The sequence below is a fragment of the Rhipicephalus microplus genome, chromosome 1 (genome assembly GCF_043290135.1).
Source record: "Rhipicephalus microplus isolate Deutch F79 chromosome 1, USDA_Rmic, whole genome shotgun sequence".
Classification (NCBI taxonomy): Eukaryota; Metazoa; Arthropoda; class Arachnida; order Ixodida; family Ixodidae; genus Rhipicephalus; species Rhipicephalus microplus.
Window position 1 is genome coordinate 90,776,297 of NC_134700.1, and position 144,179 is coordinate 90,920,475.

Below are 144,179 nucleotides of genomic sequence, written 5' to 3' on the forward strand. Positions count from 1 at the left end.
CTTCAATAATTGTCGCAAGCACTGCAAGCTGCTAAAAAGCTTTATTTTGGTATCATTCATCACAATTTTGCAACAAAATGTTAAGAATTAAATGATCCATTTGCCGTTTGCATTTAAAACTAAATTTTGACCGGATGGGACGTTGAACAGTTGGTTTTTAAAAAAGAGGTGAGATAAGACAATTGCAGTCTACCTAACTATGTGTTGTGCTTAACAAGCGTGAGGCGCTCAAGCATGAACCGCTGGACGCAGAAGCCTGTGTGATGGTGCATTATGGTAGTGCTTCTCTAGCCAACACGCGCGGCGGCGGCAGTACCGCCACCCGGGCCTCTCCCCCACCCCCCCTAAAAGGAGCGAACGTGGGTTTAGTTCGGCGCATGGGTTTTCTTCAGGAATCGGGGAGGTGCCGCCATGGCCGTGGTTACCTGCTCTCCTGCTTCAGGCGGCTTCCAGAACCAATGCTCTAAAAAGCTAATTCTCTCTGTCTGTCTGTACGGAGGGGGAGTGCACACTGTTCATCGTGCACGACTGTGTGCTGCGCTGACCTAGAGACTTTCGCTGACAGAGTTCTTGGCAAAGGCGCTGATGTGTTTACACATGAGCGCCTTCGCTATGGCGAGGGGTGGGGGGTACGAGGTCAGATTGCAGTGAACAAAAGCATCGCACCAGCCTTAATACACATCTCAACGTAGAGAAGTGTTTTCTCGCACATGCGTCCGAGTCGGCCGACAGTGACAGAAGCTATCACAAGTACGTGAAGGGTGTGAAGACAGCACACGGCTGGGCACTGTAGCTGGAAAGCCGCCGAAGGCAAAAACAAACAGAGTCACAAGACGTGAAGGAAGGACGGGGTGAATGATGCCATCGTAGTTCTGCTCCACCACGCTTACGCAAAAAATGGACGAACTTCAGAGGAGCACAGTCAATATGAGGACAAATAAATTAAGTATAAATGTGTTGTGCTTGTAAAAAGCCAAGCCGTCTAAAAAATGCTTCCTTGGTGTTAAAATCGAAGCTTTGATTCACTAAAATTTGAAGTTTTAAAAGCAAAAAGTAGACGAAAACATGCCATAATTTCGGTAAACATTTTGGGCAAAAGGTGCTTAATTCCATTCCAGTTCAATTCCTCCAAGCATTACCCCAATCCATTTCGGCTCCCGAAAATGTGGAATGATTCTGGAATCATTCCAATTCCGGAGTGGCAACTCCACAACACTGGTTTGCTCCCCAAGTCACTGCATTCCTTCGTATCATACTGGTAGCTTGTCATAGCTTCAGAGAGCAGTCCACCTGGCCTACATCGCCAGGACATGGGGCCTCCGTTGTGCAGACCACCATTCAGGGTTGCCAACCATAGGGTAATTTCTCTACTTGTAGGGTACTTTTAAAATTTTTCGGCTGGCGTGAGGTAGTGACATAGGGTAATTTCAACATTTCTTGTCATTAATCAATCAAGAATGTAGAAGACCTGCCCGACATATCCAAAGGTTACACTCCTGGAGAGATCCGAACTGAAATCGTCTTAATTAAAATGCCACCAGCACAAGAGAAAGATGAAAGATAATACGTCACACGTCCTCGTGGTAAGTTTTTTTTCCTTTCTCTGTTGTCTCCCTTTGTTCGTTGTATGGAGGCACTAATAAATTTTGTGACGGTGCTTGGTTTTAGTTATTAAGGCTACAACTCTTCAGATGCCTTAGATGCCTCATCACACACGAAAAGTGATGGTGGACGTCAAGGCAAGTGTTGCCAAATGCCATTATGATGTAAAACACTGCCTCGTGATGTGATCATTGCATGATATATTGCCAAAATTTTTGATGACATCATGAAGTCATTGATCCCTTTTTCTTCCTATCTGCTGTCTTTCATGCCCCTTCATCTCTCATTGAAATTAAATTTTCTAACCACTGAAATTGCCACCATCTCTAGCATCCCCACATATATGGACGTCGTCGAGTGTATGTTACTTGAACGTTACCATTGTTACATGGTACTATTTTTAAGTGTAGGGTAAAATGTTGGATAATAAATAAAATTACGTAGGCTAAAGTTAGGCAATCTTGACTTTGGTGTATGGTATTTTCCAAAAGCTGGTTGGCAACACTGCTACCATCGAGCTGTCACCGTGGGCTTTTTGCACAAGCAGTTCGAATAATTAGCAGCAAACACAATGCTACTGCAGCTTTTGGCTGTCGCTATTTTACAATTCTAGACATCAAAAGACTGAACTACTCCTCATTTTTTAAAACTTCCCGAGTTTTAAAGGAATGATTTGAGTATGGACGTCGCTTCGTTGAATGGAGTTTAACTCGCACTGTGGTAGTCAATAGTCCCCATGAGAGACTTTCTATTTATGACACCCAATGTGAACTGCGGGAAAAGGGGTAAAGCATTCACGAAGAACACAATAAGAACCTCGACCATCTATGTCTCATAACACATACATTGCTCATTTGCCCTTTGTGTCTTACGACAACCTTCATGTTCTGACGGCATTGGCCAAAGCACTGCTGTAATGTTTGCATAAATTTGTAAATTTACTATGACAAAAAATGTGGACACAAGTCAATTGGGAGAAGTACACTTTAGGCACAGAGCAGCACAGATTTCATTGTAACAAGCTTGTAAGTGTTCAGGATTGCAATAGATGTGTAGTCGAGAGCTGTACTTTTGCACGTGTTACAACTGTTTAATGTCGAGAATAATTTTTTACCCGAGTGTACCTACATAGACTACCCCTGCAACTGAAATAAATCGTGCTGCCATCGATCTTCAGTTTATTTTGACTCGACAGCTGGAGTCTCCACGATGCGGATACTGAGAGTTCTTACGAACGAAGGTGGATTTTCAAGATGGGCCAGAAACGTTAAGCCAATTCAAAGGGCAGTTTACCTTAAGTAAGGGTTTACGTTCTGTAAAAACCCACGCATGCACAGATTCGATATGGTATATCGTAACATAAAGAAGTATACGTACAAGCTAAAAGCCCCTAATAGCACTGGCTTTTGATGCCAAGTCATTTGACGGCTGCCAACAGCTGGACCTAAACGCATTTCAAGCTTAACATGCAACTTCTAAGGAAAGCAACTTGAAGGTGTGGTTAATCGTTATCAGGCTGACAAAGCTTGACTTTGCTTTCAGACAGTCACGGGTCAATATATGTACATCATGAATCAATGTTGGTGCCCAAGAGAGTGGTGTAGGCAACGCAAGAATCATTCTTTATTCTTTGAAATAGCTCTTATAAATAAGCTATCGCTGTACAAGAGGATACAGCACTTGCCAATGTAATCAAAGAGCAAGGCCTTCTTTACATTAAAATCTGCTTCGGTCACAAGACCACACAAAGTACACTGGCAGCTGGCTTAACACCACCGAAATGACTAACAGCCCTTCTTTCTTCTGCTGTGAAAACTGGCCTCACACACACGAAATGACGCTGCCCTTCAGAGAATTTACATGGGAAAGAAAAAGGAAGGTTGAGGCCACAATTTGCACGCATCCGCAACAAAAGGCCTTCCGTCGGATCTTGGTGAAATCCATCTTTTGCAAGAAATGTTACGGCACACACTGTCCACTTGCGAGCAGTTTGTAAAGGCTGCAAAAACACTAGCACACATGAATGAGGGCTGTTCCAGGTGTGTTGTGCGCATGAAGAGCGATGCTTGTTCCTCTTCAAAAGAAAACGAGTTCGCAGTGAGCACTGTACAATATGAGGTCTTGCATTTGTGAACTAAAAGGCTAACGAGCAGTCTGTTTGGCCTGCAGATGAAGCCATAATAAAAGGAGTAAAACTAATTTGCCTTTTAAAATTTCCTATGATCGGCTCACAGTCACTGTTCTGGCATGAAAGAGAGAGAAGGTTCACAAGCACAGGTCTGACACTGCAGCCACAGAGACCAAAGCACTGCGTTTGTACTGCGCCTACGACAGCACACAGAAGACACCCAGTTGGGATGATTTTCTTTCTCTACAAGCTCACATCCACCGAGCAAGAGGCAAGAAAAAAAAATATCTATAAAGGAGCATTTGCACGCTGCTTGGCAACGATGCAGTCTGCAACAGCATGGTGACTCTCAGTGCACAGAAAACGAGGCAAATATGCACACACACACACAGACACACAGTTCATCTTTGAGTAGCGTGTAGCACCATGTATCAGTTTCTTCAGCACGATCCAGCAGGATGCACCACATTTTGAAAGCCAATGATGCATCGGAACCGAGCAGGAGAAAAAAAAAAAAAGGTGGCCAGGGAAGCAGTAGTCATGCACATCAGTGTGGTATCTTGCATGCTCCTCAACTTCAACGGCAATTCACGTCCCAGGGATGAGTCGTCAAATCCGTTTATCTGTCCTGCTTAGTGTAGGAAGCTGCTGAGATGGAGGGCACAGTGGCTGCCAAATCGGCAGTCTGCAACAGATGTGGGGGAGGAATGCGCTTCAGACTAGATCCGCACTGTCTTCTCCATGGACAAAGGGCCTTTTCTCTTGCCATCTAGTGAAAGTAAAGGAAGAAGGAGTGTTGACCATGGATTACTGCTCGTGTGAAATACCACTGCTGTAGCACACACAACACATCACCGCCTTAGAACTTCACGTGCTGACGCTACAAACTTTACAACAGTTAAAGAGAAATGCGAGTCACCTATTAACACCTGCTTTGCCCTGAAGATCTTTCACTACTATATTTTGCAAGTGAAGACCATGCCATTAATTTAATATTTTCATTTCGTGTACCTCTATAATATTATCATGGCTGACAGAAACCAACATCCCAATTGAAACTAATTAATTTTCCCAATATAAATGCTAAGCACGTACAGTGGAACTTTGATTATACGACCCGCATTTTACGACGAATCGGTTTTGGTCCTAGCAAAATTCCTATAGAAATAATGTATTAAATACCTTGGTAATACGCGAGTTTTACACTGACCCCGCATCCTTATGACGACTTTCAGTTTTCATCCAAAAGGGAAAAAAACCACCTTTACTCGAATCAAACGTCTAAATATCGGACTACAAAACATGAACTTGCATTTCCCTAGGTTTACAATTAGAAAAAAGGAGAGTTACAGGATGTTTTAAATTGGAAAAGTAATTCCCCTGGAAGTTCATGCACTTCTACATATGCCTCAAATATGGGCGTACATTACAGGGGTTGTTACCTAGTCAAGCTCTATCCACACAGAGTAGCTGGCTGAAAAGCTGACATTGTCACGTTTTCAGTCTGCGGAAACTTTTCCTGGTCAACATACAGCTGATTTCCTGCCTTTGTCGCACATTCAGTCACAGGCTTGTCCACGCACAAGGGCACGCCACAGCTGTTTTTACCGTGCAATACTACTTTCACTTGACTTCAACGTTCATAATAACAGCGGGACGTCACTCATTTCACTTCGCAAGCCAACAAAATACAACGCGCATAGCTAAGCCACACGGGAAGGCATTCTACGCAAGCTTGTGGTCTGTCCTCATTCCGTGATAGCGATGACACTGTGACTCTCCTAACGAGAGGCTGCTGGCAAAGCAGTTTCAGTTTCCTTTTCCTGCATAGGCAATTTTCTAACTATGTTCATCAGTAGAAAGATGTGCATTGGATTGGATTTTTTTTTCCAAAGTTGAGAATAAAGATTCACTCGCACCTCCTCAAACTAAGTAAGAATGCCATTAGCTGCCACTGGCAAGAATAATTTATTCTACCTCCATTGAAAGGTGTGAAGTCATGCCGTGGGCTTGTTTAGGCTGTCTGTGCCAGTTTTTTTAGGCAACGCTCAGTGTCACAGCCTATAATCTTAGTTTTTCAATTATATGATGCCCCAATTACACAACAGCTTTGCATCGTCCCCTGAAAGACACATAATCGGGGTTCCACTGTAACTTTGAAAATTTTAGGTGGTTGGATTGCTTTTTCGAACTACTGCGTACAATGCTGCTCCATGAATTATTGGCTGCTACGGAAGCTAGGACAGAGTTCAGGACATCTTCACGTGTTTCATGCCTGTTCTAAACATATCTCAGCACACTGAAACCTTGATATAATGAACTCTGATATAACAAAATGTCAGTTATAACAAAGCACACAAAGAATAGTCTTGCAATAATTTGGAATATACAATAGTGTTAGGAATATACCTATGTAATAAATTTTCGAATATAACCAACTTATTTTCATGTAAGATGCAAATTTGTTATATGAAAACTTGAGTGTAGTTGTTGCTTTACTTTAGAACACTGCACGGGCCAATTTTTCCAACCCAAGCTTGATTGATGATTTGATGTTTGGCGTTTTGTGGTGCAAGGGCCATTCAATGGCCAAAGAGCGTCAAGTCATGAGACTAGAGATTTCAACAATGATTATGATAAGTGGCTGTATAAGGGCCTTAAAATTCCTCGCGCTCTGGCGGTTAAAAAATACAGAAGTGTTAAGGTCATGACAATGATGTGAAATGTGTGTAGTGTGAATGAATGGCAAAAGTTCCTGATAATAAAACCATGGTAGACATGTATGGCATTAGCACAAGTGCCTCGATCATTCACATCCTTGTGTCCAAGAGCCGCGAGGCAAGTGCTTTCTTCAATGTAGTTATCGCAGCAGCGACCTCTTTTCAGAGAGGTCATGCTGCGGGGATGACTGAAAATATGCCATGAAAACTATTTACATCTTTTAAAAACGTGAGAAATGATTGATAGCTCAAAAGCAGTTTTCTACCTATAAACATCGTTGGGTGCAAGGGAATTTGATGGTGAAAGGGAAACAGAAAGTGTTTTCTTCTAATTACATCCCATTCTTTGCACTGTATTAAAACATGAAGCACGGTGAGAGGTTCACCACACTTTTCACAGAGAAGGGTATCGCCACCAGACAAAAGGTGTGTGTGTACTGTGTGTATGTCCTATTTGATCTGGTAAGTGTTCATTCTCTGTAGCGCGACTTCGATATTGGCGGCCAATTCGCGATAAGTGGCTTGATCAGGTGAAGTTGATTTTTTCTTTGCTTATCCCCCAAATGCTGCCAATAATCCTGGATGTTTCGTTTAATGAAGGGTTTGAGGTCAAGTGCAGGTACAGATATAGATGTATTAATGGTGGCATTCTCGTGGGCGAAAACAGCGAGCTGATCCGTTAACATGTTTCTTTGAATCTCGCAATGTCCTGGCACCCAGCAGACTATGACATACTGTTGCTGTGCATAGATCGTGCATAGAAGTCAGTAGAAAGAGACAAGGATAGGATTCGTGTCTTTTTCAAGGAATTTCGGAGCTGTGACCACGCTTAGAAAATCAGTATATATCACAGATTTTGAGAGTTTCCATTCTTCTATATATATGATGGGCGATAATATTACGCATGCCTCTGCAGTGATGATGCTCATATTGGGGTGCAGAAGACCTACACCTGAAAAGGATGGACCAACCGCGGCATAGGACACAGAAGTGAGAGTCCTTGAGGCTTCGGCGACAAATTCCGGACATGGATATTTATGTTGGAGTTCAAGGAAGTGCGTATAAATATGTGCAAGACATGCATTTAGTAACTTTAATAAAGGACATATAATCTATGAGCTGCCACTGTTATTGTGGGACATATACAGCGGGAGCAGCCAAACGGTGTTCACAAAGGGGCACACCCATTTCTTCGGCTAGACTCCTCACACGAAGTGCGTAGGGCAGTCTCATGGCAGGGCGGTTTCGAAATAGAACAGAACTGGACAAGTTATTTATGGTGGAGTGTATGGGGTGTTAGTTGCTTGCATTTATTTTAAGAATAGAAAGGATAGGTAGGATCTCTAGAGAAGTAGTGACCACTCATCGATTCAACGTGCAGACTTTCTACAGGGCTAGTTCAGAAAGCATTCGTAGAAAGACCAATTCCAAGACGGTGAACAAGGTCGAGCATTTTTAGGGCAGTTGGTGTTGCGGACTGGTATATTATTGCACCGTAATCTAGGCACGTATCGGGTTTTTGTATAGATTCACGAGACACTTTTTGTCACTACCCCATGAAGTGCGTGACAATAGCTTTAGAATATTCAAGGTTTTCAAGCATTTGTTTTTTTAGGTACTTAATATGTTGTATGAATGTTAGTTTGCTGTCTAATATCAGGCCTAGGAATTCATGCTTACATTTAACAGACAAACATTGAACATGCAGGTGAACGTTCAGATCAGGATAAGGGGCTCTCTCTCTGGAGAATGAGACAAAAGTGCTTTTTTGTGGGTCAAGTTAAAACCAGTTTTCATCTGCCCATTTCGAAAGCTTATTCAAGCTCATTTCAACCTACCGTTCACACATTGAAAGGCTGGATGATTCAAAAGGCCACTGACCAGGCCCCACACCAAATTTCAGCGAGACTGTGAAAGTTGTTGGGTGTCCGATGAGAAACATTTTGCCACCAAATTTTTCTTAGTGGGTTCATTACGAGCTGAGAAAACAGTTTTTTTTTTTTTGAAGCGGCATGAAACGAGGATGAGAGGAGGCGAGCTTGAAACCCTTGCCGCTCCTCAGCGTAGCCTTCGCAAGCCAAATCGCTTCCCTACCCTCTCCGGCATCCAACGAAGAGGTCACGTGCACATGACGTGCACACTCGCGTGCCCAACTCTGTGCACGCGAGCGGCATTTTTTTTTTGTTGTTGTTGACCAGCATTGTTTTCAGGTCTACTGCCTATTTCTGCGGGATGGTTTGAAAATACTGGCTTAGACGCGGTACAATAGATGAGCACGATGAGTGCGCAAACGCGTACGAGCGTTCCACGGTTGTCGTCTGGCCGATGCACTGACTGCGGGGACACGAACACAAAACGCCGGCACATTAACCCCGCATCTCTTTCTAATTCACGTTGAGTTAAGTAATTTTCGCCATGTCATGTGCCACTGTCTGCAACGTCAGAGCAGAATCATCTACGTAGATGACCAACGTCGCTGCATTGCCATGTACGTAGGGCCCTAATCCTCTGGGTGCGTGACCGCAAAAGAAAGGAGGAGCAGTGTTCATCTTCAAATTTTATCCATTTCCGCGGCGCATAGTGTTGCAAGTTTTGGCAGACAATATCGTGACTGCCTCATCTATGCATTGCGCTTGTAAGCTCAAAATTGTCCAACCTGACGAGTGGCCCTTTAAAGCAAATTTGTACGTCATCAACATATGCGCAATGAAACACATTTCGTGGGACGAACATTCGCAAGGAATTCATTTGATTATAAAAAGTGTACAACTCAAGACACCTCCTTGTGGTACTCCTGTTTTTTGCAAAAATGTTTGTGACAGAGCAGTGGGAGAGCCCACTCTAACATGGAATGTCCAATCAGACAGCTAACTTTCAATCATACAGAAGATTCTGCCGTGCACACCTAAATCTGAGAGGTCTCCAAGTATTCCAAAGCACCACGTAGTGTCGTAGGCTTTTTGCATGTCGAGGAACACAGAACGAAAAGCGTCACGAATTTGTGCCTTGACACGCATAAGGTGGTCCGTGGCGAATTTTCCTTCTCTAAACCCGCACTGGTGTGGCTCAAGTAAATTGTTTGTTCCAATAAAGTATACCAGTCTTCTATTTATCATCTTTTCGAAGACCTTGCACAGACAACTGGTAAGGGCAATAGGCCTGTAATTGGAGGCCAATTGGAGGCTGTAATTGTAATTGTAAGGATGGGTCCTTGCCCTATTTTAGAATTGGGACAATAAATGGCTTCTTTCCAGGCAGTGGGCATCTCACTGGAAAACCAAACAGCGATATACAAAGAAAGGAGGACATTTTGTGTTTCAGAGGATATATGTTTTAGCATTTGATATATGACTCAGTTGGAACCTGTAGCGGATTTATTGCAGCAACTTAGCGATGCAGTAGCTCTGCTAAACGAAAGTGTTCATTGTATGCCTCCTGTTTTGTAGGTTTCCATTCTAGTTTCTGTTTTTCCATTTTTGTTTTGTATCGTGGGACGGCTTCTAAATAGTGCGACAAGCTCGACACCTGTTCGAAACAGGCGCCTAGGGAAATCGCCTGGTCTTCCAAGCTGTCCCCTTGTGTGTTTACTAGAGGGAGTGAATGTGGTTCTTTTTCTGTTACCCTGCTAACCATGTTACAGACTTCGCCCTCATGTGTGCCCGATTAAAACTTTCGTCAACTTTCTCTCCTGGCCTGCCGGCGCGTTCTTCAGCCTTCAGACTTTATTTTCTTAAAGCTTTCGAGAATCTCGGCTGTCGGAGACTCCCAAAGCAGCCCCCATGCTGTGTTTTGCTTCTGCACGCGTTTCAACACTGGGAGTTCCACCATGGCAAACGTCGTTTTCCAGAGTGTCCACTCGTTTGTGGAATGCATTTTGTTGCAGCAGCAATCAAAAAAGGCGTAAAATATTCGACAGCAACATCTATGCCTAAAGTGCATATGGCGGTCTAACCTGAATGAGCCATGGTATAAAATTGTTCCCAGTCGGCTCTGTTTATGAGCCATTTGAGAACCTGCAGTTGATAATCAGCTGATGTAGGTCTGCTTAAAACTATGGGAAAGTGGTCACTTCCATAAGAATTACTGACGACTTTCCATTGGAGTAGAGGCACAAGCGATGGAGATAGTATGCAAGGGTCAATGGAGGAACAGTTATTGTTAGCAAGATTATAACAGGTTGATTCTTTTCGATTCACGAGACGCGCTTGATGAGAGGAGGAACTGTTCCATCAGTCGACCTCGTGCGTCCTAACGAGAGTCACCCCACAGTTTGCTATGTTCATTTAAGTCTTCAAGAAGAAGGTAAGGTTCCGGAAGTTCATTAATTAAAGATTGGAAATCCATGTTTTTGCAGCTGACAGTTTCGAGGAATGTAAATGGTACAAATCGTGATCAGTTATTCAAAAAGAGCAGCTTGAACAGCCACTGCCTCACGAGATATTTGGAGTTGTAAGTGGGTGCATGCGATCCCTTAATTGACTATAATGGCTACACCTCCGGATGATGTCATGGCATCATCATGGTCCTTTTGAAAAATAATGTAGTTACGTAGAAAGTTGGTGTGTCTTGGTTTTAGGTGTGTTTCTTGTACACACAGCACTTTTGGTGAGTGTTTGTGTAAAAATTCTTGGACATCATCAAGATTCCTGAGAAGGCCTCCGACATTGCATTGTATAATTTGAGTGTTCATGGTGAAAATAAGGCAGTGCTGCGTGTACGAAAAGCAAGTGGCTGTTAAGGCGGGAAGTTTGAATTCAAGTAACAGGGCCGTCACCAAGCATCCTTATCTGCTTTCTTGTATTCTTAGTCTGTGTTCGCGAGTAGGCGGAGTAGTCTGAACTACAGCCGCTTTAGGCTCAGGCACCACAACCACTGGCTCGGTATGCGCAGGCGAATGGAGTGACGAGGGCTGGTGTGGCGGTGCCCCCCGATGCGCTGCATCTGCGTATGTTGGGCCATAGAATGGCGACTCTTTTTCTTGCTTCTTTAAAAGAAATGTTTTCCTTCCCCTTTAGCGTTATCTCTTTTCCTTTCTTCCAGTATGGACAGGAACGCAAATACGCGGCAAGATTTCCATCACAGTTTACGCAGTGCAGCTGTTCTTTGCAGTTCTCAGACACATGACCCAGGACTCCCGATTGTGCACAAGTCTGGTGACCACAACAGCCTTTAGAGCCATGGCCATACCTCTTACAATGGAAGCAATGATGGGGGTTTGGTATGTATGGCCTGAGAGAGGTCTTCGTGTACCCTGTTTGAATGGTTTCTGGCAGTTTACTGGAAGCAAATGTGAGTGTTATGTGTTTCGTTGGTATTTCCTTGTTGTCTCTTCCGATGATAATTCTCTGCACATTGGTCACATTTTAGCTCTTCCACCCCTCCAAAAGTTTAGTCTCGGTCAGGTCAAGGATCAAGTAAGTCTGTGTCAGATACCACTCTGCGAGTTGTGTTCATTGATCTGTGCGGTTTTACGATGATCGGTACACCACCGAAAGTTGAGAAGCCAACTAGCTTTTCAAATTGTTCTTTGTCCCGAATTTCGACGAGGAGGTCTCTCTCCACTAGTCATTTTGGTTACCTTGTATCCAGCCCCGAGAGTTTCGGTAGAACACCTGGCACCAACGAAAAGAGATACCGTATAAAACGGAATATAGGCCGAGATTTTTTCAATAAAATAATAAGCTAAAGTCGCCCCTCGTCTTATATAGCGGTGTCTAGCCGAAAGTGCGACGCTGTCTGGCAACATATGGCTTGCATGTGCTTGTGAAGCCAGACGTGGCCATATCCGCATCCAAATCCAATCGCAGTCTGTTTTCTTTGTGTTCGTGATTTGCTTCCGATCTGTTCCGAGTTTTCGCTCCGCTTGACATTGCGCTGCATTTTTAGTGTCCTTTTTTTTTTCGTTCACTGCATATGTCTAGCGGTGCGAGGAGGCAGTACTCAGCTGCGTTTAAACTAGATGTTGTTCAGTTTGCAGAAGCGAACGGGAATATGGCTGCTCAGCGCCGCTTTGGTGTATCAGAAAAAAGCATGCGCTATTGGAGGGCGCAGAAAGGGAAGCTGCAGATGTGCAATCATCGAAAAATGTTGTTTCGTGGACGAAGTGCTGTTCATCCGCAGCTAGAGGATAAGCTAGCGGACTTTGTGCGGGAAGTTCGTGCGCCCTTGCTACCAGTGATTGTGGATACCATTCGCAAGAAAGCCATGTTACTCACTCGGGAAGCTGGGCTCACGAGAGAAGAGTTTCGTGCACCGAACTCTTGGGCGCGTCGATTTATGCGACGCAAAGGATTTTCTCTCCGGCGGCGCACATCCATCTGTGAAAAGTTGCCGGAGGAGTTCGAGGACAAGCTCATAAACTTTCAGCACTTCGTAAATCGGCTTCGGGAGCAGAATGACTACATGATGGGGCAGATTAGCAAGGCCGATGAGACCCCCGTGTGGTTTGACATGCCTTCGTCGACCACGATCACACAGCGCGGCCCCAAGAATGTGAAGCTGCTGTCCACTGGCAACGAGCACTCGCGCTTCACCATCATGCTAGCATCCACGGCAGATGGTAGAAAGCTTCTGCCCTTCGTCATTTTCAAACGCAAGACAATGCCGAAGGAAGTGTTCCCACCCGGTGTTGTCGTTCGCGTCAACAAAAAGGGATACATGGACGAGGCCATGATGCTCGAATGGATACGAGTGGTGTGAAACCGTCGGTCAGGTGCACTGCTGCGTCTTCGCAGCATGCTGGTGTTGAATGCGTTTCGTGGCCACTTGACCGACGCAGTGAAACGCGCACTCGGCGACGGAAAAACGGACCTTGCCGTGATACCAGGTGGTATGACGTCCACCCTCCAGCCGTTCGACGTTGTACTAAACAAGCCGTTCAAGGACCGAGTGCGGCTGGAATACTAAGAGTGGATGTCCGGCCACAACCCCAGGACACCGACGGGCCGCCTACAGAGGCCTCCGCTTGCGACAGTTTGTGGCTGGGTGCTTTCCGCCTGGCGCTCTTTGCCGGATTCAATGGTGAAAAATTCTTTCAAGAAATGTTGCATCAGCAACTCGCTGGATGGCACTGAAGACGACGCACTGTGGGAGACGGCCAGCGATAAACTCTCGTCTGCAGAAGACAGGGGTGCTTCGTCAGACGAATAGGAGCAGTTGCGATGGTGGTAGAGGGGAGCTCCGACGATCGGGACGCGGTGCACCCAATTCGCAAATAAATGTGGTTCGGCAGTTTTGGGTTGTTTTCCTTTTTTTTTTCTTTTTTGGTAACCTGAACTTGGGGGGGTGGACCTATGTTCCCACTCGACCTATAGTCCGGTTTATACGGTACTGTCCTGGCTTGCTTTCCAGTTTTCTAAATGTGAATGACGTGAAAGTGAGTAAATGTTTCTATTGGCTACTTGAAAAAATTTATGTCATCAGTGCATACCCGCTTCAAGCCAGTATGATTGGTAAGTAGGGGGAATGCTCCATGCATGCCGGTCTTATTTTTATTCAGCAGCGTTGGCGACCACCCACCATGGAGCCCGAGGGGACGCTACAAGTTTGTGAATACAGTAAAATCTCGGTAGAACCAACACTACATCAAAGAAATTTTCAGATTAATGAACTTTTAAAAAATCCTGTGCCGACTGCTAATAGTTTCAATGTAAAATTATTTCATTACTACGTACTTCAGAATACCGAACTTTTCAGAAAAAAGAGCACTAATTTAGTTCGGCATTATATTAACAATACCTCAGTGCTACTAAATCATGTTCTGAAATACATCGCGACCACTGGAGTGCTATGCAAGCAGACGACACAGCAAACGAATGCCTTGTTTTTGGGAAGACGTGGGACGGTGCAGAGAAAAAAAAAAATGAAAGACTTTCTTTTTTTTTTGTTGAGATGCCGACGCTGCAGGTTTACAAGCGTGGAGGCGAGGGCAACACGGGAGGGCAAGGCCAGCGAGGCAGAGTGGGAGTTGCGGAGCAGGAAGCATGGGCACGGAAAACCTAAGACAGCGAAGGAGCAGAAAACAAAAGGCGAGAAATATTCTTATCTTTGTTCCTTCTACATGTGCTCTAGGAGGCCTTGGCAGTCGTGTTCCGCTCTTTTCGATGATTACTTATCGCATCCGCAAGGCAAGTCGGCACTCGCGCTGCGGTGCTACTACAATGAGTTCATTTCTGCTTGCAACAAAGAAGCAAAAGCAGCTTTCGCTAAGCGAGAAAGTGGATATTCTTCGACAAGTGGAAGGCAAAAAGCAGGATGTCATGGTTAAAGAACTTGGAGTGGCACGTTCCACAATTGCCCAGTCCTGAATGATAAGGACAAAGAAATGAAGTTCCAAGATCAGTCGCAACTTGCCCCCTCAAGGAAGCGACTGCGGCTTGGCAACTTCCAGCCGATAGACTCTGCGGTGCTCACATGGTTCAAAGACTCAAGAGCCCAGATGTGCCAGTGTAGGGCCCACTGATTCAGGAGAAGGCGTGACAGTTTGCTGCAATTTCGAATGTAACAGACTTCAAAGCATCTTCTGGTTGGCTTCACCGTTTTCACAGTTGGTGCTGCACACGTAAAAAAAAATCGCAGTCTTCTTTAGGTACTGTATTTACTCGCATAATCCTCGCACTTTTTTTGCCAGAAAACCGATGCAAAGTTGGGTGGTGCGAGAATTACGTGGGGAAAACTTTTCATGAAAACGCAGAGAGCAAAAAAGAAAACGAAGTGGCCGCAAACCAAGATTTTCACACCAGCAACTTACCGCAAGTTTTAGGAAGTACTAATTAGAACTTACCTCAACAATAAAAGCAGAGGTTCAACACAAGGCAAGATTTATTTGAGACACAAAAAGTGGAAAGCAAATAGTCGAGAAATAGAATACCACATGCGAAGCTTGTGGGCGTTGCGGGCGTAGCGGTAGGGTTTGTCGCTTAACAGGAGCCCTCAAAATATAAGCGTAGGACATCAGTATTGGGCTGATGGCTATTTAACAGAATCGTCAGCAGTTTTCTTCAGAAGAAATAAAGTTTACCATCAATCCCAGTTTTAGGCACACGGCAGTCCCAACGCGTCTTGGTGGCTTTCAGCTGCCGTCACCAGTAGCGAACACAAAACTCATAGGCTCCGAAGGGCCTACCGGTGGCCCTGTTGCCGTTGTTTAGCGCATGATCTATCACTTGCAACTTGAAGCAGCCGTGTGGCTTCAGTATCGCCCCATAACGTGCCAAGATTATCGACACAACATACAAAATACGCCGCAACACGCACTGGCCACTTCGGCTTGGCTTGGATTGGATTGAATCTCTGTGCAATGGTACGCTTGATGCTTAAGAGATGGCGCTAGATGGCGCACACTATCATCATTAATGGCTAGAACAAGTAGACGACATTATTGCAGCAGTTTTCGGAGGTGCGATAATTACTCGAGGAAAAAAAAATGCATTTTTCTCGAGCGATATTGGGGGTGCGAGAATTATGCTAGTGCGAGGATTAGGCGAGTAAATACGGTGAACGTGCACTTCTTGGTGTTCACTTGTGCATTTTTTTTTTCTTGTGAAAAACGAGTTTAAGTACCCACCGTTGTAAAGGTAAGTCGTTTTGGTTGGTATAAAATAAGTATTTATCGTTATTTTCGAGCTTTCAACATAACGACCTTTCAAGATAATGAACAAATTGCCACGGCCCCCAGAAGTTCGTTGGTTATACTGAAATTTCACTTTACTAAAAAAAAACTTGCAGACGCCAGTCGTACATCCCTACCATAGCCCAATGCACCTTGACCAAGGTAGGCTATTTGCACAAGGTTAACCCTCACCGCAAGGAAAATTGGAAGTAAAAGGAAGAAAGAAGAAGACATGAAAAACAAAAAGTGATGGCAAAGGCAAAGATGTAAAGAGAGAGAGAGAGTGATAGGAAAAGGCGACTGCCGATTTCCCCAGGATGGGTCAGCCCAGAGGTGCCGTCTAAGAGAAGCCGGGACCAAAGGGGTGTGTTGCCTCTGCTGGAGGGGTCTTAAAGATCCAATTATCCGGCGTCGACTCAACCCTCAGGATCTCCTTTTCCACGAACACGGCTCAGCCACGCATGGCTAGGCGTGAGAGAGGTCAAAACCCCCCGTTAGCTCGGGTCTGTGGTTTTGCTACACACCAAACGCCTGTTTCCTCAGACACCCCTGCGGGGAACCCAAGACCGAGCCCAGCCTGAAAACTTCATGCTCCGGCCTGCCCAAGCCCAGCCCGGCCCCGGCCCGAACTGTTTGGGCCCTGCCCGGCCCGTTTCAGCCAGTTATGCCTTGAACATAAATAAGGTACTGTCCACTCTTCGGTTACAGTGAAGATACCCGTCTCACACAGGATATATTCTTGTGAGTGTTCTGGAACATCTTAAAGTGCGACAACTTTCAATGGTGTTGGCCTCGACATACCGTGGCGCCACCTATGTGATGACGTCACTCATAGAATGTTGGGTTGTGTCATCTGCTAAAACACAGAATTTTTTCTGCTTTTGCCACCACCTGCTTCTGTTGTGGACACCATGCGTGCTTCTCTTCGTTTTGAAGCTGATTACTTAAACAAGCGGCATGACCTAATAATACAGGCAAGCAAACCACAAATCCATGCCTCCAGTGGCACTCTCATGTCTAATTTGCATCGTAAAATTGCGACCAAGAGACAGTCGACGTCATGGGGGAAGGGGTAAGCAGTGTACGAAAGCTAAGCTCTGCGATACTACTTGCACGCGGCACAATTGCGCCTGTATTACTATTGCAAAATATTTGTACAGTAATATAATTGGAGTCATAACTGGCTGTCTCATGTATGCAGTGCTAACCACACAATCTTATTTTTCCATTTCAAAGAACGGCTACAAAAAATTGCCACATTTTATTTCTCAAGTTTTGTTATCGCCCCAAAACACTACACAATTCTTAGCGCAAACCGCGCCTGCAGTTTTCGAGAAGCTTCCGGACTTTAGTAGATCATTTCGATAAGATCACGCCCACTCTGCGAACTGTACAGATTATTCTGGAACCTACGCCACCGCCAGAAATAACGCTAGAACATTCGATGGCAAGAGTATAAATGCCGACGCACTTCGCCGCTTTTGAGTAGTTGATCGACGGCCGACGCTCCATTCGCCGCTATCAGTCCAAGACTGCTACCGTAATCGGACTTTCCGTTTACCGGGCACAGGTTCGCCCAAATAAACAGTTAAATTCCAACACAAAGTCTCCTGTCTTCGGCCACGTCATGACCCCAGGACATGACGAAGAATGGCCGAAGAATGGAATGCTGCGTTTTCTGGATTTGCAGCTGTCATTCCAACAAAAACACGTGTGTTGGATGTTTTCCCCTAGGACCGCGAAGCCGCTTCTTGATTACAGCTCTGGGCACTCTCGCCTAGTAAAAAATGGCATTGCCATGACGTGCCTAAAAACGGCGTTGGACAGATCATGCCCACATCTCATGGAGACAAGTTTTTTCGCGCAGGTGGAAAGACTAAGAGACGCGGCGTTTCCTGATAGTGTCTTAGCTGCTGCTTGCGAAAAAATAAAAAAGTCCATTAAGCAACGGCCTGGGACAGGCCTAGACACGAATGTCCCGCAGGGAAGAAAAAGAGTGTCAAAAATCCCGTATATCCACTGGCTTTCGCACGGCCTTAAGAGAGTGGCTTCGAGGTATGGGGTGGATCTCGTGTTCTCCGCAGAAAACAAGGTGGGCCGCATCTGCTCAGCGGTTGGTAAGAAGACAGGTAGGCCAAAGCAGTGTGAAAAAAGAGGATGTGCCATTAAGCACGTAAGACAGTTCGTTCCTTGCGCACGTGGTGTTGTATATAGAATACCACTGTCGTGCGGCAAGGCATACATAGGGCAAACTGGTAGATGCCTCAACGTGCGGTTGCGAGAGCACAGCAGCTCTTTAACAGGAAGGCCGTTCACGCATCTGGCGATGCATTGCAGAGGATGCGATCAGGGTAACTGTAAGCCGGTATTTGAGCAGACAACTGTAATCTACAGGCACAGGGGCTCAGCGGAGAGGGAGATTATAGAAGCCCTCTTTATCCAGAGGGAGGGGCCTGATTGCATCAGCCACCCTTCTATCAGTCTGCAGGAAGGGGAGATAGCCTATCTGCAACGTTACTTATAGGCATGCTGAGCACGTATTTTTAGTTTTTGGTCGATTCGTTGGGTTAAATTTGATGTCACTGCGGTATAAATGGTGTTTCCTGAATAAAAAATTCCAGTTGCTAGTAGCGCGTCGTCCCGTGTACTTCTTCTCTGTTGTGTGTCGTTTTTTTCGCGCCCCTTATCATCATGAACCAGCACCAACTCGCCCAACTTTTTACTTTACTGAACGTGAACGCTGCCTGCTGGAAGGCGTTGACAGTCTACACAAGGCTGCCCTGAAAGCCGATTCTGGGCGACAAGTGTGTGTGTGTGTTGCAACATGTAGTGACATATTTTAGAGACAATCAACTCTGTCTGATGCTTTCAGATAAGGAAGGTGGGTTTGTGGCCTTATCCAGGAACTCCTATAATGAAAAAGCTAGAGAAGCCATCAACAAGAACTTCAAGCCTGTAAAAGTGAGGCTATCTTAAGTCAAGAGAAATGTCTCTGTGTGTGAAGAAATTGGGTGCGAATCTTTGGCTAAACAGATAAGCAGAAGCAAAAAGGATTCCCTTACTGCTTTCTTCAGTGCTAAGACGCATAAAGCCGACGTACCTTTCCACACCATCATTAGTGAGCGTGGAACTTGGCAATATCAGGTTAGCAGTTTTTTGCTCAAAGCCCTAAAACTTCTTGAAGTTCATGACCCTTTCTTGACAAAAAATTCTGATGAAGTATTCGGGTTTTTCCAAGGAAACCATGAAATAGGCAACCTTTTTGCGTAGATGTAAGCGACCTTTTTTACTCGATTCCGCATCCGAAGCTACTTCGGGCAGTTAAGCAGTGTATAGAAGATAGTGGCGAAGCCACCTTTGTGTCTAAAACAAAGATGTCGTCCGCTAACTTTGTTACCCTCTTAGAAGCCTATCTCAACCACACTTTCGTTTCTTTTGAACATGGCATGTTTTTACAGAGGAAGGGCATTTGCATTGGGTCACGGGTAGCACCGATTTTATGTGACATCTTTTTATCATCCTTTGACCACGCACTACAAAGTGTTTTTACTTCATCTCTTCCATATGTTCTTAAAGTATTTAGATATGTAGATGATTTTTTAGTTGTTATTGACAATAAATCCCCTTTTCCTTTTCCTGTGATGGTTGAGCAGGTTTTAGATGTTTATAGAGCAAATTCTAAAGGGCTCATGTTTACTAATAGACTTCCGGAAGATAGCTCCTTGCAGTTTTTGGACCTTAACCTGACAATTTCGGCTGGTCACGTATGCTGTGCGTACCTCCCTCGGAGTAAGAAGGAGTTGTTACTTTATAATTCAGCGCATTCAAAGACTGTGAAGCGCGGAATCGCTCTATTTGCTTAGAGTTGGCACTACGCAGATCGTGTGAGCATGTTATTCAAGCTAGCTTTATGCGTCAACATCTAAGACTTTCCAAGGCCGGCTGCCCTCAGTCCATAGTTACTTCCGTGGTGGAATCCTTGCTGCAGAGGGTGAAAGGCAGAGTGTCTAATGCAAATGCGCGCTCGAAGGCGAGAGAGCGGGTTAAGCCTGAGGTGGTCTCGTATATACACTGTGTGAGCCATAACCTCAAGAAGGTGGCTTCCCGTTATGGTGTTCCGGTTGTTTTTTCAGCTCCCAACAAACTTGCTCAATTGTGCCCACGTATCACATGCGATGAGCAAAGGGGCTGCCAGAAGCAGCACACAAGACTTTTTAGGCGCTGTGCACAAGGCGTGGTATATGGGACTCCCGTAGGCTGTGGCAAGATCTATGTCGGTCAAACGGGGCGTTGCATAAATGACAGACTGAGGGAGCATGCCAATAGTTTAGGAAAAAGTGAGCATGCGCATCTTCCAGTGCACTGTAAAGCCTGCGGATGTGTGCCATTGTTTGAAAGGACTGTGATTCTTGGTAGGAGCAAAAAACAAACAGCTAGAGAGCGCTTGGAAGCCTAATTTATGAAAAAGAAAGGGCCCGATTGTATCAGTGAATCATCTATTGTGTTGTACGCAACAGAAATGCATTTTTTGGATAACATAGTGCCTTGTTCATGATGCTGTGCGATGTTTGTTGGCTGTGCACGCATGCGCAGTTTTGTCTTCTTTCCAGTGCGTTTCCTAGGCGGTCATTAAACAGTTGGTAGTTGGCGCTGTTCTGTCTTCTCTCCTGCTCTTCCTGCTTCACGTTATGTTTTTTGCGCCTCAGTCTTCTGCACCAAGTATGCGTTTACTTATTTGTTTGATATACACTAATTGGACAAATATACGCTTGCAGTTTACGAAACATTCTCTAGCAAGTTTTTACACATAACTCGTAAATTACTGGCATATTTTAAAGTAATTCGTACTAATATGCTGACATATCACTGTAGAATCGTTATACATTTTTTTTTTCACTGGCAGATGTAGAACTGGTAAATTTGGCACCTAGTTTGTTTTTCTGGTCGTTGAAAATTGAATTGTTTGAATGAAAAATGAAACATTGACAGCATCCTAGAAAACAAGCTTTCTATAAGCCAAAAACTTGAACTTTGTTTATCAATGCACCCTCTTTGGCCATCCCTAAATTTTGCATGAGTCTTTACGACATTCCGGAAAACTTAAAAAAAAAAAAAAAGAACAAGCATCCTCGTGAAATGCGCAGGCTACCATCGAGCAGAAGTGCAAGACATGCATCCAGAAATAGCAGCGTTTTCATGTTCACAACACTAGCCCTATAAAGCAAGAACACTGAAGTGAGAAGTCCCGAATGATGCTACTCGAATTCCTCCATCCGCCAGTTGACAAGGACATTGTAGTAAGAGTTGCCATGAATATATACATACATAATTATGAAGCAGCTAAGTGGACACTTTTTATAGCCAAAAAAAACACAAAGTATCGGCTCACTTGTAAACATGTTGCAGTTTGAGAATCGCATATGGGGTTAATAAACATATGTCTGGCAGAAATTATGCTGGTTGACACACCTTGTGTCTTAACCAGAAGGTGCACAAAGTGAGAAAAGCTGGACTCTGCAATATCAACTGAAGGCCAACAGGCCAGAACATGCAATACGCAAAAATGGACAGAGTGAGTTATAGTGACAACATTAAGTATTCCGCTTGCAATTTGAATAGGAGCTGCATTTCTAATTTGTGCTTGAAAGTCCGGAGAACCAGTGCACCGTGCTGCCTCGGTATTGAGTGAAGCAGTCATCAGATTGCTGTAACTCTCGGTTTGCTGCCTCTCAGCTGCTCCTAGCAGCCGTTATTCATGCTTTAAAATTCCAGTCTGTGTAATTAATAGGCATCCCTGCTTATTAATTATATGGTTATAACGAGGTAAAAGGAGTTGATACTACAAAGGCAGTACTGCCTTAGTAGTAACAAGTAGAACTACACAAGGATTCATAGAGGCACAGTCCATGCACGGGCCATACTTGCATGCGCAGCCTGTCAACGCAAACTGCCGCAACACAGCCTTGATTGACGAGGCCTCACAATGTCTAGCAGCGTATAGTTGCCATCTCACTCGCCTACCACTGTTCGTAGCAGGCGTTGCGTGTACGACTTTACTGGTGCTACAGACAGAAAAATACTGATACGTGTTTCACAGCATTTTCTGAGTCACTGTTACATGATTAGGCGCTTTCACCGGTAAGCTTTCTGCTGCACCTTAAAAATTGTTGCTTCTTTCAAATCTGAATTTGTTGCAACGCTAGAAGAGCTCGCAGCTGACCTAGTGAAGCAACTCGATTGACCTATTTCCTTCAGACCGCAGAACAACACGCCCTTTTGGAAACACCAAGCACTCGCGCTTTGCATTTGCTGCCTGGAACCAAGCAGTTGTGAATGGTTCTGGTTAGCCCTTCCTGGGCAGTGGGAAGCCAATACAGAGAAATCAACAGATCTTCCTTCTACAACGTCTGTTAAGGTTCTCAATTTCTTTAGACTGAGGTAAAAACCCAAATAGATTATCTGAAGTGCCACGAAACCACTAACTTAGTTTACATTGGTGCACCTTTAGCATAAAGAGGAAGCCGGGGAAAGTGAAGACGTTTGATCCACACAACTGCAAAACAATACGTTATGAGAGTTGGTTTCTAACATCCATATTTACAGCGCAAGATAATATCACGGAGAAAAAGGCACATTTGACATAAAGCCTTTCTCTGTCTCGTCACTTCACGATATAAATATGCTAACCAAAGTACCACAATAAACTCGCATTAAGACAAACTTTGTTGAGAAAAATTCTTGCTTAAGACGAACAGCACAAGAATGTTTGTTCGGCTTCCCGTACACTCAATGGCAAAAAGATCTGCTTGAGATGAACAAGATAACAGGCCTCTTCTGAAAAGACGAACTCTTACAGCGACCAACGACGACGGCGATTTTGCACAACAAACATTGTAGGCTTGATAGGACATTCAGGCGAACTAGAGAAAGCAAAACGGGTACAAAAGAAAAAAACTTTCTGGCGCAAGGACTCCAAGCAACAAATGGCAAAGCAGATTGCGACGTGGAGCAAGAAAGCGAGATCAGCAGCAAAGAAACATCAGCGCATAAAGCTGGTATATCCCTCACTTCATATAATCTCATATGAAACTGAAACCACGTTAGCGGCGCTAGCACTCCCATCAGAGGGGCGCACAATGGTGCCTGAGCACGTGTTGTGGTCAGTTCATGTTTCACATAGGGCCTGTTCCCAGTGAAATGAAAATTGTGAGGCTCTATTTTTATTATGAAAGCACATGCCAAAGGAAGTTCATTTTACACACTACTTGTGACCGTGAGTGGCGCAAACTGAGATCTTCAGCTTCACAGCTATGAAAAGATACTGTGAGCTGAGAACAAGAAAATATCCGAACTTCGAAAAAAGCTTGACTTTCTTAAACAACTAGGCATATATTAGCTTTGTCAAGCTAACAGCATGTAATGGAGGTGTATTATCTAAAAGCAACATCAAAGCCAGAAAAACAGGCTCAGGGAAGGTGAACAGCCAGAAGAAATCTTAGCTTCATTAGAAAGAAAATTGTGCTTGTTCCTCCCATTTTTTTTTCTTTTTCTGATCATGAAAATAGGGTGGTGCTACAGTTTTATTGTTAATCTACGAGAAAAATTTATTCACGAGCATATTAACTTGCAAAATCAATTGCTCATTATATTCATGCAAACACTTTACTTGAAGGCATAGTTTTTATCAAGCTGAGCCAAATATATGCTTTTTCTTGTTCCAATGGTGAACTGGCACTGGTGAACGTACATATTCTACATCTGGTTAATAAGCATTCTGTTGGAAGCAATTGCATTGTCCCATCATCTCTACAGCCAGAAGAAATCTTTGCTTCATTAGAAAGAAAATTGTGCTTGTTCCTCCCATTTTTTTTTTTTCTGATCATGAAAATAGGGTGGTGCTACAGTTTTATTGTTAATCTACGAGAAAAATTTATTCACGAGCATATTAACTTGCAAAATCAATTGCTCATTATATTCATGCAAACACTTTACTTGAAGGCATAGTTTTTATCAAGCTGAGCCAAATATATGCTTTTTCTTGTTCCAATGGTGAACTGGCACTGGTGAACGTACATATTCTACATCTGGTTAATAAGCATTCTGTTGGAAGCGATTGCATTGTCCCATCATCTCTTTGTTGCTCGTGTCTTTACTTTTTTTTGTGCGCCACAAGTTTCATGTATAACCAAACAAGAAGCCCACTCTCACATTTTTTCTCCTGACTACACCAAATACTTAGAAAGATCCAAAATATGCCACATTCTTTGAATAAAAAAAATATTCTATTCCTACTTGAAATTTAAAAAATTTGCCAGCCCCTGGTAAACCACCACAACTCACTTTATTATTTAGTGCACCTTTAGTTGCAAACACTGTTTATTCTTGATGTTTCAAAATTTATGGAAGCGGTGTTAGGTGTGTATTCGGTTCTTCATGTACACTTTCACTTCATTTAAGCCCTTCAGTTCTTCATGTGCACAGTGTGCTTCCGAGGCATGTACACGACTCTTATCATCTCACAAGGCCTTAGCACTCCTCAAGTACGCTGTGCTGCCGAAGGAAGAAGAGCTCGCCAGCTAAAGAAATGAGAGCACTGCGACCTTACCATGGCTTGGGCAGATGCAGAGCATGGGCTTGCTGACCGGCCGTCTGCTGCCTCGTGATCGAGGCTGATGCGCCGTCCTCGCCGCTGCCTTCCTGAGGAGACTCGAGAATGTTGGGAAGCCCCTGCCACAGCAGGCGCGAGTGCGACTCCGGATCTATGACAGAGCCAGGTGGTGGTGTTGCCCCGAGAGAGCGCCCCGTGGTACCCCGCAGATGCCGCTGGTGCAGCTGCAAGAGAGCAGAGAGTTAAAGGGCCAGCAAACAAGCCTAGACTTTTTTTTTTCTTTTTTAAATCCCTCAAACAAAAGTGCCAATTCGTACAGTAGACTGCAGCGATCACAATTTGTGATTATTACAGCGCTGTGCGCGGCACGAACCCTCCCTTTAGAAAAAAAATTCCTACGCCCGTTTTTTTCACCTCACCCATCTCCTTCGTACGTTCAGTGACGCAAGCTTGCCCACGGCAAACTTGACGTGCCACTGAGCTTGTCGATTGGTCATTTGCCCGACGAAACGGCATCTTGGCCCTCCGGTAATGCAGTTTTGGTCGCGCAGTCTACATTTTCATTTCCCTGAGCTGCCGCTCCCATTTTGTAGAACCCGAAACTACTGGGAAAAGCGGTATTGTCAGAACAAAAGCCTTCGAGATAAAGGGACTCCTAGCTACTTTACCAAAGGGGAAAAGGTGCTCCTCGAACCACGCTTTCTCCCCGCGCTGCTATGACACTCCCTCATGTCAGTGGTGCCCTGCTTGATCATTGGGCTGCGTGCTGATGACGTATCACTGACTTCATGCGAGGTCACCGAAGTGAGCAGCCATGACAATAAGCTATGCCTCCCCCCCTCCCTTTGGCAGAGAACGATGACGAGGCCCCGCAAAAATTTGAAACGAGCTAAAACAGATGTCTTAACCCCTGTAACTTCCTCATCATAGCACATATTCACAAAATTTCTGGGGCAGCAAGTTCACATAGCAAAAGTGCACATATTTCTCTTCATAAGACTTTTCAGAACTCAGGGTTGTTTCCTGGTCCCTTAAGGCTTGTCCATACTAAAGGCAGGGCGGCCAAAGCTGCAAAGCAGAAAAGCGGGGAAAACCTCCTCTCCAGGCGGCGAAAGCGAGGCGGCAAGTGCGATCACTTTCGAAACAATTTTTCGCGACCCGCCGAGGCTCCTCGCTTTGCCGCAGCCAATCAGAACACCTAGCAGTGGAGGCACGGCGGCAGTGCTGGTGTACCTTTGGGAGAAGCATTTCCCTGTGATAGTGACACGTGCGCAAAAGCGCAAGATGCCTGCCTTTTCTGCCGCATGGCCAGCCAAAGGAGGCGTGCAGTCTGAACAGGTGCACGCACACGCCAGCTCGAAAAGCCCACTTGCCCGTTTTTTCGTGCTGCCTTCGGTGTGAACGAGCCTTTAAAAGAGCCATCAGGAGCATGTTGTCTGCACATTTCAGGCAAAAAGTAGGCTTATGTGAATAGTAAATTTAAGGTTTGAAGTGAATTTGAAGTGAATAGCAATTTGGTTGGTATAATTTCAAATTGAATTTGAATAGTTTATATAATGCATATTATAAATAAAAGTGAGCATATTTGTCATGACCCAACTAACCTGCACAATACTTTGCAAAAATAGAAACAAGGCACAAGTACATAGTTAATCAACTGGTGCTGAATGTTGCAAGAACGAAAGCCTTGAAGTTTCCCCCGAAATGCATTTCAAAGAATGCATTTCATATCCGCATTTTATTAATGGTGCTCAGTTGAATACGTTCACTCTTTTACAACCCTAGGTATCTACTTTTCCACAACGATGGCATGGGATGCACACGTTGACTTCCTGTTTAAAAAACTTTTTCATATTATTGGACTTTTGGAGTGGAACAGTGCAACGTTTCCGGTTACAGTAAATCTCCTCTACAAGTCGCTTTTCTCTTCTACTCTCAACTGTGGAGATGTGTAGGGCACAACCACAAATGCGAATATCATGAAATTGCCTCTATTACAAAAGCAAATTATTAGACTAACTTGTAAGGTGCTCTATTTGTCACATGCAGCTGAATACTGCCAAATTTTGTATCGTTAACAGTTCCATCACTATATCAATATAGAATTTATCGTTATTACAAACCATGCACAAATAACTAAGACAATGCCTTGCAAAACTTAGCCAAGTTTAAAACAAATACAGTAGCATAGAACGCCTGTAACCCAGAGAAGTGGGAAATGACTTGATGTCGCACGAATTATGGGAAGCAAATAGTCCATTACCAGCTACCGTCACTGCTAAACCAGTTGCAGAAAACAAGTGACGTCAATATTATAAGGTTAACAATGAAAAAACTCTGCAATACATGTAAATAAATAAGCCAAAAGAATTAGGGGACCCCAAAGCTTCGCCTTTAAGAGTTGAACGCGATAGCGACATCCTGTTCCTAGTGCGCACTTCAAAAACTTAGTGCGTGAAACCTTTTCGAATTCGCTGTGCACCCCCTACGTTGCCATAAGAGAACAGGTGCAGTAGCGTGTGTGCCTTTCGTAGTGGGGCACCGGCTTCAACCCATAGAGCCATTATGATAATCACATAACCTGACACCCGTTGGCAATGGACCCTTGTACCACCGATTATTACTTCAATATTTCAAGTTGCATTGTGAAGAATGTATACAGGATGCGTGTGTTTGTGAAGCATGAACGCTACTTTTACTGCATTTCCAAGCAGAGGAAGCTCTTTTCACTGTTTTCACAAGTAGAGGCTTGGCCACGTGGTAGAATATCCGCTTGCTACGCAAATGACCTGGGTTCGATCCCCACTTTACTCCAGGATTTATCACTTTATTTGCAACGTTCTCGATTTTCCGGTCACTAATAAGATGGTGATTTTGTGCTCACAGCTAACGAGGCCAATGCCAACACTGAAATTTCTGCGAAACGAGCTCAATAATTAATATTGTTAGACACCTCATTTGTAGATATCCTTTCATGGTTCGCAATGGGTATATAGGTTACATTATTTTGTCTTTCTTTTTCTTTTTGAATCCTTTCTTTTTTTTTCACTTACCCAAACTATTTCACATGTTTTTTTTTTTTTCCCTCGTTACGTCCTGTTATACTAATGTTCTACAGTTTCTGCTAATATGTATCAAAAACTTTTGTGTACCTTTGTAATCTGTTCCATGTTGATATTATTATTCGTCCCATTCACTGCCTGCTGCTGTCCTATCAAGGAGGGGCTGTTGCCTCGTCAAGCTAATAAGTGCAGTAGCTTTTTGTGACAGCTCCTAATATTCCTTTCCTCAAAAGATGAATTAACATGATTTTATTTTATTTGAAATGTCATTCTTTTTGGTTCGAAGGAAGTAGAAGCAACTTTAATCATTCCTTTCTTCAAAAGATAAATTAGCTTGATTTTATTTGATTCGAAATGGCATTCTTTTTGATTCGAAGAAAGTTGAAGCAACTTTAATTAGTAGCAGGATTTGACTTTCAGTAGAATGCAAGTGATGACCTGTAAAACGTTATTGCTATCTTGTACATTGGCCGGTACTCGCCTCGTGCATGAACAGGGTGCTGAAGCTCATGTTGGCTGCCGTGGACTCCAGCGACACCTCTGCACCCACAGCTGACGAACTGTAGGGGTCATTGCTGATACAGATGCTGGAAAAGGCATCCACACATGACCCATCAGGAGCAAACTGTGACCCCAAAAAGCACATTCATAGTACTATTGTAAGAGCAGTCACGGGACGAGATATCAGGTTATTGTTCCTGCACTTGTGCGCATCGTCCTAGTAGCCAGGAGCTAAAAGCAGCAACTCGGTAGAGTAATGATACGATGAATGTATAGCCAAATGTTCAGTGGAGGAGAAATTACACAAAGGCAGATATGTATGACAACACAAACCGAAGCCAGGCTTGCTTGCCTGAACAGCTCACACCGGTCTGCTGTGAGCCAAGTAAAGAACACCAACCATGCAATATGCCGTTGTGCTTGTATTCCTGAACTTATCCATAGCCCGCACAAATATGGTTCAATGAAGCATTTCTGTCACAGGTGCTGTTTACTGAACTACGTAATTTCAAGTTTGCTACATACTGGCATTTTCCCATCATGCACTAGAACTCGCAGCAAGAGGCAACATGCTCATACATCTATCCTGGGAGCCACATTTGCCAAACTTGGTCAAATAAACACCAGCACCCGCATTCAAGTCTGCATAGTACAGGTGACTATGTTGCTTTAGCTGCATGCCTGTAGCACAGTCGCTGGATAAAAAACAAGGTGCAACCTGCTGCGTTGCAATGCCGTCAATGGGCGAATGCGTCTGGGGAGAGTTGACAATTTCGACCGCTCTTTTAGGGCACTGATGCTACACGTGTCGAAGCAGATGGCATTTCACGTTTCAATGCAGTTGCGTGAGAATTTGTGCGTGTCCTTGTACTTTTTCATGTGCTTTCTCGTGCTTATTTTGTGTGCAATCATGCGTGGGGGGGCAGTTTGTCTCATGTTTCCTGTGTTTGAGGACAGTTTTTAATGTGTGCAGTTGTGCAGATCTTTTTTTTAGCGGTGTCATGCAAAGTGCAAAGTGTCTGTTGTGCCGCTGTGCAAGTCAAACACGAAAAGAGACGCTAGCTTGCAGTACCATAAATTTCCCCGAGATCTAAAGCGTCGAGAAACCTTGCTAAATAATAATTCTGGCCAAGCATCGTCAGGGAAAGGAGTAACGCCATTGCTCTCGTATGCAAAGTAGATGCCAGTTCGTGCGGCTGCGGTGTCCCCGCACGATTTGCGAACGTTCGCATGCTTTGTCGAGTGGTTTGTTTGTGCACACAACCACTGCTTTGTGTGACCATATGTGTGGGCAGCTAGACATGTTTTCTGTACTAGGGTACACTTTATTGTGCGTGCGTTTGTAGTAAACGGTGTTTTCCACTGGTGTGATGCCGCGAAGCTGTTGTGTGCCGCCACGCAAGTCCAATGTGTGGTCGCCGCAGGATTTATGAGCGTGTGCTTTGTCGTGTGGTTTGTTTGTGCACAACCACTGCTTTGTGGGCCCAATTATTTTCGCAATAGAACACTCATTTACAGTTCAGGTAAATCCAATGGGCAGCAATATTTGAGGCCTATACTGTATGAAAAATTGGTCTTCCTAGGGCAAAGTGTTCACACATGTGCTGTAATAGGTAGTGAAACCTCGTTATAAGGAAGTTGAAGGGGGAGTCGTAGTTACATCTATAACCATCAGTCCACAATAGGTAATATCCATTTCTACTGACAATTAGCCAGCAAGAGAGAATGTACTCTCCAACGAATATCACAGCTGCCCTCTGCGCAGATTTAAACAGCCGTCAGAAGGCAAAAAACTAGCAAAATAATAAAGAACAATGCACTTTATTTTCGCAAAATTCGGCACACCAGCTGACAGATCACTTCGAAGAAAAATAGTCCTCAATAGACTTTTGCCGACACTTCCTCAAGCAAATGACTGCTTTTTCAGCTGCAGCAGCTATTTCCAATCCATGCTCGCGACATCGTAAGCACCAAAGAAGCGGCACAGCAGGTCTGTCGCATTCAGAGCTTGCACAGGCGTCAGTACGCCGGGTTCGCCAACATTAGGCTTCGGGGTGTCGCTATATTCGTCACTGTCGTCCACGCACGTCCGTCCCCTCGAGCCCCATTTCCGCATCGGACAACGCTTTGGTTGTCACCGCGTCAGCATTGGCACCGACATACACGCAGAGAGTGTTGCAGTCAGGCACAACGCCGGCGTCAAAGAGAGCGTCCCACAACGTCTGGGCCTGTTCACCCGCGGCACCCACACATAGCTGAAATTTTCGGCAACTTTTTTTTTATTGATGCTAGACTCAAGGACTTTCAACATTGCAGACCTCTGCTCGATTGTTATATTCTTGCGCTTACATTTGCTGCTGCCATTGTCCATCTCGTGTCTAGCGGCAGAAACTGATGGAGGTGGTGTTGCTTTTCCACAACGAACGACAAAGAAGAAAGCCACGATCGCCGCCACGGCAGAGGTGCGCGAGGCCCCAGGGCGGAGCTGAAGGGGAGAAGAAGCTCAGATGCGCGGGCGGGTCAACAAGTTCTACGGGAGAGGGGAGGCCAGCTGACGCGAACACTCGCGCGAGTTGCTGCACAGGTGAGTCCATTAGTTCCAGAGGAGAAGGGAAGCGAGGAGACTCGCTCCCACATGCTAATGGCAAGCAGCTCCCGGGAGGCACAAGGCATGAGTTTTGAATTGCTACGACCATGATGAGACGTAAACCGTCGCGCGCTATAAGATATTGAGAATTGACATATACCAAAATAATCAGTAAATGCTCATTGTGGACGAGGAATGGTTCGTTATATCCATTGTGGGGAAATTTCCACTGTGATAAAACGAGGTGTTAAATGTGACTATGGGAATTTCAAGGGGAATAACGATTGCTTCGATATATATAATAGTCCATTATATCCCGCTTTATTATAATGAGGTTTAAATGTACTCCTAATAACGATTCAGAATCTAACCTGTGATGTGTAGCTACAAAACGCCTTATTTGCGGCTTACTGTGTCATGTAAAAATGTGTGTGAAAGCATTTCTCTTGGGAGAAGCGGTGGCGCCAGAGCGGACGTGAACGTCCCGGCGCTTCAGCGGCACACAGCAGGCCACACCTTGTTTTTTACCCAGCGGCCGTGCCTGTACCGCCAAACATACTCTCTTGCAGGTGCATAGAAGCCAGTTTGTATACCCAAGCACACACATGCCTGAAGTCCGAGCGTCATGGCTTACCTGTTAAGAAGGCTGGCATGACTCGGCGTTGCCAAGGGTCCCTCGGTGCGAGAGATGCCACCGCGGATGCGCTCACCCGCCATCACCCCCTGCGCTGCTGCAGTCACGGAGCCCTGATCACTGTGCACCATACGCGAGCCCACCAGACTGCCGCCGATATAGACGTTGTTCCGCAACACACTCGACACCATCTCCGAGTACTGCACACATTGCCATGGGGAGAAATGCAACACATTGAACTAAGGAGGTTTTCGATATATTTGTCTGTTTCGCTGTTTAAGTTAAAATGCTGAAAACAGTAATAATTGTTGTTTCATATGTGAAATAATAAGTCAGTTTGTATGCACACTAGGCCATCATGTTCAAAATAAGTTATTGAAACTATCCTTTAGACAGTTTTTTTCGTGGCACTACAGACCTAACTGTATTAAATGTCACTGGATTATGCACATGTTGAGTAGCTCAGCCAATGCAAGTTTCGTGGTTCTGGCTCCCCTGGAACAAGAGTTATCAAACTTCAGAGTACCCACATGAATGACTGAAAGTATATATTTTCTTAAGTAAACATTTAAGACTTCCAAAAATAAAGTGTGCAAACTTTTGCACCAATTCATCTCTCTAGCCCAAACAAAAATAATCAGAGCTGAAATGTTCCAAGGCTCAGAAAAGCTTGCTAGTAGGCCGGCAGGTTAAAAAAAAAAAACGATGAAGAAAAATAACAACATACAAATCAGTTACTGATGTGGTATAAGAGGCTATTACGGCTAAAACAATGACTGAAAAATTTATTTTTCATTTTATGCAACCTTTGGTCTCAAAAATCAACTTCCCTGACATAGAGGTAAGATATATTTCAATATTGCAATCATACAGTGTAACCCATTTGCAAGCAGCAGTGTATACCTTTCCAAGATGGGGTTAAAATTTAAACAAAAAAAGAGAGAGAAAAAAAATACGCAATCTTCTGGTACAGGGAACCACATGTAGATGCGAAGCAGCGGGCACCAACGCTTATGCTAGTGGCAGCGTTGACGCTGCCGCTTATTGCCGTTCTGCCCAGGAAAGAAAGCGCAAAGCACGCAGTGATGGACAGGTGTTTCCTACTGGAACATGGCAATCGCTGCTAATGGGAAATGAGAGACAGAAGACTTCAACTGGATACAGAGACCCCCAGTCTGCTTTTAGTTATTTCACACGCAGCAAATTTTTATTGTTCAACAACGCACAGAAAAAATCTCCCACCAGCACTACCTTGGAAGTGAAGATCCAGTCCCTATATATACGAGGAGGCCAGTGAACGGTAGAGCAGCGCGAGCAGCCGTTTAATTTTTTTTTCCTTCAAGCAAAAAACTCGCTAGAAGATGCTGCCTGTGTCGACGCTGCGAGGCAAGAGAGAAGAGAGGAAGGGAAACGCATGCGCAATGACTGTGTAAACGCTGCGGAGAGGAATGCCTCTAGAGGAGAGGGAGCGAGCATAAACTAGCAGACACTGCCTGTTTCGGCGACTTGAACAGGCCACTATTGGAAGGTGAACCTGGCAACGTCAATGCGTATCTCCACTAGCGAAGCTATGCTTGCAGAGCCACTGAAAGAGTTGGAAGGAATAGCTTCTTAATACTACACGTGTGGCTCACGTGTTCCAAGTTGTTGATTATTTGGTCCTAGTGGAAAAAGGTGGGGTAGGTAGGTGTTTAGATGCCGTTTACACTAATGAAAATTATATTCAGTAAATGTCTAGCCGCACTGGTCCTTACCTGTGAAGAGCTGAGCAAAGGTTTTATTAGATTGCACGATTCAAAACTAAACTTGTGCTGTTGGCAACGTGAACCCCGTGTTATGAAGCCTATTTTACCACATGAATCAGTGCACTCAAGGGCAGTAAAAAAGCCATCGTCCAATTCTATAGAAGTTGTGGGGGTGCTGACACCCCCCCTGTAAAGTTGTCTGCGCCGCGTGGCGCACGTGTCTCGCCCCAGGGCGTTATTTCGGTGGTGACCACCACCGGGCGATAGATGGCGTTGTGTTCGCTCTGAGTACCACTGTTGGTAGAGTGGCAGCGCCGGTGGTGGCCCCTGGCGGAAGGCGGGCCTTGGTGGTGGGCGAGCGTTGAGCGAGCCTCTTCTGCGCGTGGCGGCTGCCGCGAACGGTTGTCTGTAGCGCGGGTCCCCGGTGCTCGGCACCGCGGGCTTCGCGCCGGGGTCCCGCGTGTAAGGTCAGGCGTTGGCGACGCCGCCTTGGGTATGTGCTAGTGTGTTGGGTGTGTTAGTGTGGGTTTATCATGTTATTGTGTGTTTAGTGTGTCCCTGCGTTATGTTGTTTGTATGGTAGCGTGTTAGTTGAAATTGGTGTATCATTCGGCGGACGATATCGTCGTCTAAATTAGTTAATAAATGTATGTATGTTGTGTACCTGGTACCGACCGTGTCCACTGTGTCCGTTCACTCCAAGAGCGTGGCGTGGCGATGCGCGCGTTCGCCTCGCCGAGACCCCCACACTGGCGCCCAACGTGGGGCTCTTGGAGTATCGGACGACAGTTTTTGCGGTTCGGTACAGGAATTTTGTTAGAGCCAGAGTAGAGTAGGCCTAGGGGGGACTTCTTTGCTGGCGTCGGTGGTGTGCTTTGTTGAGAAGCGAGGGGATTGGTTTTGTAATGTGTTTCAATTTGTCGGCAGGTTGACTTTCTATTTTTTTTTGCTCACAAGTGTTGTTATTTTTTTGTTGTTGTTAGTTTTCAAAAACGTTGTTGAATTAGGACGAGAGCCATGCGGTCCGCATCCTGGGGTGAGCAAGGCCTAGAGCACGTGGTTTGTAGGCCAGGCCCGAAGCGAGTGAGTACGGAAGCCTCGTGGGTGGTCTGATTTTCTGTGAATAGCTTCTTCGATCTCTTTAGGCTCAGGGAGCCGGGCGTCGTTGCTGACTTGTATTGCGGCTCGACGCCGAGGCGTCGTGACACCGCCCGGGGCGGTGGACGCCGATCGCTCGGTAAGCTGCTGTGTGCGGCGAGCGATAGGGCCACCTCACAGAGTGGACGTCTCCTCGCGGCTGCCTCTTCTGCGCCTAGGCTGGGTGCTGGGTGGATGCCGGTTGTTGCCGAGCGACTCATTAGGCCTAAGGCTCTGCACAGCCGCCTGTCGCACGTGGCACAACTAGGTGGATCGTGGCGTTGAGGTGTTGCGCTCTGCTTCCCTCACTTTTTTTTTCTTGTGAGCATGAGTTAGGAAAAGTGATTTTTGTTTTATTTTGATGGGCGTCTCGGCCGCCACCGATGTATTAGCCAGCAGTACTGACCACCGTACCACGTGGCCGAAAAGCCTGAAGCTCCCTCTTCTAGGCCGCGCTCCTTTGTTTCTTTCGAGTTTTGTTTTTTGTTGATGTATTCAGCGGGAGGGATGTCATCCACGGCCGGCTGTCCTGCATATCGTCAGCGTCGTTGGCCAGGAATGCGGTCGTGAGGTCGGGCGATGGAGATGCCTAGGACCTGCGCAACTGCCTGCAGTCCGGCGCCCTCGCGAGTGCTGGTCGCAACTGGAAGACGTGTCGGCGCTAGCGACGGATCGTCGCGCCGACGGCAACGTTGCTGTTGCGGGGCCGGTACTGAGGTGAAGCCTAGCCGGACAGTGCAGCAGTGTCGACCGGCGGCGGTGTCGTGGTGCAAGGACATTATGGTTGTGCGATATCATTTTTTTGTTAAAGCTTGTGTAGCTAATTTCTGATTTCGGGATATGGTTTGATTTAAGGTTGGGGGAATGTGGGGGTGCTGACACCCCCCCTGTAAAGTTGTCTGCGCCGCGTGGCGCACGTGTCTCGCCCCAGGGCGTTATTTCGGTGGTGACCACCACCGGGCGATAGATGGCGTTGTGTTCGCTCTGAGTACCACTGTTGGTAGAGTGGCAGCGCCGGTGGTGGCCCCTGGCGGAAGGCGGGCCTTGGTGGTGGGCGAGCGTTGAGCGAGCCTCTTCTGCGCGTGGCGGCTGCCGCGAACGGTTGTCTGTAGCGCGGGTCCCCGGTTCTCGGCACCGCGGGCTTCGCGCCGGGGTCCCGCGTGTAAGGTCAGGCGTTGGCGACGCCGCCTTGGGTATGTGCTAGTGTGTTGGGTGTGTTAGTGTGGGTTTATCATGTTATTGTGTGTTTAGTGTGTCCCTGCGTTATGTTGTTTGTATGGTAGCGTGTTAGTTGAAATTGGTGTATCATTCGGCGGACGATATCGTCGTCTAAATTAGTTAATAAATGTATGTATGTTGTGTGCTTTGTTCCGACCGTGTTCACTGTGTCCGTCACTCCAAGAGCGTGGCGTGGCGGTGCGCGCGTTCGCCTCGTCGAGACCCCACAAAGTGTTCTGACAAAACTGCTATCGCAGCATTGCTTATAGTTTCCAGAAGCAAACATGCAGCCTCACAGCAGCAGGCTTTCCAGATCATATCTTAACTTCTATGGCACTGAAAGATATCGGTACCAGGTCACAATGGACAACAAGTGAGCGATGCTGATTGGGCACTTTTGTGAAAAAAAAAATAATGGTCATGCCCTGTATTCACTCAATTGAACATTGCGTAAATAAAATCAGGAAAAGACCTCATGTTACACTGGTATTTTCTGCACTTGAAAAAATAGTGAGCATTGTGGTTTGCACCCGGTGCAAACAAAAATGAGGCTGTGAAAAACAACCCAAGAAAAAGTTTGTTCGCTGTGCTGAAGGAATGGTTTACTCCGTGTGGCAAAAAAGTACAGCATAGACAGCTTATGACATAAGTCGCGAATATTCGCACTAAAAGCAGTACAGCACTATGACCAAAACAACCTCTTCAAGGGCTACAGTTGTGCAAGACGTGTTGAGCATGCAGCCTCTCGTGTCCGAGAATCGAAGCATGCGATGCGCGGTGCTTACATCCATTTAAATATCTGAAATATCCAAAAACCCACATTGACAACGAACTAAATGCTAAGAGGAAGAAGCAAGGGGGGGGGGGGGGGGCTGCTACCAAATTAAAGAACCAAGAACTATGGCAGAAATTTGCCGACTACTACTCAGATTGCCTTGGTCATGCACATTACAAAGAAACTATGTCGAATAACTTCCGAAATTTCGCAGACTGAAAGACCCCAATCGTTTGATTTCACGGGCGCACACCAGATTTCAAGACATCGTAATTAAATTGTGCCCCATCATTGGAGGGCTACACGTGTGCAAGGAGTGCAGTGCGCGCCTTGGAAAAGTGTGCAACAGGAGAAGAATGAAGAATGCGTGCAAACGGTGTCCGAGGCAGAAGAAGATGGCGGTGAAGACATCACGTGCGAGAGAAGGAGGATGCATGGTGCAATGGGGACAAAATAAAAGAGAACCAATGGGCAATGACCACAGAGATTCCAGGGACCAATGGCTCCACACCACAAAACGTCAACATTGCCAATTAGAACGGGACAAGTGGGCCAGAGTTCAAGGAAGATCTGAGCCAGAGAAGGGCAGTGGAGTTCGAAGGGAACTTGGTGAGCGGCAGGTTGTCACCAGACTGGGCGCTGAAGATGGCTGTCGTATTCGGACCCAAGCCTCCATGACTTCAAACGGCTGGGGCCTCTTGCCGGCACGTTCCCAATTGAAAGCACCGTAGCTATATGGTCCTGCTGCAGCCCAGGACCTGTGAACTTCGGTGACCACAGGCAGGCAAAAGCAGTCGGGCTATGGGCTCGAGCTGAGCTCCCAGCTGCCTGACCAGATTGATTGGCTTCTCAACGCGTTGCCAGCAGCCAGCGCTCCCTCATCCCCAGCCAGACAGCCAGCGTCCTAAAGCCGGGGCCACCGCGTTCCGGTTTATTCATCCACTGAGCCTCAACTTGTTAGTAAGACTGAACTGATATCTAACGCTACTTTGCCGCTAACCTGTGTTCGAACTGAATAGCTTAGTTTAGTGAATTGACTTGTATTATGGTTGTTGCTCTCAGTGTTTTAGCATGTCCTGTGAACATTTTATTGTTTCATTCTGTGGGGATTTTTGTCTCTTTATCTTTCAAACATTCTGTGAGGGTTTTGTTAAAACCAAACGGCTTTGTCCTTCCTTAAGACCCTCATGGGCTCAAATCTAGAGAGCACTCCCTAACCCTAAAAGAACCTGCATTATAATATGCGAACCTCATTTCCATGGACAATATGCATTCTTCCCTTCAAGTGCAGCTACCACAAAGAGTTCGGTTGATTACTGACCAGTGTCAGTTTCCGTTTCAAAAACGACGAGCCTCCGGGTGCAACTACACTCAAAACTATTTATAGCGACGTTCCATCTTACACAAACATAGGTTCGTTATATCAGAAAATTCCAGATATTATATCAATCACAAGAGTATTCTTCAATTACTTTGCTATAACCGATATTTCGTTATACCGTATTTACTCGCATAATCCTCGCACTTTTTTTGGCGGAAAACGGGTGCAAAGTTGGGGGGTGCGAGAATTACGCGTGGAAAACTTTCCATGAAAACCTACAGAGCTAAAAAAAAACGAAGTGGCCGCAAATCAGGATTCTCACACCAGCAACTAACAACAAGCTTTGAGAAGTACTCATTAAAATTGACCTCAACAATAAAAGCAGAGGTTCAACACAAGGCAAAATTTATTCGACACAAAAACTGCAATCAAATAGTCGAGAATTAGAATGCCATACGCAAAGCTTGTGTGCGTTCTGGGCGTAGCTGTAGCGTTCGTCGCTCAACAGGAGCCCTCAAAAGGTAAGCTTAGCATGTCAGTACTGGGCTGATGTTTATTTAACAGAATCGTCCGCAGTTTCTTCCTGAAGAAGTAAAGTTTACCATCAATCTCAGTCTTGAGCACACGGCAGGCCCAACGCGTCTTGGTGGCTTTCAGCTGCCGTCACCAGTAGCGAACACAAAACTTGTCGATTCCGAAGTGCCTAACGGTGGCCCTGTTTGTGTTTGGTGCACGATCAATCACTTTCAACTTGAAAGCAGCCGTGTAGCTTCAGTATCGTCTCATAACGTGACAGGATTACCGACACAACATACAAAACACGCCGCAAGGCGCACTGCCGCTTTGGCTTGGCTTGGATTAGACTGAATCTCCGTGAAATAATAGTACGCCTGATGCTTAAGAGATGGCGCCAAATGGCGTGCGCTATCATCATCAACGGCTGGAACAAGCAGACGACATTATTGCGGCAATTTTTGGGGGTGCGATAATTACTCGAGGAAAAAAAAATTGTATTTTTGTTGAGCGATGTGAGGGGTGCGAGGATTACGCGAGTAAATACGATATCTCGGTTCGTTACATCGAGGTTTGAGTGTATCAGCACCTAGCGAGTTCATTACGATGTAAATGTAACGAAAAAAAAAGCGAGAACAAGAAAGGGAACCCCACATGCGCTTACAACTGAAAGCCTTATTGCTTGAACAAAAAACATATAACATCTAAACTTGACTCGACTAAATCCGGTGCATGGGCATCGTGGGCGAAGCAAAAGGCAAGAAACCAAAACAAGAGCACACCTCCTGCACCCCCCTCCCCACTGGTCTATCCCCTTTCCTCGAGTAGTATCACTTTTTCGAATAAGGACAAAGAAGGATTAATAATACACATAGCAGCCCTCGCGTTAATATGGAAAGCCTCGGCAAGTAATCGTGCCATGTGATCGTGGTGTCTAAACAAGATCTCAGTCATGAGGAATTGTGCATTGCACTGGCACTCAGTGTAGTGCATGGCCATGTGCGTTAGGGGTCTCCCCTGCAAGAAAGACAGATACTCTCCAAGACGTATGCTTAAACATATTCCTGTCTGGCCAACATAGACACAACCAAATGACAAAGGGATGCAATAGACGACGTTGGTCCTACACGACACGAACCTAACCTTGTGGTTAATGGAGCAACCATGCGTCCTGACATTATCAAGCTTGTTGCCGACCATTGCACATTGTCTGCCTAGCTTGTTATTAGCAGAAAAAAACCACCCTCAGGCCAAACCGCTGGGCCAATATGAAAGCGAGTGCACATATGGAGTAACAGCCATTTTATCATTATGAATCGAATTCTGGCTGCGTACATAGATATCTTTTATCTATTGGATGAAGTGCTGGCAGGTGATTAGTATCACTGAGACACAGAAGGCTACGTTTTTAAGACGATCCGCCTGCTCTTGAAAGCTGCGCAGAACGAAATGCGTACAAGATCTGACAGCAAATTCAAGACATGAAAGAGCAATGCCGTTTTTTAGCAGCTTAGAGTGGAAAGAACGGTAGCGCTACATTTACGCCGTAATGAATCGGTACCTACTCGCTCGCCTCTCCATTCAACTTTCAACCACGTCAGCACACAGAATTGTGACACACTTTTGCATGGTCCGCATCAAGAAGATTTTTTAAACAAGAAACGAGACAGCAATGTCTCCAAACACAAAACTTTCAACATAAATGCCGCGGCCACGGACTTGCGAGCAGCTGACAAGTAATTAATTAGTCTGGTGGAGCAAAGGTGGCAAAAAAAAAAGTGGCTAAGACGTCATTATAACTTCTTGCAGCGTGGTCACGTGAGGGAAGTAGTTGGGTCATAAAGGTCACCTTTGAGGAGGTTGATTGCGCGAAGAGAGTCTATCTCTCACGCATACTTCAAAATAAATATAGAATTCCTTCAAAGCTATATCACTCTTTATATTTTGCAGATTATACACCATGTTACGGGAATCGATCCTGTAGGCTACCTGGGTCATGAAATTTAGAGTCAGTACCCCTCTAAACATGAACCAACTCGCCGAAGCAGCAGTTCCAGCCTTTCTTGGATCTCAACGGAGTCACGTTCCTAGGGGACGTTCTTGTTTTTCAGGACAGAGTTAAGTATCTGCTTACACAGGCCTATTCTTTTGGCGATGTCTGCCTGTTTTCTGCCACTGTCGACAGCGTTAGTTATGCTTAATATATGTGACAGTGATACCTGCTTCCTTTTGTGTTTAGCCATTTCACACAATCGTGCAGCCAAATCCAGTCACTAGTTGCACAAAGAAGATAACGGATGCAGTGAGCTGCTTTTAAATGTCACTGGATTGGTTTGGTCGCACCAGGGGTTCGTTAGATGACAACAATGTTGCCAGACATATCAGTCGTTTTCTGGCTAAGTGACAAAAAAAGCATATCGGATGTTTTCATCCTAAACCTAGTCTGTTATAGTCATTAGCCCACTATGATAGGGTCCATTGTGAGCATACTGGATACTACTTAAGATGCGTGGTGACCCCTGTGGGTATGGCTTACTGTAGTTGGAAGACTGTTGCTGCTGAATCTGTTGTAACGAGGGAAGACTGTATGATATCGACTTGGAAACAATGGAGGACAAATGCCACTAGAATTCGCAGAAAGCAATTGACTACATACAATAAACACCTCCATCAGAAAGCATAGAAATAGACAGTCAGCATGGAAAACCCCTAACAAGGAAACAAAGTGCAAGATAAGTTTTATAATATGTGGGGATCTAAGCACAATGCAAGAAGTAAAGAGATTCATGAGGACAAAGTTCGAACTCAATCTACAAGGAGCAAGAATGATGATAGCTGAAAAGAGGCCAACTTAGAGGTGACAATCAGGGTAAAAACAGAGCAATTTATAATTGCAGTGAAGAACAAATACTAGAATGCTTTAGAACATGAAGAATATGAAGACAGAGGATATTAACGAAACCACATGTACAATAATTTCTTGAGTAGAAAGTGAAATTGATCTTCATTATCAAGCTAGCAATACACTCCCGATCAACAGAGCGAATCCAGTGCATGCACTTCTTCAGGCCTGCTACACAATGCTTTAGTAAACATGCCCAGTATTTCCTTGTACAATCAGGTGCAACTGTTTGAACATAAAATGTAAGGTTTTTGGTCAAGCTTTATTGAGAATGAAGTTCCACCTTAATTGAAAATGCCAGTAAACTCACTTCATTGTTGATGCCTGAGAGGGAGTTGAGTGAGTGGTAAAGCACGGTGTCCTCTCGGTGAACAGTTGGTAGCCGTGTTGCTTCAGTGCACACTGCAGAAAGGAAGCAATTAAACACGCAGTGTTGCACAAACCAAAAATGATCAGCACTGCGCATTAGTAAGGCATTCAATATGGTGTTGCCATAGCTGAGGAACTGTTACAGCAGGAAAACACAAGGCGAACTTGTATGTTGAGAATAGCTAGCATACTTGTGAGCAGCTTTCAAGTGTGTAATTATTTTCCTAGCACATTACATACTGTTTAAAACACTGAACATATCATGTGGCAGTTTGAGATTAATCAAAAACTGAGAGACTAGGACTTAAATCAGCACATCACAATAATCTGAAATTAGAACTGTATGAAGCAAAACAACAATGGCTGCTCTAAAGAAATTTGAACAAATGTATTGGTGTGACGAACATTCATGGTTAAAATCTGTGGGGATCGAGAGCGCCCTCCTACCTGGCGCCTCGTTCCCCAGCTGCCGCGCGCGCGCCGTCCGCGTAGCTCGGGCGCACATAAGCACCGGCATTTGCCAAGATGGCTGCCAGGACGCCTCTTGGTCTGGGCGAGTCAAGCCTTGTCTCCGTCCCGCGCTGGCATGTCCGGGCACGATACGTGGGCCTACGTCACAACGCAGCGCCATTTCCCTTGGGCCGCGCGTGACATCCTCCTCTCCTACGAGCTATGTTGCGCCCGATGATTCGCTCGTCGCGGCAGATGCTCTCAGGCCTTCACGAGGGTTCCCGCGCTGCTCAGCAGGCGGCTTCTTGTTCGTGCATTCAACTTCCGCCCTTGTGCGTGAGTCGTCGCGCCGTAGGCAAGCGTACTTGCTCGGTCTTGCGGAGTTCCCTATATGGCTTGCAAGCCTGTGAGTGTCGCACAGTGCTGCATCTTGGGTTGATAAACCCAACGTTGTTATCATGCCTCGTGCGTGGTTTTTGCGCCGCGTCGTAAAAAACGACAAACCCGGCCGCAGCGTCGTCGCATGCAGCGGCAGTGGAGGACGTCACATCCCTACACAGTTGCGCTTAGTAGGTAAGCCTACTGCAAACCTATCTCCACAAATCAAACATCCATCCTTGTTTATTGCATACAGTTTTCACTGCAGATGATTGTGGCATACCGATTTACTTTGAAACTACCTCAGTTTAGGAAAATCTTGCTCACTAAACATGACACATACCTGCCAAGCTCAAGGATTTTGAATCCGGGAGGATTCCGCAATGACGAAGAGATTTCCGCCAACTATTCCCCTCACTCTCTACGTATGCTTTGCAATGCATGTTTGATATTGGGAGTTTAGGTTTCACTATCAGTCGGTCACACTTTTACTGTTTCCTTGCGGTAGGCTAGAATAATTATACATGCGGCGAAATTCAAGCTCCGTGTTTTTATAAAGTTTGCCGAGGAAAACGAGAACCGTGCCGCCACCCAACACTTCAGCAGGAAGTTCAACGTGTGATGTTTGGTATGAGAGAAAGCAGAAGAGTGCGTGCTTAGGAATTGAAGCTTCCTGTTGTTGAGGACCTTTTTCAATTACAGTTAAACCTCGTTATAACGAAATTGGAGGGCCACCGCTATTTGCTCGTTATAACCAATATTTCGTTATAGCCGTAGCGGGCATTTACCGCAAATATTATGCACTGTACTTACCCCAAAAAAATAGCGGGCGAAATAGTATCCCGCCACACGGTGGTATGCAACAAAATAACCACATTCCCAAATAAAAAAGAAAAAGTCAAGCACCTGTTTTAATTCACTTCAATATACACAGCTTGCATTTCAGGCAGACTTAGCTGCAAAGAAGTCCGTAATTGGACGTTGATGCATCTTCCTGATGCGAACGATGGCTCGCTCAGCTGCGGCCGCAATGTTCAAGCCATCTTCGCCGCCCTCGTGAGCGCTGAAGTAGCGGCGCAGTACGTCCACCGCGTCTAATGCCTCCGACCCCGTCTGCACGTTTGTCTCCTGTTCGTCGACAGAGTCATCGACACTGGTTTCGTTACGATCACTGACAGCGCGCACAATATCGTCATCCAGGAGCTGCTCCGTTGCCACCACTTCCGAGTCCGCACTCACATAGTCGCAAAGCGACTCGCTGTCAGGCACGACACATGCATCACGAAGTGCCGTCCATGATGCAGCGACTTCGTCTGATGGCTCACCGCTGGCGTCTGGTGCGGCGGCAAATGAGGCATGTCGAAAGCAGTTTGCGATCGTGGTCGCCGTCACACTCATCCACGCCACCTGAAGCATTTCGAGCGCAGCGTACAAGTCAACATCAGTGTCTCGCTTCATCCTCATGTTGAGCAGGAGCTTGTCTATCACACGCTTGCGGTAACATGCCTTCAGCGACATAATCACGCTTTGGTCAAGCGGCTGTATTTTTGCTGTGCAGTTGGCAGGAAGGAACAGCAGCTCGATGTTTTGAAGCACGGCAGCGGTATGGTGGCCGGTGCAGTTATCTAAAACAAGGCACACCTTGCGGTTCGCCTTTGCCAGCTTCTCGTCCCATTCGCAAAGCCATTTTGAAAAAATCTCCCTGGTCATTCAGACTTTGCGATTGGCTACGTACTTGACTGGGAGCTGCCTCTTCCCCTTAAAGCAGCGAGGGGATGCACTTTTGCCAATTACAAAAATTGGCAGCTTCTCAGAGCCAGTCATGTTTGCACAAAGTAGCGCAGTGATCCGCAGCTTACTTTGTTTGCCGCTATGGCACAGCTCGCCTTTGAGGGCTAACGTCTTGTGTGGCAACATCTTGAAAAACAGGGCGGTTTCGTCCGCGTTAAAAATATCCTCCGCGCTGTATTTTTCTAGCAGCCGCACGATGTTTTCTTTCGCCCACTTGGTAGCCTCTGCTTCGTCGACGGATTGCGATTCGGTGCAGACCACTCTCCCGACAATGTCGTGCGCTCCTTGAAGCGTTGGAGCCAACCCGAACTTGCTACGAAGTTGTCATAGCCCATGATGCAGGCAAAGTCTCTCGCTTTTCTTTGCAGCAAGGCGCCGCTCACCGGCAGATTCACGGCCCGCGTGTCCAAGAACCGTTTAAAAACGGCCCTTTCGACCGCTTCAAAGGCAGGTGCCTTCATCCTCTTAGCGCTTCCTTTCACGCCACGTGCAACAGCGTCGACGATGGACTCCTGCTTGCTCAAGATGGTTGACAGTGTGCTCGTCGATACGCCAAAGTCTCTTGCCACGTTGCCTTTCTTGGTCTCCGATTCGACGGCTCTTATCATAGCCGCCTTCTGATCTAGGGTTATGCGCTTTCGCTTCCCGCCTGGTGCATTCATGTTGATGGAATCACGAGCACAGCACGATAAAAGATATGGCGGAAATGGTCGAAAAAGAGAAGAAACATGCACGCAAAAGCAACGAGGCTCACGTCGGTCAGCAACAACACTTGCGGAGAAAGTGACTGTGAAGAGGAAGGGGCAGAAGGGGCGCTCTTTTGTGCTGCCCTCTAGGTACCGGTTACTCAAGGGGAAGGGGGTATGTAAGATTAAGAAGCACACCTCAGCGCCATGAGAAAGGGGAGAGAGAGAATATAAAGAAGACACAAAAAAAAAAGAAAAGGGCGAGACATTCGCCGAGCTGCGGAGCGCTCCGCTGTCGGTGGTAGCCAAGCGGCGCACGTGCAGCGACCTCTCCTCCGAAAACAGCGCGTGCAGTCTGCTTTACGCGCGTTGCTGGAGGGCGCGAGGCGGGAGTTTTGAACTACTAAATACAGTTCTCGCGTTGCGCGCCGTCTCAAATTCGCATTGTGCACTGTCCTGACATCAGCTCAAAATTTTACTTTCTAACAAAATTTGTTCGTTATATCCCATAACAGGCAAATTTTGCCTCGTTAAAACGAGGTTTTGAATACATTGGTTTGTATGGGGACATTCAAGGGGAATTAGGATTTGCTCGTTATATCCATTATTTCGTTATAGCCCGTCTCGTTATAACGAGGTTTAACTGTATGTATGAAAGATAAGGTCCTATGGTATTGCAATGTCAGTCATGAAATCTGGTGTCTCTCAGCACTATCGCGGAAAGCTTGGAGAAAATCGAGCATTCGTATGCGCTTGACGGATTACAGAACACGATCCGCCTCCCGATCCGCTTCCCTACTTCGGGAAGGCGGTACCAGCAGCCGCGACAATGATTCTTAATCAAACCTCCCGGCCACCGATTCCAACTAGACCATGCATGACAGGATCTGGCTGGTCAAAGTACACACTAACTCTGTTAAATACACAAGTACACTTTCTTTCTGTACCATTTCATTTATTTTGAATGCATATTCTACACACATTAGGACCGTATGTTATCTTATATAATTTCTCATGGGTCCATGAAACATCTGCATAACTTGCGAACCTTTTTTCCAAGCTCCAAAATAAAAAAAAAAGTGCTAAATTTATGCGAGTAAATACGGTACTTAAAATTGACACACATATATACACAAACTCACCAGTTTCAACAATATCAATACAAAATTAGAAGAAAAAAAAGTTCCCAAGTGCTGCTTCCCACCTTAAAAATACTGCCTGTAAGATGTAGCCAACTTGGAACAGCATAGACTTACAAGCAACACACTTGTTTCCCATATTTACTGTCAATTTTGCCTCCTGCAAAAACTTGTCCGAATAAATAGGCTGCCATCCAATAGAGAGCTGGTGCCACATCACAATGAAAAAGTCAAGGTCACAGATTTTGTAAGCAATTCAGTGGTTATGTGAAAGAGCGAACCCAGATTCCTAAAGATTCCAAGAAATCTATACCACTGACAGGGACCTGGCAAGTGACTCTAAGCGCACTAAGGGGAGGGCGTGCAAGTGATTGCATTCTGATCCTAGGACCATGCAGTTTCTCAGGCTGACTGGTACAGTTGCATCATCAACCGTTGCTCAACACCAGCATTTTTCAACTCCAGTTTACTGATCTGATAAATTGCATACCATATCGCACTTTTCCAGCCTCTCCCCAATATAAGTTACTGGGTCAAATAAAATAAATTGAGAGAAAGAACTTGCTTTGAGTTTCATTTAGGTGCGACGAACCTCGAGACCACAGTACGTACAGACGGGTTCACAGTTAAAGGTGCACCATGTCCGGATTTCGCTCTCTGGCAAAAAAATGGCGTCTTAGATTTGCATAAGGCTACTGCTGCTTGACTGTTCCGACTCCTTTTGATAGACTGGTACCGGGCACAAACAATGTTCATAAGTATGCTCGCAGTTATGGGACCCACAATATGGCAAGTGATCAATGGAGTGTTCCCTTTAACAGTGGATGGTACTGTACATCAAGGAAGAACTCGAGCCATTGACATCAGCAATGAAGAGAGAGAAATAAATAAAAGGAAGATACGGAGAAGTTAACCTAAAAGAATTGGTTTGCTACCCTGTACAGGGGTGGGGAAATGAGGGTCGAAAAGAGGATAGAGATAAAGAGATATAAAATAAATTAGGAAAAAAAAAATACATATGCACACGCATGCAGGGAGCTCTGATTACAGTCATTTGGAGAGGCCAGTTGAACGCAAGAAGCGCAGGAGCGCCTTCACAGCCTTCTTATGGGACATAAGGTTCTGTCAGTAGTGCAGGACTCTTTCTTCCGAAAGAGTCTGCTTGTCCAGTTCGTCTAGTGTAGTGCAGAGTGACTGTCTCTGCGAGCAGCATCGTGGGCATTCGCACAGAATATGCCAAGTTGTTTCGTCATTCACAATGGCCACATGCAGCAGTGTCAGCCATTCCTATGCGGAATGCGTACGCATTGGTAAATGCGACACCCAACCATAATCTGCTCAGCATAGTAGCGTCTCGTCGGCGAAGTTCTGAATTATTCGAAGACCGAGGGTTGGGTCTAAGGTACATAATCGTGCGTGGGTGAAATGCGACTCTTGCCATTGCGACATGGTGCATTTGCGAGCAAGCATGCAGAGTTTCTGTGCAGTGTCAGTTCTCGAGAGAGGAATTAATATTTGGTTGCTTTCAGTGCGGGCAAAATGGGCAGCTCGATCGGCCCATTCATTGCCAATTATTTCACAATGACTTAGAAGCCATTGAAAGGCTATTTCATGTCCTTTCTCAATTAAATGGAGAGTCTCTTTTGCAATCTCGACCACCACTTGTTCGTACGGGTCGTGGCGTAAAGGTGATAGAAGGGATTGCAGTACGACCTTAGAGTCACTGAAAAGTGTTCATTTTTGTAGCTGTTGATCACTAATGAATTGCAATGTGGCACAAAGAGCTGTGAGCTCCGCTCTTTGTGCCACATAACAAAAGATGCTGTTGAACTGTTCTGTAAAACGGAGCCATCGAAGTATACATGTATACAGCCTTGGTACGTCTCGTATAACAAGAACAGAGCAAGTTGCTTAAGTGCAGGGGACGATCTATCTGCTTTTTTTCTGAATGCCAGATATTGTTAGCCTGATCCTAGCCTCAGTCAGGCTCCAAGGAGGAGTCGAAGGCCTGGCAGTGGGTGTGAAGAATGTTTGCAAAGAGCCGCGATACATCGTTACCGTTTGGCAAAAGGACGAACGTGGTCTGTCTGCTGGTAAAGAGGCTAAGTGGTGACAGGGTGTCTGAGCAATATGCCTTATATGTGTCCCGAGTGCCTCAACGCCAATATGTGTCGCGATGAGGTGGTCACCGGCGATTGCTATAAAAGCCATTGTCGACACACTACGAGGCATGCCTAGGCAAATCTGGAGTCCCTGGGCCTGAACACTAACTTTTGTAGGCTTGTTTTGCTTGCATTGGTAAATGCCGGTAAGCTGTACTGCAGGAAACAGAGAAAAAGTACCCTGTACAGCTGTAGCATTGCACTGGATGACATTCCCCAAGTCTTCCCTGCAAAGAACTTCAGTAGATTACAGATGTCTACTAACCGTTTTTTCATGTAGGAGACGTGCTCGCTTCATGATAGATTCCTGTCAACTATGACGCCCAAAAACTTGTGCGATCGAACGTATGGTACAATTTGGCCATTGATGCTTATGGTGTACTTATTTATAGGCTTTCGTGCAAAAGATACGAGGGCGCATTTCTCGGAAGAAATTTCCAAGCCTCGATTTCGGAGGTAACAATGTTTCAGTGGCAGCTTTTTGAATTCTCGCTCGCAACTGCAGGCGTGTTACAGCCGATGCCCAAATGCAGATATCATCTGCGTACGTTGATAGCCCTAGTGTGCTTGGCAGATGCTCAGTAAGAGTAATTAGCGAAAGATTGAACAGCACAGGGCTGAGTATGCCACCCTGAGGGACGCCACGGTGGCTGTAATGTGGAGAGGCTTTACAGTCTTCAGTGCTCACAAAAAAGGATCGCATTGACAGATAACTACGTATCCCACGATACATCCAACCACCTACTCCTACATCTTCAAGAGCGGTGAAGACTGCTTCATGCGTAACGTTGTCATACGCCCCTTTGACATCTAGGAACAAAGATGCAAAGAGACGCTTAGAGCCTTTCTCGTGTTGGACGTAACTGACCAGGTCGACTACGTTGTCAATCAATGATCGACCACGCCGAAATCCTGCCATGGCATCTATGTAGATGTTGCACTCCAAGTAGCACTCAAGGCGTCCCAGGATCATCCTCCCCATAACTTTGCCTCCACAACTGGCCAATGCGATCGGATGGTAGGATGACAGCTCCAACGGCGACTTGCCTGGCTTCAGGAATGAAACTAGGCAAACCACTATGAATATGAATATGTTTGCACTTCTTACCATAGACTGAGCCAGACGTAACGTGACAAGCAGCACCATAAGGTGGAGAGCACACAGATTTACCACATCCGACCAGAACTGGAGCCAAAACAGAAATGAACAGCCCGGGGCAGTAGCACTCACCGCGTTCCTTGAGGTTGTTGATGAACGCAGTGGATCCCTCAGGTGGCACCCAGTGGGGGTTGGTCAGCTGAGGAGACAACATGGTCATGTGTTAAAACGGCCACTGCCTCTCTCCAGGCACACTTGGCTAACTGGGACTGCACGTTCTTAGTAGAAAGCATGCATGACCAGATCTGGCTGGTTAAAGTACAAGCTAATTCTGTTGCCTCTGGTAAAGTTTTGGGCAATGATGGATGCTTGCCAACTAGCCCAATCAAACTCTCTGTTAACCACACATGGTTTAGCTTCTTGGAGATGCAATGTACCATGACATTGCGCTATGGTGCTCCCTCCAACTCAGTGGATAAACTTTTTATGCTGCCACTCATTAAGAAAATCACCAGCTTACCGTAATGTAACACTAAAGATGACTGACAGGACTCATTTTCCTTTCGATTTTTTACATTTCTTCAAGCAATCAACTGTAGCTTTCAATAATCAAGCGTGAGATCACAGTATGTGTGCAGGCTAAATCTACTCAAACCGGCAAGAATTATCGGCTGAACAGGCAATAATTATTGCAGTCCAATATAAAGGCTCATTTTCACTGCAGATAAATTTCTTTAAAAAAAAAAAATAAGAAGGGCCGCCTCAAAAATAGCGTAGAGACACACCGTGAAGTGCATGAGAGAAAGCTCAGTTTTTCCATGCTGTGCCCGCTGCTGCTCTGGCTGTGGCTCAACAATCGAAGCGGCTCCTGCCCCACCGTGCTCATCGTCGTCACCGCCGTCATCGGCCCTCCACTGCACGCAAGAAAAAAAAAGCATCAACTCAACACACAGGGCTTTGAACCATCCAAGTATTTGGGCTCCCATCAACGGCGGCACAGCTCCTCTCAACGGACGACTGCAGGAAACGTTTTACTCACCTGAGGACTGCCATGTTTTCGGACGTCCATGAGAGCGAAAGAGCAGACATCCCCGACGCCCACCACCTCCACGGTGAAGTTGCGCAGGAAGTCCACAATTTCCAGCGCCCGGGGCCGCAGGGCAAAGATAAGCACCAGAGGGGTCAGCACGGGGCTGAGCAATTCTTCCAGAATGCGAACCTGCGACGGAAAAGGCCGCATCTTGTGGCAAATGGCCACAACAGAAGGTGCAACACTGGCAGAGGGCACCAAAACTTACTGCTCATTTTGGAATTCCAAAAAGGACAAAAAATATGCAAGCGCACTTTTCTCAATTTGGGCAATATTGTTACAAAGGTTTTGAATATGGCAGTATCGGTGTATGGAGGTAACGATCAAAATTCCATCTGCCTTTTAGCTCCCACCCCACAATGCCTGCTCTTGAAAAGACACCTCACATATGGAGCCATTGCCAAAAGTATAGATTAAACTGCAGCTGCCGCTCAAACTACGGCTAGTTAAATGCAGTACATGATGTATGGATGGGAGATGCAACACCTCAATCAGGAGATCTTCATACACATTGGGTCCCTCCAGTTCTCCCACACTGCCTGAACTAGTTCACGAGGAGCTGCCTCTTGTGCTTCGTCTCAGCGGTGCAACACCTTCTGAACCCCGTAGTTCATTTCAAAAGGCGTAGGAGAAATGCAACGCTGGTTTACGATTTTTCTTGCCCTTTTCAGCTAATAGTGCCGACTTTGGGCAGATGTGTGGACCAAACAATGTAGTATTCAGACATAGACACCGCAGCTGCACCTACTCCGATAAAGCTCTTGCACAGGCAAAAAACTAGAAATGAAGGATATGGGCACATTGCCAGGAGGAAAGCGGCTAGCGCCTCCGACTACAGCCCCACCGCTAGAGGATCCTGAGTGCGGGGACAAATTAAAGTGGCTGGTTTTCACACCTCGCGATTTTTACCACGCTAGTTGAGGTTCCCCTTCCACCAAAGTAAAGTCTGTCTTTCGGTCTGCTTCCATACACGAAACGACCACACTTCAAATGAACAAACTTGATGTTTCCTGGGTTTCTTGGCTTAATGTTTTGCTTGATTTCTGCAGCTGTCCCTATTGAAATTAAAAGCTAGCCTTTCAGTTGCCTCGCTCTTTGCACATAATCACTACTTTCCCCTCATGGCTGCACATAAAACCAACTCACAGCCTTGTACTGGAAGAGGTGGGCAAACTCGTCCCGCACGACGGTCGTGTGGCACAGTCCTTTCCAGTGGTCGGGCATGTAGTGGATCTGGGCAAGGATGCTGGTCATGAGATGCTCGGGCCGCCACACCAGGTTCTCGTCGGGAATCAAGCTTCGGGCAACAGCCACTATGATGCCAAGCACCGTGACAATCATAAGCATGTGCTCCATAGACAGCACATCCTCATCGACGATTGTCAGTACCAGTAGCACCGCCAGCGGTGCCCCCGCAAAGAACGTCACGCTCCTGCACACCAAGATGGGAGTTTTCGCAAGGACTGGTTTGTCTGGTCAAATTTCGAAACAAATGTGCAAGTAATCGCAAAACATGTTTATGGTCGTGACATGACAAAGCCAGGCAGAGCGCGTGATAAAGGATTTTCCTGAGCTGGTAGCCAATTATGCTTCAAATATCAGACCTCAATAGTTATGACAAGGCATGTGGAAATATTAGAGCCCTTTGAATTTCGAAGTATTCGAAATTAAGAAATAGACATAAACTGCATGTAACCCCCTGCACAAGCGGTTGCACTGCAGTAAAAAAGTGCTATACCATGAATACGTCTATCCACGGAGAATCCGTACTGCCGCGAAGCCACACTTTAAGGCTAAGAGCCTTGGTTAGTGTAAAACTTCTTAAAAAATAAAATTTTGTTTTTTGCTTGTTTGAAATGATAAGGCCTTTCTTAAATATGTGCAATGCCCCACACACTTGTGCGTGCTTTGATTGAGCCAAAAAGACCAGGTTTTTAAGACCAACTTACAAGAAGCCAAGCTCCTCTTTCTAAATGGTGCACAATCTCAGTTTTCTGCCTCAAGTTATTTTTTTTGATCAAGACTGGTAGTTTCCCTGAGCCTACAGGTTTTCCAATAAATATTCTGGCTACTCTCCTACAGTTTCCAAGCCAACTTACCTTGTGTGTGCAGGGAGTACAGGGAGACAATGGTTCTGTGCATTTATTTTGAGTTCAGTTGGGCCTTTGATAATTTTGTCGCGACAGCAAAATATTTTCTTGTGTTGACGACTAAAATGTTTGGAAAGCACAGTGTAATAGGAAATTGACAAGCATCAGCTACCAACAGCCCTTGTGCGAGCACTTCAGCAAGTAAGCATTGTTCTTATTGGGCGTCACTGCAAGAACAAATAGTCAGTTGAATTGGCAATGGCTATGCCTTAAACAAGTACCGTATATACTCGATTCTACCTCGCCCTCGATTGTAACGCGCACCCGGTTTCCACGACAAAAAAAAAAAAAAAAAGTAAGACATCGATTGCATTGCGCACCCATTTTTCTTGTTGGCCCACACGATTACACCGCTCAGGAAAAAGACTCCTTTCGGGAGCGTCTTCCGTTTAAATATGAGGTACGGGAGAAACTTGTGCCTATCTGATGTGCAACGGAGCATTGCCGTCACTCTAGTTTTACCGTGGCCCGATGTCAGCACGCGAACTTGCTTCGTTCCCTTCTTCTCGACGGTTGTGAAGCCAGGCATGTCGAAGTAAAGAGGCGTCTGATCGGTATTCCCGATTTGCCCAAGCAGGGAGCCGTTGTTGTGTAGCAAGTTTAGGACGAACCTCTGAAAACTGAAGCTTTTCTTCATACTCCTCCGGCAACTTTTGGCATGTGCCCGTTCGCCTTTAGAGGGAAAAGCCTTTCCTCTTCATAAAGTTAGTTAGCCAGCACCTGCTTGCTTTAAACTGGCTCCACATTAGCCCTTTTTCTAAGGCTAGCTGCATAGCTTGCACTTGGAGCAGTTCTGTCGTCACGGGCCGCAGTGCCGCTCACTACTCAATCACATACTCGTCGAGCAGCTCTTCAATTTGCGGAACTTTGCTGTCGACAATATTCCGCTTTTGTTTCCACCAGTCCCCCACGCACGTTTCGGGAACTCCGAACGACCGCGATGCAGCCCAATTTACGTCCGTTCCGGCACACGCGATGACTTTTCTCTTAAAAGCGGCATAGTGGTGCACTCATCGAGTTTTTGGAGTCGGCCCTTCCATGCCATCGATGCTAATGCACACCAAGATGACGAACTCCTCGGCACACATACGAAGTGCCACACATAGGAAACACATAGGCAGAAATGGCTGACGCGCCATGACGACGCATGTATGGGGCGGCCATTTTGGAATGCCGATGGCAATAGAATGACCGTATTCATTTTTTTTTCGTACGCGATTCTAACGCGCATGCGATTTATGAACTCGCTTAACCGGAGAAAAGGTGCGCATTAGATTCAAGTAATTACGCATGCGATTTATGAACTCACTTAACCGGAAAAAATGTGCGCATTAGATTAGAGTAATTACGGTAACTGTTTCTGATCAGAATGCAGAGGAGCTGAGTGTACAACTCATAATGAACACAACGAATGATGTTCTTGAGAATGAAAACACCCCAGTACTACCAGTTTCCAAACCATTTGAAACTGATGGCCCAAGTAAACGCTGTCAAAGACGTTTGGCATATTACCCAGACGCAACACTATTATATGCTTGGTCGAGACCGCCAAGACAGTACAGCACGTATGACACAAAAACAAAAAACAAAAATTGATTGGTGTGAGCGCTATAAGACAGCTTACTATGAATTTATTTGTTGAAAATCGTCACTTGGTTGCTTGTCATTGAATTTTCCATGATGAGCTCACCAAAGAAACATGCTGAAGATAACCATGATTCCCAAGCTCTCATGATGGAAGAAACTATTTGAAAAAACCTACATAGATGAGCTTTTATTTCTGCTTAGCAGGGTAGAAGATTGGGCTAGTCATGACAAGTGCTACAGTGCGATCTGAAGACGAGGACACGGAGACAAGCGAGGATGAGCACTAAGCCATTTTTACATTTCAAGTGAGTTTTTCTCAAGATGCGGTTCTGGGCAACTTCTCAAGTTTGGACAGCATGTTCTTGGTGATACCGATGGCCAGAGCCAACTACAGTGTATCTGACAACTAGAATCTTAAAATAAAAAATGCTCCCAAACAAAGGCTCTTGTAGACGAGAGCAATAACACCATGGTCCACTCACTTTGCAAGGATGATCATAATGTGTGAGGAGAAGATGCTCATGTACTGACAGGCAGGTCGGTAGCCTCGACACAACCTGAAAGAAGAAACAGCCGTTTCAAGTTATAATGTTAACGATCCCCAATACAGTGAAATCTCGATACAAAGAATCTCAAGGAACTAAAAACGATTCGTTAATTTGAAATGTCGTTCTAGTGAAATAATAAAAATTTGTGCAAGAACATAAACAAAACCTCGCGAGTTGCCCATTTATACTGCGTATACATTTGTGACCACGTTATGCACTAATAAGCACAAAAAGAAAACAAAACATTATTGAACAAGTGCCCGTTTATTTCAGGAATAACATAATCCATCATAATGTCGCCAGCTCGACTGCTGAAAAATGAACTCTTAAGCGTGCGCATCTTTCTTATGTGCTCACCCTTCTTACGCGTTGTAATGCATTGGCGTTAAATTTCTATACTTCATGTTGGTTCACGTGCACTGTTTCAACGTCTTTGTAGTTGTCGCCGTTTCCTTATGACAAGTGGTACGGATCTTATTGGTTGTCAGTTAAACCTACGTGCATGCTTCTTTGTCCCACTGTGCGTCGTAGTGTTCAAGCATCAGTAAAGCATGCACGACTAATCATCAGCGACTTCATCCCACAGGTCAATCACGTCGCATTTCTCACTGTTGTAGCATTCCTTCCATGCAGCTTTAGGAGCTTATCTTGAACATTCAACCACCAACAAACGATTACAAAACAGCCATGTAACAAGCCCATTGGTAAACCTGCCCGACAAAAACAAAGGCCATGGGGCGAAGCCTAAGAGAAAAAACAAGTACCAGGTGATGATAATGGCAAGAGAGCTATTGCACATTTGAACAAGGTGGGTGCACAAAGAAATAGGCGGGTGTTCTGATGATGATGGTGGCAGGTACGGAGCTAAGCATTATTTCCCCAGCTGCGAGTAACGTTTTAAAATCACTATTCCTTATTTTGAACTGTTGCAGAGATATAAGGGAATAAAATTCAATAAGGTTTTCTGAAGCATTCTCAAATTTGTGGTAGTGAAATATTTTTACATTACACCAATGGGCATTTGACGGGGGATTTTCGAAAACGTCGTTTCCATCAAAGGAGCAAAAGACATTTTGCTCTTTTCATGGAAGCCTTGTTCACAATGAAAATGAAGATGAGTGAAGCTATGTTTATAGAGGCTTTAAAGCGTGATGTAAGCAGCAGGCATAAAGAAGAGAGGGTTCTGCCACTTCAGTTCAATTCGCTATCCATTGTTTAAATCAGGATGGTTTCCAAGTGGTATTTTACAGACACTTTTTTCTCTTTTTCCAAGATTGTGGCGTTATCCCAATCGATTTGGGATAATGCCTCAATCTTACGTTTTCAGTGTCTGTTCTGTCAAGGCATTCGAAGAAATTTTTTTTTTTAAATATCATTTACACAATGTTTGACCTGCTGTTCAAAATTTCGTGTCTCGCCGATATATAGTTAAACCTAGATGTACTAGCAAAATTTACAAATTGATGAAAAAATTCGGTACTAACAAGTTTCTATTATATTCAGTTTTAGCTTGAAAATTCCCAAAAAACACAAATTAAAAACTGCTTGCCATAGCAATTATATGGGCACTCTCGACAGGTTTCTGCTGTTGCTGTCATGTTCTGTACAAGGTCCAAATTGATAACATGCCCTTGCACACTGTAAAAATATGCGAGTGTGGGCGACGAGGGCTCCTGAAGCAGACGTAAAACGGGCTGTTTCATATCTACCAACTAGAGGGCACATGGGATAACATTCCCCAATGCGTTAGACTTGCCGCCAGATGCTCAAGCAACGCCCCACATGTCTTGAGCAAGCATGAAAAGACGCGGGGAGCTGGGGTATTGTTTGAGCAGCTACAGTGATGTTTATCTTGCCGAAACTAATCATGAACACTGCAATCAATGCACGGAGGTTTAGTGTACTTGCAGTGCAGGACAATAAGATCAAGTTCATGATGAACTACCAGTTTAGATAGCCACCTCATATGTTAAATTGCCTTGCAGTTGATTACCTGTTGGTGGACCCGACGTGAAAGACCAGTCAATACCTCATCGAGGCGATGGTAGTTTAGTTATTACATGGGTCCAGAAGCCTATAGGTTGATATTTTTTGGTGGGGTTGGGGGAGGGCACCTACTTGAAATGGTCATTTTGCTCTCTGCACGGGGAATAATTTTGGGGAGGTAGGGGACAGGCCCGGTGAGCCATCTCCTGGTTACACCACTGCTTGGGCCACGTCTGCGAATGTGCCAAAAAAAAAAAAGTTCATTTCGACTTTCTGACGCTTCTGTTGAAATCGTTGCCATCAGTGGTGCTCCCAAGGGAAGCTCTCATTTGCGTCTGTGATGCGACGGTAGAACACTCCAGCATTTCACGCAAATCAGGGTATATATTTACACTACATAATCCCTCGCGACTAATGAGAAAAAACCTGTACATATGATCCCAGTGAACAAAATATTTGATTATTTCCGAAATCATTGTGTGTGTGGCAGCATTATTTTGTTTGTTTGACCAATATGTTACGTGAGTGCTTATGACAGTCATATTCATGTAAAGTCTCTCGCAGGAGAAAGCGCAGTTCTGTCAAATCATTTAGATCATTCACTGATGCAGGCGTAATTTGACCGATAAAGCACAATGTATTTAGTGCACTAAAAATGCCCCTATTTCATTTCTCATACTTTGGCACAGACAGGCTCAGATCCCAGATTCTATGCCTAGATGTAATAACATTAACACTTCTTAGCATATTTTCTTAGTACCCATTCTATGGTGTGTGAAATAAAAACAACGAACGTCTTCGCTTGCATTACCAAGTTCACAATAAATTTTCCGTTCTGATGGAAGTCTGTCTATACTAAGCTAAATTATGGAAACTTCTTACAGCTTTAAAAGCTTTCACTAGTTGTGAAACCTTGCACCTTGTATGTTGAGAAATTTTGCACAAAACTGAGGAATAATCGCCATCATATGGCTAAAGAGCGTGTACACGGTTGCAGAAAAAGGCAACAAGCGCCGGCGGAGCGGGCGAGTCTGTACCATGACGTCACATCGCTGCGACTGCAGCGATGCCAGTGTTCGTTCTCGGGGCTAATTCAGCTGTGGAAGCGGTGAAGGCTTCGTGGACGGCGGCGACGGCCACATGTATGCGAAACTGTTTTCGCGAGGCTGACTTCGCCGACGTCAGACTCGATGCCAAGCCTGAAGCTTCCCTACAGGACTACTCTGGCGGTGATTTGTGGCAGCGCACGGTTGACTGCAACAATGAAAGGCGTGCAGGCCATCTGTTCTCATAATTTCATTACAATCGATAACAATGCCGACACTGCGGAAAGGCATGCAAGGATGAGGGCATTGTGAATGAAGTGCACGGTAAGAGCGATTTGGAGGAATCTGATGGCCAGGACGATGAAACTTTGGAGCCAAAGCCAACAAGCGTGTTTATAGCAATTGGCCACATTAATACCCCCAGGCAGCTTGTATATGCCATGGGCCTCGACCAACAGCACACTGTCGCTTTAAATAAACTCGAGACCATCCTTACCATTTCTACTCTTTGAAATACAAGCATCACGGACTTTTTCGGAAAAAAAAAAAATGTGTTTTCTCTAGCAACAATTTTAAAGCTGTGTTTCATTTACTACAAACTTCGGGATACAGCAAACGGATGCCGCATCACGCTCAGGTTCGTTATAAGCGTGCTCGACTGTACTATCAAATGCTATTCATAAATGCGCTCTGTGTATGCAGCGCGGCCACACACATGTGACGAGAACTTGAAGCTCAACAACGCAGAGCAAGAGGTTTTAGGTGCTATCACCTTGTGTCACTTTAATGAGGTGCAGTTCAGGGACTTGCGCAGCAATTGAAGAGTGGCGCTGCCAACACAAAAGCCGTTTTGTTTTTTTGTTATTGGTTTCAAGGGAGCTGGAGGGTGCAGACATGCATTTGACCGGGCGGCAAGAACAGCGGCAACGGCAGCTCGAGAGGCGCAGGCCCACTTACCTGCCTTGTGCCCACCTGCACGCTGCACCCACTAATGAGCCCTTGCTCTCATCTCACAGATGCTAAGGCTACAAGCTACTACGAGTGCGAATACCGCCACTTCACGCTTCAACAGTGGCGGGGAAACCGCAGAGAATGCAGGCTTATGCCAAAATGACAAAATCCAGGGCAAAAATACTAGGTATTCAGTTCGAAGGTTACTAGATGCTCCCAGTTGTCAAACTCCGCTGTGGTGCCTGACCACAGCGAAGTTACCCCGCAAAGCGGCGCGCGCCTTTTTCTTTGCTCATGTTATCTACTTATGCGCCAAGATATCGCGTGCCTTCTGAGCAAATACTACGCCATCTCCCTCTAAAGGCGATGCTAGGCATCGCCATCTCTCTTTAAAGCGGCCCTGCAACACTTTTTGAGCATGGTAAAAAAATGCTGCCGATCTGTAGTAGAGTCTCCCAACAACACGCGAGCCAAATATTATAGCGCAGCACGCAGCCTGCAATTCACAATAACTTATCAGTCAGCCAAAAAAAGCTTTCTCTCCTCTCGACAAATCACTGAATAAGCCCAAAATTCACTCGTAAGCCCATCTATCAGCCATTGGCTTATGTGAACATGGCGCGCTAGGTTGTTACAGAGGTCGCAACAAGAGGCCATCACTTGTCCATGCGTGCGATCGCAATGAAGAAGTTGCGTATTCGAAGCAAAACAAAAAGTGCTCAAGGTCATGAGGCGCACGCTTGACGTTTTTCTGTGGCTCTGCCATCCCTCCCTGCTTAGCTTCCAGCGCTTTTGTCGGGACAATAGAATATAGAATGCAATAGCAGCATGCGACAAACTTTGTAATTCCACTTACACTGGATGAATTCTTAAAATTTTTGTGGCATTGGATTCATGAGGCAATAAGCTCTTCAAGTGCATTCCTTCCATGGTTACTTGAAAAAGTGTTTCAGGGCTCCTTTAAAGGCAATGCCCCATCGCCTCCCTCATGAGGTGATGCGACGCAGCACAGGGGTGCACACCGCGTTTGCATATGTTTGACTAGGTGGTTTTGTTGTTTCCATTATTGTTGTGCATTTAGTGTTATCGTCGTATTTAGTAGCGTCGGCACCATCGAAGCCAGGGCGTTGAAGTTGTCTAGCGAGGCGTACTGCTTGGGTGTTGGACTCACGCCGTGTGTCCGCAGTTGACGCGTAAGCTTGACGCTGATGCTTGGCTGCGACATCAGCATTGCATAAGATGGAATTTGCTTGCTGATGATGCCTTTATGTTTCGGCATGTCAAGACGGCGTTTCGTTCGTAGCAGCTTCTCGCCAATGTTGACGTTAGAGCTGGGCTTCCCTAGACCAAAGCTCGGAGTCTGCTTTCCCACCGAATTTGTGCACTACCTCATAATTTCGAGGCTACATGAGTGCCGATCGTGTTAGTTTCCTTTTCAAGTAAGACTGCCGCATTTTAGAGTGGCAACCGCGACATTGTTGCGAACACGTCGTTAAAAGCAGTCTACCTGTTGCTAGTAGCCTCCATTACACGGCCCGTTCCCCGAGAACAGATTCATTTCCTGTTGTCCGTTGACGCGCGGCGTATTCCACTCTGACAACCCGTCACGCAGTTCACGCACAAGCGAGGTCGTTTTGTCAGGCCCGGGGGACCGCAGCATCGGCGTGTTTAGCCATAAGATTGCGCTTCCGTTCCGTCGCTGCAAAGATTGATATCTCTCGTAGCTTCACTTCTGCTTTTACTTGCCATCCTCTAACTGACGAAGCTGCAAAACACGGCCACTTTCAGTGACGTTCTCGACAACCGAGGGGCTCGTACGTGAGCTAGGCCCACCCCGGTGACTCGGCGACCGCCATTGACCGCCGCGAGTTCATTATCTTCGTTGTCCTGAGCCATAGCAGGGCTCTCTCCAGAGCCATAGGGGGGACACGGGTCTTAGAAGGCCGAAAATCGCAAAAAAATCGACTTTTTGAAGCTTACATTTTCGAAATCTGCGTCTATTTTTGCACTTATCTGAGAGGTTTCTAGCTTCTCGCGTCATTATTTCTGGCGCAAAATCAATTTATAAGATCCCTGTGAGATGAATGTGAGCGCAAATTGACGCTAAAATCGCGCTTTTTCCGCGCCGAACTGTTGCCATTACACGCGAGCTATTGTGTTCATCTTGGTCTCGTTTGGAAGGGTCGTTCTTCATCTTCAACTTCCCACCACCGCTGGCTCACCTTGCTCATTGGTTTTTTTAGCAAAAACGCGTCATCGAGAAGCACTAGCACGCGATTCAATTGGCTGCTTGGGGCACGTGACCAAATTTAGGCATCTGATTGGCCAAGGGGCGCTTTCGGCGTCTGCTTCACCATCGTGATGCGCACGGACATGCGCCATTTTGTCATGGTGCTACTGACTGCTTGCGGCAGTAAAGAAGTTTCGTGCTACAGTGATTTGTGAAGCGGGTGTGGCGGTGGTTCGTTCGCTGTGAACTTCAGAAAGATCCCCGCTATGGCTCAGGACAACGAGGATAACGAACTCGACGCGGTCAACGGCGGTCGCAGAGTCACCGTTGTAGGCCTAACTCGCGTACGAGCCCACATAACTCACGTACCGTATTTTCGTGCGTATAACCCGCACCAAAAACGCAAAAATTTCAGTGGCAAAGTGGAGATGCAGATAATACGCGGGGTTTTTCCTATAGTGCTGCTTCACAACAATGCGTGTTGTGCTGTGAAGCCCCTTAACAATGTAGCGAAGGCCACAGAGGCGGTTTTCGCAAATTCGTGACTGCAGCTTGCGGCTAAATTTGGTTTCGCTTGCTTGCATCGTTGAAGCGTTTAGAAAAACATTTGGTGAGAGACAATTCGATTGTTCAGTGTAAAATCTCACTGTCACACCACAAGCATATTTTTTGGACGTTCGCGGCCGCTCAGTGACCCTCCACATGTCCCTACGTCACGGACGCCATGTTTACTCTTGGAAAGCGCTTGTCGAAAAGGTGGTGCTGTCTAAGAAAGTTCCATAATAAATAAAGTAAGTTCCATAATAAATAAAGCAGTATTTATTTCAGCAAGGCCGATGAGATGTTATAGTGCCTATAGAGATATCAGTGAATTAATGTACTACTTTTTGACGCGGTAGCAGGCATGCATTTCGGTTCTGTTGTTTCCAGGGTGCTGTTACAGTGTACTAGAAGGAGTAGTGCTGTGAAGTTGTCGCCGAGTGTGAGCGCTCTTTACCTCGCTGATACCGCTAGTTCTCCACATCTCGACCCGTTCGCCAAGCCTAAGTCGATCTGTTCTGTCACCATGAGTAGCGTACGACGGCAGGCCTTCACGGCACAGCAAAAGCTTAATTAAGATCATCGCCGTCGCCGAGGAATTTGGAAATCGCGAAGCGGGAAGAGGGCACGATGTGAACGAGTCCTGCGTGCGACTGTGGAGAAAGAATAAAGAGAACCTACAAGCCGCGCACCGCGACCGTAGGTCATTTCGTGGCCCCAAGACCGGTGCCTACCCTGAGCTGGAGGCGGAGCTAGTAAAGTTCATCGAAGATGTGAGAAGCAGGGGTCACGCCGTATCGACCGAGATAACCCAAGTGGAAGCGCGACGCCTTTCGAGGGAGCTAGGCCTATCTCACAAGTTCCGTGCAAGCCGTGGATGGCTGCACCGCTTTATGAAGCTGCAAGGGCTCTCAATCGGACGGCGGACTACAATATGTCAACGCTTGCCGGCTTCTTATGAGGAGAAGCTGCTCAAGTACCAGAGATATGTAATTGGCCTGCGAAAGCAGCACAAATACATTTTCTCGCAAATGGGCAATGTGGATGAAACTCCTGTTTTCTTTAAAATGCCGTTGGACACAACGATTCAGAAGACGGGCAGCAGTTCGGTGAGCGTGCTGACCGGCGGGAACACGAAACTGCGCATCACAGTCTTGCTTTGTGCCCTCGCCGACGACACGCAACTGCCACCGTACGTCATCTTGAAAAGGAAAACTCTACCAAAGGTTCATTTGCCTGCCGGTGTGGTGGTGCGCGCACACGAGAAGGCGTGAATGAACAGTGACTTGTTCGTAGACTGGATCAAGACGGTATGGGAGAAGAGGCCCGGTGCGATGCTCGCAAAGAGATCCATGCTCGTTCTTGACTCGTTCCGCGGCCACACAACTGAGGAAGTGAAGGACCGCCTTTCACGCAACGGCACCGACTCAGTTGTTATACCTGGTGGAATGACGTCAATGTTGCAGCGTCTAGATGTGTCGCTTAACAAGCCCTTCAAAGCGCATGTCAAGCGCTATTACGCTGAGAGGATGGCCGAAGGCTGCTACGACTTGACGCCGACAGGACGAGCCCGAAGGCCTGATATTGCCCTATTCTGCAAGTGGATTGTCGAGGCATGGAAGGCCATTCCAGGTGAGATGGTGCGAAAAAGTTTCAAGAAATGCTGCATCACAAACAATATGAATGGAACCGAAGATGACCTTGTGCATAATACTAGTGAGGACTGCGGCTCAAGTGATAGCTCTAGCGAGAGCAGCGACAGTGAGTGAATTGTGACTGGCCTTGCAGACAGCGTATTGTGCTTGCTAAATAAAGCTTTTTCTGTCTACACATGTGCTATGTTGCTTGAGCAGTAGCTTTTGTACAGCCTTTCCTGTATATCAAATGTGCGGGCAATACGCGAGGATTTTTTTTTTCTTTCTCGGTGAGCTGAAAGTGGGGGTGCAAATTATGTGCAGGAGTGGGTTATACGCGCAAAAATACGGTACTCCCGTAAGAGAACAGCTGTGTTTTGCAGCCTCATCAGTTAGAGGATGGCAAGTAAAAAGCAGAAGTGAAGCTACCAGAGATACAAATCTTCGTAGTGAAGGAACGGAAGTGCAGTCTTATCGCTAAACCTGCCGATGTTGTGGTTCCCCCCCGCCTGATGAAAGGACCTTGAACTGCGCGACGGGTCGTGAGAGTGGACCAACAACAGAAAGTCAATTCGTTCGCAGTGAACATGCTCGCGGCTCTCGCAACGGAGGCTACTGGCAACAGGTAGACTGCTTTTAACGACGTGTTCGCAACGTTGTCGCGATATCCGCTCGAAAATGCGGCAGTCTTACGTGAAAAGGAAACTAACACCTCAGTGCTTGTGTAGCCACGAAATTGATGAGCGAGGGAGCAACTTTAGTTAGCGACACTTACGGGTAACTTATTCTGGACAAGCCGGAAAACATTGCCGCGTTATTCGACGGATCGTGGATGACGCACGCACATTTGTCGCAGATCGCCGTCAGTACAGTCACCGAACTGATAAGCGGCCTCGCGGCAGACGAGCACACGGCGACAACTTGCTACAGGACTAAAAGAAACGACACGCTCGTATAAACAATCAGTCCTATTACATTCCCGGTGCATATTAACTGACTAAAAGTATGTTTGCCATGATATTTTTTCCTTGGAATGGAGAAATTAAGTTTTAACAGCATTATTCTCGAAGCACAGATTTTGAACACTTTCTTTTGCTTGTTTGGTAAAAGTGGACCTAGGACAGCTGGAGCTGTAATTGTTTTTGCACAATGTAGCTAAATGTGCACAAAAAACAATGCTGGGTGCCTATTTTTAATGGGCAGCTTCATTTTTCTTATTTTAATATAAAAATTTCTGTACTTGATTACATGCAATGAACTTTACCGTGCTGTAATTCGAGAAGTACTCGTTCAATTTTCGATCAGATTGCAGCATTGCAGTCCTTAGGCTTTCTAGCATTCATTTATATTTCAATGTCTATGCAATTATAAGTGCATACATTTTGACAGTTAAATATGTTAGAATTCTTTGTTTTCTTCATTTTCTCAAAATGGCAATTTTGTACACCCTGCATGAAAATTACTGCAATATATCTGAAACTATTCCAGATAGCAGAATATTTTATTTTGCAGCATGAAGCTATATGTTTGGAGCACACAACATAGGAAGCAGATATTGATTTCTCTTGATGCAAGTTTTTCAAACTATTCTTTTGTGTGACCACACAATTGCCACATTCAGGGCTGTGAAGTTTAGTGTACTATAAAGTAAGAAATAATGACCCATTCAAAAAAGTGCTTCTTATGTTGCATGTCTCATGCTTTCTACTGTCAATCCCTATGTTATTTATAAATTTTTGACAGGTGGATATTTTTCTATTATGGTAAAAACAATAGAAATGGTTATCTTGATTATTTAACTAATAAAGCTACACAAAAAATAATTACATTTTTAGAATCAGGAGAACAAACTAAGTAAGCATGCATGCCAACTTCTGTCACACTTGGTTCAAAAATAAATGAGAGAGCCCCAAGAACCATGTCCCCCCTTAAGTGCACGGCGAACGAACGATTGCCACAGCCGCTTCACGAATTAGTGTGGCGCAGAAGTTCTTGACTGCAACAGGCAGTCGACAGCACCATGAAAAAACGGCACATGTTCGTGCACGTCACGATGGTGAAGCAGATGCTGAAAATGCCACTTGGCCAATCAGATGCCTAGGTTTTGTCAGGTGCCGCAAGCAGCCAATAGATTCACGCGGTGGTGCTTTTTGATGACGCGTTTTTCTGAAAAACCAATGAGAAAGGCAAACCAGCGGTGGCGGAAAATTGACGACGAAGAACGACCTTTTCAAACGAGACCAAGATGACCACGATAGCTCATGTGTACCGGCAGCGACGCGGCACGAAAGAAAGCGCAATTTTAGCGTCTATTTGCACTCACATTCATCTCACAGCGGTGTTATAAATTGATTTTGCACCAGGATTAATAACTTGAGAAGCTAGAAACTTCTCAGATAAGTGCATAAATAGGTACCTTCCGAAAATGTCAAGCTTCAAAAAGTTGATTTTTTTCGCGTTTTGTGGCCTTCTAAGACTCGTGTCCCCCTTTAACAGATTTCTTTACTCAGAGTCTGGAGTATATCAAACATTCACGATCCCCTTCGAGTTCAATATATCCGTGTTCTCTTTCTAACGAAATCTTCTTTATAACGAATTCTTTCGGTAAGTTATCAATTTCGTTATATCTATGTTTAACTGTATTGGGATTGCTACTTCGTCCATGAATATAAAAGTTTTTACGGCTTCATGACACGAGCTTTCGCCTTTTCTGCCAATGCTTACGTAAGCTTCCCAGATTTTCGTCTTTCACTTCTCAGCCGCAAAAGCGAACTTCGTATCGCGCATGTTCTTGATTTAGTGCTCGAGTGCGATTCTTTCAACACCCTATCTTCATGTCTTGGACAAACTTTCTGCGACAAACGAATGACAGGATAGGCATAATCAGTGTTTGTTGCGTTTCGGTAGCGGTTGCGCCCCAAGTTGCGGATTGGTACGGAATCAACGAAACTCTTTGAGGTCGCTGCACTTGATGGGAAAGCATACATATTGTTAATGGAAAGAAGCACTTGGCGACTGGATTGTAACGTCTTGAAATGGGGTGACATGATTTGACCATTATTAAACTTCTCAGCGCGAAAAACTCAACAAACACAAGAGATGTCCTCGTCTCTTGCGTTCGTTGTCGAAAGTTTTTGCGCAGAGAAGTTTAATAATGGATTGCCAACTAGCCCAATCCCACACTTTACTTCAGTGATTTGACATAGTTTCTGTATAATGCCCATAATTGAGGAAGAGTGAGAAGCAGTCGGCGAATTTATGCAATGGTGCTTTCTTTTGTTAGACCCCCTTCCCCTTTCCAAGTTCGTTGGAACCTGGAAAGTTTTTTTTTTTTGGAAGTTAAATTTTCTTTAACATTCAGAAATTTAAACTGTTGCAAGCACTGTGCATCACATGCTTCAATTCTTGGACTCTCGAGGCTGCATATTCAAGATGGAAGTGTGACCCTTGAAAAATGTTTTGGTTATAGTGTGGTATCGCTTATAAGAGCAGATATTCGCGACTCTCATGGCTTATGTTAAAAGCAGTCTATACTGTATAACTATCTGTTACAAAGGCAATATTTTGGCACACTCAGTTTCTCCCATGCTCCCAGTGAAACTGAGTCCCGATAAAAGAAACATCTTTCATAGCATCCTACTTAAACAATGCACCCTTCAGAAATGGTTGCGATAAAAATACGAAATAGATTACCGTATTTACTCGATTCTAGCGCGCATTCGATTGTAACGCGCACCCGATTTCCACGACGAAAAAAAAAAAAAAAAAACGTAAGACGTCGATTGCAACGCGCACCCATTTTTCTCGATGGCCCGCATGATCACACCACTTGAAAAAACAACTCCTTTTGGGAGCGTCTTCCATTTAAATATGAGGTACGGGCGAAGCTTTTGCCCATCTGACGTGTAACAGAGCATTGCCGTCAGTGTAGTTTTACCGTGGACCGATGTCAGCACGGGAACTTGCTTCACCCCTTTCCTTGCTTGCTTCACCCCTTTGGTGCCAGGCATGTCGAAGTAAAGAGGCGTCTGATCGGCATTCCCGATTTGCCCAAGCAGGTAGCCGTTGTGCCGCAAGTTTAGGACGAACCTCTGAAAACTGTGAAGCTTTTCATCGTACTCCTCCGCAAAACTTTTCGCATATGCCCGTTCCCCTTCGAAGGGAAAAGCCTTTTCTCTTCATAAAGTTAGTTAGCCAGCACCTGCCCGCTTTAACTGGCTCTGCGTTAGACCCTTTCCTAAGGCTAATTGTATAGCCCGCACTTGGAGCAGTTCTGTCGTCACGGGCCGCTCTGCCACTCGCTGCTCAAGCACATACTCGCCGAGCAGCTCTTTAATTTGCGGAAACGGACCCTGCTGTGGTCCACTGAAGCCTTTGCGTGAAGCTTTGCTGTCGACAATTTTCTGCTTTTGTTTCCACTGGTCCCGCACGCACGTTTCGGAAACTCCGAACGTCCGATGCGGCCCGATTTCCGTTTGTTTCTGCACACGCGATGACTTTTCTTTTAAAAGTTGCATCGTGGTGCACTCGAGTTTTTGAAGTCGGCCCTTCCACGCCATCAATGCTAATGCACTACAAGATGACGAACTCCTCAGCACACGTACGAAGTGCCGCAGATGGGAAACACATAGGCAGAAATGGCCGAAGCGCCATGCTGACGCACGTATGGGGCAACCATTGTGGAAACGCCGATGGCAATAGATTGACCGTATTCATTTTTTTTTTCGTACTCGAGTCTAACGCGCATGCGATTTATGAACTCGCTTAACCGGAAAAAAAGTGCACGTTAGATTCGAGTAATTACGGTACCATACTTACTCGCACAATTTTCGCACTATTTTTGTGAAAAATCAATGAAACGTTGGGGGGGTGTGAGAATTATGCGAGCAGAGCATAAAGCTAGGCACAAGTGTCATACATCAGCTCTCACATGTCAACTTTTTCCGACAGCTTTCTTTAACAGCCAAAACCACCTGTGATGAATCAAACATGAACGCTGAATGCCGGAACAAGCTCACTTGTGTAAGCAAGTAATGAAATGCACCTGGTGTTAAGTTCGTGGTCGAGCTCGTTGAAGTGCCGCAGGAAGAGGCGCCCATAGGGAGACCAGGTGCGCAGGCCCAGCACCCCTGGCTCTCGCTTGATGAGATCGGTGTAGCTGTAGAAGAAGTACATCACCTGCCAGGCAAGCACCAGTGGAAGCAGCACCAGGTTCACCAGGCCCACCCACAGAATGCGCCTGAAACACCACGAAAACCACCACTTAGAAGGAAATGTATCACTCCAAGCCAATCACCGTTAATCATACAGTAGATTTTCAGTAGGTGGAACTCGCAGGAAAAAGGAAATGCAGTAAAAGCTCGTTTATTCAACACCCGTTAATCCGAAAAATCATATCATTTAGACGTTCTCAAGTGCGGACCAGAACATGCATTGTATAATGGCATCAAACTCCCGTTAGTTCAGTCAGATTTTGCTGCAACCCGATTAATTCGAGCGACATTTGAAGTGCACCGAGCGTGAAGCGCCATAAGTGCGTGACACAAACGAACAAAAATGGCCTTCGTAGACAGCCGAATTAGGCACCAGCTCCCAGAAAAAAAAGTGGTCACCATACAGAATGACGTTGTTGGTACGCAATAATTATGATACGAGTTTAAAGCGCATTTTGTATTAAATAAAGGGGGTCTTGACCAGTGCTTACTAATGTACAATTTCGTGAATGACAGTTTTCCCAGTCCAGGGAATTTCGAATTAACGAGCTTTTACTGCATCTTCTACTTAACTACAACGTAATATAGGCCCTAGGAAAAAAAAAACAAGTGAGCAGGCATGAAGAAAAGTTGGCTCTGTTCTTTTATGTACTGGTGATTGGCTGAAAAGCTAAGAGTCTGGCAATTACAGCAAAAGCTCGTTCTGATCGAACTGATACACCGATTCTGGCCAGCACTGTGTATTTCTGCGGGGGAACACTCGGTATCCACAAAGGTTAATTCTAACTGGGGGCCCTCTTAGTTTTCATTGCTGCTCGCAGGAGTTGGCCCAGAGTGATGCCAAATGTGCCGCAAAACTAGGCCAAACCAAATTTAGTACCGTACATATTTACTCGCGTAATCCTCGCACTCGCATAATTCTCGCACCCCCCACATCGCCCAACAAATATAAGATTTTTTTTTCCTCGAGTAATTATCACACCCCCGAAAACTGCCGCAATAACGTCGTCTGTTCGTTAAAACCACTAATGATGCTAGCATGCGCCGTCTAGCGCCATCTCTTAAGCGTCAAGCGTACTATTATTGCACAAAGATTCAATCCAATCCAAGCCAAGCCAAAGGGCAAGTGCGCGTTGTGGCGTGGTTTATACCTTGTGTCGGTAATCTTGTCACGTTATGGGGCGATACTGATGCTACACGGCTGCTTTCAAGTTGAAAGTGCTAGATCATGCACTAAACAATGGCAACAGAGCCGCCGGAAGGCCCTTCGGAGTCTACAAGTTTTGTGTTCGCTACTGGTGACGGCAGCTGAAAGCCACCAAGACGAGCTGGGCCTGCCATGTGCGTACCAAACTGGGACTGATGGTAAACTTTATTTCTTCAAAAGGAAACTGCGGACGATTCTGTTAAATAGCCATCAGCCAAATACCGATGCCCTACGCTTACCTTTTGAGTACTTCCGTTGAGCGAGGAACGCTACCGCTACGCCCGCAACGCCCACAAGCTTTGTGTATGGTATTCCAATTCCCGACTATTTGCTCGCACTTTTTGTGTCTCAAATAAATTTTGCCTTGTGTTGAACTTGTGGTTTTATAGTTGAGGTAAGTTTTAATTAGTACTTTTCAAAGCTTGCTGTTAGTTGCTGGTGTGAGAATCCCAGTTTGCGGCCACTTTGTTTTCTTTTTCGGTCTGTACGTTTTCGTGGAAAGTTTTCCCCGCATAATTACAGCTTGCCTTTAATATATGTACCATTGCATGCACAGACACAATTAAGGGGAGACGCGGGTCGAAAAGTCGCAGTTTTCCGGAAAATTTTCGCTTTTTTTTTCGGCTGTATTGGCATCCTTGGACTATAATCTATTACTTCTGAAAATATCAAGCTGAAATTCGCACGAGAAAATATCAAAAAATGCTTCCAAGTGGGCAGCGGTGACGCGAGAAATGCGCGAAAGTCGCGAAAAACGGCGAAGTTCGCGTCGTCCTGTCGCGAAAACGACGCGTTGGCCGCCATTTGCAATCGTGCACGCATGCTGCGAAGGCCGTATCCTTCATAATCCACTAGTAGCCAGTCTCGTGCCTTCACGCAGAATAAACAAAAAACGAGAAAAACAACGCGTACGTCACGCGTTTTGAATATCGCGGCACACTGAATATGCCGTCAGCGCCGTCTTTTCTTTCTGTTCTACTCCTTCCCTGTCCTGTATTTTTTTCTGGTGTTGCGCTGTAAGAAAGTTCACGATGGATCCTAACCAACTGGCCCAACTTACCGCCTTACTACAATATATTTCTAGTACCCAGGGCTCTTTTCTATGTGTTAACTTGAACCTTCATGACCCGGCTTGCCTGGCAGCTATGATTGCCGTCAGCGCCGTCTTTTCTTTCTGTTCTACTCCTTCCCTGTCCTGTATTTTTTTCTGGTGTTGCGCTGTAAGAAAGTTCACGATGGATCCTAACCAACTGGCCCAACTTACCGCCTTACTACAATATATTTCTAGTACCCAGGGCTCTTTTCTATGTGTTAACTCGAACCTTCATGACCCGGCTTGCCTGGCAGCTATGATTGCCGTCAGCGCCGTCTTTTCTTTCTGTTCTACTCCTTCCCTGTCTTGTATTTTTTTCTGGTGTTGCGCTGTAAGAAAGTTCATGATGGATCCACTGCGATTCACCAGCTTCCTAAGTGATGGTGACAGCAAGGCCTACACTGCAGTCTGCGAGGCAAATGTATACTGTGACGCCCCCATTGACAAAGAAGAGTGCACGAACCACGTTGCAAAGCGCTTGGGAACTGCCCTACGGAAATTGGCAACGCCACTGCCACGAGGCGAAAAACTGAAAGATGCGACAATAATAAAACTACAAACATATTACAAGATCGCCATCACGAGCAACAAGGACAGTGTCCGAAATATGTACACTGCCATATGGGCATCGTATTTTCATTGCTGCTCCAGTGATGGTGCCAGTAGCCACAACTTTTGACCCGCGGGACCAAATTCGTGGTGCAAGCACAAGCGTGCGGAAGCACTGGGGGAGCCTGCACCACGCCACACCCCACTGTTGACGAAGGCTCAAGGATTGGCAATTATGCCTATCTACAAGCGCCTTACAGAGGAGAAACTCCTTATTCGGTGCCTTCATGGCAAGACACAGAATGCAGCCGAATCGCTGAACAGCAAGATATGGCTGCTATGTCCAAAAACAAAGTTCGCCTCCAGAACAACTGTGGAGACAGCCACCGCTCTTGCTGTACTCTGGTACAACAAAGGCCACAGGGGCTTTGAAGAAGTGCTCGAAAGCATTGGAATTCTCCCCTCACAAGATCTGGCCACACATGGTGACCACTGTGACGTTATGCGCATCAGGAAGATGAACCTGAAGCAAACTGCAGAAGCGAGGGCACACCGTCGCAACACAGCGAAGAGAGCTCGTGTTGAGGACACTGACCGCAAGAGCCGTGAAGGACCAAGCTATGGTGCAGGGGACTTCTAGACACTTGCAGTGCATTCAAGGCAAGGTACTTTTCATTGTGCCCCAATTTGATGCAAAAAGAATGATTTCCTAATAAATGCCAACTTTGCGAACTTTCAAACTTGTTTTTCTCATTTTCATTTTTTCTGACAGTTTCACGTTTTCCGGGCAGCCTTTTAGAAACTTATATTCATTGTATAGTAACGAAACTTGGCACACATATCCTTCAACACATGCAGAATGCAAATATCTACTCTAAATTGCAATGCCTACCAGCATTAGTTGTGAAAATATTAGCTTATTGTTTCAAGGGAGATTGAAAATAATAAGTCATCCAATACAATTTTTTTTTCTTTGTTCCAATATTTCTGCGACATATCTATATAGATATTTGCACTTTTCAATCTACCAAGAGTCAAATAAGATCAGACACAGTGCTTTTACTGAAAGTTTAGTACATAAAAGAGTGCCCGCAAAAAATGTAACTTTTTGCTATTGTTTATGGCATAACTCAATAATTATAGCAGCTACACAAAAAATGATTGCATATTTGAAATCTGCATGAAAAACTATACTAATAACAAACTTTTCAAGTCTCTATTACTAGAAATAAAAAAAAAACTTTTTCGAGGAGCGTCTCCCCTTAAACAGCCACGTATATTTTATACAGACAGTTCTTTATTGTTGCATAGGACACTGCTACATAAATTAACCTCAGTGAATGGCACCCAAGTACAATTGATGTAAACCCGACGTGACGACTGTATCACAGGAGTACATATGTTAAAGAAAGATGATGTCAGCTGCCAAAAAACAACAGGACCTGTGCTGCCTGGCAGCAGTTTGGCGAAGCAGTAGCAGCTGGGAAAAATCAAAGGAAGCCGTCCTTGTGTGTAGGGGCGCAAGACGAACTTCTCAAGGCCCGCAAAAATGAAGCGTTTTTCGGTGTTGAACAGGAATTGACACACTTTGTTTAGGAGCAATAGAGCACTGTCAGGACTCCCATCGATACTCATGATCGGCACGTTTCTGTGTAACCTCCGTGAAGCAACTGTTGCGCAACTCCCACGCCGAGCTCATTGTTAACCCTGCAGGACATCCAGGCTGCAGCCGCTTGGATGTGTGCCTAAATAAATAATGTGAGGACCCCATCAAGCGCATATTTATGAAGCAGTTGAGGTCAAGAGAGCTGGAGGCAGCCCCTACTGAACGGCTGAAACGGACCTCACCAGCGATGCTGTGCACATGAATAGCCAAAGCTTAGGTCTGCACTCCCAAGATGCTCGTTAGTTGTGCCACCAAAAAGTGCTTTATTTCAAACGCCTTGGATGGCATTGAAGGTGAAACTGACAGCAAATGGTCGAGATTTTTTCAAAGTGTTTCCAGGCGCTATCCTCAAGTTCTTTGGTAGGCTTAGCAGGCCTGCGTGTACTTTATTTACTTCCATAAGAGGTGCACTGCATACCGTATTTACTCGCGTAATCCTCGCACTTACATAATTCTCGCACCCCCAACATCGCCCAACAAAAATATGATTTCTTTTTTCCTCGAGTAATTTTCGCACCTCTGAAAGTTGCCGCAATAATGTCGTCTGCTCGTTCAAGCCACTGTGGATGATAGCGCAATCTCCTAAGCATAAAGCGTACTATAATTGTACCCACACTCAATCCAATGCAAGCAAGCCAAAGTGGCAAATGCGTGTTGCATCGAGTTTTGTTGTTGTGTCTGTAATGTTTTTACGTTATGGGGCGATATGGAAGCTACACGGTTGCTTTCAAATTGAAAGTGATTGATCATGCACTAAACAATGGCAACAAGGTCGCCGGTAGGTCCTTCGGAGTAAATGTATTTTGTGTTCGCTACTGGTGACGGCAGCTGAAAGCCAGCAAGATGCGTTGGGCCTTCTGTGTGCCTAAGACTGGGATTGATGGTAAAGTTTATTTCATCAGAAAGTAACTGCGGACGATTCAGTTAAATGGCCATCAGCGCAATACTGAAGTCCTATCTTACCTTTTGCAGACTCCTGTTGAGCGACGAATGCTACCTATTGAGCAACGAATTCTCGACTACTTGCTTGCACTCTTTGTGTCTGAAATACATCTTGCCTTAAGGCTTTTATTGTTCAGGTAAGTTTTAATTAGTACTTCTCAAAGTTTGCTGTTTGTTGTTGGCGTGAGAATCCCGACTTGCGGCCACTACGTTTTCTTTTTCGCCATGTACGTTTTAGTGGAATTTTTTTCCCGGGGAAGACCGATGCTCGCGCGTAATTCTCGCAACCCCCAACTTTTGCATCAATCTTCCAACAAAAAAAAAGTGCGAGAATTATGCGAGTAAATACGGTAATAGCAAACCCAGTATTGGCTGAAACGTGGCCTCAAAGATGTGTGACAACTTCAAAGCTTGGAGGCCATATATTGCGAGCTTGTAGTTGGTTTTCTCCATAGCTGGCACTATAAAAAAAAGTAAAAGAAAGAAAGCCTTTCAGCAGCACTGCGACTTGTTTTCCTCATTACACTAAGGAACTTCAAGTTAGACATAAAATCAATAACCAGAAATATTTCTTGTTGGCGGACAGTGCACCCTCCTTTGCGAGGTGCAAAGATAAAAGATCTCCTTGATTAGGAGAACGTATGACGCTAGGCCAGCACTGGCGCCAGCCCTTTCTATGTGGTTGGCCGCCCTTTCTGGAGGAGTTTATATCCCCCACGCCGAGAGACGCAATGCCAGAAATCATCGACAAAAACGCCGCATGTGGTGTGGTCTTTACTTTCCTGTCATAAAAGCGTAGTCATTATTATTATGCCGGTCTCGCAGCTCGCATTTGATTGGTCAAAGCGTCTGCTATCCAGCCAGTTAACGGTCGAACACTTGTGAACATTTAAACAAAAGTAACTTTAATTAACGGGAATTGGGGTCACATTTTAACAAACATTCACGAGCACTTGGGATTGTGTGGTCTGGTTTCGGCGTGAGGCCATTGCCAGATCACATTCCACTTCTCGAAGAGGCAAGAATACTGTTCTTCCTCAGTAGAGACGTTCTCAGAGTCCACAAAGTTCGCCAGACCATTAACGGGCCGCTTGACGCTCCTTATGCACAGAGGCTCGATCTTGGATGGGTCATTGTCGGAAATGCTGCCTGGGTCGTACGCGTAAAACAGGCACCATAAATGTGTTAAAAACACACATTCTGGGCGACGGAAGACCATTCCTTTTCACCTCATGTGCAAAACATTTCATGGTGATGGAAGCGCCGGTTCTCTACACTGAGGGTAGGCATCAGGTCAAGAATGATTTCTCATCAATAACAGCATCAGATGACACCTTGGCACCTAACCTGGCATTTCTTCTTCCGTCGACGACCGGTGCTTTCACTCTCTCCGTGAGCAGACAGAGAAGATGACCAATGATGCTCTGAAGGTCGTTTGCGGCACCCGTTTAAAGTGGCCATAACAAAAGAAAAAGGGGTTTCAAGACGTGGAAGTAGCCCCTATTTGGGGCTTAAGCGTCCCCCCCACTTCTGTTGGCGGCACTTGAAAGGCAAACACGGCTCCTGGCCGCTCTGTTCGAGAGGGGACGACACAATTATGCTTGATACAGATATCGCATTTAGTACCTCAATCATAAATTTAAAAGATTTAAGGCTTCATGAAGCGAGCCTTCGCTGTCAGTGAGCGGTCTTACATGAGCTTTGCAGGCTTTTGTTGCCGTTGATCTCCCGACTGCGAATTCAAGCTTCATAACACGCTTACTGCTCTTAGTTCAGTGCTTTAGTGCGACCTTTTTAACGCTTTCAGCACCCAATCTTCCTATTTTGGACAAACTCCACACAACAGCATGCCAAGTGGCAGGCTAGGCCTAATCAGTGTTGGTTGCATTTTGGTAGTGGTTGCATGCAGTCTAAGTTGCAGTTTGGTACGGAATTAATGAAACTCTTTGCGGTGGCTGCACCTAAAGAGAAGCGATACATATTATTAATGAGAACTAGAATGACACGCGCAGCACTCGAATGGTGGTTCGTAATTCAATTGCGTTGGCGCAATAAGGTATGTGCCCGTCAAATCAAGCGATCGGTGCCATTTTGCTCACGAAATTTCCACATAGTATCTGTGTAATGCGCATAATTGAGGTGGCCCAAGATGTAGTCAGCAAATTTTTGTGAATGTGCTTTCTTTAACAAGACTTCCCCCCTGCTTTCGCATTCATTTCGCCGGCGACGCAGATCCTAGGACATTAAAATTTTTTAACATTCTAAAATTAAATGGTTGTAAGCAACACGCCCCGCATGCTTCAATTCTCGGATACACGAGGCTGTGTTTTAACACGTTTTGGGCAAGTGCAGCCCTTGAAAAGGGTTGTTTTGGTTATAGTGTGGTATTGCTTATAGTGCGGATATTCGTGACTCCCATTATAAGCAGTTTATACCAACAAGCTCATTAGTTCATTTTACACCCGTAGTCTGAAATCCAAGACATGATGTACAATGTATGTGCCACACCACTTGCCTGGACAGCTGCTGTGCCAGCATGTCTCGGTTGGCAGGCCTCTTGTACTCTTCCCGAAGGTGCCACGTGTTCTCAAAGGGGGCGCCCGGAAACCAGAAGAGGACGAGCTCAAGGTTGTACTTGAGGCCCTGGGTGAGATAGACCACGGGGCCTAGCAGCGGCAGCGTATAGTGAAGCGGCAGCACATCCTTGTTTACCAGGGCCACCATGTAGTTCTTGTAGCGAAGAATGCGGTTGTAGATGTCTGCATCCAGAAAGGGTGCCAGTCAGCCACAGACCCCTTAACCAGCACTAAAGCAGATTTCTCAGTTCTAGTAGTTCTTTTCTAGAGATGTACTTTCCACGAAAGCCAATTTAAGCAAGGCGGAAAGCGGGGGTCATTGGCATACTGACGCGAGTTAAGGTGAGTGCGACAGGCGAAATGAAGAGAGGTAACAAACCCCGATTTTGTGCGCATTTCTGCACTTTTCTTCACTTGAAAGAAATGTTGTTTGAGCCAGTCTATGTTTCACGATGGATGCCACTGTGTTTGCACTGTCTATAACCTACAAAAGTCAATTTTATATGCTGTCTGGCAAAATCACCTCAAATTATTTGTCCCAAAACCATGATACAATTATGTGAGATGGCACAGCGAAGGGCTGCAGAAATTTCAACCACCTGCGGTGTTCTTAAATGTGTGCCTGAATCTAAGCACAAGATTCCTTCACAAAAACCCACTCAATGCAGCCGTGATTCGATCCCATGACCCTTGGGTCGGCAGTCGAGCACCACAAGCCATCATTGGACACCATTGTGGGTACGAATGAATAAAAGAAGGCAGCCTTGACGGCTCGTTTTCACTGTTTGACACAACCTTAATGAAAACTAGCAGATGATGAAGCCAAGAAAGATATAGAAGATGTTAATTGTACCATTAGGTTTTTTGCAATAATTGTGATATAAGTGCAAACAAAGTAAAGTGGACGACCAAACAACTTGCCGCTGGCAGGGATCCAAGGTTCATACAGGTTTCCAAAGCGAAAATTCAAGGATATTCAAGGACTTTCCGAACCTATTGCAAGTTTTTCAAGGAATCAAAGCGGCATGCTAAGTTGGAATTTTCACTCTAAAATTATCAAAAATGACCAATATTATTGCACTTACAATAAATACATAAATATCACAATAAAAATAGAGCATAGTCTTAATAACTTCTCACACCCTCTCCCACACTCTCCATAGGGAGATGGCACAATGCCATGTTGGAAAGTTACGCGCTGATGGGCTTCAATGCTCATGTGTAGTCGGGCCTTAAAGGGTTCGTGCCACAAAATTTGTGGCTTGCGCGCTCTTAGCTGCAATCTTTAATTATAGCTACAATAAGCACGATGCACACATCAAGGTTCACTTAGTCTCGCTATGTAATTTGTCGCCTTTTTGATACGAATAATTTTCAGTTCCTGTTTGTGGGGACCGAGTTGGGTAGGTACGTAGCAGTGTAGCTGACTTAGTCACACGATCACAAAGCTTTGCACGCATCATGCCGAGTATTGTCAAGCTCTCGCACGCATGTGCCACACAAGCACCTACACAACAAACTCGTCGCTACCTGCAGCAGCCGCAATGCTTTGCCGTTATGTACGGGGCGGAAGTCCGGAGGTCACTCGCCTGAATACAGATCTAGTGTGACACCACTAGAACTTTCGTTGCCCTTCCTATAGAGCTACGTCAGTGTTGGACGTGCTCGCAATGGCCCTTGATTAGGAGAATGAGCATTTAGGTACACTTGGGAAGTGACTTAAAATGTATTCTTAAACCCACATGGTGCTTGCTATAACCTTGAAATTTGATGGCACCACCCCATTAAGAGTGTCCGCTTGTGCAAAGTTGACACTCGCAGCACGCTGCTCAACAACCAAGAAGTAACAACTGTGACACAGGTTCACTTAGACTCATCCTATAGATACATGTGTGTTCTTTTCTAGCACCCTTCTTGGTTTGTTCAAGTAGCACGCTTCCAATGTCGAGCTGTGACAGTTGTTCATCAGCACTCGTTCTGTGCGCTTTCTTTTCGTGCATCCTTCAAGCTTGAGCGGCGCGCTGCTTGTATGGGGTTGCTTGCCCCTCTTCAAGTGACATTCCAATTTCTTGCTATCACATTCACTGCTTCACCCTCGCCACAAACTAACTTTTTTTTTCACATGAACTTTTGCAAAATGGGATCATGTGCACCCACGACGCATTGCTGCTTTGGAAATGGGGAGTTTGACAGGTTGACACACCGATTTACCACAATTAGGAGGTCGCGATGCCGATATGAGAGTGCACTGCTCAGGAAATTCAAGGATTTTCAAGTATGCCGAAAATTCCAGGACTTTCAAGGCGCCTGGAAATGCATTTTTCAAATTCAAGGGTTTTCAAGGACCTTTACGAACCGTGGGACCAAACCTTCGAGTTTGACGCTAACGAGATCTTCAGTAAAATGACAAACAAAAGTAATTTGTAAACTCAGACCTTGCTATAATGAAACCAGATATAATAAATCATAGGTTATAATGAAGTAAATGAAAAATAGATCTGTTATAGATATGATGATAATGCAAATGTTACGTTTATAATAAATTTTCGAATATAACAAAGTATTTTCATGGCAGGTGAGGCTTTGTTATAATGAGGCTTCAGTCTATTAGGTTGTATAAATGCCTTTAGTCGCAAGGGGCACTGCTGAGAATATCAAAGTGACTAAAACCTGCAGCAGACAAAAAGAAAAAGCATAGGAATATTGAGAAGTTGTAAACTTCAGGAGATACTCATTTTTTACACATCGACTTAAAAAAATATTCCCCAGAAATGAAATCCCCCCTTACATAAAACCAAATACAAGTCTTCGAACCTGCAGGGACCTGATAAATGTCCATTTAACAGGAGTTGCATATACTGAGAGATGAACAGGGGTGCCGTATGCAGGGATGAAACCAATCACATCAAAGGCGTCTATTCCATTAAGCAACCGTTCCATTCAACATATTTCAGTTTACCGAGAGTCTACTGTGCTGTCTTTGTATCACAATACTTTTTAAGCCCCTTTCACACACTTAAAGGGGCCCTGCAGCACTTTCTGAGCAGGGTTAGAAAGCACTGCTGGCTGGTAGTCAAAGCTTCCGAGAACATGCAAGCTAAACAACAGGGTAGAGCATATAACCTGAAATTTACAATGAATTCTAAAGTCGGCTAGAAATCGCTCCTTATCTCAACAAATCATGCTGGAAACCCAGATCGCTACTGTGCATTAGTCTCAGACCGTTTATTTGGACGCTGAAAATTCAGGCATGCTCGTTTATTTGGACACCATCGCAGCCCCACCACCTACCCATTGAACCTAATGTGAACTCGCGACTGAAAATTCAGACAACCCACAGCGCGACATTACATTTTTCGGACTTAGAGTGGCTGATCAGTTTCGGCGCGTGTGCCATGACATGCTATCAGTGATGTTTACAATGCGCTTGCTAGGTTGCCAACACTGAAATGTTGAACTAGCTATGAATGAACGCCAAGCAAGCCCACAATACTCGGATACACAGCGTAAGAAAATGGCGCCTGTCGCATCCAAAATACAGGGTCTACCAGCTAAAGATGTTCATCGAGTGACTAGTAAAAAATGTGAAAAGTTTTTCTCAACTGGATAGGATGTCTTATATAATCTAGCTATATGGCACTTCTTCAGCTGTGCGATTGTGTGATGTTTATTACTAATCTTCACAAATGCATTACACTCGTGATAAGCATAACAGTTAAATGGCTTCTGGGTTCATTTAACTACGGTGTCTGGGAAAACATAACAGCTGGCTGACGTGAGAGTATGCATTTTTTAGTCGAATGAGTTCTGGTGATGTCATTAGGTGACGAATGACATTCGGGTGAATGCAATTTCATTTGTCAGTGTGGCACCGTGTAAATAACATTACTTCGGAAGGCATCAGGAAGAAAGTGCCACTTTCTCTGCCCTTGTGACACGGGTATAAATCAAATAAAAAGCCTAATGTTGTAAACAGTATGGCTGATTCAGGAGGGCTGGCAAACACACAATTTCATGGCCCTTAAGCTGGTGATGCAACACTTCCTTCTTCGCTACTGTGTCTATAGACTATGACGGTCCTCGAGAGCCTCAACTTGTGCATTTCACGAGATCGCAGTGAGGAACGACAGTTTGAAAACGCACACCAAACGCAGAAGGAACCCACCGAGTTCTGTCAGTTCCTGCTTGTGGATGCACATCTGCTGGTCCTTTTGTACTTCCAGTACTCTGCGCTGCACCTCGTGCCAAGTCATGTTGTCGAGGTCACTCTGCAAGGAAGCAGGGAGGCAGCCTCATTACGCGTAAGAGAAGTAAATCTCGCGAGACATGGGGACAACAAAAGATAGAAGAAGATGGGGCGGTTCAAATACTTACTGACCCTCCAAAAATTTCCCGTGCCATCACATCCTGCCTGCAGCAGCAATGGCAACGTTTTTGTGAACACCGGACAAGATTCGCAAAGCAACAGTCACCCATTAGCACAGTTACACACTAGCACTCTTCCACCAATGCTGGCTGAGCAACTCCTCGTGGACAATCGGTTTTGCTACCGAAACTATGACCTACTTGTCTTTCATTCTCCACACAGGAAGAATTTTTGGTCATTGCTATTTCGGTACTTGGCAGGCAACTAACCAATTAGGTTAATCTGATCCATTCCACAAGGTATCCACATCAATGTGCAACAAGAACAAAAAGTTGTTCAGATTAATTGTGCTTGCCTGAGCTTTATAAGAAAAGAACTTCTTTGGCGCAAACAAAACGGAAAAACGAAAAAAAAAAGAGGCGAAGGAAAGAGACCGACTGGTGCCAACCTAACAACTTTTTTGTTATCACAGCCTCGCATATATGTACAGTCGAAACCGCAATAACGAAACCTCGTGAGTACGAAATCCCCGCGGCAACGAAATATTTCCGAATCCCCGGCGAACGTTCATAGAAGCCCATGTATTACGTATCTCGCGGCAACGAAGTGTTTTTGGACAGCGATCCCGCATTAACGAATTTTCTACCACGGTGCGGGCCCTATTTTACCCTCCCGCCAAAGGTTAACTGTCGAAAATATGCTCATATGCGTGTTATGCGCACTCAAAATTACCGAAAAAGCATTTCTCCGTGTTTAACTTTACCGTCTCAGCTGGCCCCTGCCTTTAAAAACAAGTGCACAAAAAGCAAATGTTTGAAGGTCGTTTCGGGGCCTTTGATTGGCTGTGGCCGCCATGTTGCCTCAGCTCGCCTCGCCATTACCCCAATGCTCGCTCCAGGAGTTCGTCGTCTGCTGCTTGTGCGTCGCGAAGATATGGCTCTTGAAAATTGCTACTTCGTGACGTGTTCGCGGCTCGATGATCACTTAAGATATAATTACGCTTTAGTTAGGAGCAGTAGGCGGATGCGAGATCAAGTTACTAAGAGCGCGGCGCGTCATCGGAGTCGTCTTTAGCCCTCACTCCGTTGACAGCGAGACTGCGGGCAGGAATGACGCGCTAGCGTACTCGTGGCCACGTGCTTCGTCGCAAGCAACGAAAAGCTGTAAGCGGCGGCACGGTCAGATTACTACGAGTGGCCGCACCGGATGGATGATAAAATTACTATGAACGAGCGTGCGGTCTACGAGCGCAGCACGTCATCGGAGTTGGCTTTAGCCCTAACTCCGCTGACAGCGAGACTGCGGGCAGGAACGACACGCTAGCGCATCCAAAACAACCCGCGGGTTGTCTTTGATGCGCTGGACACCTTTCTCTCCTTCTTCGGCGCACATGACGACGACGTAGCAATAGACCACTTTTTCCAGTGCGAAGGGAGAGCTTTGAAGTTGTTGCGTGGCAAGGGTCGGCAAAGTAAGTTGACCGACTTCTGACAATAAATTTTCGTTCTGCTGGCCGTATGACTGTTTTTATGTCTCATACTCGCGGCAACGAAATTCTCGTGAAAACGAAATTTTTCGGATTCCCCGACAATTTCGTTATTGCAGGTTTCGACTGTATGCCAAAAACCACATATACTGCACGCACACGTGCAGCTTCATATTCTATACGTAACAAGATACAATAGATAATATACCATACTGCATCACACTTCAACCCCTGACTGTACACGTGCAGTGTCATATTGCAAACAAAAAACAAGATATTCTAACCAAAATGTGTACGCGAAAATTCATATTCAGTGGCATGCAAAGAAATAGAGGTATCCCTGATACAATCGGCTCCACTTTTCCTAACGTGATATGCTTCTAAAGCAAGCTCCGCATCTTCAATTTTGCTTCTACCAAAAATCAAGAGTATCATGATACTGCGGTGCACAGTCGATGCAGGAGTTCAAATGAGCAACAAAATGTGCCTCTTTGTCCACTTTGTTAGCCATTTGTTGCGCACGTTTGCCCGACGTAGGTTCTGCACATAACAGAGGTATGGCATATACCACAGGTTTTGCAAGAGATATAGCAGTATCGTATGGTATGAAAAAACTTTATTTAGGTTTGTCGAGGCGTGACTAGCACGTAGCAGGCCGCTCCCACCTTGAGACAGATAGGCCGAACCACTCCGCCACATTGTGGGCCAGTTGGACTGCCCATAGCTGCGTCCTTAGATCCATTTTTGAGTAAATAATGCATATGGACAGAGGGAAAAAAGAAAGAGGCAGAGGGTCCAAAAAAAATTCATTCAGGGGGCTTTACATTACAAGTTGGTTAAGTGGTTTAAGGACAGTTGAAGGTTATTTTTGATAAGCTGAAGCTTTTCGAACGTGTTCCTGACTACTTATACAGTACTCTCGCGACGACACGAAACCTAAGCGCATGGCTGTTAGCCCATGTACGGTTGACAGGTGACACCCACAAAACAGTGTCGCACTGTATTAGCCGCGCGGCCCTAATAAGACACAGTTCTCGAGGCTAGCGCAAGCACCATATGTCAAGCAAAGAGTAATGAACACCCCAGCAACATAGTTGAGGATGAGAAGAGAGACAACTCACGGCCGATATGTGCAGGGCGTGCACATAGAAGGCACGTATCTCGATGAACTGGATGAGGTGACAGACAACGCGGACAGCCCTGAACAGCCAGTACACGGTCGCCACCACCAGGCACAGCCACGTGAAGAACCCAAACCTGCGTCAGCCACGCAACACAAAGAACTGAAAAGTTCCACAGCTGATGCCTGCATGCCATCTGACAAGACAGAAATGTGGTTGTATAGAGCCACCAAGAGCTAACACATTTCTCAAAACATTAGTTCTTCAAGTAAAAGTAAGGAGAGCAGAAGCACAACACCAAAAGGTGGTTGTTAAAGTGACACACATTTTACTTTATTTTTTTTCAAGGTTCTTGATTGCCTAGCCACTATGTGCATGAGTGAATGCACCACAATTGTGCGGAACAAGAAATTTTCGACAAATTCAGACTAGTCAAATCCCACTACAACAAAATTGACCAGACGCACGAAACAATTCGTGGTTGAGCAATTTGATTGTACCGAAATTTCATCTATAGACCACATCATTCATTAAGATCTAATGATTATGACTCATCTTTTGGTCCCAACAAGTGCATGCAGTGAACTCTCGCTCACTCGGATATATCTACCTGTATGCCCACCAAGCCTTACCCCCGTATTCACAAACGCTCCTCGACTCTACTTTCACCCTTCACTTGACAGAGTTGAGCAGTGCGCCACTGCTCGGCTGAAAATGAAGCTGCGCTACTCAAGAATTGCAGCAGATTATCCCTGATATGCAGTGACTTGTCGTTCTTAAAGATGGCGCTCGCATCGGCTTTCTCAAGTGAAGGTGGATTGTTGAGTGAAGGGACGTTCTAGAATACGGGGGTTAGTATTCTTGTCGCGCATAACATACTCAAAGCATAGAGAAAATTTGGAACAGAACTCGGGGTGCGGGTTATAAGAGAATTTTGGTGGGCAGGTTGGCTTTATGGCAGGCCCTATCAGTAATGCGAGGCATAGAGTTGCCTAAAATTAACTAGAGGGGACTTTGTCACTGAGATCATTCAGCGATCATAGGAATGATGGATTTGCCCAGTTTTTGTGCTTGTGGGCTTTGAACGCACTTGTGGCTTGGTTTATTGCAGAGTTTAAGTTTTGTTGCAAATAAAAGAACAAACCGTTTTGAACTTCGTGACCTTATCTGAATTGTTGGGTACAAAAGGTTGAGGTGGTGAAGTGAAACTGCTGAACCGATTTTTGTTTCGTGACAAAGCAGCTCCAAGCCACCCAAAGCCAAACGAAGCCAAAAGTAAAAAAATTAGGCTAATCCATGCACTATCCATCATTCCCATGCTCGCTGAAGCGCCATGCGTTGTAGCTTACATAGACACTCGTGCAGAGTTCCCCCTATTGTATCTATAGGAAACTTTATACCAATGGCTACACAGAGGAACCACATTGTCTGCTTTGTACTGTCCATTATACCGAAATCTTGCAGTCCCACATTAAAACAGCGAGGGTCGTTGGTCTGACAAGATATCACGCTGACAAATGTTCGCCCTGGCACTGACAAAATAGAGGAGGCGCTAGACAAGCTCAATGTGGCTGCTGACAGCCTATGCCTGCAGCTCCCCCCTTCAGCAAGGTTCCACGTTCCGTGGCAATCTCTGCTAGCCGCCAGTGGCCTCTTCAAGCCAGCCTACAGCTCTCATATTGGTGCTACGTCACCTTGCTTAACTCTGCACGCACGACTTCCCATAGGGTGAGCGTGTGTCTGCTTGAGACACACTCTGTTAAGACGCTACGTTCTTCAGAGACTTTCGTTAACTCGTTTCTTTGTGTTTGCTTAGCTTGCTGAGTATGTCTGTCTGCTCATTTATTTTTCACGCTTTTTATACAGTCAAACCTCAATATATCAAACAGGGATATATCAAATTATTGCCTATATCGAACGGTTCCTATATCACGTGGGAAATCTCATGCATTATTGATTTTTTATTTCGAACAAAGTTTGACATATAATGGATATATCGAACTCAGCCACCCCGAACCGCCCGCGCTCCATTGACAGGCGACGAGCTTTCCCGCAATTCTCGAAAGTAGCGGTAGAGCGGCGTGAGTTTGCGAATGCTGCACACATCGATGGCACCGAGAGCGCCACTTTAACGTAGCGGCGTACGCGCGCCGCAGCCTTGCGGTAGAGGTTCTTAAATGAGGAAAGAGAAGAGAAAAGCGCGGAGCTGTTATCGTCTTTCAATACGAAGGCACCGACACGGCTTCGCGCGGGGGAAGGGGGAGTGGGAGGTAAAGATTAAGGAGGAAAGTATAGGAGGGAAAGGACGCAGACGACTGTCTCGGACCAACACCACCTAGGCTATTCACAAGGCCCGTTCATACCCCTCTCTCCAGACGGCATACGTCACGCTAGTTGTCCGATGTTATGACCGGCACAGCAAGGAGGTGGCTTGCAAGGGACGCTCATCGGCATAACGGTCAAACGCTGTCCGCGTCCTGCAGGAACGCGGGAGGCGTCTGTGTGCGCCACAGGAAATGCACATCAGCGTCGCTGGGACATACAGTCGGCGACTAGCGCGTGCACGGACGGCTACAAAAGGAGCGTGTGGGGAGTGCGCTGTGCTCTCTCTCTGGACTTCGCTGGCCCGCTCGTCTCGAGTGCGCTCTGAGCCCTTGTGATGGAAAGGCGCGTCTGTACGCTCTCGTTGCAATGTACTTCTCTTGCAAATATGTAAATTAAATGCATCTTCTACTTGTTCGTGAGACGCGTCGCAAGAGTCGTCCTTCGCCGGATCATGGGTGGCAGCGAGGCCCCCTCCCCGGACATATCACCGACTGTCCAGTGGCCGAGGACGCGTCGCTCAGGTGGTGGTGTTGGTCACCCCGCGCACTTTTTTACCCCGAACGGCGGACAAGCCACGACAGGTTTGCCTTTCATCGCTACCTGCTTCGCTGGTTAGACTGTTAGGCTTGGTGTTGCATCGCACTGCTCCGAGTCTTCGTCCGTTCCCACGTGTCCTATTTTATTGGTGTTGTATTTATGAGTATGTGATTACACATCGATCAGTGCGACATGGGACGTTGTTGTGTTCCCAGGTGCCGCGGCAATTATGACAGTGGTCCCAAAGTGCGTGTTTTCGCATTCCCCAAGGATGAAGCTCAAAAGAAGTCTTGGATAAAAGCCATTCCGCGAAAGGATTTCACACCAAGCATACACTCCAAGGTGAGAAACTGCTGAAGTTTGTTGTCTTACCGGCTCTATCGCATTACTGGCGTTCTGGCTCTGTTACTGTTGAACGGAGCGAGTATCGTGAGTGGTGATGATAGTTTTGTCGCGCTTCAGGTAGGGCAGTGCGGTAAAATAGAAATGAAATACTCAGGCTCGTGTCAAAGTTCCCATTAGCCCGTTTCGTATGAAAGTAATGAAGTCACTGTTATGCTTGACGCAGGTCTGTGAACTCCACTTCCTCGAGGCCGACTTCACTACAAAGCTGTCACATTTCGACGCAGCGTCGGGACGGATATTGACAGTTGACAGCGAGAGTGTGCGCCTAGTGTCAGATGCTATACCATCGGTGTTTCCGAACTGTCCGTCCTACCAGAGCACGAATCGCAATCGTCGAGAATCTCCTGTCTCGAAACGAGCTCGAATGAAAGACTAGGCCTGGAGCAAAGCGATTAAGGACTCTATATGCGCAAAAAAAAAGCGAAGAGGAGAGAAATGCTGTGTCCTCTTTCGAACACTTAAGAGGCAAGCTTTCTGCTGTATGCAGTAATGATTTCTGGACCATCAAGGCCAACGATCGTTGTGTGATGTTTCTCCGCATCGAAGATAATCCTTCACCGCACGTGAGGTTTTCTGTTACTGTGCTTGCTGATCTCTAACTTGCAGTCTCAGCAGGTATGATCAAGCTGGTTTCATTACCTTGCGGAGGCGTAGTTCCATACGCAGTGCGCGACATCCGGACGTTGTCCTCACTGCTCCAGCAGCTGGAAAACCACATGACTGAGACGCCTGAAGTTGCAAGTCCGTCGAAAACAGCGTCAGCGTTGCAGCATATCGGCTCCTTATTGAATGAACTGTCCCAAGACAGTGACACGACCGAAGAACACAGTGCTTTGTTTGGTTTGCTAAATGAGCAAATAGCTCTCGCACTCGCTGCCCCCATTTGTCCCTACAGTGCTGAAACATTAGTGTTTTCTAGCATCCTGCACTCCATATCTCCGCACGCCTATAACTTTGCCAGATCAGCGTCGACGTTGACTTTACCCCATCCTTCAACCCTGCGCCGCGTTTGTTCCAAGTATGGAGGCGATCCACTGAAGGAGCAAAACGAAGCGAACTTCCTCTCCTACATTCGAGAAAGAGTGAAGTGAATGCAGCCGCACGAAAAGACGGTGACGCTAATGGTTGATGAAGTTCATATCAAGCCATACTTCGATTATAAAGGGGGCAGCATAGTTGGATCTGCAGCCAATTCTCAAGAGGCAGCCACAACCGCTCATGCTTTCATGCTTCAGTCGCTCTTGTCATCAAACAAAGATGTGCTTCACATTCTTCCTGTTGCTAAAATGACCGCCGAAATTCTACACGAGTTCTGCAAGAAAGTAATTTTAGAAGTGGAATCTATGGGCCTCAGGGTCATTGCTGTAATTACCGACAACAATTCCCTCAACCGGAAAATGATGTCGTTTTTCTCAGAGAAACAGGAAGTAAGCATTGTATATCCTCATCCAGCCGACAACAATCGGCCTCTGTTTTATGTCGTAGACCCTGTGCACATACTGAAATGCATCAGGAACAACTGGATGAATAAAAAAAACGAAGGAATATGCTTTTAGTTTCCTGAAGTGAGCCTGTTGGGAATATTTCTCGACGGGCCACCCAGAATGAAAGCAGCATCATTTGAAGCCGTACGGCAGCTGTATGCACTGGAGCAGACATCGCTTCTCAAGCTTGGCTACAAGCTAAATTCCAAGGCAATCAATCCAACACCTATGGAGAGACAAAATGTAAAGTTGGTGTTAAATGTCATTAATCCGTTTGTATCAAACGCACTTGAGACGCGTGGCGATGCCCCTGAAACCACATGTGCCAGTTCAACAGCTCTCTTCATAAACATCATATCGACGTGGTGGAAAATCGTCAACGTGAAGACCCCTTCGAAAGGTCGTAGACTGAATGACACCCTTCAAAATCTAGTGAATTCTACGGTGGATCAACAGCTGGTTTTCTTTAGTGGCATGGTAAACTGGCTGGATGCTTGGAGCAACGTCAACATGAGCCGTGGCTGCTTGACAAGGGAAACACATTCTGCGTTGAGACTCACTTGCTACTCCCTTGTTGAGCTGTCGCCGTACTGTTTAGAACTGAAGTTCAAGTATGTCTTCCTGGGAAAATTTCAAACTGACACTCTTGAAGATCGCTTCGGTCGCTACCGTCAGCTTGCTGGTGCACAATATCATGTTTCTGTGAGGCAGCTTCTGGAGTCTGAAGAGAAAATTCGTCTGCAAAAGCTGCTGATGCTTCCGCAGCCAGACATCAGCAGCGAAAGTGACACAGAAGTATCGCAACATAACTTCTCTGTTCACATCTCAAATGATGAAATTTCCAACCCAAAGCATGACATGGAGGTCGTTGCTTATATCGCTGGATATTGTACTCATTCAGCTCTGAAGAAGCTGTCATGTGCATTTTGCAGCAGCGTGCTCGTCCTGGAGAGCAGGAACATAGATGTGGAAGGTAACACAATGATTGACAACTTGTCAAGAGGAAGCTTAAAGTTTCCGCAGCCATGTACTGTGCACATGGTGCTGGTGACAACGCTTGTCGAAAAGCTCACCAAGGGAGAAAATGCAAAGGCGTTCCTCGCGTCGAACAACCAATGTGGCATTGTAAGCTCCATTACTACATCACTGCTAGGAGATGTTGAGCTAGAGACTTATGAAAATGGCCATACCTCTGAGACTATCGTGTGGCATGTAGTGCGTGTTGCAACAAATGTCGCTCTGAACAACTTTTGTAGACTTCGAAATGACACCATGCAAAGCACCGCACAAAAAAAGGCAGCTGACAGAAAAATCAAAACCTTGAACAAGAAATGAAGTAGGATGGTTTTAGCCTTTCGTCCTAATAAAACCACTTCTACAAATGCATTTCTGACTATTACAGTTTGATCACTAAAGTGTAAAGGCAGGCGTAAACAAATGCAGACCGCGCAGGAACAAAAAAAAAACAAAAAAAGAAACACCGGCTTTCAATAAGTGTCCACAGCAGATATAACGAGAACGAGTGGCGACGACGGCCGGGGTGCAGGTGGGCAACTAGCGTGACGTCACGCTCTCCCTGAAGGGGCCTTGTCAATAGTCTAGGTGGTGTTGCTCGGACGCGGCCTGCGCTGCCGCCGGGAAAGGGAAAGCAGTCAAGCCAGCCGGCATGGGCGCGCCATGTGCGCGCTTTACACCCGGACTCACGCCGCAGCCTTGCAGCCAGCAGTCGTTGCAGTCTCTAAGGTGCCAACGGCACACTGCGCACTTGTTGCAAGCTCCTCCCCCGTAGCATCGGCAGGCATCGGTCGTTGTGCTCGCAGTGTTCGTGCGTTCGGAGTTAGGCCTGTCGCGCGCTGTGGTGCGCGACAGGCGTAACTCCGAACGGCGCAGCTCACGGATGTGGAGATTGTCGCCGAAGCTACTGCTGAGCAGCCAAATGAAGACTCTGCCGAGGTGGATCCCGCAAGCGCTGATGGTGCCCCGCTCCCGACATCAGCTGAGGTCGTAGCTGCCTTGGCCCTTGTGCGCCGCCACTGCGGCGCGATTGAAGGCACCGGCCTATCACTTATGGATCGCCTGGATTATATTGGGGACGCAGTCGTCAAACACGCCATGGCCAACAAAAAGCAGGCTACTCTTTTTCAATATTTTAAACCAACACAATAAATACTATGTGTGAATCTTCAAGCGAGTATTTACTGCACCACGCTTGAACGGTTCGTTGGTTGTTTTCAGCAAGCTGTTGACGCATTTTTTTCGTGATTTTTTTATATCAAATTCTGGATATATCGAACTATTTCGCGATCGCCGCGCCATTCGATATATCGAGGTTCGACTGGAAATTGCGATTCTAAACCTCATTTTCTTACGGACGTTGTCGTTGCTGATAAACGAAGTCAGTCCGACCTAAATATTTCAGGAACCTCATCACAACGTTCATAGAGAACCTAGTTAGGATTACGATTGCCGAGAACACCAGAAGTAGAAAAAGGGGCAGCAGTAGCGAGTTAGCATGCCCTAATGTGTCTCGCTTTCGCACTGCCGGCTGAATCTATCTGACCGTTGCCGGTGCGTGCGCTCGTGCGGTTACTGCTGGCGTGTCTCCCGAAACAATGTTTGTAAAGGTGTAGACTGTTTCTTTTTCAGTGCCTTGCATGCATAACTAGAACTCGGTACAAACTTTAATGCTCACAAAACGGGTAAAAATGGAAGGAATTTTCAAGCGGCACAGGTGGCGGCGATGGCGTGTGCAAGAGGCAGAACGAATGTTTTCGACGGGCATGGACCTAGTTTTCCGGCCACTTTGGGGTTTTCACCGGCATTCTCCCAAACCGATTTTTTCTTGTGTGAGTGTATGCATCGAGGCGTGGTTTTCCGGCGGCTTAAGCAGCCGAGTGAGTGAATGCCCAACGCGTTTTGCCGCTTTCACTCTCACTAATGCCAAGTGTGAACATGCCTTTGATGATATGTGGGGTTTAACGTCCCAAAACCACCATACCATTATGAGAGACTCCGCAGTGGAGGGCTCTGGAAATTTCGACCACTTGGGGTTCTTTACTGTGCACCCAAACCTGAGCACACGAGCCTACAATATTTCCGCCTCTATTGGAAACGCAGCTGCCGCAGCCGGGATTCGCTCCCATGACCTGCAGGTCAGCAGCCGAGTGCCTTAGACCCTAGACCACCACGGCGGGGTGTGAACATGCCTTTAAGTGCGAGCAGTACAAGTGAGGAAACTACTGCACTTTATTGAGAGATGGTGAAGGCAGGAAAGTTCAGAGGAACATCACGGACTTCTTACCGGCAAGTAGTAGTGCCAATCTTCAATATCATTCATAAAGCTCCTTTTTGATTGCTTTTCCTCACAAGTTTGAGCAGTGCACAATATGCGCATTTCGCACCACGCTCATTGTTTTTTCTTATTGTTGTGGTGTCGAAACGATCACCATCGCGAAGTGAGAGAAGAAGAGAAAAAACATTATGGTGTTCTGGTTGATAACGGCCACCGTCTTCACTGCTGGACTATTTTTTACTGTAAATAGCTTATAAATATATTCACAAAATTTTGGTGGAAGCACTGGGTACGACACAAGACGGAACTCCACAGTGGACGTGTGCTAGACAGCTGCGAAATGTCAGCAGAAGGAAATTCTGCAGCTTCTACTTCGACTGCGACTCTGGTGCAGCAGGCGCAGCCAGTGGTATTGACTTAGCCGCACGATCCTGGTAACTTCAGCGGTACGAAAGGCATTGGTGTCGATGCCTGGATCGTGAAATACGAGCGTTCTGTGGCTGTCTACTGGTGGGACCCAACAATGATGTTCGCCAACGTTGCGATCTCTGTGGAACAGCAGGCACGTGGTATCAGGCTCACGACGCAGAGATAACTAGTTCGAATGCCTGTAAGCAGAAGCTCCGAGACCTATTCAGTAGATCAGTTGGGCGCCAACGTACCGCTACTCAAGACCTCTCCTGTCGAGTGCAAACTTCGACCAAATTCCATGTATCATACATACTTGACGTTCTCGCCATTAGTCGTCGTGTCGACAACAATATGACTGAGGAAGACAAAATAAGTCATATCCTCAAAGGCATTGTAGGTGACACTTTCAATCTGCTGGTGTCTAAGGACTGCTCCACCGTGGACAAAATCATTAAAGAGTGCCAGTGATTCAAAAACCGAAGAGCCGTCGCATCGCCAAGCATTTCATGCGATTTCCAAACAATGCCACTACATCATCCTGCAAAGACCTTGAGCCGCCATGGAGGCAACTGCCCACCACAGAGAGTGTAGTGCGCATTGTATGTCAAGAAATTAAGGCAGTGTCCCCACAATCTTTACTGACATGGCCATCCGATGATCCTCGGGAGTGATCTCATTGATTTCAAAGGTTGCGAGAGGAGCTAGCCAATGTCGGACGGTAGCCAGTATCTTCACTCAAGAGACCTCATGTCAATGCCCTCACAGTACCTCCTCGGACACCGAAAAGGTTTAGCCGCTATCGGGAACCTATCCAGTGGAGAACGCAAGACGACAAGCTGATCTGCTTCCGCTTCCATGGAGTGGGACATTATTGGTGTTCTGGTTGATTATGGCTGCCGCGTTCGCTGCTGCACCATTTTTCCTTGTAAATAGCTTACATACATATATACATATATACATATATACATATATACATATATATATACATAGATATATATATACATAGATATATATATACACACATATATACATACATATATATATACATATATATATATATATACATACATATATACATACATATATACATACATATATACATACATATATACATACATATATACATACATATATATATACATATATATATAGATATATATATTATAGCAGAGCTTCTAACACAGGTGCCGGCAAATTATAAAGAAGCCTCGAAGCCGGTTCCCCATTTCTTCGCAGGTTCGGCATGTTAACAGCACCAAGAATCTGGACAGTTAGAATTACATTACAAAAAAATTACCACTGCCTGGTGTGTGAAAATTTGCAGAGAGATAGAAAAATATTTGCAGAAACCAAATATGTCAATTTAAAAAAAAAATAATTTTTTGTCACTTTTTGGTCCCAAAGACCAGTCTGCCCCCTTAAGAAAGGAGAACTTAGCAGACAACAGGCCCCGCTCAGCGCACTTACTGGGCAGCATGCGCTTGCCCTCGCCCTGTTTGCAACACGGCTCTGCCGTACATCGCTGATGCATACAAAAGTCGCTGCTTGCGTACAATAGTTGAAAATTTGGGTGGCTGTACATCACATGACAGGGAATTCTTGTCTCATTTAAGCCAGACATAAGCGAATATATTTTGCCAGGCGCCTTTTTTAGTGTACCTATGCCATTCCTGCAATTTCGACACTTTTTCGGCAGTATCATGTATTTCTCCCACTAGTATATAGTGCAGGGGGATCAAACACATGGCTCGCGAACAGCTGCCTTCATCCTCCCCCCCCCCCCCCTATTTTCCTTATAAGTATGTTCTTAACCTATAAAACTGTTATACAGACATAAGCTATGTCTAGAGATATTACACCAGTATAAACTAAATACATCACTATTCTTGGACACATAATATGAAACAAGCACCATACGAGCTGAGAAAGAGCCTAATATACAAATATAGATCACGCACGAACTACGGTGACCAACGATTAGCGTCACAAATTCCAAACATTCTAAACAAACACCCAACTATATTACATTTACTGGAAGACGGAAACTCAGCTCGATCATTTGAAAAAATAATGAAAGAGTTCCTAGTGGATGAAAGCGATGCTTTTTTTGATTGTTGAAATTTGTAGTTAATGATGTTTTTGTATTCGTTGCACCTTCTTCATTATTGTCCCTTGCCTGGTGTTTATTATACTCTAATTTTTCTTGTAGAGCAACTCAATTTTCTAGTCAAGATGTTTCTTGTTAATTTATTTGATAGAAAACATGCATTTGTTTGTATTTGCCACCACTCGAATAAGGACTGTTTATATTTCTATTCTTTTATTCACACTTCTGGCAGTTCCTGTTTGATTATGGTACCCGTGTAAGATAACACGTGATGTAATTTTCTGAGTACTGTACTTGCGGTATATTTCTGCTTTGCTGCCAGGGTGGCACGACCTAGTTAGGCTTTTACTTAGCCTTTAGTCATGTCCCCCAAGGCAATCTTGTTCAATTTTGCCTTGAATAAAAGCAAACCAACCAACCAACCAACCAACCAACCAACCAACCAACCAACCAATTCTTAATCTGCATAGGCATGACAGGTCTTGGAGGAACCAACAACAGATTTTTTTCAACCCAGTTTTTTCCAGCGCCTTGTTCTTTATCATACTGTGAGCAAATAGTCACATTAGCTCCTGTAATGATAAGAAAACAGTTTTTGATGCCGGATATAATTTAATTAAGCCATAAATAAACGTATTTTGTCGTATAAATTATCAATACATCGAACAATTTGGGGACCCCCTTTGAGCTCCATATATCCGGGATCGACTGTACTCACAAAAACTTCATTGAAGCGAATGTATTCAAGTAATATGAACAGTATATGAACAATGATAGTATTGTGCAGCTGTAAAGGGACCTGAAATTCCACGCCTTGAGCCGGGCGTGGGATAACTAAAAAATATTAAAATCATGGTGGTGACAAGAAACGCATGGAGGTGGAATAAATGACAATGTTGGTGGAGAGGGCCGCCGCAGCCACGACCTCTGTACAGATGTCGAGCTACGGATCACCTCGAAATATGGGGTGAAATCTGTGGACAGCTTTTAAAAACTTAAAGAGTGACTGAAGTTTAAAAAGCAGATCCCTACCGATGAGCATGATAGGATGTAGTGGTAGTTGCGGTCGGTAGGGCAATAAAAAGTGTTTTTTCCTCAAGTCATCTAATTCACTGCACTGAACTAGAAAGTGGTGTACTGTAAGTAGATCTTCACACCTCTAACAGATGGGCTGGTCATTGCCAGACAAGAGGTATGAATGTGTAGAGTGCGTGCGTCCTATCTGCAGCCTTGCAAGTGTAACCTCCGTCTAGCGCGAGCTGGACATTGGTGGCCAATTTCCAAGTATCGGTTTAATACCATGAAGTTTGTTGTCTGTTTGCTTATCCCATAGGTGCTGCCAGAACGCCCTGAGCTCCCGTTGTAAGAAAGATTTCATGTCAAGCAAAGGGCCGGCCATGGGTGTATTGGCGGGTGCGTGGTCGTGCACAGATGCAGCTAGCTGGTCTGCTGCCACGTTTCCAGTGTTCTTACAGTGGGCAGGCACCCAGCACACCACAACATGTCGTTTGAGAGTGTAGATACTGCATAAAAGATAGTAAAGCGACACAAGCACCGGATTTTTATGTTTTTTTCGTGTTTTCAAAGCTGTGACGATACTCAGTAAATCTGTGTATATAACCGCGCGCTGTAGTTGTAATTCATTAATATGCCTGACAGCCACAGATACCGCATGGGCTTCTGCGGTGAAAATGCTTGTTTGGGGGTGCAGTATACCGAAATTTGAAAAAGATGGGCCAACAGTTGCATAGGATACGCCAGTGTGAGACTTGGAAGCATCTGCAAAGAATTCTGGGCAAGTATACTTGTGTTGGAGTTTGAGGAAGTGCGTGCGCATATGTGCAGTAGGTGTGCGTTTAGTGACCTCTATGAAAGATAGATCGCAGTCTATAACTTGCCATTGCCATGATGACGGATATACTGTTCCAATAGAGCCATCAAACAGTGTTCTACAAGTAACACGGCTATTTGTGGTAGACGTTATTAGTGGTAGACATTGTGGTAGACGTTGCGGGTGAACAACGCGCCGTCGGCGCGGTGTTTGTGGTTGCACTGGCGGTGTTTGCGGTTGCACTGTTTGCGGTTCGAGATGGCGAGCGTGCGGAGTGTTCGGAGACGCAGCGCGAGCGCCATTTTGGACGTCACTTGCTTTGTTTTTGTGCTGCTGTGCTTGTGTGGTGCTATCGGCAAAGAGGTTTCTTCTGCATTCAGCAGATGGCGCTTTGCCGTACAAGGCGCGACATTTAAATTTTGATCGACATCGTCTGTGCTCGCAACTGTTTAGCATGGTTGCAAAACTATCTTTGGCTTTCACTGCGTTCTTATTTTGTGATATAATGGCTTGATTTAATGTTGTTTCAAACATTAAAGGCACTGACTATCGTACCGAAATAAAATGAACAGATACATTAAAAAATGTTTTTTTTTTCCAGAGACCAAGGTGGGGGTGGGTTCATTATGCAAGTGGATTTATTATGCGAGTAAATACGGTATGTGGGCCTACTGATACTGTGACGTCCCCGAATGCTACAAGTTTTGAGACATTGTCATACCGAAGCATGTCGCGGACCTCCAGAAGAAGGTCGCCACTTCCCATCTTGGTGACATTATATCGTGGGCCAATTGCTTCCGTGAGGGTTTTCGATACAAGAGAGGGTGATATTGATTGGACTGTCTTACCGTATTTTCTTTTTGGCTATGTACTACTTGATAATTGAGAAAGGATTGTTTTGGTTTGAAAAGTACAACCTGTTCTTCGGTGCGCCACCTTTTCGTGCGGCGATCAGGGAGTAGGGAGAAAAAGTGTGTCATACAGGAAATATAATGTTCTGTGGCGATGGTGGCCACCCATCACCGAGCCCAACAAAGGGACGCTGCAAGGCAGAACACTTGAAGACGCCAGCCATATATAACCATATATAACTTCCCAAGTTTGAGCAATCACACAGGGTTAACACTAGTCGCCAGGAAATTTGGAAGCAAATAGAAAAGAGAAGATGTGACAGGATAGATCACACGGGGTTAACCCTAGCCACCAGGAAATTTGGAAGCAAACAGAAAAGAGAAGATGACATGATAGATTTAAAGAGGAGGAAAGACGAAGATGTATGGAAAGAGAGATAGGAAAAGGCGACTGCCAATTTCCCCTGGGTGGGTAAGCCCAGGGGTTCCATCCACGTGAAACCGGGGCCAAAGGGGTGTGTTGCCTCTGCCGAGGCCCCTAAATGTCCAATCAACCGGTGTGGGCTCAACTCCCCAGAATCCCTTTTCCACGGACACGGCTCAACCACGCATGGCTAGGTGTGAGAGAGGTCGAAACCTCCCCGTTAGCTTGGGTTCGTGGTGTCGCTACACACCAAACACCTGCTTGCACAGATGCCCCTGCGGGGAGTTTTGAGGAAAAGTATTCGTTGTGATGAGACATTTTTCGCATAGTTTTCTATGGGGAGCTGATGGGGAATTGAAAATTATTTCTTGTAGAGGACTTTTTTTTGGCGGGATTAGACTGCAGCTGTTTAGTGACACAGGTGCTACGAGTTTATACATTTTGCCTAAACTATTTTGTTTGTCCTTAATAATTGGCTGGGCAACTCATCAGATGAGACAGGCATAAATAAAATTCGAGAGACAAACCTAGCAACACACTCCCCGGACGGGATGACCACGTCGCTGATGGCGACTTTCGTGCCATTGTGGGGCGGTGGCTCGTTCCGGAAGAGCACAGGGTAGTTCACACAATTGAAGAGGAACGCAGAGAACACCACGGCAAAAATGAACTCCCTGCAATACAGAGCAGTAGGAACATTACAAAGCGTTTATTGTGCAGAGCAATGTGTCCACTACTGGGGGCTTGCAAAACATTTATTTGACAAAAACTTTCCCACACAGCCAACACCGCGCAAAAAGTGACCAGTCTTCATTTCTGTTTCCAATTGGGTGCTTTCCCACACAGCCAACACCGCGCAAAAAGTGACCAGTCTTCATTTCTGTTTCCAATTGGGTGATGGCACTGTGTGTTTCACCAGAATGATGTGGAATACATAAGATCACAAAGCATCAAGATAAGGTCTGTTTTGTCGCTGACATGGTGTATTGTCAGCAAATGCTTTAAAATCTGCCCTCCACCACTATGCAGTTATGTCAATGCTAGATTATACTTATTGCACCAACTTTATGGAGGGAAGCTGCACAGGCCTTTTAGTCTCAATCTCGAATAAAACCCTTTTCCCAGCTTGCACACACACTTATCGGCATTCTGCATTTCCTTAACTTATTGTGGTGCTGAAAGTGAAGTGTATGAAGCAATGTTCAGGCTGCGTGATAGGGCTTGCACTTTGCACCTACTTATGTAGCGGGACTCACCATTACATTTTCCGCCTTGTACAACAGGCAAATCACATTCGCGCATGCCGAGTGTGAGAATGGCTATGCCACGACTGCATTAACAAACTAAGTTTGAAGATTGTCAAAAAGGATACCACTGCACCATAATCAAGTACACATGTACGATAGGATTAGAACTTAACAGATTGAAAATTTGCTCCCCATGACTGAATGCAACAATTTGATATGTCCTCGCCATTATAATAACCTTTGACAGCATGAATAGAGTTGTCAGAAGTGTGGAGCTGCTGCAGTGGTCAGATTCCCTTTCCAGTTTAACCATCGCAGTCGTGGCTGCTTCCCTCTGGGCACAACAGCCCCGCATATGTTTGACATTTTTGAGAACATATAGCAGTTCACTTCATTGCACAATCTCCATAGCATATCAGTGCTGGTAATTACCACAGTCTGTCACTGCCCCCATCACTTAATGATCTTTTTGTCTTCACCAAGGCATGGCTATGCCACAACATCAGAATGCTAAATTTACCTGGCAGCCATTGCGTCATATGGCGAGAAATTAGGAGAGTTGAAATAAAGGCTATGTTCTCTTTTTGAGTGAAATACTGGATTTTTTTTTTTTCAAGTCTACATGGCTAAGATCTGTGTATTGAAGTGAAATGATGTGGTGTAATAACAAAGCATGTTTATTTAGTATTTCAGGACTGCTTTTAAAATTTCGCTTCCCCAAAGTAGGCAACAGCGTGCTGGCCGCAGGGCACCACACCAAGCGATTCATATCCTGCTGGGTGCTTTTCCTGTGGCATGCAAAACAAATGATAGTCGAGCACGTCAACGCAGGGCTGCACAGTCTGACAAATTCGTTCCAAGCCAGTCATGTCGAACATGAAAAATAATGCCTTTCAGTTCAATATCGGGCATAACGTAATGAAAATCTTCTAAAGAATCGGCAATCACTTTCAGCAATGATTACACAAGCCATGTGCCAACAGTGTCCGCGTATACGAGTGATAACGCAGGTTGGCACCATGCCACACCTCTGAGGCCCACAAACGGTCGAATGCCTTCAAAGCTAATTTCACTAATGTTATTGCCCACAATCTAACATTGAGCTCAACTGTATACTTTTTCAGTTCTTGAGGAGCATAGACTGGCCCTTCCACATTTGTAAAGTAAAGTAATGAAACAGAGTAAAAAAAACTTTCAAAGAAAGTGAAGGTCCAGAGTCAAAGTTCAGCTGCAACCACTCACAATAGCTCTATGATCTCGTGAAGCATCATACAGGTGAAGCCGTGGTTTTGATGGTACTGGTAGACGTGCAGTCACACAGTCAAGGATAATGGGAAGCTTCAAACAACCAACATGGCTTGCACAGAATAATGCAAGTCTATGAAAAAGCAATGCACAGTTCGATTTAACAACTGGTCTCTGGAAATGTTGTGACAGTGCTCTATTCGAAGCTGCTTCACGAGTTCACATGAAGTTCAGAAACTGCATTTAACCCCCTCCTATTCAGACATTGTGAAAACCCAAACTTCATACATAAGCAGGTACATAGATGAAATGAAATTCTTGCAGTATATCCAACAATTCTCTACACAGTGGAATTAAGTACAAGCAGCAATTTCCAGAATGCTCTGGTCAGAATCGTAATCTGGGCATGACTGACACTGTGTCTGAGTAAATTAAAACACCTAAACAAAAGTGAAAGGTCACGTGGTCTCAACCATTTACGGTGCAGATGAATGGAGGCCCCTTTGAACTGACCCCTGAACACACAAAAAAAAAAAAATGAAATAGGGAGAGAAGAAAAAGAAGACAAGAAGGATATCCTTGTAAAAAAAGAGTCCAAGTCCTCCACGTGGTTCCATCGTGCTGCAAACGATAAAAGATAAAAATCATTAAGCAATGACAATATCCTGTACACATTGACAGTAGACATGACAAAGGTGAACGCTGACCAAGAGGCCAATTGGGGAGTGTAAAAGCATTCAAGAGAGCCAAAGTGTGCACACACAGCAAAGCAACACTCGGGCAACAATTAAAGCCTCTCTCTATTTGAATACATTTCGACTCAGTGCCAACCCACCCTCATGCTCATTTCCTTCTCCCTCCTTCAACCTCTGATTTAAACTGAAAATACTGGCACACTCTGGTGATGGTGAATAACAAAAATAGTACAATGAGTGCCAGTTGAAAAAAAGAACATCTGTGTTCAGTGAATTTGGCAAACTTCGCATCATGGATGCAATCAGATTTGCTGACAATACTGTTTCACGGCAGACTCTACGGAAGCATTCAGGGCTGTTTCGAACACACATAGAAGAATCTCGCACTAAGCAAAAAAGTCACCGGAGGAAAAGCCAATCAGCACTAGTTTATATGGCACTGCTGCTACCATTGCCCGAGAAAGTAATGAACACAAGATTGGTCCAAATGAGCTGCTTATCCTACTTTCAAAATGATTGATATGTGGGGTTCAACGTCCCAAAACGACCGTATGATTATGAGAGACGCTACTTTCAAAATGTGGCAACAGAGCATGACAGGACGAGCTTAGCAACAACATGGGCAAATGCAATCACTGAATAATATTGTATTGCTAATGTTCTCATCAGATACTTACACATGGCCCTTGAACATGCACCGATTTTTGCAACATTCTTTCAGCATCAGAAAACGCTGCCAGCTATTAGTCGAAGCTCCCGAGAACACACGAGCCAAACATTGGGGCGCAGCACGCGGTCTGGAATTTACAATCAATTTTGAAAGTTAGCTAGAAATTGCTTATTTTTCTCTCTATAAATCATGCCTCATACCCAGATTGCTGAGCAATATAACCACGTTCACGGACTGATTTGCACATCGAAAGTTGAGCTCTTACCATGGCTGCTGAGAAAGGCCACACTGTGCCCGCATGCAGGGTCACATTCATGCCAAAAGCAGCCGAGTGTACCCAGAAAGAAAAGTGCTCGAGGTCACGACATGCGCTGAAATAGGGACGCATCCTCTTGCCCTCACGTCATGCCCTTCCCGGAGCAGCTCTTCAAAGTGCTCACTAATATGAGCCGGGACAGAAAGCACTTGAAGCATGCGACAAATCTCTGAAACTCTGCTCGGACTTGGCAAATTTCGAAAATTTCCTAGGCACATGATTTCTGAAGCGACATGTAGAAATGCAGAATATGATGCCGCTATTACTCAGAAAAGTGCTGCAAAGACCCTATAACAGTGGTACAAGCACAATTTATATGAATACTGATACACAAAAGCTAAAAGTAGCAACAACGTTCATGGGAGATTGGATACAGCACTAACATTTTTTGGAGGACAAAATACCAAGAGTTGTCTTTGCTGTACGTCTGAGAAAACATAGCCTCACCCACACTATCAGTGTCTTTTAGTAGCGTTTGTAAAGGGGCACTTTCCAAGAATCTTACGGGTATGGGAGACAAGAACAGAGAGTGAAAACCCAACTGTCCCAGGAGTTCCAGCATAAAACAAACACACAGACACACTTCTTTAGGCCAGATTTCCACAAGTGACGGGGATATGTAGTTTAGCCATTAATGGGGGCCTGTACAACTGACAGCAGTTAAGTTGCACCTTATAAATGCAGAAGTAAACTGGAAAGGCTGCACTAAATAAATGAGTAATGCCAGTTTATACCTATAGACATTTGGATCCAAACTGTCATAGCTAATAGAGGGAACATTCATGAGCAACTAAATAATGTGTGCTATGTCCCATGACAGAGGCCCCTTTACATTTTTAGTAGCCACCCCACACTGCATGGAAATTAACATTGGTAAGATGCTACAGCTGCAAACAGATTAGAGCACTGATGTGAGACTTCAGCACGATACACATGGCAGTAGTGGTGGCTTCAATTAATGCCTTTTCAGGTGTCTAATCATGGTAGAGAGAGAGAAGGATCAGATGAATGGTTTCGGTGCCAAAATTTCAGGTGTCCCTACACATTGCCTCTACGGAATACACAATGATGTCCCAATGTTCAAATTTTGAAGCCCACTGGAAAATTGGCGAGTGTTGTATAACTGCATGGTTGCTCCTTTCTTTCTCTCCTTTTATCTTACTTTTATCTGTCTCTTCCCTCCTACTGAAAGGGTGAACAGGCATTGTGCCCCTCCAGGTGACAGTTGCCAGCTTGCTCTCTCCCTGTTTTTTTCTGTGTCAACGTGTATGCATGTATGCAAATCAAATAAATAAATTAATAAATACTCCCATTACAGCCACAATGGGACTACTCACTGCTCTCCAATCTGCCACCTCTGCATCAATTGTGTCAAGTGCCTGCAGGGATATTGTCCAATTAAGTAGTGTGGGTTATCTATTATGAGGTGTGTATGTAACACAATGCAGATTAGATAACCGATGTCAGAATAATGGAAGAGATATGAGCATAATGAGAACAGACATGGCAGCAATCAGTTGGAATGAACAAATGAGATTTCATTATGAAAAGGGGTGACTGGACCTGACATAAAAAAAGGACTTTGCAAGGTCTACATACATCTTGTGTCTCCTCCTTGCTATGTGAAAAGTTACGTCAAAGGTGGGGCTGCTCAAAATTATTATAGTGCAAGTAAATTAAGGTCGGGGCCGTGTGGAGCAGACTCAGTTTTGTTTCAGGACTATTTGAAGCAAATAAAATTTCGTTTTGAATCAATTTTAAGCAGGCCAGTCTGACGCTTGAAGCAGATTAGCCTTTGATAAAGAAGCCACCTCCTGTATTCGTGGTAGAGACACCCAAGCTTTCCCTTAAGCGTAAAACACAAGAATGCGAACGGGCCCATTTGCACAGTCTTCTGATTCACCTACCACGCTTTGCTTCAACCATGTCATAAGGAAAAGAACATCCGTGCACTTAAAGGGACATTAAAGGTGAAAAACAATTTATGTCAGAGCGAAAGCTCAATGTATTGCAGCATCAAAAATGGTAATATCAACATTGGTGCCTCACTAACGAAAAAATTAAGCTATATGTATCGCACTACGTGGGCCATGAGTGGGACATTTGCGAAATGATCTCGATGACATGAGCGTGTATGACTACAATTAATCCCTAATAATCAAATTAGCTGCAATAAAAAAAGAACTTCCCATGCATTAAGGAACATAAAATGCAGCTTGTCCACTTCTGTTAGATTTATAGAAAAAAGAACCGCCTGGCCTTACTTTGGGGAATGGCACGAGTGGTTCAAAAGTTCAGATTTCGGCTGGTTAAGCTGGATAAGTGGTGCCATCTAGTGGGGCTTAGTTGAACCAAGCAAGAATGACGACCTTCAAGGTTGCAGAAAATCGCTCAATGGCCGTCGTTGCCACTGTGACGCCCGTTACTTTAGCTCTGCTACTACTGGCGATGGCAGACACGAGGTAAAAGGGGGCAACAATGAGCACGGTAGCAGGGACGACTGAAAAACTGCTGTCAGGTGTGGGTGATTTAAGTGTGCCAACGCGATGCGGACCACCAAAATGCGATTTTATTTAGAAATAAGCACTTCCTTTGCACGAAACTAACACTGTGAGGTTTCTGAACTGCTATTTCGACAATCAATGCCGACAATATTTGCCTTTGCTGTCCTTTTAACATTGGCTGTTAGAAGCTCTCTATGAATGCCTGACTACTGCTAAGTGGGCAAAGCACCCATTATATGCCAGCGAGACAGTACGCATAGCCACACACCTTGGACATGACGCCAATTAGGATTCATTATACCAGAGCACTTTATAATGGGTGCGCCTTTAAATGACCTACTCACTGTGCAATTCACACAGTTTGATGCCTGGTACAACCCCACCCATCTGCCACGGCCCACACAGGAACACCTGCATGCCATGCAGAAGCCTTGGGTTTGATTCCCGCTCAAATCAAAGACATTTATCATTTTCTTTACTCGCACCCATCCGATATTATATAGAAAGATATTGATCATTTTCTTTACTCGCACCCATCTGATATTGTATTGACTGTTCATATATATTTTTGCTCACAACCAACAACACCGTCAAGCTCTAGGAGTGCTGAAAACACACAAACGCACACACATGCATAAGGAGGTGTCTCGTTACTTACTGGGGCTGCTGTCTGCCGTGTGGATGAGATAGTGGCTTTCGTGCGCCCCTTCCGGCTCGGTGTCATCCGATGGCAGTGCCCGGTAGGCTGTCTGAAGGCCTGCCATCTTGGCACCGCCACCCAGTGTGTGTGCAGGGGCAGTGCCCACCTGCAATCGAATTAGCATTAGCAACCGCCTCGGATTTTGTGGGACTGTTTGGACTTTCCATACAGCGCCCCAAGAGAGGAAACGTTTTATTAAATAATTACACCATCTCCCACCAAAGGCAACTATGAGTAGCATGCAAAGCAGCGCATGGGTCAACTGAAAGTTTCGTTCATTATGGGCACCATGCCCGATGTTAACGTATCCTTGCAAGTGGAGTACACCATAAATTTACTGAAGGTTTTGTTGCTGTTACTCGTCCCAAACTCTTGTTGGAGCATGCCAGGTGGGTTCATCGCCACATCACGTGTCTGCAGAGCCTCGCGCATCGAAGTCATCATGCGATTGCTGAGAGAGTAAGGAGCAGAGGCCACAGCCTTTTACACAGCCACTTAAGCAGGGCGAAACGTGCTAGCACGTGCCAGCATGTTATGACTAGAATACAATGCATTGGTTCATCGCACATCTACAGAATCTCGTTCCCTGACGCCATCGCACGATTGCCGAGAGCATGTAAGCGGGAGAGGCCACAGCGTCTTATCTAGCACCTTACACAGGCCCTAATGCACTAGCGAGACGGAAATAGCCGTCTACTGATGAGCTGGGATTTTGCTGCCCCTGCTGCCACCTTGTTTTCTGCTCGAGCAGTGCTCCCGATAGGGCTGCAGCAGTAAGCATCTTTTTCCACAGAACCACAAACAACAACACTAGCAGGCGAATGCATTCCGACCGTGCTTAGGCCAGCTGTTGCACACACGCAGTAAGGGTGGTTAAGCACACCGGATCGCACTAGGCGATAAGCTGCTTCACATTTAAAATATATATAAACCAAACATGTGGGAGGGAAGTCCTAGTCATCCCAAGCCGACCTTGTCGGAACAGCTATATGTCCCCAATTTGCTCCGTACCGTCCAGTAGGAAACTTTTCATGAGATCGAACGCACGCCGAACAAAGTGCATCAGGCTATGAAACACAAAGTTCGCGTGAGTCGCACGTATGAAGCAATAGGGAGGTTTACAATAACGTTCGCAGGTTTTGCGGGCGCCATACGAGCTTCAAAATACCGTATGTGCCCCCCCCCCCCAAATCTAGGGACATCTGCCCCCCTCTCCCGCAAACCCGAATGCACGGAAGCTACACATAGCCCCAACACCAGCGCTTTCCGGGCCTAGCGGGTAGCACGCTATTTCGGATTTCCTGCGGGCGGACCGCAAGCGCGAACGGCGGCTCACGTTACGACGCAGTGGCGGCGACCGCACCGCAAGGGCTTGCGGTGGAATATTATGGAGTTTTAGATTAACGTTTGCTTCCACTAAGGAAAAGTCTAGGAACTTTCGCCACGACCGCAAACCCAAATGCACGGAAGCTACACACAACACTTCGTGGGCCTCGAACGGCGGCTCACGTTAAAGACGCATGCGCAGTGGCAGCGACAGCACCGCAAGAGATCGCGGTGCGCTATTCTATAACTCCCTATTTTAAACCTCCCTAATGTTGCGGTGGCTTGCGAGGGGCCCCAGCTGTACTTGCGCATGAAGTGCGACAACTTTTACCGAGTACACTCTCAAGCAAAAAAAAAAAAAAAAAAAAAAATCGGGAATAGCCTGTAGCCAGTTTAACTACCACTTTAAAATGCCAGATCAAGGAAACGACGGAATATAACGCAATAATAATAGTACAAAAAAAACTGACTTCGCAAGCTCCTCTTGTTATTGCACCCCTCCCCCCCCCCCCCCCCCCCCCCGTCCCGACTCGCTTCATAGAAGAGTTAAAATCAAATCACAAATATGCCACAGTGAGGGCTGCTTGAAAGCAAAAGACATGATACGCTAGCAAATAAGGCTGATATGAAGACAAATTAGATGCTGTCTCCATGGATTTTCTTGAACAAGGTCAAATGTTCTCTCGCGCTTGGTCTTCTTCAAAATGCGGCTGCCCTGGCCTGGATTCGTACCCGCGTCCTCTTTTGCCGCACTACGCGCGTTTTCAACAAGCAAAAAAAAAATGAAACAAACACGAAAACAGGGCCGCTACTTTGTACTGACTCCAATCTCGCCGAGCATATGACTGATGCCATCAACGAAGATGGCAGACACTGACCACTCCGGAACATGGCGACAAAATGGAGACTCAGTAGAGCTGAGCATTCGGGAGAGAAAAGCCTTTTGCACGGGGCTGATCGGAAAAGCCGAGTTTCACGGCGGTTGTATGTACGTACACTTGCGGTAGACGCCGGCAGCCAGCCGTAGTAAGCACGAGTCATGTCTACGACGTGATCTCTGAAATGGCTTCGTGCAGTCATCTTGTACGAATCGGTGGACCGTCTTCCACGGGGACCGGCGAGTGACAGCGAGCGCGTTCCGTCCGGCCAAAGACGCGCCAACAATGACAGCCGCCACCGACCACCCCTTTCCGTGAACCGCCGCGCCTTCCCTAGGCAAACCAGAACCGATCCTTTTAAACTATAATGAACGCCCCCAATGTCCACAGAGTTTCCAGTACGGCGTGGAAAGGCGGCGACTCGCACGAACGGTCGAAACGCTCGTTCGTTCGCGTTGCAAGCAAAGAGTGTGCGCCTCGCCCTGCCTTCAATTGTTTGTCAACTTCTCTTCACCTATGTTTTGTTGATCACGTTCTCACCAAATTAGATACCGTCGGACCACTGACGACTTCGCGCGTATAACAAAAAAAAAAAAAAAACTGGTCAGCTAGGAGTTGGTTCAGGATGCGCGTCATCATACATCCCTCTTTTCCTGCGTGCCGTGTTAGTCGCGCCCCACCCTTCATCGAGGTCATTGCGCGACTGCGAAAGTGGTCACCGAGATCTACGTAGTATTAAGGTCCTTTAGGACTACCTAAAAGGTCCCCTATGTCCCGGAGAATACACTTCAGCTTTGGTCCTTCGAAACGGGATCTAGCTCATTCCCGACGCGACCGAAACACACTTCTGTTTCGCATGACCTTTCGCTTCGAATGACCACTCGGTAATGGTCTCTTCCATGACCGAGACTGACATGTCCTTTCAGAACACTCCGACAACGCCTCCAAGGCGTTGACTCCGATTGCATGGGGCTTTCATCAGGAACGCACAGGTGCCGTCCACGTCATGTCACGTACTAGTCGATCACCGCGAAAGATTGCCAGTCACGCCTGACAAAACGTCACCTCGGGCCACTCAAAGACGAAGCAGGGCAACGTTGACTTGCGGCACGACATATCCTTGGGGTTATAAAGACGCGGGCAAAAAGGCTGAGGGACGCCCTAGCGCCTGTGCGTGTCCCTCCTTGTCCTCAGAAGCCTCTGCGCTGAAGGCCAAGGATGGCACATTGCTCCGTCCAACGACTCTTAAAAAATTGATGAGACAGATGCTTGGGCTAGTCGGTGATTGGGAATCAACATATTTGCACAGCGCAATACTACGAGTAGTTACGACGTAACTACAGAAGGAGAGACAATGGCAGAAAGAGCACTGACTTCAACTTAAATTTTATTAGCGAAAACGCTGGAAATATATACTGGAGGCCAATCAGATGCAAATACTGCGTGATCTATGTATCAGCATGCCTTCGCTTGCTCTGACTAAAAAAGAAATCGAGTTCCTGGCTTTGACCCAATAGATTGTGAACTTGTGCTGTGGCGTTGTAGCCATATAATGAGATGATTATCTTGCTGTGATGAAATAAGATGCGCGGTGTTCTGTCACGAGTATATATTTCCAGCGTTTTTGCTAGTAAAATTTCAGTTGAAGTCGGCGCTCTTTCTGTCCTTGTCTCTTCTGTAGTTATGTCGTAACTACTCGTAGTCTTGCGCTGTGCTAATATGTTGACTAAAAAAAAAAAAGTTTTTCTAGGAGGCGTCGCTCTTTCCAACAACTTGACACCAATAATGCTGCACGGCTTTACAACCCTACTACACTGCATCAATGCAGTGGTATATTTTTTGGTACACGAAAACAAGGGGAGGGGGGAGGCTAAATCCTTGCAGCATCGTCGTCATTGCACGAGACTTTCTCGTCTGTTCAAGGCTCAGCTGGATGCACCTTTGAGCTAAACAAATGTCCTAACACAAGACACACCACGCCAAGCCGACAGCACGATGAATAAGCAACTGGCACACACAAGTGGGCGTCAGGTGAAACACATGTAGGGGCGGCAACGCATCCGACATGACTAACCAGAAAAGCAAAGGCAACGCGCAGAACGTGCCAATGGCATGTCGCAAATAGACCTGCTTAAGCACGACCGCATGTCAAGACGTGCGCTCGAAACGCACGAACCGAAAGTACCCAACCCACCGCAGAATACACGAGCGTGCGTTGCCCTGATATTACAACGCTTTTCTTAATGATTGCACCTGGTTCTAGGAAACCCGCTCGGTTTGCAGCGCACATATTGTGCTTTGAGCGCACCGTTTTCGGCAAAGGTCTGCTTGAGACCCGCAAGTGCCTTTTAGTTAGCTTCCTATTCGAGTTAATGGGAGCGAACAAAACACGCTAACCTCATCATGCGTCTACCGACACGTGCGGTGAGAACGATCAGCGATCCAAGCACGATGGCGATATCGCATTTAAAACCAGCGAGCATAGCACGCTATGTCAACAAGACTTTGGCCGATTTGCGCGGAAGAGCCACCACCCGTAAGGTGCAGCGTTTGTCATTAAATATTGTGTTATTAGATAACTTGAATCACGCGCTGTACTTCCCAGTGATTCATTCGGTGCAGAGGCAAAAGGAACAGCACGTTCAACGAACGCAAGGCGTCGTATATGCCGTCTGGGTCGGACCAGCTCGCGCGCAAGAGTGAGCCGGAAGGGTTTCTAAATGCGAAGCCAAACGAAACAAGCCGGAGGAAAAGACCGCGCCTGACATCGCGCTTTTTCAGCCGCGAATTCAGGATGACGTGCGTGGTAACAGGCGCACCGACGCTAGACTTCGAGCGGTGTTCCCTGCTTCGAGTGCGCATGATGTATCATGCCAACATTCACGCGCCTGAGGAGGCTTTGCTAAACATGCAGCTACGAGCAATTTCGGTCCACCGCCATACGCGTGTATTGGCCGTTACCTGAGAAATGAACACATTAGACTCAACTGCGTCTGAATCCCGCCCGGGCTCCACAACGAAACCGCTAAAAATAGGCTGCTTCTCGGGCGCATTCGTAGGTGCAAACGGGATGTTGCCTGTGGGCCAAAGGCAAGGACACTGCGCTGCGGTCGCCACAATTGATGAGAAGTTCGACGTGAGCCGTTATCGCTGCGGCAGCACTCGAAACACTGCAACACTCCCGCTGTGTTTCGTCTCCAGGTATTCCGCGTCTGGCGAAAGACGACGCGCAAGCCCCGTTGCTAACGGCGGCTGGCGACGAAGCTGCTGCTGCACCAACCGTGCTCGGCCAACAAGCGGACATTTCGCAAGAACTATAACAACGATGCCCGTTGTGGTGCTACTACAACTATCGGGCCTGCCGCGCACTCAAGTCGTCAGTGCGCGCGAAAGTTGGCGAAGAAGAGGTTCGGGAGCAGGGCCTCGAACAGTTGGCTGGGAACCTATAAAATCCCTTCCCCGAGAAAGACTTACGTGCAGAGGTTTCGATCAGCTGACGGAGGCGACCCTCGCTGCATCATCCGTCGTCTCGTGTGTATCCATGCCGCGCACACAGTCGATTCTACGAGGCAGTGAACCTCCTTGTCACTGCCACAATGAACATGACTGGCACATATCGAAATCCGTGCACGAGGATCACACGGCCAGGCGCGACTCGCGGGACGGTTGTGGGCACGGTCACCCACCAAATGGCCTTTGTCGCTCTGTTTACTTTTAATTTTATTGGAGGGAGCGAGCGTTTCTTTCCTCCATGTCTGAAAGCAAGGATAATGGCAAGGAGGTTATAAGGAGAGGAAAGATAGCGTTATGCAAGGCCCGCAGCAAATCAATAATAATTGTTTTAACATACAATACTCATCAATAAAAATTTAACATTTAGCATTAGCTCATTCAAAGCAAAATTACTACAGCAGGTTGTTTTTTTAATAAAATTAAGTTAGCTGCGACACTGTTCTCTTCGGCCGATGGCTGCCTTGGCGGTTTTGCGCTGCACAAAAGGATGTGCCAAACTCAATGGATTTTGGTGCGTACTTCATTTGAAATTTTCCTAGTCGCTCTAAATTTTGCTTATGAAGTGGGTAGCTTGCAGGTGTTCTACTTTGGCTGCGGTTTCACGTGACGCGGAAAGCGCTGGGAGAAAAAGAGAAAATCGAAGTCCTCGGACGTCAGCGCATACGTGCAGTTTGTCGCGACCTCAACTGCATTCAGCCTATTTTGACCCAAAAAAGTCGGTCACCGCTAAATTTTTTTTCTCGCTAGAAGCATTTCTCCTACGTCAATCTGTTTACCTAACTTTCCGCTGTCATAAAGTAGTGATGCAACAGAGGGTCGGGCGAAGAAGAAAAACTTTGCGACTATGTCAGCTGATGGCGCGCTTCGGCCGAGGTTGAATGAATGAAACCAGTTTCTGTCCAACTTTATTTGTGTTGTTTATTACCGCGATTGTTTTGCTTATGTGCAAACATTCTGTTCCGTGGCTGTCGATTGCGGCGGACTGCCGCCGAAATCGTGCCCCGGACTTTGCGATGCGGTGAATTCGCACAATGTCGAGACGAATATATAAAATGTCGCGTGTGGCGCGCACGGGGCGAAACGGAACCGAGCGTTGCGGTGTCAGCGCGCGGAGTTTTGCATGTGGAGCGTGGTTTTTTGTACTACTGCTGCAGTGGCGGCCCGGCGATGGTGTCGTCGGCGCGCAACGCGGTGGCCTGCGAGCCTCCGTCACACATTCCCGGAGGTATGGCCTGGGTGCGGACATTCTTTCGCCTCGTGAAACCCTCGGGTGGCGGCAACACGCTGCACTACTCCGAGAGAAAGCTGCTAGGGTAAGTCGATGGTGCGCAGTCGCATCAGCTGACGTCTATTGCACGCGCGCCCTTTGCGTATTGCGAAACAGTTCCGAAAGTGCGCTTTGGCAGGTTAGCCTCGACTTGCGCAAGTCTGCTTTCGTGCCGCGCAGTTTAGCGTATTGCGTGGGACAAGAGAATCACGTGGCCATATGAAATTGTTGCCTTAGTTTTCCACGAACTTGGGAGTATTAATGCAGTTGGTACTATCTGTTATTCACCGCTACGGTATTTTTTCGTTCTTGAGTAAACTCTTCGAAGTCGCCTGGCAAGCTCTGCTTTGCGCATTCGTGGGATGTAGTTTCATGTATGCATTGTGTGTGCAGAGCAAAGAAATAGATCCAGTGGAGTACAACACTGGTGCACGTTGTGTGGGATGTACTTCGTATGTACTGGCTCCAGCGATAATCTGCGAGACCGGAAGTAATGCACACGCAAAGCAGCCCTGTAAGGTACTGACGCACCGTTGTTAGGTGCTCGTACGTTTTGTTCATGCTCGTGCGATATAGCTAAAAATGCTGGAGGCTGTGCCGTTTAAGAGATTCGGAGGAGGGATATTCTGACTTCGCCAGTGCAGTATTCATATCATAGTACTGTGTAGATCCTAAAGCTCAATAATCAGGTACACACCTGTGGTGTTGTGGTTTCGGTTCTGGTTTGGAAACCGGACCACATTCACAATACAATTCTCGGTGTTTTTCTGCCATTGTTTTTCTCTGTCACTCTAGGATCAAGCAGATACACTGTGCCTTGAGCTCCTGCCATCCCTATGGACTAAGATTTTCGGCACACATATTTGAGTCCAATGTATGAGCTCGACCTTCCATGTACCACAACTTTGACAGCATGTGATTGAACTTCATCTTGTATTTGGATATCAGACATACATCTCCAGAAGGTCTTGACAGCCTCTCCATCTTTCAGCAAATAAAAAGGTCATGTGCATAAATACTAATGATTGTATAACCTTCTCCATTCAAGTATGCAGCAAGAACAAAATCCCATCTATTCACTACAAATTTATACGTAAACAATGACAAAGATAAGACAAAGGTGCTTGTCTTGTCTTCTACACTGTTTAAATATTGAAGAGTGCATGCATGGATCTGTCATGGGTCGATAAGAATCCTCTGCCTTCAGAAACTGGTCCACTTCTGGGTTCCACTCCCTTGCAGATTGACATACTCTGTACAGACTCTTTCAATGGACACCGTCATACTTTGCAGGTTATTTCATGTACCTTCAAGGTACCATAGCAATGATGTCAGACTGTTGGACCCGCCCAATCTCTTTCAACTGCTACTGCCAGCAATGTTCAGGTGGACTTCACGCGTCAAAACCAGCAAAAAGGCTTCCTTAAGGTTGATTTCATTTCGGAAGCAAGTCAACCCTTGCAATGCCCCAAGTTATTATTTTGGTTGAACTTGTTCTTAAATGTGCACTTGCACTTGATTATCTGTTGGTTTGTCGGTCTTGGAACTAGTTCCCATGTGTCATTCTTCAGGTCTTTTACCTCTTCTTTTATGGCCCTTTTTCAATAGTGAGCATCAGTTGCCCAGAGTGCTCCAACCAATGTTCGAGGTTCATCTGTGCTGCCGCGATAGAGTTATGGAAGCTGCTGCATTTCAGCCAACCTCTGCAAAGGTCTCAACACGTTGAGGTTTTCCACTGCCTGAGAAGTAAAAGCATTCTCCACTGAGCTCAATCTTTTGTCCCATTTGGTGGTACTACTGTTGCCCCTCTCTAGGTGTGCTGGATCTCTTCATCAGTAGTGTTTCTGATCGGGTCTACAGCAAGATAACTATTTCCGTAGGTGATATGATCTAACATCTCAGTCTTGCATGAAAAGCTAACTTCTTAAAAAGTTACATGACTATTGACCAAGTACTCATCCTTGTTGAAGGCCCAATTTATATACAATTTAACATCATTTGGGTAGCGCTTCAGCACATACTCAATGTGGAAAGACTTAAAAGAACGAAACACTTTGTGAATTTTTTAATTTTGACCATTCTCTCATGGACCACCATTATTTTTAGGGAATACATTTTAATCAAGTCTGGTATTCGAAAAGTTTGTGAATTGACTACATGGTGCATGTGGTGAATAAATTCAATGCATCAGTTAGAGGCAGCATTCTCAGATTTCCAAAGATAGTTTTGTTTGACTTGCACCATGTGTATCAACATGTGTACATGAAGGTGTTCCCGGCACATTGCAAAACATGATGCACAAGAACTCTGCCAAGAAAACTGTCAGCAGTAAAAGCTGGAGTGTCCCCCGCTAGTCGTGCAAAAGTTGAGTGTATTGTCCCTGGCTTATGCCCCACCGCGGTGGTCTATTGGCTAAGGTACTCGGCTGCTGACCCGCGGGTTGGAATCCCGGCTGCGGTGGCTGCATTTCCAATGGAGGCGGAAATGTTGCCGGCTCGTGTGCTCAGATTTGAGTGCACGTTAAAGAGCCTCAGGTGGTCGAAATCGCCGGAGCCCTCCACTACAGCGTCTCTCAATATCATATGGTGGTTTTGAGACGTTAAACCCCACATATCAATTAATCAATACCTGGCTTGTGAGGCGATGACGCTTGGTTGTCCCTTTTGCCAAACCTGTGAAAATCCTTCAGAAAGCTGATGGACGATTGTATTGTATGCTTACTTTGTCTTCCTTTAGATACTCGCAAGAGCAGATGTTTGAGGTGGTGTCACGGGTGGAATTCTACCGGGACTTTGTACCCTGGTGCACGCAGTCACGCGTCACAACCCGGTCTTCCCACGCCCTGACTGCATACATGAAGGTCGGCTTCCCACCCATCGTCGAGAGCTACACCTCTCATGTCACGCTCGTGAGGCCCACCCTTGTCAAGGTAGGTGTTATTAGCTACTTTGACACATGGCGAGAAACTGGGGCACAACTGTGAAATGGCCGCTATAAAAGGGTACTTATTTAATAAGCTACACTTTTCAACGATTTAGAGCAGACTCTAGAGGAAAAACTCCCCGTAGGACCTATGTGTCGGGACGAACTCCCGACCAAAAGGGCGATGTCATTGTACCCATTACCCAACTGTGCAAGCATTTGCAGCCCGAAAGACAAATGCCAGACTTAATAGTGGTATTCACTTTTCATCGTTATTAATGAAAGTGCATTTACATGGAGGATATTTGCAACTATGTGTCAACAGAAGGCGCAGATGTTCACTCCCTACAACTCGGAGCTCGGTAAGAAGATGCGCATTCGGCGATGATCTCAAACAGAAGTTGATATTGTGGAAAAGTGGCTGCAAATGCACTTTCTGGCGTCGTGAAATTCCACTCTCAGTGAATGGCGTAAATGCCCTTTAATTATTCCTGAATATCTTTTTAATGAGCGTTAAACACTGTCTGCATGTCGCTAATTTTTCAAAATACCCATGTTTGATTTATATTGCCAGTATCACTAATAGTAGTGATTTTAGCCAATCTGTAAATAACTGCAAAGGCAACAGTGAATGTGGTAGCCTGATGGGAGTGTCCTTATGGTCGGTGTTGTTTCGGCCCAGCTTTTTCTTCGGAGTTAGTATTAGTCCTGTGACATTTTTGGAGTACCTCAGAGGTCAACCTCACCGTGAGTGAAGCATCAAGGAGCCAGAAAAAACGTGAAAGTTCACTCTCGTAGAAAGAGAAAGGACATTTGTTTTAAGAATTGGCGTGAAAGAGTTCTTTCATTATTCAATTTCTGCAGCTCCTTTAGTGTAGAGAGTAGCTGGTAATGACTGCTTCCCATGCCTTGTCCACCAGGTTACACAGATTCTTCAGATTTGAGGCTGTAAGCAAAGCCTCCCATGATTCTTCACTGTCCTTTCATGCCTGGTTTTCACCTGCCTTTCTGTGAAGCCAGAAAAAAAAAATTGTGTTTGTTACATGTTGTAGTAAGAGTTTCATCATATGGGAGACAAAGTGCGTTGACTGCTGCGCAGAGAACAACAGCCAATTGTTGTGAGGTCAATGGCATAGCCTGCTTGTTCTTGGCGAGGATGTAAATTGGTCAACTCACTACTGTTACACAAATGCTGTTTTTCTATGGCTGTTTGCTAGTGTCGGTGCGCTTGCTTTGCAGTCGGTGTGCTCAGACGGTCGCCTCTTCAATCACTTGGAGACCATCTGGAGGTTCGAGCCAGGCCTCGAGGACAACCCGAAGACTTGCACGCTAGACTTCAAGGCAAGCAATGGCTGTCCTCGTGTACTTTCGTTTGCTGCCTTATTTGGATGTTTTAACAGGTTACCCTCCAATACTGCTCTGAAGTTCATTGTATTCTCATTTCTTGAAAGACATATTTCAATTATGTGTTAGCAGCCAAACGCCATATCGTGTTTGGGAGGATGCTAGACAACAAGTCCTGAAAACCTTCCGTAAACACGCGGTGAATTGCATTGGAGAGATTGTGTCTCCCTGCCTTACACCCTTTTTTAAGGAAGGCATCTTAGTAACCATGGAGAGTATCTTAGCAACCTGTGGTTTGCTAATGACATTGCCTTGATGGGTAACTCAGGGGACGAATTACAGCTCATGATTACAGAACTGGACGCGAAAAGCAAAAAAGTAGGTCTGAAATTAAACATGCACAAAACTTTAGTAATGTGTAACAACCTCGGCAGAAAACAGCTCTTTGCGATAGCTGGAGAGACGCTGGAAGTTGTAAAGAAATATGTCTACTTAAAAGACAGGTAGTAACTGCGGAGCCGAACCACGGGAGTGAAATGACTAGGAGAATAAGGATGGGGTGAATTACATTCGGCAAGCATTCTCAAATCATGAATGGTAATCTGCCACTAACCCTCAAGAGGAAGGTATATAACAGCTGCATCTTGCCAGTACTTGCTTATGGAGCAGAAACCTGGAGGCTTACAAAGAGGGTTTAGCTAAATTGAGGACGATGCAGGGAGCGATGGAAAGAAAAATGAAAGGTGTAACCTTACGAGACAAGAACAGAGCAGAGTGTGTCAAGGAACAAACCGGGGTTAAGGATGTCATAGCTTGTGATGGCTGCATTTTCGATGGAGGTGAAAATGCTATAGGCCCGTGTGCTCAGATTTGGCTGCACGTTAAAGAACCCCAGGTGGTCGAAATTTCCGGAGCCCTCCACTACAGCATCTCTCATAATCATATGGTGGTTTTAGGACGTTAAACCACATATATCAAATCAAGGATATCATAGTTTAAATCAAGAAGAAAGGGGCAGGTAGCACGTAGGCAAGATAACTGCTGATCATTAAGGGTAACTGACTGGATTCTCAGAAAAGGTAAAGGCACGAAGGGGAGACAGAAAGTCAAGTGGGCCTATGAAATTAAAAAGTTTGCAGGTATAACGTGGCAACGAAAAGCACAAGACCGGGTTAATTGGCAGATCATGGGAGAGGCCCTTGCCTTGCAGTGGACGTAGTCAGGCTGATGATGATGAGACAATTGGGCTAGAATGACAGCGTGTGCACGCTCAGCACGCCCCCTGTTTGCACTAACAAACACTGCCGGACTTCGCTTTTTTTTTCTGGCCGATATGAAAGCTGATAAAGTTAATGGCATGACCCATGCTAAATTCTAGGTCTTTCTCTTTTCAGCTTATTAGCAAGTTGAAGCTTTAACTTTTGACATCTGTGATGAACCTGGCATGCCCAACCTTCAGTATTGTGAGTGTATGTAGAAATATTATGAAAGCTGTTGCTCAAATCCTACTGAGTATGCAGAAAGAAGGTTCCCCGATGCAGGATATTCTTTCTTTATTTTTAGATTATAAAGGAATCACATTCATGCATTTTGTTTTTCATAGCTTATTTCATAGGAAAGCTTGTTACATGCACTGAGATTGAAGCTAACTGAAGTGTGCAAAGCACAAGTGTCCATACCTGTCCTCTACTGATTCTTTACTTTGCGCTTGTGGTGCGACTTGTTTTATAACTTCCTCTAGTGTGAGCAGCAAGAAATACTGAAAGGGTAGCAATTACAAAGACTTTACCACCCAGATATTGTTATAAAGAGCCTGTACTGATTGGCATGTGATATAAGAACTGCAAAGCTGAAAGGAAATGTGTGCTTGGAGTGGCTGTCTACCAGAGCTTTTGTAACCGCAGTAACAGTTCTGGAACTTCCCATCAAAGACTTACACAAATCCCAGCTATTGCCTGGCACCCTCCCTACTTCTGTATTGTATGCATGTATGTGTCACATGATCCCTTCTCAACAATTTTGTGCTCCCCTTCCCAGACTGCCTAAGTGTGCAATTATCATTAATATCATGGTTTTTAACACTTCATCATCAGCCTGACTACGCCCACCGCAGGACAAAGGCCTCTCCTATGTTCCGACAGTCAACTAGGTCCTACGCTTGCTGCTGCCACTCAATACCAGTAAACTTCTTAATCTCATCTCCCCCTCGCCCGCTTACCTTCTCTGGGAATTCAGTCAGTTATCCTTAATGACCAGCAGCTATCCTGCCTACGCACTACGTGCCCGGCCCATGTCCATTTCTTCTTCTTGATTTCAACTATGATATCCTTAACCTCTGTTTCTTTTCTAACCCACTGTGCTCTCTTCTTGTCTCTTAAAGTTACAGCTATCATTTAACCTTAATTTTAACACTTGATAGTATTTAATACTTAGAACCTAGTAATTAAAAAAAAGATCAGGAGAATCTGCTGCTTGTGTGTAATGAAATGAACTAGTACAGCACCTTGAAATATCCAAGGGCCAAGTTCTGCATAGCAGAGCAAGGCAAAACAAGTATTCAATTCTGAAGCACAATATCGAGAGCGTACTTTTGGGGTAGTGCCCGTAATGCCCGGAGCATGAACAGTAGCTCTAGTTGCATTCCTCTTGTGTAGAAACATTTGTCATTTGAGTCACCATCGCAGGTTTTTTTGACAGATTTCATTTATTTGCCTGATGGTAGCGTTATTGACTTTTTTAGATGGAACGTGCCTGTAGCTTGAAAACCTATTGAATGAAGCTGGCATGTTTAAATAAAGGCTAAACCACCGATTAGCTTGCATGTACACAAGCTCCAGCTTGATTAATTGACAGTGGCCAGATTCATTTTGTGCGTTTCGAGCCTTTTCAATAGCTCAGTATTCAACGACACCCGGCATATCGATATAAACGTAAGCTGAGGTGAGCGCATTGGTTCACATCTCATGTGGGTTCGAAAATCCAGCCGTCGCGAGGTACGGTGAAGCAAGATGCGCTCACGCACAGGTCTGAATGTATATTTATTGTTTGAACTCATACAGCCTCCATGTGAAATCACAATTGCCATTATTCATCGAGCTCACTGTAATAAAATTAGTCACACTCTACTGATATAAATACAGAAAAAATTTTTTGTTCTTGATGCGGGAAAGATATAATTCATCATTTTGAAGTTTAATATGCAATCAAGCGCAAAAGTTTACTATTAGCACCACTTTTTACTCGTGTATTCTTATGTGGAGTTAAAGTTTATGCATGTGTCATGTGGGAACTAGTCAAGCACACACCTGGACAGGTGTTGGTTCTAATTACAGTGTAGAAGATTTAAGGTGTAGCATGCCATAATTATGGAAACCGATGCATTTCAGTGGTTCTGTTCTTTTTTTTTTTTTTCATAAGTCTGTGACGACTTCGGGTTCACATACTAAAATACTTAGTCATAATGGTATGTTAATATCCGAATCACAACGTGCAAACCACGAGAACACAAATGCATGCAAAGTGTAGGCGTATTTGTCTCTCATCTAGCTGCGATTCAAGGTAAAAGAAGAAAGAGCACACATACATTCAGTTTGTGAGTTTATCATTTATCTCTAATTTATCTATTCCCGCAACAGATTAGGTAAAATAACTCATGTCGCCTCGAATAATTCTCGCAGTGTCACATGCTACTATGATTGATGTCGGAGAACAGATGCCTACATAGAGATATGACGTCGGAGCATACAGAACTACATTGGGTCATTTCTTGTTGTGCTTCATCGCCTTATCTTGGGTGTTCGCCTGCAAGATGAAAGGTGGCGTAGTCTAAAAATTGACCTCTTTCCAAAGCCTGTAGCATTGCAAATTCTGACAGGTGTGTGAGTGTTCAGTGTACGCATTACACTCATTAGCTGAATATTGTCAGACCTGCCTCTTATAGCATATTGTATGTACCGAATATGATCTTGCTAAAACAATCCTGTGGCAAGCTTAGTTAGCCAAAGCCATCACTCTCAGCTTGGTGTTCTTTTCGGTGGTTGCCCTCTGCTGCAGGTGTCCTTTGAGTTTCGCTCGCGGCTGCACTCGCACCTGGCCCACATGTTCCTGGACGAAGTGGTGCGTCAGATGACGCGCGCCTTCCTCAACCGAGCGGCCACTCTGTACGGCAAACAATCGATCCCGACGAGAGGCGGCAAGGTGCTGCCCTCTGGAGCTCCCTGACGTCGGCCCCCCGAGTAGTTTTTGCAGTAGACGAGGCTTCGTCTCCCTATGGATGGACTGGCTTTTAATCTTTTACTTTAGCTCCTCTCGCAGCCGTGATTCTACTCTTCACGCGTGCACCCCAGTTACGCAATGTTCCTCCTAGATCCAACCAACCTGCTTCTGGACTACAAAGTTCATCCACTCGTAGTAGAAGCGACTCGGGTGCAGTGGTTGGGTGATCCAGGCAGCGAGAGTGATCCAGGCACGTTTAAAGGCAGGGCTCCTTCGTGGTGGCCCAAAACAAGCTAGTGTCGAGCCGATACGTTTCCTGGCAGCCATCGGCTGGAGGACTGAAGAACGTTCTCAACACAATGCCTCGTGTGAGAGGCCAGATGCTCGCAACGAGTATGAATCGATGGCAACAGCCCTCATAGCTCCTGGGTGTCCTCTTTACCCTGGATGCCTCAGATTGGCTTTGTCAGAAATTTCTCAGCCATTAGTGATGTCTGTAATACAGCTGCGAAAGAAGCTGCCGTGTAAAGCAACGCATGTTCAGTAAATTGAATTGGACACATTCGTTGAGCAATTGAAGTTCACACATTCATAGTTGTTTAGTGAATGTTTCATGGACTTTAGTGGGTGTAGGTAATGCGCCTTTCATATTGCTAGTTTGCTTATTTCAGATTTGGTATACACACAATGCAAAGCTCATGTGAAGTTGTTTATTTAACATATGTAGCTGAGCAGAAAGCTGCAGTTTTTTGTGAGCAAGATGGGGGGAACGGGGGGGGATAGGGGGATGTTATGGATTGGGGAAGTCTAATAGGAAAAATAAATGAGCATGGGCTCAAGACTTTTTTGAGCAGATGGTTTTTTAAAAAGTGTTTAGTGGATATTGTTGCTGAGTGCACACTTATGTGGAACATACATCTTTAGTTATTTAACTGTTATACTTTTTTGTGAAATAGCTATTTAAAATAAAATAGTTTTGTTCTTGAAACTCTACTCTTTATTCCTTAATATGAAAAACACATTTGCCTAGACCAGTAAGTGCATGTGGTCTGTCTGGAACCAGTGGGATGAGCCATTGGCCAAAATAAAACGTAAATGTGGGAAACCGAACTGCAAAGTAAATTAACCTTTCCACATGTAATATTGCATGCAGCAGTGTAGTTATTTTATTTCTGTAATAGTCAATTTGAGGATAGTTTAATGGAAGCTGTAGTTGCAAATAACATCACGACTAACATTTCTTTTCTATCCATATTTCAGTGTAGCATTGACTTTAAATGTGATGTACTCTTTCTTTTTTTCTTTGGAATCTCAACAGATTCTTTAAAATTGGATATGCCTGATGGCATATTTCAGCAACTTCAGTTGTATCACGTGAAGTGGATGCTTCCACAATATGTCCAAGTGTTGTTCTTAATAATATGTTCACAAGTAAATAGCATGTTTCTTGGATATTTCCGAACTTCACACACAAAAATAAAAACGTGTATATAACCTGCATTCCAACTTTTAAGCACATTCCTGGTTTTTCCTGGTTAGGGTTATATTCAATAGAATACATTATGTCTGGGCACATTCTTGAAACTGTTCAAGTTAAATATTCACCAAAAATATGCTGAATATATAAAAGAGAAGTTGTCCACCCTTTTCCTGTAATCTGCTGGTCAGCTCAGTGAGCAGAGCAACTGTTTTGTTAAGCAGTAGCGCTACGGTACTGGTCTGTGGCAGTACAGATCTTGACTGTTATTGCAGCTGTTGTGGTGTTTGCAGTGGCCATCCCAGGCCCGCTAAGCATTGTCATCATAAAGTCACCACCTTTGCATTTGGATGAAAACACAATGTGAAAAATGTTCAAGTAGAAACTGCCGATGATGATTGCCAAGCCCAGCTTCGTTGAAATGCATTGAGTTCCATTCTGCTGAGACTTTATGCAACTTATCGATCTATGTGGATGTAAGTATTGTCCTAGGTGGCATTTTATTCTGCCCATCTAATTACTGCGAAGTGAGCACAAGGCAAATGGCTTGGAAGGGTGGTGTGATGTGATGGCTGGTGCATTTACCCGAAAGGACCGAGCTGTTGCCATAGGTTTCCGCTAACCACGCACGATGAGAAGGGCGTCGGTCACTGCTTCATCGAGCACGTTTTACACTTCTGGTAGTGGTGTCATCGTTTGGCAGTGTCCGTCACAGTTATTTCATATAATAAGAGGGAAAAGACCCTATAAAGGAGCTTGCATGCACAATGCATCTCATCTTGCGACAGTAGAAGGCCTGTAGCTCTGTACAGCTGCAACTTAATGGGCACGCCGGTGCTCTGATGGAGAAGGGCAGCTAAAGCTTCTGGTTTTTTTGTCTAAGGGGAGAAGGCAGAGCATGCGAGTTACCTTTATTTGCTTCACCTTATTACGCTCAAACCTCATTATAACGAAGTTCAATCTTAGTTTAAATTAATTTGGTTACCGTAATTACTCGAATCTAACGCGCACCTTTTTTCCGGTTAAGCGAGTTCATAAATCGCATGCGCGTTAGAATCGAGTACGAACAAAAAAATTACGGTCAATCTATTGCCATCGCAAATCCAAAATGGCCGCCCCCTACGTGCGTCGGCATGGTGCGTCGGCTATTTCTGCCTATGTGTTTACCATGTGCGGCACTTCGTACGTGTGCTGAGGAGTTCGTCATCTTGTAGTGCATTAGCATCGAAGGCGAAAAAGGGCCGACTCCAAAAACTCGAGTGCACCACGATGCCACTTTTAAAAGAAAAGTCATCGCGTGTGCAGAAACGGACGGAAATCGGGCCGCATCGCGGTCGTTCGGAGTTCACGAAACATGCGTGCGTGACCGGTGGAAACAAAAGCAGAAGATTTTCGACAGCAAAGCTTCACGCAAAGGCTTCAGTGAACCACAGCAGGGTCGGTTTCCGCAAATTGAAGAGCTGCTCCGCGAATATGTGCTTGAGGAGCGAGTGGCACAGCGGCCCATGACGACAGAACTGCTCCAAGTGCGGGCTATGCAATTAGTCTTAGAAAAAAGTCTAATGCGAAGCCTGTTTAAAGCGAGCAGGTGCTGGCTAATTAACTATATAAAGAGGAAAGGCTCTTCCCTCCGAAGGGGAACATGCATATGCGAAAACTTTTGCGGAGAAGTACGATGAAAAGCTTTACAGTTTTCAGAGGTTCGTCCTAAACTTGCGGCGCAACAACGGCTACCTGCTTTGGCAAATCTGGAATGCCGATCAGACGCCTATTTACTTCGACATGCCTGGCACCACAACTGTCGAGAAGAAGGGGACGAAGCAAGTTCGCGTGCTGACATCGGTCCACGGTAAAACTACAGTGACGGCAATGCTCTGTTACACGTCAGATGGGCACAAGCTTTGCCTCCTACCTCATATTTAAATGGAAGACAATCCCGAAAGGAATCGTTTTTTCGAGTGGTGTGATCGTGCGGGCCAGCAAAAAAAAAAAAAAAAATTGGTGCGCGTTGCAATCGATGTCTTACGTTTTTTTTTTTTTTTTTCGCGGTGGAAATCGGGTGCGCGTTACAATCGAGGGCGCGGTAGAATCGAGTAAATACGGTATATCTAAAAGGTCATTATAAAAGTATTGTAATGGGGTTTGCAGAGCATAAGGCGAAACAGTGAGCAGCGTCCGTCCAAGCGCAGCAAGCACGAGATTATGCTGATGGCGATGCCCCTGAGGCGCGGAAAAATGCTGCTGAGGCCCTTCTTCTTCACTACAATCGCCCTTCGCTGAAAAGCGCGCCATCCTGGCGGATTAAGGAGAAGAAACGACTAATGGGTCATAGTATGGCTTGAGGCGAGAGACGTGGACAGTGTCGCAGTAGCGTGGGTCTGTGGATGGAATGATGGGTTCCACGATGTAGCTGACGAGTGACGTTCGCTCTATAATGCGGTATGGTCTGAGGAATTCGGGAAGAAGTTTTGCGGAGCGGCCAAGTGCAGTAGCAGGTGCCCAAAGACATACCAATGGTCCAGGTGGAAAGTTCGGAGCTGAACATTCTCCAGGTTGGCGGGATTGCTGCTGCCACTGCTCCTCGGTAGAAAAAGAGCGGGCAGGCTGGCGGCGTTCTTCAGCATGTCGATCAGCTTCGGACAGAGTTGTACTTTCGGACTCATCAGGTTTATATGGAAGAATACTGTCTACTGTATTGGAAGGTTCTCGTCCGTATAGAAGAAAATACGGCGAACACCCAGTAGTAGCTTGTACGGCAGTATTATACGCGTAGGTGACAAATGGGAGAACTTGGTCCTAATTTGAATAATCAGAGGCGATGTACATTGACAGCATACTGCCAAAAGTACGGTTGAAGCACTCCGTCATGCCATTCGTTTATATAGTTTATATAAAAATATAGTGTTTATAACACTATATTTCTTGCAAGAATATTCTTCAAAGCTTTGTTATAACAAATATTTTAATATATCCGGGTTCGTTATACGAAAGTGTGAGTGTACTACCACAGTGGTATAAAGGGTGGAGGAGATTCATGAACAGTCTAGACATGGCAGTGAGTCAGCATGGTTGCAGTAGTGGAATAAACTGTAGTTCTCGTTGAATTTGGAGATTCCCACTTTCACAACATCTGATCCAAGTAAATGGGTGGGGTGCATTGTATGCTGAAAAATGAAGCTTACGGTGGCATAGGGTTCCAAGCATGTGCTATGATGAGTTATCAAAGGCCACGGAGTGGTCATTTTTCACTCATAGGATTTCGCTGTGGACGATTGTAGTCTTGAATAAGCACAGTGAATTTCCTTTTTCCTTGTTGCACTAACCCATTGAAGGACTCAGTGTTAGGGTTGAGTTAGAGGAACATGACATGTTTTTGTGTTAGCGAATGCACAGATTTGCAGAGCTCATTGGCTGGGCCAAGAATATCTTGATATCGATTGTCAAAGTTTAATACGTTGTTTGGTGGCCTGTAGTTGGTATGTCAAGCTTTCTTGCTTACTAATTTTTAAAGCGTGAATGTGAGGATTGCTTTCGCCTTACCTGCGCTTGAAATGAAGGCGATATCTTTCTTTCCTTCCTCAGATAACACTGTTCACACACCTATTATCAATACTGGCAGCAACTGTTCAGAGCTGAAACCATCGATTAGTGGTTAATTCACATAAAGGAACTACATTACTTCACATTTTAGAAAGCACTGAAAAGTCACGTCTGGGAATGTCGCTCCTCATTGGAAAAAGAGCCTTGCAGGGCTGCTGAATTTCAGATTTTCGAAAACTGTCATTTTCTTATTACCGTTGAGCCACAAAGCTACATTGCTTTCAAGACAGCCAGTTGTACGTTGCCAACTGGCAGAATCAAGGGAAATGTGATACAACTGAAATGTTCGAAATACATATTAAGCCAACCAGCAACATATTTGATTTTATGCAATTTTCTGCATAATGAACTTTCACATATAAGATAATGAGCATGGCTAACTGTATTCTAGACAGTCTCCCCGACTTCTTCAGCAGAAGAATAAAGCAGCATAAACAGCTGTTACGTTGGCGGCAGAGACGTCGCCAGAGACGTGAGCTAGTCGGTGTCACGAGGCAGAAGACCGTGTTTATTGACAGCTTGAAACTTATATCATAAAAGGGGAGAAAGCGGACAGAGAGGGAATAAAGAGAGAGAGAAGACACATGCATGTGCTGTTCTGCGTCCACTTCAGCAACCGCTGGCGTTGCAACGCATTTGTTTATTTATTTAAATAAATAAATATATAAACACTTCTTCCACCTTAGTAATCATAATGTTCCTCCGGTTTATTTCTTCTCGTGGACCGTCGTATTGGTTGTGCTACTGGAGACGCGTTCTTGGCGTCTTCGGTAGTCGCTTCTTTGTCAGATAGTGCCAATTCCCAGGTGTCCTTGCTCTACAAGAACAATTCCTTGTCGCACTTTCGTACTTGGTTCATATGGCGACAGACAATCCCTGCCTCAGTCTCTACTTCCAAAAGTCGAGCACGGGTCGTGGCCCTGGCCCTTCCCGGCGTCTATTTGTCGCCCGTTTCACAATTCGGACATAGACGAATTGTCCTGGTATGAAATTCTAGTCAGGAATTCTTCAGCAGAAGAATAAGCAGCATAGACAGCATTGACTGTGCTCTGCTGTCAAACCTTAGCTTGGTTGCAGTGACGACAAGTCCTGAAAGGAAATTGATGTTCCTGTAACCACTCCATGTATAACAGCACATGAAACTAGGCAAGTTGGTTGATTATAATGGTAAAAGCAGTGCGAAAAGCTCGTACCACAAGGAAAGAGGCCTATAGGACAAGCACTAAACTAACAACTGCCGTGTTCATTAAATATAAAAGAAAGCACCATGCAATCTGTAACAAATATTTGGAAAACTTCTGTACACTTGTGTGATGAGGTTCTTGACATTAGACTCGCATCTTAAAGCTATCACTCTCTCGTCAAGATCATTGCCTCGGTTGGGCCTGATATCTGAAATGGGCTTGCAAGAGTATAAATGCTTGCAAAAGAAGTCCATGTTGCTTATCCCTACAGCACTTTGGTTTTCGAGTTTGATTGTAAAAAATACATAGGTTATGCTTGTGTTATGGCACAGTTTCGTTATATGTAGTTTTTGTTTCTTTCCCTTTACAAAATTTTCCTCCTATTGTGCCTGCCGACTTTCTGTTGGGTTTGCGCTCTATTTGCATTCACATTGACTAGACGAATCGCTGCTCATTAGGTGCTGCGACAATTATTTCCGTCTTAATACGTAAAATAACGTTGGTGGCACATGACGTAAAATAACTTCCTTTATGTGTTATATTTGCTACGAGCATACTTACATTAAACTCTGATGTAGGTGAGAAGCATTGAATATACTTCATCACATACATTTGATGCCTTATGGGTGTGTTTAAGTGCTATACCTTTGGGCTGTTGAAGTTGCTGTTGTGTAAGAGACAAAAAGTGCATAATGGTACGTCTGTAGAACCATGCACACTCACTAGAATGGGTGTAAGGATGCAGGCAGCATTTCATGATTTTCCTAATTGGACATTGGGACATGCAAAACTTGGTAATTGTGTGAACGCCAGTGAGTTGAAAATAACATTGTCTATGTGGACATTTCTGCAATTGAAGCTTTAACCATACAACAGGAGCTGCAAGGCACAATCCAAGGTGTGAATTAACTCATCTCGGCTCTTGCCTATCGTTATGACTACCACCCAGGGGCAAAATTCTTTTGCAGTCCTTTTCCACATTGTAGTCAACGACCACAACGTGCATGTTGCTGTTGACCTCCAGTTCCTGAATTTATTCGTGCATTTTCAAAGGGGCATCTTCTACCGTTTGCATTTCATTTAGATTCCTCATCTATTTTTCATCATTACACTATCATGGGTACACTGCATTAGACTAAAATGTTGTTCCGAACACCAGGAGAAGGTTAGAGGGAAATTTTCGTCTTCGTGTTGGGCACTGTCATACTGCGACATTGTCATCGTCTGCAGTGGTAGAATGTCAAAGCAATCGAGAAATGCGCTACAAATGCATCACTCATTGAGAGCTCCAATTACTTTTTCTGCTCGGTTCTGTGCGAGTGGTTGACATAAGCATATCAGCAGAGAATCGACACATCACAGTGGTCTTCGTCTTGGCATGTACAACACTGCACTCATTTTGTTGCCATGTGAAGCCCTGTTGAGATTGGAGCAAGAGAAAACCTGTCCGAAATTAGTTACAAAGGGGCATCTTTCATCTTCTAAGCTTCATAAAGATTCCTTATCTATTTTTCATCATTGCTCTGTCATGGGTACACTACATTAGAGTGGGATGTTAATTTAGCCAGCACAAGAAGACTAGAGGGATCAGGGAAGGACAATGCCCGAGAGCTGCTCAGGGTGTTCCAAGCAATGCGTTCGAAGATTCCAGTAATAAGATGAATGCGATATTTCGCTGTCTCCATAATTACATTTTCTGTGGCTGCTGACATGTAACCAGTCAAGGACACTCACTTAGCCATTTTTTAATGAGTATGGAGACGGTCACGTCCGATGTCAGGTAAGGTGCGAAGAGCCTGTTTCCACATTGGGATTTCGAGTGCCTTGTGGTAATTGTTGGGGACTAATTGAATTCGACCCGATTCGCTGGAGAAACCGAAACTGAAGCTCTGCTAGAAGGCGGCCATAGTGACGTCACTGCATTACTGCTCATGACAACTATAGTACCCAGAATATAGGTATATTTTAGGCACTGTAATGACAACTATTCCTTCCTCCATGAGATAGAGTTTCATACAATACAAAACTCTAGGCTCCATGATGACAACGATGGCGTTTGTTTTAATGCGCGATCTGTGACGGCAGCCCACACTCGTACGCTGAAGTCAATCGATGGGTAAATGTAATCGTGGAGGAAGGAAGGATAGGAGAGGGCATGCTCAGCCGGTGCGCTACGTGAAAAGTGTGGAGGAAATGACATTATGGCGGCCATATTCACTGGACACAATGGCGGCGTTGCTGTGGTTACGTGTTGTGCAGTAGAGCTGGTAGTAAGTGGCCACGGATGGCGGCGGCATGTGTGCCTCCCCAGGTCTCGTGCTGAGCCGTGGCGGACAATATTCGTGCTCTGCGCCGCGTTATTGGTTACGCAGTGTTCTCCTAGCAGTTACTGTACTCTTAGCAACGTTTACAAATCATTTTGTCCATCACGGCCCAGTTTTCAACAGTGCATAGAACGAGTGCATATCCATGTGTCGTGCGGCGGATGACGCGGATGAAGCAATTAGTGTTCAGCGAAATTGCGTTGGGCACCATGACAAAACGGAACGACGACGGACGCCTTGCAGGTCAGTGACAGTTGTGCAGTCAGTGCTCCTGCTTGTGACAACGGCCGACGCTGTAGAACCCAGCAAGACGCAATCAGGACCACGTGCACATACGTAGTTTCGCGTTGTGTGTGTACAGTAGCAACTTTCATGTGCGTATTAAAAAACTTTTTCCCCCAGCATTAAATGTAATCTCAACGTAACAGCAACCACGTTCAAGTGTCACTTGCACCGTGCTCAAAGCCACCATGGTCGCAGTAAGCTGGCGTCGGTGAGTCTCACGCGGAACACGGACACAGTGGCCGGACGCTGCGTCGGCTGCGTGGCGGAATGCAACCATAGAAGACGCATGACCGATCATGTTGTCTGTACAGTTGCTGAATTAATGATGTAAAAACACTCGCCGTTGTCAGTGCATCTAACGCGCGTTCTCTTGTACTTGCTTCGTTGGCGGTGAACTGTTACTCGCTGTTAACACTCGGATGAAATGATTTCGTTGAAGGTGTCGCGCTGGCCCAGAGTGTCGAGCCCCATTCCATTGGTTTCGAATCGACACGACACGCGCGCTGCACAGCCCACGTGCTTTCCACGCCGCCCCGCCACGGTGGTCTAGTGGCTAAGGTACTCGGCTGCTGACCCGCAGGTCGCGGGATCAAATCCCGGCTGTGGCGGCTGCATTTCCCATGGAGGTAGAAATGTTGAAGGCCCGTGTGCTCAGATTTGGGTGCACGTTAAAGAACCCCAGGTGGTCGAAATTTCCGGAGCCCCTCCACTACGGCGTCTCTCATAATCATATGGTGGTTTTGGGACGTTAAACCCCACAAATCAATCGTGCTTTCCGCGCCGGGGAGAGAGTCGCGCCTTCTGCTTTACATTCGGATGTAAACGAGAGAGGAGTACATAATATAGAACCACCTTGGAACTCTCCTACCATGTAGCAATCAAGGAGATTTTAGACTATATAGTATAGCACCTCCACTCCAAGAGCCATATGCCTCTTGGAGTGGAGGTGCGCCCGTGCGCCTCGATAAGTGAAGCCGGTCGTCGCCATATTGGAAGAGGAAAGACTCTGAAGCAGACGACAAAGTGCGCTTCGTAGCTCTGCCCCCGCAGTTGCCTCTGGAAACTGTGACATGCTTTTGTAAAGTAGTAAAAGATTTTACAAGGCCATGGTGACTTCGTGCGTTGCTTACGGCTGCACAAATCGCATAAAGAAGACGCCTGGGATCACTTTTCACGTGTAAGTGACGATCGCCTGTTTTTTCGAGTATTCTGTTAAATTAGAAACAACATCAAAAGTACGCATGCGTGTAATATTTGCGTATAGCTGTACGAAAGGTAACTTGAAGCTTTAAATGCTCGCTGACACTACGTTGTCCATGAGTTTTTAAGTTTATGGACGAAGCACTTGCAGTATATGACTACACGTATCAAACATTGGAACGAGTAGGAAGTTTGAATGCCCTTTAAATTTCAAGTTTTCTGGCGTTGCCTTACAAGACAAGACTGACAGCCTGCATGCATATTTTTCGGCGAGTGAATATCGAATTCGGTGCATGTTTATCGAGGAATTCGCAGAAGTAGAGAATATTTCATGTCGTGATTATCCGTGTTACATGTCTCCGAAAGGCAGTGCTCTGCGTTGTGCCTGGGAACGTGCTGTTCGAAGAAATAGTTGGAGAGCTAAGGACGGTGACCATCTCTGTTCCGTTCACTTCAAAGACTGCTGCTTTGACAGAACGGGGCAAACAACCAGACTGCGGCCTGGCAGCGTGCCTTCGATTTTTTTTTTTTGCTTTCCCAGCGCATCTATCTGCAAAAAGCTGTTAGTATCTACCTCCTTGACGAAGCTTCAATAGAATGTAGTCAAGAAAATGAGCGATTGCGTCTAAAACAAGATCCGTTATATCTTGCCAACGAAACCGAAACCAAAACGCCGATAAACGAGTTTGCCAGAATAAGTGAGTGGCGCGCTATGTCAAACATTGAGCTACCTCGTTTCTAGCCATGAAGGCTGCGCTTGCCATTACAAAACTCGTCACCAACGGAAGTTGATAAATCTTATGCGGGACTAGCGCCACTACAATCGTTCTTATAGACGGTATATTTGGGGTACGTCTCCTGGAGTTTGTCGGTTGCACGCGATCATCGGTGCTTTGGTTTTGGTTCCGCCTGTAAAATGGTTAGAATTCGATAACTCCAGATAACTTACTGGTGACTCTCAGTTTACTTAATTTACTCTCTTTTCTAACATTAGCTTTAATTATTTCAACTTCCTTAGGTATTATCTGGTAATCTGCCAACACACACACAAGCACATATTTGAAAGAGGCAAGCAAACGTCGCGTTCCCCTTGATCTTGAGTATCTGCTGGCACATTTCTTAAAACTCCCAATGTATACGACAACCCTATTGTGCTGCAACAGTTACCAATGCAACCGCAAATGAGACGAAGTGTTTTCTCTTGATTTTTTTTTCTTTGCAGCCAAAGAGAAAAAGAGACCCCCTGAAGCCCCGGGAACCCTTATTGCCCGCTTTGGACATAGAGCAGCCGATTGAATAAAATGCTACGCCAACGACGCCTGAAGCTTTCTATCAGCAAAAAGTGAGAGATACCGAAATGATTTGAGCAACTTAAGAGAAAGGGGAAGACGTTGCAACAATGCAAGCGAAAACTTTTAAAGCACTTCGATGACTCCAGGGAACTTGTGAAAGAGTTGACAGACAGGAGACTTCTGTCAGAAAAGGGACTCGAACTTTTCCAAGTCACCTTCTCCTCGGACATCTCGCAGCTGCCTAGCAGAACAACCAAGAAAGGAAGCACCGAACATCCCCCCGAATTGCGAGACTTTGCTTTGACTTTACATTTTTATTCATCAGCCGCGTATGAGTATGTTCGTGCTAAGTTTAATAATGCATTGCCACCACCAAGCACCCTGCGAGAGTGGTACAAGGCGGTTAATGGAGAACCAGGCTTCACAGTGGAGTCGTTCAGTTTCCTCAAAAGTGTGGTGCAGAACAAGAAAGAACCAATAGTAGTGGCACTTATAGTAGACGAGATGTCCATAAGAAAACACATTCAACTGGTCAGAAACAAAGTTCTGGAATATGTTGACATAGGCACAAAAATATCGGAAGACAGCTTGCCAGAAGCAATTAGTGCATGTGTGTTCATGCTTGTAGCGCTCAACTTGAGGCTTAAAGTGCTACTGAAATATTTTTTCGTAGATTCTTTGTTGGGCTCCGAAAGAGCAAACTTAATCAAAGAGTGCATTGCAAGGGTAACATAAGCAGGTGTGGATGTTGTGTCCCTGACGTTTGGCGGGGCTTCTTCCAACTTAACAATGGCCCGCTGTCTTGGTGCTGATCTCTGGTACCAGTCACCCGATTTCGCGACAAGTTTTGACTGCTCTACGGACTCGTCGAAGAAGGTCTCGATCATTCTAGACCCTTGTCACATGCTCAAGCTAGTTCGTAACTGCCTCGCATCGGTTGACTACCTTGTTGATGGTCAAGGCTCGCACATCAAGTGGTCCTACATCGAAGCACCAGAAGTCATGCAGCGAGAAGAAGGCAAGCACCTTGGAAATAAGCTCACAAAAGTTCATGTCGAATGGGAAAAACATAAAATGAAAGTAAGGCGTGCTGTGAAAACGCTCAGTTCCTCAGTGGCAGACGCTCTCGACTTCTGTGAATTTACTTTGAGATTGCCACGATGCCAAAGTGCACGTGCCACAGCAAGGTTCAAACGAATTTTCGACAGGCTGTTTGACTTGCTTAATTTGATAAATCCTCTTGCCAAGTCTTTTAAAGCTGCACTACGCAATGAAAAGGCTGCATCATGGAAGGCTTTTCTGCAGGAAGCTGAAAATTATATCACTAAGCTAACTTGTGCAAATAGGCGCCTTGTCATTGAGAGCCTGAAGAAAACCGGATTTGCCGGCCTTCTCATTTGCATTCGCAGCGCTGCAAATTTCTTTGACCATCTTGTAGACATAGGGAAGAAGAAGTATTTGTTGACCCACAAGATATCGCAGGACCACTTAGAAATTTTCTTTGTGTGCATCAGAGGTAAAGGGGGTTTCAAGAAGAATCCAATTGCCTCTCAGTTCACAGCAGCATACAAGGGTCTACTCATACAAACAGAGGTTATGGCATCTGACTCTGGCAACTGTGCTGCGGATGTTGTAACAGTGCTGGCTGTCAAGTGCCATCAGTGAAGTCGAATCAACTACAGTCACCCACCAGAGAAGATGTTCAGTCCTTAAGCCGTTTGATGACAACCATAAGTACACCTATCGCGTAGACCTGCCTCGGAGCCTGTCACCAGTTGTTGAAGCTGTTGTGCCGTATGTTGCAGGATTTGAGGCGCGCAAAGTTGCAGACTGCACGTCTTGTGAAGAGTGCGTGACTGCGTGGCAGTCAAAGGAACTTCCAGCACTTACTCAAGCAAAAGGTCATGGTGGCCTGGTGGTACTATCTAAGGACGTGCTGTACATTTGAGAGGCTGCTGAAAAAAGTATCCGAGTTCTGCAGGCAGAACACAATGATGTAAGGGCATTGAACAAAAGGTGTACACCACTGATCTTGTAAATCCTAACTATGGCTCTCGATAGGTCGTGGTTTGAAGAGCTTGAGCATCACCTGCTTGACTGTGACCCTCTAGATAACCACATATACAAGCTGTCAAAGATGATTGCGCAATACTATATCAAAATCCGAATACATCACATCACCAAAGAAACTAATAGAGAAAATTGCAAAGAGAGAGTTCGAACACTACTATCAAAGATTATAATATTCAGCAATCAATGAACAATCAATGTGTTACATTTCTGCAACTATAGAGGCGTCGTATTAGTATTTTGCAACACTTTTTTTTGGAGCTTGACATTTGTACGCATTGCATCGCAATGTTTGATATATGTAGTATTTTTTGTTTATCTGTTCCCTGTTCTATTTATTTGCGTGAATGCGAAGATATGTACACGCAGTGTGAGTGAATGTTCAATAAATGTCTTCCGCAGCAATAATGTGTGGCGCACTACCTTAACAAAACTTCGCAGGTTATCCTCCGGCTTTGTCAAGAAAAGCCGATCACGATGCTGTACGTATTTATGATTTTTGGATTGTCTCTCACGTATAAATGACCTCGCAATTGTTTTAGTGCTTCAAATAAGCTGTCCAACAGTGCATATATATATATATATATATATATATATATATATATATATATATATATATATATATATATATATATATATATATATATATATATATATATATATAAAATAGGGAAAGAAGTTTATACCTAAGGGCTCGTTTTTCCGTGTTTTAACACAATATTAATGAGATCTAACAGACAGCAATGCCAAGAAGGAATGTAAATAAGAAGAAAAAAAAGTGGATCAAAAAATAACCAGCCGTGAGCAGGAATATATATATATATATATATATATATATATATATATATATATATATATATATATATATATATATATATATATATATATATATATATATATATATATATATATGCGTGTGTGTGCGCATTCACTTATAAATTACAGACGCGTACAAGTGAACAATTATTGAATCAAGGTTGGCGTGGCTGAACCGCCAAACCCTGACAACAATACGTGCAGCACTATGTTGTAGTGTTACTTTTTCACGCCTCGCGCGTTTTTAACAGGGACGAAACAGAGGGAAAAAGCACAATATCCGCGCTGTCTTGTGCTTTTCTATTCGTTTACTTCCGCGCTGTGCTTGACATAAATGACAACCAACCAAAACATGCATCGTTCTCAGCAAATATTGGCGTGATAGATGTGTGCCTAATGAAGTGAATAAGTGTTTTTCACATTAGCTTGTGGTTCCTCTTTGAACCCTGTAACTATTTCATTGCAAAAAAAAAAAAAAACCTAATTCCCAGTAACACAAATGTAATACAGTGCACCAGCAAGCTCGATATGCGAAGCATCCCACAACAACAGATCATTTTGAAAACAAGCAGCTGGCAAGGGGTGCATGAAATAATTTGTTTAATTAACAAGAAGCATTTATTTGTTGGTGTAACCTAAAAGTGGTTTCCATCTCATTTTTTTTTATCGTAGAACTGCAAACCGACGCGCGCAACGTATTCCACCTTGTTTTTCCTCTAGCAATATGGCCGCCGGCGGCTTCACTTGTTCGTGTGACTTGTTCCCACGCTTGTTCCCGTTGGCGGTGGGCGGGATTGCCACTCCAGAGGTTCGATAACCTCCTTGGTCGCAATGCATTGGGATAGGATAGGAAGGCCTCTCCTCAGTTTTTCCTTCCTCCATGCTTTTACCTTTCCTTCCTCCGTGAATGTAATGATGCTCGCTCACTTTGTACGTCACGGTCCCGTAAAGTGCCAACCACTGGCACGCGTTCGCTCGCGTCTACGCGTCAAAAGCGTCAAATGCGCCTCTCGGCGTCGGCTTCGGAGGGGAATACGCGAGCAGGCGCGAGGGATCAAGCCGGGCTTGATATTTCGCCTCGCGTACGCTACGTCACCACGCGTACAGCGGCGCCAACCAACCAGAGGCCGCGCGCCAACCAACCAGAGGCCGCGATGACTCCGAATGCTGTGCCTAATGGCCGCCGCTTCGAAGGCACAGCCGAGTGCTGAAAGCAAGCATGAAAACTACTCCTAACGTTCCTGAATGACCGCTTCGTAATCTAGAACGACAACGAAACGACGAACGACTGCGAGTGCTACCAGCGTGACGCGGTTTCGTGCCGAGTTCGAGCGACGCCGACAAATCTAGCGAATGCCGGCCGGCTATGCTAGCGCCGGACCCCTGTGCGATCGTCGGCCGAGCGAAAGGAGCATGTCGGTGTTCTTGTGCTTTCATCTGTGACTTTCTGTGCTAAAAACGAGTGCGAACATACTTCGGAGGTTCGAAGGTTTGAGCGTGAGCCCTCGCCTACCGCGGAGGCAATTCAGATCGGTGTCATCTGCATCCAGCGCAGGCCTCTACCATCTAGTTCGTATGAACCAGCACATGCGAGGCACATCGGCTGAAAAAAACTCTACGGTAGTTTCCGTCGCAACATAGACACCATATACGACGACCGAAATATCGCGTAGGTCATACGGAGGAGTTTTTATCTGCACTGTGTTTGTGTTTGTTTTCAACATCAATATTCATCATCGCTGAAAGCGAACCTCGCACTAGCCAACACATTTCCGTGATGTGAAAACGTACGTACTTATATAAGTGTATTCGCGAATTGTATGACGCGGAAACATTCGTTGGCTTCGGTGCTAATCGTTTTTGTGTGTTGCCAAGCTAATCATAAGCGTGCGCTGGTTGGTAGCAGTGAGATGCGACTTCGTGTCGGGTACCAGCGACGCTGACACACTGGGCTGTCAGCGGTCTCATTTCCATTCACGTACAAGACAGAAACTCGAGCGTGCGTCGCTGTGGTGATCGAAAAAGAAAGTTGCATGATTAAGTGCTGCTGGTATTGCCTGCTATTTCACTTCTCGCTTCTTCTGCTTCTGTGCTACGCTCAGTAGCACATACGTTGTTTGGAGGCATTCTAACACACACATTCTTAATTTGTAGTTCATTCTGATACTCATAGCTATAGGCATACAATGGCGCTTCACCGTCATTTTACAGTTTACTATAACATAACGTGCGATCTGTTTACAGCTGGACAGATAACTGAAAACCTTGTGAGAAGCACCTGATTTGAAATCAGCTGCACGATGACACGATTGTGGGAAGAGAAGATCACCACATGTATGCACAGAATGAATGAAGGTACACTAGTATGGTACTGCACTTTGTGTAGAAGAAATGCAAAAAGTACCTCATGTGACTTATGAGTCCTTTCAGAGCTGTGCTTGTATTTATCTGTGCCTCCAGACTGTAATGAGCTCAATATATTCGATGGTTCTGAACATTGAATATTTGTATGTGTTTCCAAGGAGTCCTTCATTTCTGTTCGGTTTTTTAGTATATGCATTAACTTGGATTATATATACGCATTCACTTAAGCATATTCTGTGTAGTTCTGTTGGAAAACTTGCCAAAACTTCTGTACGGTGCTCTGGTGCAATCCTTTGATCAGTATCTGTCCCATGAAAAATTTTTGGCATGCTTTATGGCATTATAGTGTATTTTGACAATTAATGACATGCTAAAGCCACAGTGCTTGGCTGTAATCTCAAAACCAATGTCTGTCTCATCAAGAAGTGTCAGATGCATTTTGTAGATGTTAAAGGATATTTAAACTACCAGCAAAGTGCTGAAGTCTTCAACACAGCACTGATCCGCAATCACCACCCAGCTTAGAAGTCATTTGTAGAGTTCTCTAACACGTTCAAATAAAGTTATCAAACACTGGATTGATCTACTTGGTTTGATTCCTAATCCCAGTGTGTCTGACTTTTTGGAGGCACTTGTATTATAATAATGTCCTATTTCTCTCATTTATTACAGGGGTGCACTCAAGGGTAGTGATATTTGTTTACCTTGGCACACTTAATGTGATATTACTGTTTATATTGTTTCATTTTGTATATATGTATGCCACTTTTGCAGTAGCCTCACAGTGAGCAGCTGTATTTGAAAATAAATAAATATACCATCCGAAAGTGTTCAACGCTGTGCTCGGTTCCAATCTAGTCGCTAATATCTGTTGCATCGTGATGTGTCGGGTATATTTATTGCATTGGAGAACATTTTGGCTGCCTTCCATGCAGGGTTCAGTTCCAGTATTATGACTGATATCTGTGACTTCATGAAGAGTTAGACGCGGTTTGTCGTTTTAGAGAATACTTTAACTACAGACAACATCCAGAAGTCTTTCCTACAAGGTTCAGTTGCAGCCCTATGGCCAATATCTGTCTTATTATGAAAACTTCAAGTACAGTTAGTTGCATTAGAGCATATTTTGACTACAAAAAATGCCCAGAGGCATTCTACGTAGTGCTTGGTTCCATTCTTATGACAGTATCTGTTGTATCATTAAGAGCCAGATGCGGTTTCTTGCATGAGAGGATATTTCCAATACGCTTATCATTCAAAGCCCTCTGAACAGGGCACAATTACAGCCTCATGACCTAAATCCGTCACATCATGAAGAGTAGGGTGTGCGTTGTTTCGGCTGCAGACAACGTTCATTTTGGCTGCAGGCCATTTCGGCTGCAGACAACGTTCAAAAGCCTTCTATACAGGGTTCACTTCCAATATTATGACTGATAACATTGACTTTATGAACAGTTGGGTGCGGTTTGTCATTTTAGAGAATAATTTGACTAAAGAGAACGTCCAGAAGTCTTCCATACAGGGTTCCGTTCCAATATTATGACTGATATCTGTGACTTCATGAACAGTTCGGTGTCGTTTGTCGTTTTAGAGAATACTTTGACTAAAGATAACATTCAGAAGTCTTCCTTACAGGTTTCAGTTCTATAATTATGACCGATATCTGTGACTTCATGAACAATTGGGTGTCGTTTGTCGTTTTAGAGAATACTTTGACTAAAGACAACGTCTAGAAGTCTTGTATTAAGGTTTCACTTCTAATATTATGACCGATATCTGTCACTTCATGAACAGTTGGGTGTCGTCTGTCGTTCTAGAGAATACTTTGACTAAAGACAACGTCCAGAAGTCTTGTATTGAGCTTTCAGTTCTAATATTATGACCGATATCTGTCACTTCATGAACAGTTGGGTGTCGTCTGTCGTTCTAGAGAATACTTTGACTAAAGACAACGTCCAGAAGTCTTGTATTAACGTTTTAGTTCTAATATTATGACCGATATCTGTCACTTCATGAACAGTTGGGTGTCGTCTGTCGTTCTAGAGAATACTTTGACTAAAGACAACGTTCAGAAGTCTTGTATTGAGGTTTCAGTTCTAATATTATGACCGATATCTGTCACTTCATGAACAGTTGGGTGTCGTCTGTCGTTTTAGAGAATACTTTGACTAAAGACAACGTGCAGAAGTCTTGTAATAACGTTTCAGTTATAATATTATGACCGATATCTGTCACTTCATGAACAGTTGTGTGTCGTCTGTCGTTCAAGAGAATACTTTGACTAAAGACAACGTCCAGAAGTCTTGTATTAAGGTTTCAGTTATAATATTATGACCGATATCTGTCATTTCATGAACAGTTGGGTGTCGTCTGTCGTTCTAGAGAATACTTTGACTAAAGACAACGTCCAGAAGTCTTGTATTGAGGTTTCAGTTATAATATTATGACCGATATCTGTCACTTCATGAACAGTTGGGTGTCATCTGTCGTTCTAGAGAATACTTTGACTAAAGACAACGTCCAGAAGTCTTGTATTGAGGTTTCAGTTATAATATTATGACCGATATCTGTCACTTCATGAACAGTTGTGTGTCGTCTGTCGTTCAAGAGAATACTTTGACTAAAGACAACGTCCAGAAGTCTTGTATTAAGGTTTCAGTTATAATATTATGACCGATATCTGTCATTTCATGAACAGTTGGGTGTCGTCTGTCGTTCTAGAGAATACTTTGACTAAAGACAACGTCCAGAAGTCTTGTATTGAGGTTTCAGTTATAATGTTATGACCGATATCTGTCACTTCATGAACAGTTGGGTGTCATCTGTCGTTCTAGAGAATACTTTGACTAAAGACAACGTCCAGAAGTCTTGTATTGAGGTTTCAGTTCTAATATTATGACCGATATCTGTCACTTCATGAACAGTTGGGTGTCGTCTGTCGTTTTAGAGAATGCTTTGACTAAAGACAACGTCCAGAAGTCTTCCAGTGCAAGGTTCATTTGAAATATTCTGACCAATATCTGTCACATCATGAAGTGTCAGGCACAGTTAGTTGCATTAGAGCACATTTCGGCTATGGAAAATGCCCGAAGGCATTCTACGCAGTATTTGGTTCCTATCTTATGACCAATATCTCTTGTGTCAATAAGAACCGGGTGTGCTTTGTTGCATTAGAGGATATTTCGAACACACACATCAACCGAAAGCCTGCTACTCTGGCCTCAATTGTAGTCTTATGACTGACTTAAATCTCTCAGATCATGAAGTTGCAGGCGTGATTATTAAGTTGACTGATATAAAATATGTTGTGTAAATATACTGAAGGTACCAGCATATACAAGATATTGTTAGTAACTTTGGTAGTGCAGGTATAGAAACCCGGTGGTTTGTAAACCTGATCAGGAAGGCAGCCACGCCTCATTCACCGCAGAGAGGAGGGGGGGGGGGGGGAGCTCAATGTCAATTCCATATATTAACATAATAGGGAGGGGGTGCTAAGTCAGCCCTGGGGAGGGGCACTGGGACAAACTTTTGCCCCCCCCCCCCTTAAGGAGAGCCCTGCACACGCCTATGATAGCCGTACAGTATGCTAGACGCGAATGTTCATTCGCGGGAGCGGCACACGCACCGATGTTGATTTCTGGTGCTACCGCTGTAGTTACTTTGGGCACTGAAATGTCAATTACCTCTAAAATAGTCTAAACTGTGGTGGTTGAAGCACTATCAACTTGTTAACGTGTTCTCATATCCTCTGAAACATACATTCCCGCTCCAGTTGAGAACGTGCCGTTCTGTGCTGAACTTGGACAGTTCCAAGCCAAAAGATCAAGCAACATTGCGCATCGGCCTTGGACGCGTGGGCGTCAACGTGGTCGACGCGTGCCAGTAGTTGCACGCCCTTTTCCTCCACAGGCGCGACTAGACGCTTTTGACGCGTAGGCGCAAGCATACGCGTGCGCAAGCATACGCAAGCATTTGGTATCGCCACCAAAAGTGACCGAATTTTACGTCTCAGCTCAAATTTCGGAAATATAAAAGCAATAATAATATTTTTGCTGTCTGAACTTCTTGAAAGCCTTGTATTTAAGTCCGCACACAAAAACAACCGTGAAAATGCAAAAAGTCTCAAAAGCATTTGCTTCTTTGATGCTGGCTGTCAGACGGTTATCTCGGTGGTCGTGTAAAGCTTTTGCCTTGCCTTTGAACTGCTATTTTTACAAAATTTACCAGCAAATAAAACAATAAAAAATATTTTTAGTGTAGTGATAAATAACAGCATCAACACGATCGCTTGTTACCAAATAAAATATAAAACTAAGCAAAATTTTATTGCACATAAGCCATTTCAAGCCAAGTCGAGCTTGTTGCCATGCCTGAGAAGCAAGTGTTTGACGGAGGGAAACAAACGGCACGGTTGCAGTGCCTGGCAACTCAAGTTGTTTTCAGGTGTGCAGAGATTGAATGACCTGTCGTCACATCGGTCGCCTCCTCAGTCATTGGAGCAAAAGCAGAGATGGATCCAGTGATTGAGGAGTTACCCGCCGATCACGAAATCAGCGCTACGTCGTGTGTTGATGCCGTGACAACCGAAAAGACGCACCTCGAAGTTGGCGAGTCGTCCAACGGTCGCGAACATTCGTTGAGTGGCTTTGAGTCGCAGGCTGGAGACGCTCGGGCAATGCAGAACGGAAGCAACGGCCACTTGGACATCGTTCCGCTGGTGACGGCATCGTCTGTATGCGATGGCATTCCTGTGGACATTACAATGCAAGCTGATGGCGAGAAGCCATCGGCTGACGGAATTGGTTCTAACAACAACATGAACTCGGAGGGATTTTCGCAACAGGTAATTTGGTTGCATGTTGACAGTGCCGGGGGTAAATCTTTGAATAACAGTGACAGCATAGAACCAGACATCGTAGACATGGTACGTGATATCGTGAGCCGTATCTCCAACTGCATCGAAGACGTTGAAACCGTGTCGTGTTCATCTATGGACACCGATGCGCTAAAGCAGCCCGTCGATGTGGTGAATAGCAGCGCAGACTCGCCTAGGAAAGTGCAAGTTCTCCCCAAAGCGCCCCGGGTATCGTACCGAGACAACGAGTACACGTCAAGTGACAGCTCGTCGTCCTCTTCATCTTCCGAAAGTGACACCGAAGTCGTAACGCCTATGCAGCGCGGCGCTCAAGAAGGAAACGACTCCGACTGCTGCTCTGACGGCGGCGAAGTTGGTGGCCAGCGGACGACGACCAAACCACAGAGTCAGGGCCGCGGTAGGACTCGAAACCGTGGCATCAAGACCCCCGGCGAGCTCGACATCGATGACCTGCCTCCCATCGAGGACTTGCACATCACGTTGCCTCGCACCGAGCTCCGGCAGGCGGGCCGCGTCAAGCACGCCGTTGACCAGTTGCTCGTGGTGGAGAGCGAACGGGGTCAGCCCGTGCTCGACCTGGACTCGGTGTTGTTCCGGGCCGACGGCACGGCGCTGGGGCGTGTCTTCGACGTGCTGGGTCCTGTGGCGGCGCCCTACTACACGGTGCGCTTCAACACTGCCCAGGAGCTGACCGAGCGTGCCCTGGAGCCGGGCGAGCCGGTGCTGTACGCCCCGTTGCACGCGGAGGTGACGCAGTACGTGCTCGAGTCAGAGGTCCGCAAGCAGCGCGGCTCGGACGCCTCGTGGGAGAACAACAATGAGCCGCCGCCCGAGCACCTAGATTTCTCGGACGACGAGCAGGAACGCGAGATTCGCAAGCAGCTGCGCGCTGCCCGAACCGCGTCGTTCAACGCCAAAGGCACGGGCGACCCTGCTGGCAGCGACCAAAGACCTCGTGGGGGTTCGAGGGGCCGGGGAAAAGGCAGAGGTGTGCCCAGGGGCGTCCACAACCGAGGGCAGCAACCGGAGTCGACCAACGGGGCTGCGCATATGCGCAGCGAGACACCTGCGAGGTCTGATCAGTTTTACAATAACCGCAGTAGGCCTCAGTGGCCACCTTCGTGGAGCCCGCAGCAGCACTGGCACAGTCGTGAGGCGCCGACAATGTTTCAGCCTAACCCACCACCTCCTCCATCATGGCCTGTGAACACGCAGGGTAACGACAGGGTCCCGAACATGTGGAACAGCCCGCCACCTTCTTTGTCCAGGCTTCCACCACTTCCCTGGCAGCACGGTGGGCCATGGCCGAACAGGCCTCCTATGTTTCCAGACTTGAGAACCCCACCTCCCAACTTTGGTCGTGCAGTGCCACCACCTTCTCACTCTCAAGCACCTTACCCAAGCCCCCACGGACCTCATGCCAACACGCCTGTGGGTAACTCAAGCTACCAGGCAGCTGGCACAGCAAGCCCACACACTCCAAGTTCTCTACTGTCACCTGTTTACAATAGCACGGGGCAAAGGGTCCCCTTGTATGACCCTGTGCCAGACCTTCAGCGCATTCTCGCCACACCACCACCTCCACAACCCCCACCGAGATGCTAAGGAACAGTTTTATAACATGCTATTGTTATCAATGTGGTGCATGTGTTCCATTGAAGATACTTGCTCTTCTTTCATAATAGTGAAGTAACCATGCCTAACTGTTTCATTTGGTGTTCTCAAGACCTTTATGGTACAAACACTACCTACTGAACTTAAGACCTGCAATGATGTGCCATTCTAATATGGACGTTTTAGTTTGTCCTTTTTGGCTCTAAGGACGAAACATACAAGAGAAACGTGGGGCTAGTCATCACTTGCACAGTGTCATTTGCTTCAGCTACTTTCTATGTTTGCAGTAATGTTTTAACATGTGCAAAGGGCATTAGTTGTCATGTTTACCAAACAAGAAAAGAGGATGCATTTCAGTCAGGATAAGGTAGAAGGAATGTTGCACGTCAGCAAGATGTGTACATTCAGCTGGTGGTAATGTCTTTCCTTGGGTCCACAAAAAAGAGAGAGAGAAATATAAAAATAGACTCGTAGGATGGAATGGAATAAGTAGAATAGAATAATAAAAGGGGGTGGGATACTCATGACGCTTCGGAGATTGCAGTTGGCTTGAAAGGTTACCATCCAGGTTTCGTAGGCCTTGATAGCCTTGGAGTTGCTGTATATCGACTCTCTGCTACTATCTAGCATAGCCTGCGTGATTGCAACCTGTTCGGCTATCACGGGCTTCGATGTGCCTACTGTGTCAGAGCATGTGAGCATGGAATTTCAAGTCGACGACGGACACAGCGAATGCCTCGTGTAGGAGATATGGTGCAGCATCCATGAAGCTTGCATCATTTGGCTTACTACGGACGTGCCCGAGCGGAGCTCTACCCCTGGCCCAACGTTGAATGATGTGCGCAGGGCGCATATTGCGGGTAATGGGTGCGATGTGCAGTTGAGACCTGATGTCTCTGGGAATCTGCGTGGAATCAAGGCACCGGTCAAGGCATTGAGGCTCAAATCGTCAAGTATCTTGTGGCCCTATTTAGTTCCGGAAAGCCTGAGCAGCTGTGAGCGCTCTTGTGCCTTGATTATCTCTTTGAGTGTATTGTGAACACCAAACTTGAACAAGTTTTCAGTGCGAGTGCTTACAGCCAAGCGGAGCTGTAATATGCAGACAGCTGCCAACATCAATCGGCTCTATGCAGCATTCTTTTATTGATTGTGGATTGGGCATAGTCGGAAATCTTATTATGCCATTCTCCTCTGCACTGCTCTAAAGATATCGTAACATTAAAAAGCAGGTCTATAACATGTTCTAACAGTTGTTCTTGCGTCTGATAGAGACAAAGGAAACTATTTGCATGTAACGTTTTGTAGCTTTGTGCTGCAGTCGTGTGCATTCCTTTTATGATGCCACGTGGCATGCCTGTGCAGTACCGTCTTGTGATTCGAGATTATGTGTACTGCAAGGTTTTTTGCATACAAAAGCAGTAGTGCTGGTTTGATTTTAAGTAGGGTC

General features: G+C 45.5%; 3 protein-coding genes and 1 long non-coding RNA gene across 5 annotated transcripts in view; 3 read left to right on the top strand and 1 right to left on the bottom strand.

Moving 5' to 3' along the window:
- Positions 1-3,959: 3,959 nt before the first annotated feature.
- On the bottom strand, positions 3,960-110,070 carry Atg9 (autophagy-related protein 9). Of its 2 annotated transcripts, none has more exons than XM_037429715.2 (19): positions 109,841-110,070; positions 104,121-104,268; positions 99,855-99,898; positions 99,275-99,339; positions 97,313-97,459; positions 83,119-83,254; positions 80,311-80,413; positions 76,085-76,328; positions 67,944-68,138; positions 54,447-54,521; positions 51,374-51,659; positions 50,177-50,356; positions 49,923-50,051; positions 49,270-49,336; positions 41,374-41,465; positions 31,453-31,652; positions 28,212-28,317; positions 24,666-24,892; positions 3,960-4,499 (listed from the first exon to the last, which is right to left on the bottom strand). In XM_037429715.2, coding segments are annotated over exons 2-19 (2,403 nt in total). In that variant the 5' UTR covers positions 104,227-104,268; positions 109,841-110,070; the 3' UTR covers positions 3,960-4,498. The 2 variants fall into 2 exon arrangements, with proteins under 2 accessions (XP_037285612.2, XP_075740865.1); XM_075884750.1 differs by lacking the exon at positions 109,841-110,070 and adding an exon at positions 106,485-106,636.
- A 164-nt stretch (positions 110,071-110,234) lies between these two features.
- LOC119178508 (coenzyme Q-binding protein COQ10 homolog B, mitochondrial) lies at positions 110,235-120,192 on the top strand. The gene is made up of 5 exons (XM_037429713.2): positions 110,235-110,390; positions 111,034-111,192; positions 113,883-114,075; positions 115,308-115,409; positions 119,466-120,192. Exons 1-5 carry the CDS (start codon positions 110,332-110,334, stop codon positions 119,631-119,633), a joined length of 681 nt encoding a protein of 226 aa, XP_037285610.1. The 5' UTR covers positions 110,235-110,331; the 3' UTR covers positions 119,634-120,192.
- Positions 120,193-129,535: 9,343 nt separating this feature from the next.
- Positions 129,536-131,013, top strand: LOC142788055 (uncharacterized). The gene is made up of 2 exons (XR_012889271.1): positions 129,536-129,674; positions 130,920-131,013. It is a non-coding gene; the product is annotated as an uncharacterized LOC142788055 (long non-coding RNA).
- A 9,586-nt stretch (positions 131,014-140,599) lies between these two features.
- Positions 140,600-144,179, top strand: part of LOC119178507 (uncharacterized) — a 4,530-nt gene continuing 950 nt past the window's right edge. Inside the window, exon 1 of the mRNA XM_037429712.2 lies at positions 140,600-144,179. This exon is cut by the window's right edge and continues 950 nt beyond it. Coding sequence (XP_037285609.2) covers positions 140,753-142,723 — 1,971 coding nt within the window. The 5' untranslated portion in view covers positions 140,600-140,752 and the 3' untranslated portion in view covers positions 142,724-144,179.

Bases quoted from the DNA above. Each gene is read 5' to 3' on its own strand.
- Atg9 (XM_075884750.1), bottom strand. From the start codon at position 106,568: ATGACTGCACGAAGCCATTTCAGAGATCACGTCGTAGACATGACTCGT. The intron at 68,139-76,084 runs GCAAGTGGTGTG...GTGGTGTTTCAG, and splicing joins CTGGCACAGCAGCTGTCCAG to GCGCATTCTGTGGGTGGGCC. The intron at 31,653-41,373 runs GTGAGTTTACTG...CAATGTGTGCAG, and splicing joins TCTCAGGCATCAACAATGAA to TACTCGGAGATGGTGTCGAG.
- LOC119178508 (XM_037429713.2), top strand. From the start codon at position 110,332: ATGGCTGCCTTGGCGGTTTTGCGCTGCACAAAAGGATGTGCCAAACTC. The intron at 110,391-111,033 runs GTGCGTACTTCA...CTACTGCTGCAG, and splicing joins GCCAAACTCAATGGATTTTG to TGGCGGCCCGGCGATGGTGT. The intron at 115,410-119,465 runs GCAAGCAATGGC...CCTCTGCTGCAG, and splicing joins CTTGCACGCTAGACTTCAAG to GTGTCCTTTGAGTTTCGCTC.